Raw genomic sequence first — 133,688 nt, 5'->3', positions numbered from 1 at the left:
TAATGATGTACAGAAATTACTGATGTTTTGCAAATGCAAATCGATGGAAGGGAGATAAGTCTGAATGTGTTTTTCTTGTCTGCAAAATCTAGTGATGGCTGCAAAAGTTTTGTACCCATGCCTCAAACAATTGAGAATTAACATTGAGATGTTTAAGCTCAGGGAACATAAAAAAACATTGAGGGTACCCCTTGTGACCAGCGAACAAATTATATTATTTTACTTCACATGTAAATGTCATTTTCTGTAATTGGCTGAGCGCTTTTCTGTTATTTTCAGTGTGCCCTTTTAAAATGCTAAACTCATATGGTACTTCATGGTAGTACTTCTAGTACTTCTACATTCAAGTACCCGTGAATACTAAAAAGGGAAATTATTTCGCAGTGACTTTACTAAGACGATACTTGTAGGAAAAACAAGAAGATGCAAGATTTGAATCATTTGATTCACACAGTTTGGCTGAAGGGTATGATCCGATACCTATGTTTCAAACAGTTCAAAATTAAATTGAGGTGTTTGGTAAGATAAATATATTGTCTATTGGTCCCTCAGGGCCCATGCGTAGATGTACCGATCGATGTTTGTTTTGGGGACATAAAGAAACATCAACGTCTTCCATGTCTTCCTCTGACCAGAGAATAACTTATAATGTACATGTATCACAACACAACTGAAGTATTGCTGTGCATACTATATATATTACACCAGATATCTCCATATGTTGCAACCTGTATTGAAATTCAGACTTATATGTTACAATATATTGCAGTTTGCAGTATATCATTTCGGCAAAACCATCCCAAGTATGTATTTAGAGTATGTCTGAGGGAGACACTTATTGAGAACAAAACATATGTGCCTCTATGAAGAGAAAAATCTCCACTTACAACAGAGCAGCAACTATGTTGACTGTACTTCACAATCTTTATGTGACGCAAAACAACCATATCTATGATTGGAGAAAGACATTTAGCTGGCATCTTGGGTTTTTTGGTCCTTAGTGCAACAATAAACATTTCAGATGCACTTGTCTTAAAGATAAGAAAGGGTTTTCCCTGATTAAGGTTTTTACTTGTGTCATGATCCTCTCAGTGGCATTGATGAATCTTTGCAGCCCACCCTCCAACCCTCACTCACTCTTGCACATGGTTATAGCACTGGTTCTTCATGTTATTGGCCTTGGTGGGATTTCACCGAGATCATCATCTAGTTTCCAAAATTATATTTTACAGGGAAAAAATGTTAGTAGATGATATACATGAACTATTATGAAAAGTTTTTTTACTTTTAGACATCTTTTAATTTTAAGGTTTGATTCTGGGATGAGACAAAAATATTTGTGGAGTTTATGTCAATCTAGAGTTTAAACCATTTCATGTGTTGTTTTGCCATGTTAATACTCAAATACATTTTAGCGGTATAAAATCTAACTGATGTCAGTCCTTTCACATATCCTGTACCATTGCCCTGGAGTTCTTCATATGATTTTCATTAAGGGCCACATTCTTAATAATCCTGGCACAATGAATTGAATAGTTCAGTCTACCTGTGAAAATAATACATTGTGATATTGTGATTGAAGATTGCGATATTCAGGTCAACAGGGCCAGTCTACAAGAACTCCAAGGGGTATGAAACTTGAGTCTGTAGACATTCCAGCACTATCAGTCTCGACAGCAGGAATGAACATTGTTATATAGGGGTTTCGCGCACTGCCTTTCATCAGAGTCGGGGATCTGCTAGACGATAACCCTCTACCTGGCTTCCCTGCCCAGCTCTTGAGGAACCACCTGTTTGGTTGCTGCCCACAGCACCAGGGAGGCCTCTCGTAACTTAGTAACATAGCAGTCAACATACTGTTGTGCTTCCTTACCATTTCTTCCTGTCTGACGCCAAGCAGGGAGTATTCTGGGAACTACCAAAGCGGTTCTGTGAAATGGTTTTTGTACTCATGACTGGTCTATCTGCCTTGTGGAACCTCTCACATCCTCAGATCCCATAGGTTTGGTGTCAGTGCTCTGTGCCTGCTGATGGATGGTGGGATAGCCTTGTGGTTAAGGTGTTCACTCATCATGCTGAAGACCTGGGTTGAATTCCCCACATAGGCAAATTGTGTTAAGCCCAATTCTGGTGACCCTGCCTTGACATTACTGGAATATTGCTAACAGCGGCATGAAAGTAAACTCACTCACTCACTCACTCACTCACTCACTCACTCACTCACTCACTCACTCACTCACTCACTCACTCTGCTTGCTGGTAGAGGGTACAAATGTACTTGTAAAGAAATTTGAATCCCCTGAAATATTAAGATGCTTTTTAGTACGATGGGTTATGTCAATACTCACACTACATCCACTGGTTTGGACAATGCCCTTCACATATGTATTGTCACCACTGACCCTCTACTGATGCGCTCTGTAAGACATGACCTAACACATCAGTTAATAAATGTATTGGTTTACTGATCACTTCTGTTGCCTCTAGACTTGAATCCTCTATATATTTGTATCATTTGGTCGAGGATGGCACAGCCTGACTTAATATTCAGCCTGTAATCATAACTGTAATCATGTAGACTTAGGACAAGTGCTAAGGTGATCATAATGATAATACTTTAAGATAGACTTAGGACAATCCTAGTACCAAGATAACTTAGTGGAAGAGGTTGCAGGTCATTTTGTCACTACCATGTCCTGATACATTAAGCCCAGAATAACACATAATCCAGTTGTAGAGGCCCAACCTCCTGAATTGGGCGCTGTCTGGCATTCTGCTTATCATGTAAAGCATATGGTAAATGACAAACGGATTCCAGAATGTGTTGATTATTACTTCAGCCTTTATCAAATCCAGAGAGTCCACAATGCCTCTGTCCCGAAGCCTTATACTTTTCACATGTCCACTTAATATGTCGTTACTGACCTAAAAATGGATCATTATAGGGAGAAGGGTATATTTACATGGCAAGTTGTGCCATGTTGTATCCATGCACCTGTGTCAGTGCTTATTACAGAAGATAGAGCCCAGGTTTGGGTGGTCATGTGTGCCATGATGGGTGTATGATATCCATCCCTCCTATCCTCTGTATAGCATCAGCTGCCCTAGGATCACATGCTGAACTTGTGCGAAACGAGGGAACATCACCTTCAGATCTGTGTATATCTTGTTTTCTTTTAATTATTCAAGCCTGAAGGCCCATAGACTAAACACTGTGTCTTTCACTTTTAACGGGTAATATCTCCTATGCTTCAGTTGCAGTTGTTTTTTGACTGCTATTTTTGCTTGTTTCTTTACGAATTTTTGTTTATTTATCGTCCTTTAATGATGATTTACTTTTGAAAAAAATGGTGCTGTAGAAGATGATAGTGCTGAACACTGCATATCATATGTAGAGGTTGAAGTCACAGATACTGCCAGGGTGCAGGACATGGAATTATCAGTATGTGTATTACAGTTAGAGATCAGGTTTTCTGTTTGTTACCTAAGTGCATAAACATTATCAATATAGGTTGGAAGTTACGTCCTTTATTTGTCATTTCGGAAATATTGATTAGAAGAATGTAGATTTCCCAAACTGACAGATCATCAAGGTTTGATGTTTTGGTATTTTGGATTCTAAGACATCAAGAGAGTATGAGATATTGAGACATCAGTGTGAGATAAACTAGAATCTAGGACATCAAGAGGGTATGGCATATTGAGACATCAGTGTGAGATAAACTAGAATCTAGGACATCAAGAGAGTATGACATATTGAGACATCAGTGTGAGATAAACTAGAATCTAGGACATCAAGAGGGTATGGCATATTGAGACATCAGTGTGAGATAAACTAGAATCTAGGACATCAAGAGAGTATGGCATATTGAGATATCAGTGTGAGATAAACTAGAATCTAGGACATGAAGAGGGTATGGCATATTGAGACATCAGTGTGAGATAAACTAGAATCTAGGACATCAAGAGAGTATGGCATATTGAGACATCAGTGTGAGATAAACTAGAATCTAGGACATCAAGAGGGTATGGCATATTGAGACATCAGTGTGAGATAAACTAGAATCTAGGACATCAAGAGAGTATGGCATATTGAGACATCAGTGTGAGATAAACTAGAATCTAGGACATCAAGAGAGTATGACATATTGAGACATCAGTGTGAGATAAACTAGAATCTAGGACATCAAGGGAGTATGACATATTGAGACATCAGTGTGAGATAAACTAGAATCTAGGACATCAAGAGAGTATGACATATTGAGGCATCAGTGTGAGATAAACTAGAATCTAGGACATCAAGAGGGTATGGCATATTGAGATATCAGTGTGAGATAAACTAGAATCTAGGACATCAAGAGGGTATGGCATATTGAGACATCAGTGTGAGGTAAACTAGAATCTAGGACATCAAGAGAGTATGGCATATTGAGACATCAGTGTGAGATAAACTAGAATCTAGGACATCAAGAGAGTATGGCATATTGAGACATCAGTGTGAGATATACTAGAATCTAGGACATCAAGAGAGTATGACATATTGAGACATCAGTGTGAGATAAACTAGAATCTAGGACATCAAGAGGGTATGGCATATTGAGACATCAGTGTGAGATAAACTAGAATCTAGGACATCAAGAGGGTATGGCATATTGAGACATCAGTGTGAGATATACTAGAATCTAGGACATCAAGAGGGTATGGCATATTGAGACATCAGTGTGAGATAAACTAGAATCTAGGACATCAAGAGGGTATGGCATATTGAGACATCAGTGTGAGATAAACTAGAATCTAGGACATCAAGAGAGTATGACATATTGAGTCATCAGTGTGAGATAAACTAGAATCTAGGACATCAAGAGGGTATGGCATATTGAGATATCAGTGTGAGATAAACTAGAATCTAGGACATCAAGAGGGTATGGCATATTGAGACATCAGTGTGAGGTAAACTAGAATCTTGGACATCAAGAGAGTATGGCATATTGAGACATCAGTGTGAGATAAACTAGAATCTAGGACATCAAGAGAGTATGGCATATTGAGGCATCAGTGTGAGATAAACTAGAATCTAGGACATCAAGAGAGTATGACATATTGAGGCATCAGTGTGAGGTAAACTAGAATCTTGGACATCAAGAGAGTATGGCATATTGAGTCATCAGTGTTCAATAAACTAGATTCTAAGACGTCACTGAGGTTTGTCAAACTGATTCTAATGTATCACCAGTTACTACTCTGTGACATCACCAAGGTTTGGTGAAGAGGTTATGAGAGATCACCAAGATTTGGTATACTGTAGGATAAGATGAATTACCATGATTTGGTGAATAAATATACCAAGGTTTGTTCTAATACAATAAGATTACCAAGGCTTGGTATACCAGGTACTGAGTATCATTTAATGCTGGTTTTAACAATATTTCAGCAGCATCACAGCAAGGGACCCTGATTTGGTAAATAGAATTTGAAGATATTACCATGGTATGCTGTACTGATACAATAAGAGCATGAGAGTGTGGTATATTGGACGCTCAAAGAACACCATTGTTTGGTATACAGATTCTAATGGTTTGGTATATTGCTGTTCTGAGATTGTAACAACAACGTTCAGCATACTGATTGAGCACTCATTTGCCACCTTGTTTGAGGGAGAACACAAATGTTCTACACACAAGAAATAACGCAATTAAATGTTTGACATGCTAATTCAAAGAGTGCACAAATCTTTGCTACTGAAGATTAGGATGGTTCATGTACAGTACAGAGTGCACATGTTTAGTATTCTGTCAGAGAGCACAAACAAACAGCAGGTATTATTTTTCAAACTGAACATCAGCATAGCATGCCTTTTTTCATAACAGGAACCTGAAAAACAAATATTTTCTTACCTCTAAAGCGTTTTTTGAAATAGAATATGAGCTATATTTCCAGTCTTTCTGGTAAAAAGTGCACTCTTTGAGTGAGCTGACAAGCATCTGCAGGTCTCTCAACAGAAGCACACAGGACATTGAAGTCACCCTTATCTACATTCACTGAGGGTAGAGAACTTGCCTTCCAGTAGTGCTAATACTCTCACTCAAATCACCATGCCAGACTAAAGTACAGCGGATTGATAATGGCTGGTGCCCCTGAAGATAGTAAGAACATTGAAAAACTGTTCACTTACGTAAGTTTCTTCAAAAGTTCAAACAAAATGAAGCAACTTATCACATTGTACTTGTCAGTCCTAATTTAAGAGATGTACAAAACAGGTAGATGAGAACAGACCAATTAAGTTTTCCAATTTCATATTTGTGAAGTTTAAGGAAATGTCAGTATTTCAGTCTTTTTCTTGTTATTCTTTTCCAAATACCAGCTGGCATTAATTGGAATGTGTAGCAAGTAGAGCATGGAGGCAAACAGCACATGATATTTATTGACATTTGCACATGCGGAAATAGCTGTTTATGTTCAGGAAAAAGTATTGTTTTCCAGATTGAATCATATGTTGACTTTTTCATTTCATAGTTCTGTCCTGATTTAAACTAACCTGACTTTGCATTATAGGCTGCATGGGGCTTGCCATTTAAAACTAATCTGAGCTGAGTTTGGGTGAATGTTTATAAGGGTTTGTATTATGTTACATAAACTGTAAGTGACGAGTAAATTACTTTTGATGAAAATGTTGCGATATTTTAATGAAGAAACAGAATAGGAAATTTTATTTTTCTGTTGAAAACTAAGAAGTTTGTTAAATTGTGTCCTATTATAAACTAAAATATACTGTATTTATTATTTTGAGCTGTAAATATGTAATTTGTTAGAACTGAAAGATTCATTGTATTTAGAATTGTCTAAACCAATGTATTCAATTGTTTTGGGGAGGAAGGGGATGGAAATAGTGTTTGGGAAATAGGTTTTACAAGTCTCTTTTCGTTTACGGTTACACTCTGGGACTGCAGTATGTGTATTTGTGTTGTATGAGGTATCTTGAAATACATCTGATGCTCTGGCTTCAACTGATTCTGTGTCATTATATGCTGACCAGTGACCACAAAAAATAGTGTCGGGTATCATGATCGAACATTTTCCTCATCTGTGGCACAAAGACAGGATTCACTCTCACTGTCTATCACTATCAAGCAGTACTTTTCTCATATGAGTGGTATCAACAACATTGGCTTAATCTGATTTTAAAGACATGTTTTGATGCAATCTACCCAAAAGAAATCTCGGTCACTGTACATACTGTGTAAATATTGACAGTAATCAGCTAGACAGTTCCTGGCACTCTCTTCATGAAAGTTAGTAGTTAGAGTCAGCCAGTCATTTATCGTAGTTCTGCTCAAAAGGAAAATATTGTAGGCACCTAATTGTCTGAGATCAAACATTGTATCCACCTAATCTCCTGAGATCAAACTTTGTAGCCACCATGTCCATTGAAAGCAAACATTGTAGTCACATAATCCATTGAGATCAAACTTTGTAGCCACCTAATCTGTATAGACTGTAGCCACCTTACCTATTGAGGGCATTGTAGCCATGTAATCCTCTGAGATCAAACATTTTAGCCAACTAATCTTCTGAGATCAAATGTTGTAGCCGCCTTGGCTTTAGTTCACTTTAATTCTGAGAGCAAACATTGTAGCTGCCATGGACTTTGTTTAGTTTAGCTCTCATAGCAATCATTGCAGCTGCCTTGGACTTAGTTTAGTTCAGCTGTCAGAGCAAACATTGTGGCCCCTTTGGCCTTAGTTTAGATTAACATTGTGACCACTTAGACTTCAGATTAGTTTAACTCTGAGAGCAAACATCTGAGAGCAAACATTGTGACCACTTAGACTTCACATTAGTTTAACTCTGAGAGCAAACATTGTGACCACTTAGACCTCAGATTAGTTTAACTCTGAGAGCAAACATTGTGACCACTTAGACCTCAGATTAGTTTAACTCTGAGAGCAAACATTGTGACCACTTAGACCTCAGATTAGTTTAACTCTGAGAACAAACATTGTGACCACTTAGACCTCAGATTAGTTTAACTCTGAGAGCAAACATTGTGACCACTTAGACCTCAGATTAGTTTAACTCTGAGAGCAAACATGGTTAGTCCGCGGTTTTGTGCTTTTATTACCAACATATTGTTCTATATAACCTAATGAACTAATCCTTACAGAAATCCTTACTGCATTTTCTTTAGACATGGTTGCATTTTAAAACAATTATTTGACCGTAACATCTGTCATATTGGGGATTACACTTTCTTAGTGAAAAACAGATTCTAGTACTTCTGTTGGGTTGACATATATTCGAGATTTGAACCCACACCCTCTGAGGCACCTAGTCGCCACACACAAAGTCAGCCACCCAACCAAAGTCAACCATTGCAACTTACACAATTATTGGGCTGTAAAGTATGTTTCAGTATGTGTGTTTGCAACATGCTGAATTCACATGGCTGGCTGTAGACTGACACAACTTGTTTTTGTTTCTGCTCATCAATATTGTCTTAACCACCCCATTTTCTACAACAGTACTAAGTGAATGATGTACTCTAATTTAACAGTGCTACACTTTCCTGTACCCATGCTACGAGGAATGTCCCTGGTCATAAATGCATTATCATAAACCCCTTTATTACCCATCTAATGATTAAGAATTAAACCATTAATGAAAAACATCAGGAGTCACCCACATATGCTTAACATTAATTTACTGGTAATGTTTTTTAAGTGAAAAAATGGATCTGCATATTCATTCATAAGTTCTCAAAGGATAGACATACTCTTATCAGACACTGAATTAGAGTTATATCAGATAAGTTTATTGACCTGCTGAGGGTATTTTAGCACATTTTTTGGTCACATGTCTCCCCTACAGGGAATTAATCATCCAGATAAATGAAAGCTTAAAGAGCAACCAGTATGAACTCACAACCAACCAGGGCCAGTGGGACAAAAATTCCATTCATGGAATTCTGACATGACATAACAATTGCTTTGCCCCTTACCTCACATCATGACATGGGAGTGTCGTTTCATTAATTACCCAGCTCATGGAGACCTCCCAGCCAGTGTGTGAGGGTTTGCTGGGAGAGACAGACTGGATCAGAAGTGTCACAACAAACTCCCCAATCAATTGGGGAAATCCATGGCCCTCCACCTTATATATATGTTTTATTGACAGTTTCTTAATAGGATTTATGACAAGTATTGACTTTGTTGATTTTTGTTTTAAATGACATGGTCTCAATTCAGTTTGAACTGACTGAATCTCATTGACATGGTGAACTAATTAAGTTGAACTAATTAATATGTGAATATAAATCATTCTAGTTGAAATATTTTTCTCCATTTCATTTTTCTGTATATAATACACTCTTTCATATGAATTGTTGCAGGGAATAAGATCATAGAAGTGGTATTCAAACTTACACAGTTACCCACCAACAGCTCACTCACTCACTCACTCACTCACTCACTCACTCGAGTCTGAACCAGACAGTCTAGTGATCCAGTGATGCATGAGCATTGATCTTCGCAATAGGGAATCGAAGCAAGCCTGACCACCTGATCTTGTTAGTCGCCTCTTACAACAAGCATAGTCGCCTTTTATGGCAAGCATGGGTTGCTGAAGACTTATTCTGCCCTGGACCTTCACAGGTCCATTCCTGTTGTGACTACTACGACAAACTATCAATAGAAATATAGCCTATCAATTCAAATATAATGATAGGCCATCGAATATACAACTGCTCCCAGTCAAGTCCTAACTCTGTATTTTAAGAAAGTTCATCGAAAACACAACCACTCAGGTCTGAAGTTCCAACAACACTGTTCAAAACTGCTGTCACTGAAACCCAGTGCAGGTACAACTTCATGTGTTTAATGCAGTGAAATTCTGCAAAGTGAATAGCGTTTGCAGGAATGTTCATATTTCAGAAACAAAAATGCATGCAAATATTCTAAGCTTACTAATACAGTTCTTTCTCCTGAACATAATGAATTAAGAAGTTTTCAGTGAAAGATTACATAACACACATGGTGGTCTATAATTTGATTTTTTTAGAAATATATGAAGAGATTAAAAGGTTCACATAAAATCTCCCCAAAAATGTCTGAACTGGCAATCAGCTGTTCATATAACCGGTGATCTACTGGTCATTAAGCTACATATTAACTTAAATGAATGTGTTTGTAATGATCAGGAGAAACTAAATTATTCAGTTTAGGTATTAGGAGTAATATATACTCATATGCTGTTGCTAAACTTACTGCTTTTATTGTGTTTATTTGAAAGAAAGGTAATCACAATGTCAGTACTTTAGGTATCAATGATCATGTTACTCCTGCCAATGATATCCATATGTTCCTGTTCCTTCCAGATACCTAATGTTCTTGCTCTTAAAACTATTCCCATGCTAACCCATCGTACCTGCTGTTAAATACACATACAGTTGGAACTACAGGAGAGGTAAGAAACATCCATAACACACTCTTTGTGTTGAAGTAGGCAAGTTGTCAGCATATTTGTGAGCAATATGAAAGATATATACATCACTAAAAAGAAATTAAGGACACCCAATTCTTTCATATTTCTTTAGTCATGGTGTGACTGTTTTGTTCCATTTCAAAACATTTATATAGATGTTATTAAGTGTGTCATATGAAACAAGTGTGAAATTCTATATTGCCTGAGTGAGTAATGCCTAATTTTGCATGAGTTTCTTATAAATCGCATGACACACTAACTGTAGGTTAAACATTTCTTTATTGTCCAATTCATTCATGTATATTTGGGAAGTAAAACGTTGGTAAGCAAGTGTGACGGCCCTCTCCATTGATGTCACAAACAATGAAATACAAAAACAATGGTTGCTTGGCAAATGTGAAATCTGTATATGTACTCATATGATGTATATGATATTGATTTTGTTTCACTATATGGATAATAACATATCATACCTCTTTCAAAAAAATATGTATACACGTATTACCTTTTCATCAATTGATTATGTTAAATGGTGAATGAGAAAGTCTCTTGTGCTACTGCTTGTCCATTATAACATGTCTTGTTTGGCACATCAAGGGTTAAGTTAGTTTGCCAAGTTTTAATTGATCCCTTGGTGTGTGTCTTTGGCATATATCAACTACTCTCTGTTTCCAGTTATGTTGCTATGGATTCATCTAAAAATGGGATAAATCAAGTTTTGTGGATATTTAAATGATGTTTGATTTCTTTGAATATTATGCAGAGAATTCCAGTTGTTAAATCGTATTTATTAACAGAGCATAATTGGCATGCCAGATAGATGACTTCAGATAATCAGTTATTTTGGAATTTGTTGAATCAGTGTAATTTTTAACCCTTTATGGAATAATGCTAACTAAGGGACAGTAGCCCTTAAGAAGCGATTAAAAGAAAATATCCTTCATAACCTAATGTCATACTTATATCTGCATCAGTCTGTTTTAATGAATTATGTTTCATAAGACAGATTATATATATCAGAATCCTTCCCTTATTTATGCACCTGATTTAACTGACATATAGCTGTATTTTTGTCAACAGAGTTTAATGTGTGCAAGATATTCCAGAGAGAGAGAGATAGAGAGAGAGAGAGTCTGTCTGTCTGTCTCTGTCTGTGCACTTTCCTCTGAATGGATAGCTGTCTTTAAACAATCATGTTTTCCTGTGTGTTGACAACTAAGGAATTAGTCTAACAAATTGTTTGTTGTTAATACGTACTACTCAAAATAATTCAAAGAACATTTGATTTTTATATTAGTCTGATGTTAATTGTGCATGGCTTAAAGAAATAGCAGTCCTGGTTTTCTTGATGCATTCAATCCAGACGTTTATTGCAACGAATTATATCCAATAATTGCGCTTAATACATATTGAAATTGTTTAACCAAGATTTATTCACTACAGTAATCCATACCCACAAACCCACTTGTTAACAAATATGTTTCTGAAACAAACGGACCCACAAAGCCATTCTCTAATTCCTCATAAAAGATCACATCATGCAAAAAATTGCCTACTCTTCGTTGTATACTTGAGACCAACTTAAATTCAATTCTGGTACAAGAGAAACAAGATGCTTATTGTCACTGGCTGTAAACACAACCGAGACAATACTCATATAAGAACAACAGGAAACGGCCTTGTCACATTTATAGTGTGTATAATATACATGTTCATGAATAGAAAGAACATATATTACAGAAAATGACAAAACATATGATCCAGTTATGCAACATACAGCTAAGAAATCTACATGTAAGCAGAGCTGTAGACCCCCATTCATAATCCCTGATTTAAAGCCAACAGTCTTCCAGGTTGAGGCAGAGACAGTACCCCTCATCCATTTACAGCTAGGCCATCCAGCCTAACACTGATCCCCACTTAAGTATAACAATAGTATCTCACACTACTGGCCAGGGTGTCATAACCTCCACTTATTTTTATAACCCCTAGATCATATCCCCGCTTGTCCATATATGTATGACAGTATTTACCTACCTTGATGTGTAGTGAGATGGGATATTTACCATGGAGCCCTTGTTACAGAGGAGGCGAGGGATACGAGCCGTATTTGCTTTTCCCATGAAGTTTCACTTCTTTTTTATTGTGCTCGTTGTGAGGAGTTTCCTATGCCTTGTTTCTGCTATTGTGACCAAGCTAGCACACAATGGTCTGAGGACAAGGTGTTATTCAGATAGATGATAGCATACACTTAACAACTAGACAGTTTTAATACTGGAATAGTAACAGTACTGTTAGTTTACCTGTTAATAAAATACTTCTGCGTCTAGGAAATTGTTCTATATCAACACATGAAAAGGTAACACTGACGATAGTTTTTAAATTTTGCATTGGAAGATAAGCAAAGAAGTTCTTTCATCATTTTGATGATATTTTTTAAAGTAGGGGAATACATATCATGAAAATAGAGTTTAGCTTGTGTTTGTGAGAGCGAGGTATTTAGAGAATGCACATCCTTGTGTCTGTGAATGGACTATTGTGAGTCCATATACCTGAGTGTTTCAGATGCATTCATTTGGGTCTGACCAACACTAAATGTAAACAGTGTCATGAGCTATTTATCATACGGGAACATATGCATAATCAGGTTAAAGAACACTGGATATTTGAAAATAACATGATGTTTCAGAGTGTATGCTTGCACCTGATGAAGGAGTAAGCGTACACTCTGAAATGTCGTGCTCTTCTTCTTTATTCACAATACAGAAGTTGACATCCATAAATCTTGCTTTTCTTCTTTTGTGTAGTATATGTAGGTAATACATATGTTATGAAAGAGAATGACCTTATGTCCATGGTCATGTATTATCCCCAGGCTACTTAAATAATAACACGGACCCATATTTGGATATTTTTTTAATGACACAATGAAATTAACATGGTGTGTGGAAATAGTGAACAGGAATGTGCAACTATAGTTTGACTGTTGACAGTTTTTAGATGTCATTTCTTTGCTTAAAACAGTTAAGTGTTACAAACCTCTTTGAGGCTAAAAAAAATACATCATTTTGATTCAACTTTATGTGACCTGTGAACTTTATCTCAGCCATAGAACCAGGTATTCAAAATCTCCCTCTAACAATCTGCATCTCATTGCAACAGCATAATGTAAAACATATTGAATTCTTTTATCAAATGAAATTATAATCAACTTTAATGAATGAATGGATAGAAATACAGTGTCATCGCCTGTGCAGTCTTACAGCAACACAGCTACAACACCAGTGCTGTGGAGGGTTAACTACATGATCAATAGGGATATTTAAGTTGCAGTGTCTACCCCCACTTCCTCATTGCTTCTGGCTCCCACGGTCAACCCGACCCTTACTGCCGCTGGCAACTCCCTCCCTCCCTGCCCAGACAGATAACAGACAGGTAGTGTATGTGAGAGTGTGCCACGAATGTCACGGCTGAGAGATGACCCTCACTGGACCCCGCCTCTGGGACCAGATGCATCACAGTTTAAAGATGACACCACCTACCACCAAAACTGCTCCCTCACTGCACCCTACCCCTCAGACAGGTGGTGCATGTGGGAGGGTATCTTTGTTATCACAGTTTGAGCACCACTTACCAACCCTCATCCTTTTTCACAGCACCCCCTCTGCACCCCATCCTTTAGATGGTGTGTGCGGGAGAGTACCTTGTCTATCATAGTTAAGACACCGCTCCCCTACCTACCAACCAGCCACCCCCCCTGCATTCTACCTGCCTCTGTACTCCACACCTCAGGTGGTGTATGTGAGAGTGCCAGGGCTATCACAGTTGAGAGATGACACCTTCACAACTCCCCACCCACAGGCTGATGGTGCAAATGGGAGAATGCCACCACAGTTTCATAGCTGAGAGATGACCCCTCACTGCATCTGCTGGTCCTTCTCACGGTCCCTGAACCATATATTTTCCCTTCCACCCAGCCTTCCCTCCAATGCTGAAGTCCTCTTCCAGCTAACTTACGTTTCTTTTCAGTTGAAATGAACAAACAAAAATGAACAAAATCATATATATATTCAGGGACGAAACATTTGTCTTCATCTGTTTCACAGTCCCTGAACGTCATTAGTTTCCATACTGCCAAGCCCTCTCTGCATTGCTAAGTCTCAAATGAAGCAAGTCTAGATTTCCTCACGTTTTGAATCTGTGGTCTTGCAGGAGCTCCTTTTCAAGTTTTATGTGTTAGTTGTTACTATCAAAATTATATGTATTCAGGACTAAGCACTAGTCTCCACTTGTCTGTACTTCTGACTCTTTCATGGAGGGAGCAGTATCGCTTGTTTGATGATGGTTAAGAAGCTGGAGACTGGTAACTCCCTGATGCTGTGTGTGGAGGTGTGTCCTTCAGAATTTACACCTCTGTGCTAGTGTTGATAGCAGTTCACAACAGCAAATAACAGCAGAGTTTGTGGTGAATCAGGCTTCATAGCAACACGGAACAAAAACAGTTGACAAATATAATGCAAGGTATATAATATAAGGCCACTTCCCTAGTCAAAAGGAGCAGTGGGGTAGTCTAGCGGTTAAACCTTTCACTTGTCACGCTGAAGGCCCCTGATTGATTCCCCACATGAAGAGAAACCCATTTTTGGTGTCCTGTGTAAAACTGTACTTGCTCACTCACTCACTCATTCACTCCAATAAGGCTGCCTGATGAATTGAGACAATTAAATAAGAATCATTTACAAACAATTATCATATCCCCCTTTGCACAAGTACGGAGTTTTTAATGCACCATGTTTTGAAAGCGTTATTCGACATTTTCACACGTGAAGTTGAATCTTTCACATATTTTCCCTAACTATCTGGTCATGTTTTAATCATATTTTGAATTGAAAAAGGTTAGCGTGGGTGGAAGTAGGATATTGTCATGATGAGGAAAAGTTTCACATATCTTATCACAAAGGAAAATGTTTAAACTTTCTCAGGCCCCATCAAAAGAGAAAAACTTGTATTATCACCAATATGTCAACAACATCGTCAATAGGGCCAAGAAGGCAGCCGTCCACGCTAATGTGCACATTGTTCATTGAGCCGGATACAATCTTGCTAAACTTGTGCCAAACAAGAAAAGCATACCTCATAGTCATTTAATCAGTTAGGCTTCAAGAATGCTGCATTGAAGAAGGATAAAGGCCCTTTTACCTTTGCTTGAAGGAATATGATATGCAAGCTAGAGCTCACTGTATATGTGATAAAACTACATTTATGTGAAAGACGAAACTCTGTGTTTCAACTTAAAGTGGTTTGTAGGAATACAAGTATGAGAATATATATATGAATTACAGATATCTTTTAATAGCGTACATGTTAATCGTCTGCGAAGAAGTGCACTATCATTAATGTAACATTCTGCAGCAGTTTTTCATTAATTAACATAATGAATATTTATAAGGGTGTGGATAGGAACTTGAGGTGGAAGAGGCTACATTTTTATAATGGGTTTTTGAATATGTTGGTGTCTGTAATCATTTATAAGCAGTAGATAGAAACTTTTTGTGAGAGAGTATACGCCAGTATGCTGACTGCCATATGCCAGTATGCTGACTGCCATATGCCAGTATGCTGACTGGCTGCATTGCATGTAAATTCCAATCCCTAACATTTCAGGACAAGTTAGAATGTATAGACTGAACAAAGTTTGATCTTGACTTGGTCCAATCCTGATTTATTAACCTTTCATCTTAGAGTATTGTTACGGTGAATGCATACTTCACACTGAATGAGTATGTATGAGTCTGTGGCACTTTTAGCAATATTCCAGTATTCAATATCAGATTACTTTCTCAGAAAATCAGAAAATATTTGAGTAAATTCTTGAGTTCAGCTTTTAATTGATGGCACACATACATACAGGAATATCCTACATTTGTATCCCTCATCCACAGAACTATTTTTTTCTATTCTATTGTATAATACATGTCCACAGAATCATCATACCTTCGTATCTCACACATCTAGGGAACTTTTCTATCTTTGTATCACCCACCTACCTCCATACCACTCATATCCTCAGAATTATCCTGCAGTTGACCAAGATCATTTATGGATAAATCTTCTTTAATCTTTTAATTTATCCGTAAAAGATCTTGATCATCTGTAACAACTTCTAAATGCCGCAAAAAGACATTATCCTTCTTTCATTCCACAAACATCCATAGAACTCTCCTACCTTCATATCACACATATCCACAGAATTTCCTTGCCTTGGCATCACCTCCAGACTTGCCCTCTTTAAATGGGTAAATGGGTACCAGTAAGTATCAGTTCTCACTGTCTGGTTAGTCCTGTGAAAGTATCCTTTTTGAATGGTGTCCGTAGAATTCCACAGCCCAAAAATATGTCTACATTTCCACTGAAGATTGTTGGATGCATCCTCATAAGCACATAATCCATACAGTGTCTTCAACATTCATTTCAACAAAGTGTAACCACGGTGATCCATACACAGTCCAAGCCTCCATACAGAGATCACTTTAATGAACACCTATATGTGTTCCATAGGCATGTTTGGCCTTGTATTTACCAACTTTATAAGATCATTAACATGTATGTATAATCAGGCCATTCATTAAGTGTTTGGCACCTATGATGTACACAGCAACAAGAGGCAGATGGCCAAACAAACAGGACAGTGCAGAACATCCATTTGTTTCTAGCATCTTAAGTTTCCAGCAAACAGATTGAATGTACTTCTATTGATTCTGGTGGCGGTATGTCATGGCCTGTCAGTGGACACAGTGGGAACAGAGAGACAGCGTTCTCTTTTGTCTTCTGCTATTTAAATTCTATTCATTGCATCAGAAGTTGAGCTTCCAACCTATAGCAAATATGGTGGTTATGTAATCTTCCCCAGAGGAATTGTTCCCTCTCCTATAGTCTGTTTCAGAAGATCTGTCACTTTATGGCAATTTCACACGAGAAGGTTTACCTCAACTCTTTTTCAAATGGATTTTGGATGTTAGCTTTGAATGTTTTTACAGGGCTGAAACATTGGATACATTTCCCAAATCATATGAATGAGCCTTGTTAAGGGTCTTTTGTCATGTTGTGGGAGAAGAACATAAAAAAGGTTTGATTTTAATATTGATGACAGTAAACAGGTATAAGGGCCAATTTTATTGTTTCTGCATGGAATTAATAAATATTTTAGTGGCTTTACTTCCATAAAATATTATTGATTAAAACGGTTGTTGTTGATATGGACGTTAAATAAAAATATAATACATTTTCATTATGTTAGGATGAGATTGTGAGAATTTTTATTGCATGTTCAATTTGTGTAACAGTAACAGATTAACACATATTACATATGTATGTGTCTTAGTGTTTTCTATTTTCAAGTGATTAGTTGCTGCATTTGGTAATTGATTAATGAATGCAATTGATTAATTGTTCATTAAAATAATTTATGTACAATTGATTGGTATGATCAGTGAAAATGTTAGAATGTATTTTACTCAGACAATTTACAAATATTTTACAACTTGACTGAACAATATGTCCATTTGTTTAACAGATGTATTTGGCTCTATTATGAATTTTCAAAAGGTTTGAAAACATCTCCATAGACTAATTAGGCCATGATCAATCAGTCAAAATCATCATATTTCTTTTAGTTCTTGAATTATGAAATTTTCATTAAAATATTTTGATTTTGTTGAAAAATAAATAAATAAATGGACACAAGTTTCAGATGTCTTGTAAAATGACTGAAATATTTAGCTATTGTGTAAACTACCTTTGTGACAATTTCATTCTTGTTTTCACATTCAGTGTAACATATATATGCATGATTACCTGAAGCCATTGTCTCCCTCAAGGACTCTCACATGGTATTGGATATGAAAATGATCATTTCAAGATTTGTATAGACTTTGTTATACCAACAATGACAGAGTATCTTGCGTAAATCAAATTTTGATGACATTTTTATGTTTATTTTTGATTGACTATGACAAAATACCATTTGGTATATATCAGATTTTGATGAATTTTAAGACTTATTTTTTATTCACATTGACAGAATGCCTATTGGTGTAAACGAAATTATTATGCTATAATATTTATCATTTATTTTTCTGTTTCACTTTTTGCCCACAGAGTTTAGTCAATATAATCATTAATTTAACAAATATATTTTTTACAGTTTTCACCATGCCACTAGGAGGCCAAAGTTTATAAATGTTTATTAATTGTAATGTGCCTGTATACCGGTGACTGTTCCAGTATTACAAAGTGCACCTGTGCTTACCTGGCCTTCATGCATATGACCATCATAGATACATTGTATTTTATACAGCTACTAAATCATCCTTGATAGTTAATTGACAGGTAATTGGAAGGGCCTAAATCCCTGGCTTAGAGAATGTCATACATTGAAGATTTAGACTTGCCAGCCTTGCCCCAGTCAATGAGAGAGATTGGCATAATCACATTTTGATTAAATGGTCACTATAGCTGTGACAGACAATGAGACAGTAGATAGAGAGTAACCCTGTTGTACACATATTTCAAGTGTACCTGATGGCCACGGCATAATGAAATAAATTTATTTGATTTCTTCACATTTTCTTTTGTTGTGAAATTTGGAAATAGACTGCATTAGAAAAACTACTTTGACATTATTTAAAAAAAGTATCATGATGTTCTTATATCAATGACACTGTTTGTTGTTAGAGTTAATTATAACTGTGTTTCTTTAACAAAGGGGTGTTAATGCTAAATTGATTACGAGCAGTTTTATCTCATTGGATCCTCCGACTGGTGTAACTTAAGAAAAGATGAATGAAAGTATCACTTTGATAATGAAGAGACCTACTTTTGTACAGTTTCTGTCTAATACCACCTCATAAATGGTTTAATTCTCTATTATATAGATCACTGGGATGCTTTTTGACTGCAAAAATTAAACAAATAACTTTGTCACCAAAGGAACAAAATCAAAATAGAGATCACCTATCAGATGTGCACTGAGGATTTTTTCAAATGCAGTACACATTGCCCAAGTCACAAAATGAACACAACAAATAAAGGGACTGATGATATAAACGATGGTATGTAATGTGAGGATATAAGGTCCTTTTGGATGCTAACTCTGGTTCCAGTTGCAATACAACATAGTTGCAAGCCCTGGTGTCTTCTGTCTGAGCAGCATCAGCTAGCAGCAACTGCCTCTCACCCCAGACAGGTGTGCACCCTCGACTGATTCTATCACACATCCTCAGCAAATGCTTCTGCCGCATCATTGGAGCATTTCTATGGTTTAAGTAAGAGCAACTATCCATTAAGCCATTACCAGATAGGGGTCAGGTGACTCAGTGTTACAGTGGGTGACCGTAGCGTGATGTGTAAGACATACACAAAACACTGCTCGTGATCTTTCACTCATAGTCCTTTATTTGAGCATTGAGTATAATGCCAGAAAATTGTGGGAGTTAGTAGGTATTAATCGTAAAGCCCCAAAGTGACAATTTCCCTTGACAGCAGCAAAGATTTATGTGAGAAAGCTGGATTGGGGGATTACTGTGGAATTTTTTCTTGGTCCTCATTTGTATTTCATTGTTGTTATTGTATACAGATTTCTTGTACAAATTGCTAAAAAATATTCAAAATATTGTTTTTGAACAGTTTTTAAGCTATTAACTGAAACTTGATACTTGGCAGTAGGGTCAGTGGATAGAGTGTTCACTCATCACATTGTTTTTCCTGATAAGGCCCAGGTCAACTGTGCCATTATCTTAACTGTTGTCAAGAACAGAGTCTGTCACTTGTCAGTTGGTTCCAAATTTCTTTTTGTGATAACATAACACAGACTCTACCAAAATGATGTTTTTAAGTTATTTCTGCCCCTGGGGCAGTAGGGTAGCCCAGTGGTTAAAGTGTTTGCCCATCATGCCAAAGGCATGGGTTCAGTTCCCTGCATGGGTAGTTCTCTGCAACTCAAAACTAACACTGAGGTATTAAGTCAGATAAATATGTTGTTCACTGGTCCCTTGGGGTCCATGGGTTGGTGTACCTTCAATGTTTGTTTATGTTCCCATTTGGCTCAACCCATGCCCGACTTGTGACCAGTGAACATCTTATAATATACCCTTCATATCATCACACTGCCAGACCCCGGTTGATTCCCCACATGGGTACAGTGTGTGAAGCCCATTTCTGGTGTTCCCCGCCATGATATTGCTGGAATATCATGAAAACCAGCATAAAATGAAAGTCAGTCACTTACAATAAAACACAGCAGATGCCAGGGTTATTGCACAATGTCTACACCTGTATTGTTGTGTGTTTCTTTACAATACAGACTGTTCCACAGTTCTTGCATACCAACATTTTTCGTTGCCTCACCATTATGGTATGTGTGCTACTTTATTGCCATTAAGATATCATATTTAAATCTCTTTGTTTTTCAGTTTGATATTATGACATATGAGGTGAAATTGGAGAAGTGATTAGATATGATAAAAAGTGACAACATGTCAGTTGTGTCAGTATGTGTCAGCCTGGAAGAAACCCATAACTGTGTGTTTGGGTGAGTGAGTGAGTTTAGTTTTACTGTTCATCATATAAAGAATTGTATCACTAATTCAAAATGCACAGAACATTTTTTTTCAAGGAGCAGTGTTGTTTATATAGTTTGCTTTATTTCTGAAAAAAAAAATTATTCAGTGAGTGAGTGAGTTTGGTTATACGCCGCTTTTAGCAATATTTCAGCGATATCACGGCGGGGGGACACTAGAAAGTGGGCCTCACACATTGTACCCGTGTGGGAAATCAAACACGGGTCTTCAGCGTGACGAGCGAACACTGTAACCAGTAGTCTACCCCACCGCCCCATTATTCATTGTCATAGGAAGATGATAAAGGTCTTCCATTGTTGCATCAGTTTATTACAAACAGATTTGAGTAACTTCAAATCACAGAGAGACTGTTCAGTATAGTCGCTTATTTAGTTACATGATACGTTGTATTACAGTTGTGTTTAATTTTTATCTTTGTGTGTCCAGATAAGGGAAAACCTAAGTTTCACAGATGGTCGTTATTCAATGCTTTGATCAAACCAGTAAGTACAGGTACATTCCTACAAACCAAGAATCATCATGAATGCAAATCTGAAATACAGAACCTAGCACACAGGATCCTGACATGCCTGGAGGAGACAACTGACAGCAAACTAGGATACAAGATCACCTTATGAATACATTTTCTTTAAGGTGAATTTAGTAGGTCACAAAGATATTACTTTGGGGAATTTTTAAGGAGCAGCCCATAACACTCACACATTTTCCATTGAGATGTCATTAGAACTGTCATGTCTCCCTTGGGCTCCTTTTCAATAAAAATGCAGTTGTTCTATACAAATATAAACATAGGTTCTTTGGAAATGTTAATATTCAGAAAATGAACTTTAGATTTATAGCTTGTTGTTTGCCATGTCTTTTGATAAGGCCTAGTTCAACTGTGCCATCATCGTAACTCTGGTCAAGAGTCTGATTCTGTCCATGAGATTAACCGAAGCCTACAAAAAAGATCATTTATTAAGCAGTTCCAAAGTTCTCATAATGATAACATATTACAGACTGTACCAAAATGACGTGTTTAAGTTATTTCTGCACCTGGGGCAGTGGGGTAGTCCAGTGGTGAAAGCTTTCTCCTATCACACAGAAGGCCAAGGTTCAATTCCCCCATGTGGGTACAATGTGTGAAGCCTATTGCTGATTTCCCCTGCTGTGATATCGCTGGAAAATTGCTAAAAGTAACATGAAACTCACTCCACTCACTATATCTGCACCTGATACTGTGAAAGAAATACAGTGTCATCGACTCAAATGGTCTTTAGAGAGCCATACTTTCCCACACTTTACAAAATCAACATTTTTCAAATGCCTCAAGTGTGATTCAGAAAGCCAAAACAAAACCAGAAATTTCAGTTTTTAACCAAACTCCTATTTCCTGTATGTATAATAAATGTATGTGCAATGTGCACGATAAATCACATAGCTATCTGGTGTACCTGGGCCTGTGTTCTCTGTCTCTGGCCTAGGGGTAGAAGTGGCTATCTCAAATCGTGCAATCAGTTTCAGAGCATTAATGGCAGATTGTTTTCCAGATAGTATTGCAGTATCCATTTCTTAATGTTTTTAATGCTCTGAAATATTTCATCACCATTATATTTGTTTTGTATGAAATGTAATTCAAACGTTTTACTCATTTGTGGGCAAAAGAAGTAATAAAACATCTGATTCTGTCTTATTAATACAGTAAACAAGTTTATATAGGTTAAAAAAAATTATTTTCCATGGGGTTGTTGGTTCAGACATTTGAGTTTTAAGAAATAAAACTTGTTTCTGTTCAAAATGAAACAATATTTTTCATCACTTTGCTAGAAATATTCTGTCACATCATGACAGATTACCCTGGAAATATTAAAGAAGCAGATGTTCTTTAGAGTTTTTGAATAGTACTTGTTAGCTATAATACAATTTTTTGTATCATTTCTTGTTTTACGCCACACATATTAATATTTGAGACACATGATGGTGGTCTGTAAATAACTGAGTCTGGACAAGAAAATCCAGTGGTAATTAGGATATAATGACATGTGTCAACCAAGTCAGCAAGCCTGACCACCTGTTCCGTTAGTCACTTCGTACAACTAGCATGGGTTACTAAAGATCCTTCCTAACCCCAGTCTTTATGGGTACAACACAATACAAGGATTCACACCATGTCTGTGCCTTACTGCCTTGTATGCTGGTTATGATTACTACAGAGAGATTGATGAAAACATTTATAGATTCTTAGTAAACACTTGTATGTCAAGTTTGGGGTAAACAAGTTAGCACTCGATAAAGACAACATACACAAAGCAAGGCTGTTTTATATTGGTTTACAAAATCTACAGACCCTATAAAAAGAAAAATGTGGTGTAAGAAGTCTCAAAAGCCTTACTGTTTTCATTTATGACAAATGCAAATTGCAAACTTTTGTATTGTATTTTTGCATACATTAATCCATGTAAAAGGTTCCAACATGTTAAATGACCATCATATATGACCCTGAATGAGAGGACACATACTGAGATAACTGCTTAATGGTCACATGCGACATAAAACACAACTTTGCAGATTCTGATACCTTTCGGTATTCACTTACTGAAACAAATCATCAAAAATGACAGTTCAACCCATAAAGTTGGACAAAAAAACACAATGGAAAAAAGCCCGAGAAATCAGAGTTCAAACGATTCACTAATTTTCCCCCAGTGCTGAGGGAAAAAGTGATTTCAACAGCTATGCTGTGCTGTGCTCATAACGCCTGCTCAGTCAAAAGGTTCACAGAGCTTAAAACAGTATGCCAGCTCAGAGTGTGAAGTTGTGAGCAGTAGTCTAATCTTGGTTGTATATGCAAAAAAGTAAATAATCTACTCATTACATAAAAAAAAAAAACATGTTGATTGTGTTAAACAGACTCTGTCACAGAGAAAACGCAATGTCTGGTTTATTGACATTTACATGTCTACCTGTCTGTCTGCTAATGACAATAAGCAATGCACAACTTCAATCACTGACCACATGCTGTTTGAAGTGACCTCCTATCAGGCTTACAAGTCATAAACAAAGAGCTGACTAAGCGTATCGGCAAATGACCCAGTGACCAATGAAAAGGCTTTGTTACACTTGAGTGCACACTCACCGGCTCAGACTGGGTTCAGTATTGCATCTGTTTCCTTTGCACTCTTGATTTGTGATTATATGCTTATAATTTTGGGGGGTTGGGGGGGGGGGGGTCATAATCACCAATGGATTTTATATATTATGAATAAGTGCTAACTGTGTTATAATTATGTTTGATTTTTTGGTTGCATGTGGCCTCTAATAAAAGAGCCCAACAAATATTTGAAATGTCTCATCACACTAATGTTAGAGCACTCCATAAGTGTGTCAGTGTACAATATAAGTCTTGACTCCTGAAGACCAGACTAGAATTTTTCTAGACTAATGCTTAGTCTTTGAATATATGATTTTGATTGTAACAAACAAAGCTATTTGAATTGAAATGGAGCCCAAGGCAGGCCAGAGATCCAGAACCTGGGGTAATCTAGACTTGCTTATTTACAGCCTTAACACTGCAGTGAGGGCTAGACTGTAAGGAAAATAATGTGGTTCAGGGACTGTGAGGCAGTCTAGAATTGGTCTTCAGGAGCTCATGCTTGTCATACGAGGCAAAGTAATAGGGTTTGGTGGTCAGTGATCTTATCCCGTCTGCCTAGATTGATGTTCATGATTTTGATCACTGCATTTTCTGCTCCAGACTTGATTATTTATGGACTGCTGCCCAGTAGCTGGAATATTGCTGTGTGTGAAGTTAAACAACAAACAAAACAATAGTGTCATTGCACTAACTAGTCTCGCAACACTGAATAAGTGTTGGTAATTTCAAGTGGTAATTAAGTGTCAGTGCATTACATAAATGTCAGCTCATTCCTTAAGTCTGAGGTCATTACATGAATGTCAGCTCAATCCTTAAGTCTCAGGTCATTACATAAATATCAGCTTATTCCTTAAGGCTCAGTTCATTACACAAATGTCAGCTGACTGTATTATTGTCAACTTTCATTGGTGTCCTAATTGTTCAGCATTTGACATCAAGCAACACTAACACTGAAGTATTTAAAAATATATTATTTTTTGTGTGGTAAGAATACATCTGAACCTTTATTCAACACGGTCATGTTATGGTACATGCTGCTTTTCTTTTTCTATTGAGTATATGTAACTTTAATGTACTTGAGTCTATCGTGACATAAACATAAATTGATCATTGATGTCGTCTTCAAGTGAAAGGACTGGCAGCTTCACTGCCCCAAGCACTGATTCAAAATCGATGTCACGTTTGCTTTGTCTGTCGTCATGAAACTTTCAAAACTGTTTTTCTTTTTTCTTTTTTTTTTTAAACCTTGATAGACAGTAAAAAGTGTCGTGTTGGTGTTGTCATGGCAACAACAGGTAAGGGTGCTTCAGATGTAGGGATCTGATGCACTAACTAAAATATTAAAGATGGCTGTCAACAAAGTGTTAGTAATCACCTGATTCTGTAGGTGTAGAAATCAATTTCACCCAAGTCTAGGATAGGGTGATTGAGATTATTGATCTATTGATCAACCCCAGAATAATTCCTGCTGGTTCTGATACTTATCAAGGTAGACTTTCAATTGCACTCACAATAATTTGTCTTTGATTAAGTCTTCTCAAAGAGAATTTTTAAGTCATAAAAATCTTGAGAATAGACATTGACTTCAAGCCCTGGATGTGCACTGTTGACTCTACCATTGACTCACCATTGACTTTGTGTGCATGATGTTAACATCATTGTCATAATAGCTATGGATTATTTCTTTATAAAACTTGTCATTACAAGTAGAAAAATTTCATTGATTCCTAATGAGTGAGTGCGTTTAGTTTTACTTCACACTCAGCAATATTCCAGCTATATGGAGGCAGTCTGTACATAATCAAATCTGGACTAGATAATCCAGTGATCAGCACCATGAGCATCAATCTGCGCTACTGGGAAACTGATGACATGTGGGTCAACCAAGTGAGTCTGACCACCCAATCCCATTAGACGCCTCTTACAACAAGCATAGTCGCCTTTTATGGCAAGCATGTGTTGCTGAAGGCCTGTTATACCCTGGACCTCCATGGGTCTGATTCCTAATGGCCAGTGATTTCTTTTCAGTTTGCAGATATGAATGCTTTTCATTTCACAATATTGCACATAACTGCTTTTTTCACAATACTGGATGTCATTGCTTTTCATTTTACAATATTGAATGTCACTGCTTTTCATTTTACAATATTGGATATCATTGCTTCATTTCACAATATTGAATGTCATTGATTTTCAATTTGCAGTATTGATGATCAGTATTGGAGTTCATTGGTTTTGAACTGGATTTCATGTTTCTGAACTGGATTTCATATTAACTGATAAAAGTTAAGATAGAGTCTGTATTTGAATTTGGTGAACCTGCCCTCAAGATTTGACTCCTGGAGGACCAATCCCTCCCAGGAGCAAGAGGTTCAGGATGATCCTGGCCAGCTAGTGCAGGACAGCATCATACATACTGAAGCCTATTCGGGCTAGCTGCTCAAATATCTCGCATTGCTTCGCTAGGGGTTAGCTAGCACACATTCAAAGTTTGTCTTGCATTGCCCTGCCGCTTGTTTAAGGAACTAATACAGATGTTTTCGCTTTTGTTTTCCGATAGTCTTCCCTTGAAAGTCCACACACAGATTAATGAACAAATACACTAATGTTTGCCCAAATTGAAACGCATGAATTTTATTTGGATAGCTCATTTTCTCCAAATTCTTAAGTGTTACAAATTAATAATGTGGTCTTTTCTCTGGCCATCGAACACCCACCCACCTTTCGTGTGTATTTTGCTGCCCCAGCTGATTGATAAACGATCCAATCAAAATGATGCATATTATCAGCCATCTTGAATAGCTGCATTGTATCAATATTTGTGCATTCAGTTTGCTCCTTATAGAAAGAATATTTTGTTTCAGATGCTTTAGCTTTTGTTTTTGAATTCCAAGACATTGTTTGTGTGAGAGCATAAAATGTCAAAACTCAGTGCATCTGACTTCCTGGGAGGGGCCATTTTCATTTTAAGTTTGAAATCTGAGAAAAATATGTAGTCAGAACATTTGGAACAGATCAGGCTTTAAGTGTGTAGGAACTGAATTTTGGAGTGATTAATTCAAGATTTATTGACATAATCTTGATATTTAAATGCAGAGATGTCTATGTTATATATTCAGTATTTGAATCAAAAGTCACAACTTTTCATAATTGGTATTTAATTGAAACAGTATTCTTAGTTTCTAAGTGAACTATTTTACATGCAATTTACTTTTTGTTTGAGGACATTTGATCATACAAAATGTCTTATTTTTAATATTTAGTGAACGATTTTCATTAAATTTACAATGAAACAGTGAAATTTACATATGCAGCAAATCATGCACATCTTTCAAATGTAGAAATGTCATAAAATGTGGAAACGTCAATAATCAAAGTCATCACACCTTTACGAGAGGTACATCCATACCTGAAGCTATCAGCTGTCTCAGGTAAAATATCATCCCTGAGAAATAATGTAAATTGTAATGCGTCAGTGTGAATTGTCTCATCATTGGAAACTGTTTGCCAACCAATAAATAGACATTGATACAGATGATAGAAGAATTCTGTTTGACAGTTGATGTTTGATCTTAGTTTTTACAGCATATTTAAGATTGCCTGATCTCCACACAGGAAACAGCCATTCTGAGGCTACAGAAAGGAGCAATTGTCTCAACAGATACTGGACCTGATTAACCATGTAGCTTTGAGCAATAGGATGAGACAGCAGAAGCTGTTGTCATGTTGCCAGTGTATTGTGATTGTTATTAGTGCAGGTGACCACCAGTAGGTATGTCATCTTAAAGTGGCATTTAGAGTGAGTGAGTAAGTTAGTTGGGTTTGACACCACTTTCAGTAATATTCCAGCAATATCATGGTATGTGTGACACTAGAAGTGGGTGTCAAACATTGTTGGGATTTGATGTGATGAGCGACACTTTAACCCCACTACCCTGCTGTCCCTGGCATTTTGAAGATGTAGCATCTATAAAACACAGTATAACCATTTGATTTAAACTTCTGGTGAAATGTACTAGCACTTTTACTGCAGCATTGTATTTTTTTAATAAAGAATTTGAAATCTGTAAGTCCACTTTACATGATATGCTAATGTAGTGTGTCAAATATAACCGTATGTCAGGACATTCCCAGTAGCAGAAATATGACACATAATGGTAAAGTCATGTATTTTGTGACTGTATCATCAGTCTAATCTGTCATACAGACCCTGAAACAAACATATCCAAGAAAGTTCATGTAAGTCTAGAATATGTGGAAAGTCTAGAATATGTGGCAAGTGAATATTTACACAGTGTTTGAACACTAGCATTCAGTAAGTATTCATCAGCCTGTACCATGATGTCTTACTCTGGCCTGAGGACATCATTCTTTAATGTAAGACTACCAACTGATATTTGGTGGGTACTATGAGGTTTGTTACTGATCTTTTAAAACAATGACCGAGTAAGTTTTATGTCACTTCCAGCAATATCAAGCTATGTCACAGCAGCCTGGAGTTAGTTTAGTTTTATGCCACACTCAGCAATGTTCTAGCTGCATAATGGAGGAACTGACAATCCAGTGATCAACAATATGAGCATCAATCTACGTAATTGGGATATGGTGACATTTGTCAACCAAGTCAAGCAGCTTGACCACATGATACTGTTAGTTGCCCCTTATGACAAGCATGTGTTACTGAAGATCACTTCCAGGTCAGATCTTCACGGGTCTCATGGCAGCCTGTAAATATTCAAGTATACATGAGCCAGGTGGGTCAGAAGATGGAAATAGTGCCAACAATCAACACTGTGCTCAAAGACACACAGTCAACTGCTACAAGTTGTGGCCACCTAACCACGATACATGGTTCACTGACCTGTGAGGTGTCTGGATGAAACAATAGATCCCCAGTGACCCATGACTTAATGGAATGACTAGGCAGTCCCAGTGACTTTGTCAGTTGCATGTCATCCCAACAGGATGAATATATGCTTATGTCATCAATCACTGGTTCAGCAGATGCAAACTCAGGGATTTACAGACTACCATCATATAGCTGAAATATTGATGTATGTGGCATAATACAAGAAGCTTTGAAAATGTAGAGTACTTCGACACAAATTTGATATGGAATAACTGCTGGGTGGTAATGAAAAATGTGATAAAGAAAATAAAACAAAACCCATTCATGAACACTTAACATCGTGGATGCAGATGGATCCATTTGAAAAAAATATTCGGTTACATAACCAGATTTCATGGATTAATTGCTTGTGTCATGCCGCACTCTACCTGTACCCGTAAAGGTCCGGGGTGGAAGAGGCCTTAAGCAACCCATGCTTGCCATAAAAGGCAACTATGCTTGTCGTAAGAGGCGACTAATAAGATTATGTGGTTAGGCTCACTGATGTGGTCATTGGTTCCCAATTGCGCAGATCAATGCTCATGCTGTTGATCACTGGATTGTTTGGTCCAGGCTCAATTATTTACGTACTGCCGCCATATAGCTGGAATACTGCTAAGTGCAGCGCAGGGCTAAACTCACACACCCATGCCACACTCAGCAATATTTAAGCTACCCTGTGGGGATAACCTGATTGCAAGGAATCTTTGTTTGTGCAAATACAAGTTGATAGTCAGTTATTTCAGATGTCATTCATTTTGAAGCTGGATTATACTGGCAGTGAATTAATGGTCATGAATTCCATTTATCACCCCTCCCTTCCTCCTCCTTTAGCGAAACAAACAGGCCGTTAATCTCGTCCATGGGAGGCCCAGCCCAAATCCCAGCATGAATAAGACCACTACATTAACCTCACATCTCGTCATTGATTTTTGCCTTTCATTCATAATATGATTGAAATATTATGTTCCACCTAATCCGTTATAATTCCCAAATAAGTTTGATTTACTAATGTGTGACAGGTAACGCCACTGGGTTTCAGATTAGAGTCAAGCTACAGTTGTATGGGGCATCTGTCATGTGACCACTGCAGATCTCATTGGTCAATTAAATGTAATGCTCAACGCTGATGTAATGGTATGCTGGGTGTCAGTAATCTTTAGCATATGTGTGAAATGGTAGCTTAGTCTGTGGCAAGTGCTTCAGGTAGCAAAGGACACCCTACCCCCATCACCTGGCATCATGTCAAACTTTGATGGATCCATTCATCAAATTTCCGCCCTTATTACCTGTTTACACTGTTTTTGATGAATCAAGAAAGGACATGTTGAGGAGATGAAATAATATATATATATATGGTGAATGGATGGGGGTTAATATGTTGTTGTTTTTCTTAGGGTGTTGGGATTCGGGTGGAAGGTGAACAACTGAACCAAAATGATCAAATATTGTATCTATTTAATTTAAACTGAAAGACCTAACTTGAAGTAAAATATATGTTTAAATGCTTATGTTCTTTTGGTTAAAAAATGGATAAAATGTCAGTTCTAAAATTTTAAACTAATAACTTATATATTCATGTTAACCCTGGAAATCCACACAATTGCATACATATGCTCCATATACAGTGTTCAGTAATAGAAACATGCTGGATTAATGATGCGGTAAATAGATCTCAAATCTGAGAAAAAAATTGATCTTTATGATGTCTTTTAAATTTAATTAAAATGTTATTTATTTAAACCATACACTTATTTGTTAATTCACATTGCCTAACTTCAATCATTGATAAATTCTACAATATGTTATATATTAAAAAATGTTTGTCTTCTGTGTATAGAATTTACCTTGTCATACAGGTATGCAAGAAAAAATAAGAAGAAAGGACAGATTTATTCCTAGGACATGAAGACAGATATTGTTGGTGTATAGAGTGTACCTTATACAGGTAAGGAAGAAAAAATGAGAAGAAAAGACAAATTTATTCCTAGGACATGAAGACAGATATCGTCTGTGTATAGAGTGTACCCTATATAGTTAAGGAAGGAAAAATAAGAAGAAAAGACAAATTTATTCCTAGTACATGAAGACTAGTATCCAGTAAGGTAATCTAACCAAACATGTTGAAAGAAACACATAAAACGACATAGTGATCATAGAAACATTACCTGGTTAAACCATTTATCTTTTTTTAACTGACCTTCATTTTCTTTTCTCAAGTTTGTCAGTTAATAAACAAAGAAATAAAAGGATGACTTTGTTGTTTTAGGAACTGACATCATTCCTTTACATGAGGTAACTCTGTGTCCCATGCTAGAGCTGTGCTGAGTATCACTGCAGGCCATCACAGGCCACGTGGAAGATGTGGAAATGTGATGTCAGTCTAAGGGAGTTGATGTCAATAAGTCCATGTCTCATGTAAGTTAAACATTTTATGAAATGATAAGCTGTGTTGTGCTACTGGTGGTGAGTTTGGAAGTGTTTATGAGGGTTCTGAAGTATGCATGTATAAAAAGAAACATTTCCTATATTTGAGATGTACATTAGTGATAATGATAACTAATATTTGTGTATAGTGAAACTTATAAGCTATGCAAGGTACTTGGGAGGAATTCAGAAGTTGGTATTCAACTAAAAAACAAAAAATTCAGGATGTCAACTTCTACACTGTAAGCTATATATTTTTCACAATGTAAAATGCATATAATATTGATAGTGTATTAATACAATGGAAATCAGCTGTAAAATGAAACGTTAGTAATGTAAGGAGCTGTTGAAGATGATAAAGTTTTTGTACACAGAAACATACCAGCAGTTAAATGAAACATGTAGAAGGTGCGTGAGATGATCTTGTGTGATAATTGTACAAGGTGTTAAGACAGACCACAGCAAGGTGTTCCTTACCTCCACTGATCTCTACAGGCCGAGATCTCGAGATCACTCTGCTGTTACAATGATTGCTCACACAGATATTCAATAATCAGCTGGAATGTTAATCTGTAGGTCGTGCATTGATCAGAATTGTATGGTGGGATCAGCCAGTCTCACATCAGCAAGGAGGTGTGTAGCTCATCTGCATATTACTAGGAACAGAGCTTTATCTTGTGAAATTTGTAATTGTCACATTACGATCTGGTGTAGGGAAACAAGTTCTGACAACTTTAATATGAGTATGTTTTATCAGAGGTGGGTCACTTTATGCACTGGATTCACGGAAATAGGAACTATGGATGTTATAAGACTGGAAGAAAGGACAGACTGTGATAAGGCCCTAGTAATTTATGAATAATTTTTAAAAAAGTAAGGAAAATGTTTGCAAATCATCATGAGAGTATAGAAAGCTGATGAAGTAATTCAGTTCAGCTGGATTTTTTATGTTGATTATGATCTATAGGTTTGCAGGCATACTATTCAATTTGAGACTTTTGCAGGATGTGAATGAAACATTACCTTTATGTTTATATTGATGACTTTGTGTTTATTGATTGTTTGTAGCATTATAAAAATCAAGCAAATTTCTTTCATAAATTTAGACTGAGTGAGTTTAGTTTTACGCCGCACTCAGCAATATTCCAGCTATATGGCGGCAGTCTGTAAATAGTCAAGTCTGAACCAAACAATGCAGTGATCAACAACATGAGCATCGATCTGTGCAATTGGGAACTGATGACATGTCAACCCAGTGAGCGAGTCTGACCACCTGATCCCGTTTGTCGCCTCTTTTATGGCAAGCATGGGTTGCTGAAGGCCTATTCTACCCTAGGACCTTCATGGGTCTCTTAAATTTAGTTGAATCAGTTATCAGACTTTTAAACAGTTTATGATTGTGACCCACTGATATAAGATGGAAATGTTTTTGATTAAGATTTATAATGTGAAAGGTGATAATCTGTTGAGTATCAAATGAGAATGTAATATGTTTTAGTGATGCTATAACTCATAAGATAAAAAAGAAAATACTGTAAAGTTAAAACTGGTATTCTCAATAATGTCAACATGTGTAAACATGAGGAAAATGTCAAGGGGATTATAAAGATTAAAGCACTTAAAACACCTCTTCGAGGGTCATAGTAGCTCTACTTATTACTGTATGAGAGAGTCAAAGAGTTGTATAGAAAGTAGTATAAGAGGCATGGTAGTTGTGCAGACAACAGTATCAGGATCATGGAGGCTTGGTCACAAGCTACTGGGCTGAAGCATAATTGAGACAAGCTGATAGTTGAAGACACAAAGCTGGTTGTGATTTTATACCATGACTGTCTTGTCCTTTGTGTCGACAAAACAGATCAACCTGGATCAGGGACTAAGCTATACTGGGTTGCTGACTGAAAAACACTGAATGATCAATGACACTATTGAATACTGTGAACTTGGTACAAGTGGGAGATTTCTGAATGTAAATTTAACCCATTAATACACATGGTGTGTGCATGCGTGCGTGCATGTATGTTTGATTTATACACAGTATATTAATGGGTTCAAATTTACATTCAGAAATATATCTATATGTCTATCTATATACAGAGGTTGCTACAAATTTAGCCTTAAACTATGTCAGTACTATTCCACTGGAAATTCCTCAAATTTGGTAGAAAATTCATTCAAATCTGGATAAATAGACAGAAACATACCTTCATTGATTGAATACATTTTTGCCAAGAAGAGACACGAAGAAAAGTAATGCTGATAATTTGGAAACCTGCAAAATTTTATGCTTCACTCTTGATTGTCATATGATCTTTCTATAATGATTTGAAGTGTTTAGTTGACTACTAATTTTATGGTCAGCATACTAATTTGGATCCTTGACAGTACCATTTGCAACTCTTTGGGTTGGTATCTCAATATATACATGTGTGTAGGGGGATGGGTCTGTCATGTGTGTTATAAGCAAAAGGGCTGAAAAGTTCCTAGCCGAAATACAACATATCTGTTATACAACAAGTTGCACATATTAGGTTGTATATTTCGCATATTTAAGGCTAATCATGAACCAAATGCACAAAAATGTATATCTGACAGACTGTGATAAGGGCCTAGTAATTTAAGAATAATTTTAAAAAAAGTAAGGAAAATGTTTGCAAATCATTATGAGAGTATAGAAAGCTGATGAAGTAATTCAATTCAGCTGGATTTTTTATGTTGATTAAAGTGGCTTGGTATTATCTGTTGTTGAAAACGGGCAAAATTTGAAAATGGACAACATGTCATAAATTATCTGCAGGTTAGTATTTCAACACCATCAACTAATGGAGCTGAACAGCAAGTTCATAAGAAGAACAGAAAGCCTTGAAGATGATTAAGACCTGGAAGACCTTCAGCTGCCACCACTAAGTAAAGTGTTGATAAAATATATGATACAGTTAGAGATAATCAACAACTCACCACACTGCACATACAGAGAGCTTTGGAAATTCTGAGTGAAGATTTGTGCATAACAATGGTATCAGCTTGCTGGGTTTTGTGACTCCTAATCACGCAAGCTCCATACTCATCATCTCTCACTTACATTGTTTTTCTGATATATCTGATTTTGTTGAGTGCATTGTAAGCTTGGATGATCTTGGGTTCAGCACTATCATCAAATACTAAACAATAATCAAGGTAGTGTAAATATCTGGCATGTCAAAGAAGACAAAGTCAAAGTTTGATGATTTTGATTTTATGTGGTTCCTTAGGAATCCTACTGGTGAACTACTTCTTGAAAGTTCAGTGACGTTATGGAGCTAGTTAACAGTATTGTGCAAATCTGCCTAGGCAACTGTGTAAGAATATCAAAGCTGAATGTCAAGGAAACCTCACTTAATGTGGTTTATTCCACCAGGACAGTACACAAGTTTGTCGTCACCATGGCTGTAGTGCAGGACTATGGCTTTGAACTTACTAAACATCCCAACACCATCACATTTCCACCTCTTCACCAACTTGAAGAAAGAACCATCTGGCGCCATTATGTACATGATGATGTCCAGTCATGATGGGGGACTTTTGACGCTGCCAGGAGGGAGCCTTCTCCACTAGTATGATCCATGCACTCACCATTGCCAGCGGTTTGATGAGTGAGTATGGTTTTATGACGCTTTAAGCAATGTCCCAGCAATATCATGATGGGAACATCAGAAATGGGCTTCACACATTGTGCCCATGTGGGGAATCGACCAGGGTCTGGCAGTGTGATGATATGAAGAGTATATTATAACATGTTCACTGGTCATGAGGGGGACATGGGTTGAGCCCCAAGGGGAACATGAACAAACATCGAAGGTACACCAACCCAGAATCAGTGAACAACATATTTATCTTTCTGAATACCTCAGTGTTAATTTTGAATGGTTTGAAGCATGGGTATCGGATCGCACACTTCAGCCAACCTGGGTAAATCAAATGATTCACCTCTGGCATCATGCTGGTATCTTCCTGCAAGTTGTCTTAGTAAAGTCGCCGCAGTGCAATTCCCCTTCTTACTGTTCACAGGGACTATGTTTGAATGTTTTGTCAAAAGTATATTTATTGCAATGTGAGGCAAATCTTTTTGTAGCCATCGCTAGATGTTTGCAGATGACATGAGAATAACAGATTTAGAGTTATCTTCCTTCCATGAATTGGCATTTGCAAAACATCAATAATTTCCATGCATCTTGCATGATTCAGTGTTATTCAAGGTTAAGAAATACTACCATGAAGCACCGAATGACTTGCCATTGGCAGCAGAGTACAATGAAATGTACCTCACATGTAAGTGGAGTACACTGAAAATAATACATCACTTAGCCAACATTGATAACATTGAATAGTAATTAGCTGTATACCATAAGAAGGCTCTTAACTTTTCAGTCTTTCCTCCTATGATGCTAGCATTTTACCCCTGACATATTTGTGTAAAACAATGATTTTCATCTTTGCCATAGCATACCATCACTCTACCGAAGCTTAGTGTATGTGATTATATGTCAGTGCATGTCCAAAGCAAATGCTTCTGACATGTCAGAGTTTTTCAGTCATTCTCAACAAATGGGCACATTGACCATATCAAAAACCGAAACATAAAGTATAAATATACATTAACTATAAGTTTATTTCAGAGTGGAATATTTGCTACATAATATACAACAAGAGTTGTCATGTAATCTTTGTTTTATCCAATTCGGTACCCCAATGAACAAAGACAGTAATAATGCTCTTGTAGCCATTATACCCCAGTTGAACAGATTGTTGAGCAAGATGTCAACCAACTTAGGCTTGACTGTTCTCAAGCTTCAGTTTCTTCTAAAATATTTTGCTGGTTATGGCACGAAGTGACTGTCAGTAATTATATTTTTCACTCACTCATGAACCATGCTAGAACAAAGGTTCATATAGCATAGACTGTTCCAAAAGGCATGCACAATCTGTAGACATTATTGTTCATTTGAAAGAGGTTCTAGAGTGCACAAGAAAATCCTGTGATTGGCTTGATCTCTTGGTGTCAGCAGTAAGGCATGCACTAAACAAGCTGTAATGTTAGATTAAAGGGGAAGATTCTGGGCATGGATACTTCAGCACAAGTATATTCCAGAATCACCCAGAAATCTTTGTTTGTCTCTGTTTACACACAGCCTCTGTCATGTAAACACAGATTGTTGGTTATGATTTTTTTTTGTGAAATGATAATTATCTAACTTTCAAAACTCCAAAGTTTTTCATCAGGAAAAAAAGTATTTGAAATGTGTTTCTGTGTGTGATGGTTTGTGAATTTACAACAAAATTGATTGTTATAATTTTTTATAGCAATTAGGATATTCTCTAACGAAAACACATTTAACTAGAACTCAGCTGAAGACACGCAAAGCAAACAAGCAGATACACAGTGAATGAAATAATCAACACACTAGCAGGCTTATTGATACAGCATACGTTTCAAAATGTGAAAACTATGTAAAACAAATATTTATTAAATCATCAGAAATCCTTTTTCGATGTTATTTACTGTACTCGGCACCTGCACTCAGGGAAAAATCTCTCTTCAGAATCTGCAGACTTTCATATTTTTTCTATACATAACCAGGCGTGGCTGGCGCTGTGGGTTGTAATGCAATTATAAAGTCATTGTCAGTTGATACTGATCAGTCCTTAGCTTTCATCAGAATACAATATACTTTTACTGTGTTCCACGCCAACATTGATTGCCTCAGAAGTGATTGTTTTCAGTCTTGTGAAGTATCTTTCAAGGTAGCTGAAGCAGATGGTCGATATCTGTGTTCCACCTACACATGACCTATGTCAGGGTCGCATGGTGCGTAATGAAGATCAACATTTACATATCTATGTTCATGTCCTTGACAAGTGCAACATGCTGTAATGTGTATTGATTATACTCATCATTGTATAACAGCAAATACTCTCCCATCAAACATCACTAAAACATATGCCTATTTTCTGTACATTTAGTATCTTGTGCAAACATGTCTTTTGTCAACTATGATTTCATGATTGATTGGTGTGTCCCGGATGTTTCACTTGAAATCCTGGTACAAGGATAGTCATTACAAAGATCTGAAACTTTATGCATGGACTGGGTCAATATAGTACTGTCTGAAATAGACTTTTGTCTCTAATATGTATGTAGTCGATATGCGAAAGTGTGAAATATCTGTTAAAGTCAGTTAGGCCTAACTACAGTTCCAGTGGCAGGGAGATAGGAAAGGACTTTACTGAGGAGAGATTAGTGCAGAATTGAGCAATGCAGATAAGACCAAAGTGACTTATTTGGAACAGACCATGGCTTTATGCAAATTAAAGTGCAATGATATTGTGTTATAATAAAGTTTTTGAAATGCCCATTTTGAAATCAGACTTAGCATTATTATTGGCAGCCACTATCATAAAATCTAATAACTTTCAAACCATGGAATCTCGCTACCACTTTAAAAAGAAACAGGTAGGAGGATTGTCTCCAAAGCAAAACCAAGACGAGTAAAGCAGACTATGGCTGGGGTCGGGCTTAGGAATAAATACATTAGGTAAGATATGATAATCCCATAGAGGAATTAAAGTAGTTGAGCACATGGCATGTCCTAACATACATAACATACATCCAGTCCTGTCGATCTTCGGGTGGTTATGCCCTATATATTTTGAGACATTTAATATGATGCTTTACTGTGGGTATCAGGTATCATAATCTTTTACATATCTTAACATAAACTTCAAAGACAGCAAAAACTTGGAAGAAAGACACGTAAGATGTTAATCAATAGATGAGACATATTCAACACACATGAAAAAGCACAAAAGTACTTTTGAGATGATCCCTTGAGCCAGTAGGCAGCGCATGCATTTCATGCCAGGTGAGTTGACCTTCTGTCGTCATACCTGGCTGAGCGACATAATTACTGTCTATAGTCTATAGTTGTATTTTTTCTAAGTTTTTCTCGATTCTATGAGTAAACATGCTTTTCTGGATATTCTCTTATGCATCCCACTGAATCCCCAGTTAGGCTGAAGTGAGTTATTTTGACATATCCTATTTGTAGTTGTGTAAATTTGAGGGATACAGAGTAACAGCCTAAAAACTTTTTTTTTTCCGATTTCCGACAGTACTGCAGTTTAAACACAGCATCTTACTGCTTTAATCAACAAACCATTTTGCGAACCATGATCAATCACCTATTTAAGCTTTTGAAGACAAAGAAAGTGTCTCAAGGACTAATCATGTTAAGTGCAACTTGAAGTCCATATTTTTGGATATATTGATAGTCTTGTTGATTTTGATATGATATGTGTATAAAGTAGTATATTGTTATATAGAAGTAGTTGCAGGTAAATAGCTTTTCATGGAATTGACATTCTATATCATTGATTCACAGGAGCTACATAAATATCATAATTTCAAACATGATTATGTTGAGAATAGTTGCCTAACAACATGAATATTGCTGAGTATGTTTAGTTATAGAAGAAACTAACATAAATCTGTTGGAACGAGTGTAAAAGCAAATTGTTGCAGTATGGAACCGTGAAATGGTATTGATAATGATGTCCATATTTTGAATGAAAAACATTTCAATGCCTTCTTCTATTCTAAAAATGAGGTAGCATAATATTTAGCAAAGAGCAACTTGCCATGTGTTCATGTTTTAAAAGGCCTTCTGTTGATTTTTATCAACTCATCATTAGGTTATATTGAACAAACATGGCTTTTCTGAGTTTAACTGCCAACTGAAGAATGATGTCAAACAAGTATAGTACAATACTTGATGATGACTTCAAATATTTCCATACAAATTAAAGGATATGTGTGTTTAAGGAAGCTCCTTAATGATAATATTTCAAAATATTTTCTTGAACATTTTGCAAATGTTTACAAGTGACCGGTAACATATGTATGTCTTAGAATAGTTATATCAAAAACTAATTTCCGCAAGTATAAAAAATCACAGACAAGTTCTTAACAGTTAGTATTAGCGCCAATACAATATACATTTAAACCACACACCTTTAAAAGAATGGTAAGCCTTCAGACAACACCATTGTTGACTTACACCGTTCCGTAGTTCCCTTTAGGTAACTGTTAACGCAGGTTTTCAACAGTTTGAGGAATTTCAAACAGTCAGACTCTGGTTACAAGCCAATAAAGTTTAAAAGAGGTGGTTTTTTCTAAAATCAATGTTGTTCCAATGAGATGCAAGCAATGAGACTGCACTTCCTGTAAGTCATCAGAAGGAGTTGCACTGCACTGCCAACGCTACTGCATTCTTGCTTCTGTCATTGTATGCTCCGCGTTTTCAATGTCAATATTAGGCAGTTAAAAATCATATGCATGGACTTGGTAGCCTAAAGTTCACACAGCTGGAAAATCTTTGCTGATACATGTGTGAGAATATGTTTTTCACATCAATCCATTATTTTATGTGAAAACATTCAACATTAAATAATTGTATGATTATAAATTAAAATATGAAACATGAAAGCACCATGACTTCTAGAATGAGATATGTGATTCTAATTTTAGAAACAGAAAAATCAGTTTACTCATAAAAGCTATAAAACATCTTCAGCATTTCATATTTCACTAGAGGAAGTGGGATATGCTTTTATTTTACAAGTTTGCTATTTTTTGTGAAAACTAATTTACAAAACATTAAATCATCATGAATGTGTTAATTGTCCATGGGAATAAACTCTCCCACCGACATTTGATGCTAAAAAACAGAGTTGTGTATGCCCTCAATATTTACAACAACACTCAGTAAATACAAGAACCTAATTCCTTGAAATTTTACTTTCACTTTAGGAGTTACCTCCCTTCAGGAAGTCTTCATGTCTATGATTGTTTTAAAGTTTGCATATCATATATACAGCCAAAATCAGCCCCAAAAGCACAAACATGTTATAAAGAACACATGGGTATGTAAATTATAGGAGAATCAATTCAAATGTGTCCTCAAAATATACTTATTAAAACAAAATAGTTTAAAAAATTACACTAATGTATTGAATCATACCTAAAATTGACTATGATCTGAAGTTGCCCTACCTGTATAAGTCAGCCTGATTACTCCGTCAGACAGTGTCAGATAAGCCGAAGTTTAAGATTTAGAAAGAGAAAGGTCCTCTCTGACATGTATTCCGTGTGAGGGTCACAACATTGTCGCTGTTGGCGTTGGCGGAGGTTATGTGCAACGCACAGTGCATCACAATTCACAGCTGCCATGGGAAAGTTATACACTTGTTCTGCAAAGCAAATTTATCTCGCGTATTGCTGAGCCTGCTATTGATTACAGCGATAGGACCTCCTAGCAAGCCATCTTTGTCAGGACCTAAACTGCAAGTTTTTATCGCAAGTTTTCAGTTCCTGACATTCCCCTATTAGAGCAGCCTCAAAGTGGCCATCATTGCTCCCCTCAGTCGCAGTGTGTCAATTCAGGTGTTTCTATTTCGGAGCTAAAACTTCTAACCCAACTAGACTGATTGTTTTAATATTTGGGATTCACTCTACTGAGAAAGTAACATTGTTACAAAGGTTAATGTTCAAGGGGCACTTGTCAGAAGAAATATTTATTTTGTCTTCTTGAAATTGTTATTGTGACTCATTTAAAGTAGTTCATGAAGGAATGGCTGTGAGACTTGAGGCCTCATAAAGAGGTTCATAAGATCATGCAATGAAAATATTTGAACAAGAACAAATGGAAAATGATACTGGACAAGAGAATTGTGGGCAGAATGTTTTACACCTAGTTGCAGTGGAAACAATGTGAGAATTTCACAAGAAATAGTAAATATAAGTATGATGTTACAGGTATTCTGCTCCAACAAAGTCAGGTTTCTCATAGTATCATGTTATGTTAAAACCTGGTTTGTTTCTCATTCATTAGTTAATTTACTGCACCACAATTTTCAGTTATTTTTTATTGACCATTGTCTGATCCAGACTTTTTATTATTTACAGACTGCCATCATATATCTGTAACATTGCTGATTGTGGTCTTAAATAACAAACAATCATTGACCATGTACATCAAAATTGTAAATGATCTAATAAAATATATTTGACTCTATTTATTGTCTTTGCAGTCACCTGAGCCACCAAAGATTTTAAAGGCTTTCAAAAATAGATTCTGTATGGTATATTGATTTATCACGATAAAAAGCTATTTCAGATTATTTCTTGTGTCCTTTTTGGAGTTCTCTGAATGTGTTGCTATGTGTGCTGTGTTATTTATAAGCTTGTCTTGTGTTTAACTTGTTGTAACCTATTGTCTTCGAGTTTGCACAACTATATACACATTTGTTTTTGTGGTGAAAGAACAAATAGAGTTTTCTGATCTTTTCAACTTTTGCTTCTTCATCCACAGAGGGATCTGTAAGTCAATTTTTAAAAAATGTTGTCAAATATCATCATACTGTAATGTTTTTGTTCGTCTCTGTGAGCAGTTGTTGGCTTGGCCTGGTGAAAAATCTCATATTAACAGAAATATTTGATGAAATATATGCTGTGTGAGAAATATGTTGTTTGTTTTTATAACTCTCACATATATTACTTTGATGAAACAGAAGAAAATAATCCTTTCAATATCCATAAGAAATTTCTTCCAAAAGCTGAGTTATTTTAGAACAAAATATAAATTGGATCTAATGAGCACATGTTTGTGAATCACGAAGATGAAGATACCAAGGGTTCATGGAAATGTTACCATATCTGTTGTGGAATGTCAATGACCTGGGTTTGATTCCCTGCAGGGGTACAATATCTGAAGTCCAATTCTGATGTCACCAGCCATGATATTGCTCGAATTTTACTGAGAGAGTTTAAAAATAGACTCACTCGCTCATATGTATTATCATTTGGTCACCTAGATATAATGATATGGTACAGGGAATTGCATCTCAGATTATTTTGGTCAATAATATGTAAAAGTTGGAAATATTCTCCACGTTTTCCTAAAAAACCAAACTGAGATTGTTTATGCGGTTGACTGAAACGTTCTAAGTTTCATTACATTTCACTATGGGCGCTTGTCACGCCGAAGACCCAGGTTCAATTCCTTACATGGGTGCAATATATAAATCCCATTTCTGGTGTCCCCAACCATGATCTTGCAGGAATATTGGTAAAAGCAGCATAAAACTCACTGGCTCACTACATTTGACCTCAACTAGTTCCAGAAACTGAACTGCAGTTTTCATTCTGGAAACCATGGCACTCCAATTAACATTATTTTTGCTGGCAGTCAATCATTTTTGTGCCAGATGTAACGAACAGTGATATGTGTATACCTAGAGGTGAGGTTATACCTTCATGTTCTTTTTTGTTGTTGTTATATTTTGTCATTGCTTTGACCTTTGCACTTTGACCATACTGAAACCTACTGTTTGTTATGGCCTTTATTCACTAAACATAAAAATAAAAATTTGGTATATTTGCAGTTTATGATGAGGCACAATACATAGGGATGTGACATTTAAATTTTTAACATAATTATTTCACCTTTGCAGGGCCCCATTTCCCAAAACTATCAAAGCACTACGACCATCATAAGTCTATGTTACAGTATGTTACCATATAGGAGGTACGACACTCATAGCGCTATGATAGCCTTGTGAAATAGGGCCCATGTCCATACTCTTTCTTCTGTCTAAATATCTCTTGACACAACTGGACTAATGCTGAAGCACAGTGACAGGCCTACCATACATACAGTGAATCAAAACTGAACTCATATTTACCAAAACAGAACTGTTCTCGGGTTCGTTTGTAGCTGATACGCAAGTTTTGTTTGCATTTCAAACTGTTAGAGTGTTTGTTTCAGTTTTAGAGGATATTATTGCAGTTGCAAAAGTTTATTTTATAATTTTGGAAGCTTATTTTATTATTTTGGTGATTTTTTTATTATTTTGGTGATTTTTTTATTATTTTGGTGATTTTTTTAATCTGTTTTGGTGTACATGAGTTTAGTTTTGATGATTTGTTCACCGTTTGTATGGTAGGCTTGAATGACACTTATACAAGGTTTAATTACATTTTCCTATTGAACAAATCCAGTTATGTGATTCATATTTATCAGTACGTTTGTTTGCAATATTTATGCAGATAATGTGTTAATGTGGATGCTGATAGCAACAGTTGTAAGTTGCTGTCTTTGTTGATGTCTAAAACTGCTGACTATACTGCTGACTGGTGTGGTGACGAAATTTCCAAACTGGGGTCGAGTTGGGAAATTACTTATCATGAAAAGAACTCACGAGCAGTGAAGCTTCAATTATCAAATACAGTAAAGCACCAACATTACTGACACACAACAGAAAGTTTAAAAAAAAAGTGTTTAAAATTCCCGCCTGCCTGACCATCTGGAATGGTCTGTTTTCATCTTGGATGGTCAAATGTCAAGAGAAGCCTGCCCGATGGTCTGTTTGTGTTTTTCACCCCTATCAACTCTGATGGATGATATTGTGTTTCAGCAGCATCCAACTACAGATGATGAAGTGCAGGGCCCTTATTCTCAAAATGTTCGTAGCCCTAAGAATTGTTAACTTTGGTCGTAGTCAATGTGTTAAGAATTTGCTAAAGAAGTTCTTAGGGCCACAGATGTTTCGAGAATTGCTAGACAGGTTCCTGCTGCTGAGGAAAATGACATGAACATGCTGATTCAGACTATGATTCATATTTCTCTGATCTAATTTCTAAACCAGGCCATGCTGCTTAGCCTTCCAGTTACAATTCATGCAGTAACGTATTCAGAAACCTGATTTCTTTGTTGTTGTTTATTGTTGAAAACTTATTATTTACAGTTACCAGTCTGGCTGACTGGCTTTGATTTTGGGGCTTTTTTAAACACTGGTATATACTCAGAAACGTCGTGCTTCTCATGATAAAGAATTTGACATCCATAAAATGTCTTCCTCATGTGTATCATTCAAACACTTGGAGCTCTTAATTAAAATCAAGTCTGAAAGTTTTTAAAGACATCACTCATGACACATATTTTCTTATGCAGCAGCAGCATTGGCGACAGCAACAACACCCCAACCCCATCTGCAATCAATACACAGAAACATTATACACCAAAAGAGAGATACTCACCACTTTAATGCAGGAAATTAAGCATTTAGGCACAGCGGAAATATCATGGGAAGGCACTTTGTGAAAATCAACTTGAATCACTTTTGTTGAAAAAGTAATCACCTGAATGAAGTTAATAGCACTTATGTTGACACGTGTGAAACATTTGCAGCCTTAATGAGAACTATGCGTCAGTCATGCGTTGGGATATAAACATTATGTGTTTTCACATTCGTGTGTATTCATGCATCACATTCAGATAACACCACATATCTTACATAATGTAATGTTTATCAACTTCATTAATACAAAAAGTTGGATGATATGTTCTGATAACGGTCTATTCTTTGCATGTTCAGTCGTTGTTCAACATGCCTGAAATAACTTTGGAATACACTGACGTCATTATGCTTCACATCAATGCTTCAATGATAACCTTGAACCCAGCTGCTTTGTGTGTGATAAATATCTGTATTAACCAATGTCTACTTCACAAAATAATTTACAGGAATGGTGAGTGAGTGAGTTTATTTTTAAGTAGCTTCAGCAGCATCATGGCGGGGAACATCAGAAATTACACATTGTACCAGTGTGGGAGATCGAACTCAGGTGTTGGGCGTGATGAGCGAATGTTTTAACCACAAGACTACCCAGATGTTCATTTCAGTATTGCATGTTTAATTAGCTTGTATGTTTATTTGATTTGTTAATAAAATAAATTAAGTATCCACAAAATAAATGTTGTTGCTTAACTTTCTCTGAGGAGTATTTTTCTCGAATTGTTATTTTAATTATGTGTGTGGGGGGGGTATGTGTGCACGTGCGTGTGTGTGTAATGCACGCGTGCGTGTGTCTGTGCATGCGTGCGTGCGTGTATATGTGAGAATGATAGTCTTGTCATGCCTGTTATGTTCTCTGAATGATTAAAGTTATATGTATAATGAATTCATTCCTTGTGAATTAAATGTCTGGGAGGTGTCTGGGATGCAAATTCCAGTTAATGTTTTTCAACCAATCTGCTTGAGATGGGCGTTTATATATTATTTTGAAAAGTAATTCATCCAATAATGAGATGTTTGATACTTAACCTTATGTGTGATATATGTGAAATTGGTGAACACTTCACTCAAGTGTAACGACGGCTTCCGATTGGCTGCTTAATTTGCTGATACGCTGAGGGCTCATTGTGTGTGCAGAAAGATGATCTGTTTAATGGGCATTTTAGAAGTATGGCGAGTCACAAGAAAGTAAGATTCTTTATGGATAACAACTTCATTTTGTGTACTTGTTGTGTCGTTTCAGTATGGATTCATATACTGTTGTCAAACAAAATCATATACACTAAAAGTTGTTATCCATGAAAAATGTTAGGTTTTAGGAGAGATGTTAGGTTTTGAAAATACATGTTCTCTGAATTTGCGTTCGATCCCATAAAAAGTCATCTCAGTAGAGATGGTAAACTACTGCCTGGCTGGAATCTGTCATTTACAAAGCAGGACTTGAAACTGACAAGAGTCTGCACCAGTCTCTGTCAGATCCAGTCATCCGAAAAAAATGGATGTAGTTGTTTGCAACCAACAGACATAAAAAACATGTCATGTGTATCACACCTACCTAATTACATAATGTGGCAGAGACAGGACTCGGGTGCACGAGTCAGGCAATCAGACATATAGGTCTGAATAAACCAGACACTGGGCTTTCTCTGGGAAAGAGACTGCTTACCACAATCAAGTTTTTTTACATAACGAGTAGATTATTTACTTGTTTGTGTACACAACCAAGATTAGACTACTGCTCACAACCTCATACTCTGGGCATGCATACTGTTTCAAGCTCCGAGAACCTATTCACTGCGCATGCAATATGAAACCAGGTTTTCCCCCAGTGTTTGGGGAAATTTAGTGAAACATTTGAACTTTGATTTTGCTGGCTTTTTTTTCATCGCATTTTTTTTCAACTTTATAGGTTGAATTGGCATTTTTGATGATTTGTTTCGGTAAGTGCATACTGAAAGGTACCAGAATCTACAAAGCTGTGTTTTACGTTGCATGTGACCTTTAACTAGACAGTTGGCAGTAACTTATTATACAGTTGGCAGTAACTTAACTAGACTGACAGGTAGGGAATGTTGAATGTCTAACTAGAGCCAGCAGGCAGCCATTTTGAACACTGAAACAGTCTAATGTCACTAGTTAACCTTGTGTGATGGATGCCATTCATGGCCAAGTGAGTTGTGTCTTTTGCACCATTTACAAGTAGGCATAGCAGAAACTACACTGAGTACATGTGAACAGCTACATTGTGGTGTAAAGTTTTGATGAGAATTCACCAATTTTCACTGATTTTTATCATTTATTATAACCATGACAACAGTCTTTTCAGTGTTATGAATTTGTTTTACGATACATCGGTTCCTGTGTAGACAGTGCCTTTAAACAGTATGGAATATTGTTTAAAACCTAGTTTAGAACGGTTGCCTGAAGTAAAAGGCTATAATTACACTCGTGAGGCTAAACTTTTGATGGAAAGTATAATTTATGTCAACAGCAATGACACTATCATGTACTAGGGGGTAGCCTGATGGTTACTGATGTAAATCAAATTTCAAAATGTTTTCAAGGGTAGCTGGGAATGGGAAGGTAGCTGTTGTAATGGTTGGGCTCATTTCCCCACACATGTGAATTAAGCGAGTTGAATTTTTTGCAATATTCCAGCTATAAGGCATCGGTCTGTAAATAATTGAGTCGGAACCAGACAAGCTAGTGATCAACAACATGAGCATCAATCTGCACGATTGGGAACCGATGACACGTGTCAACAAAGTCCGCGAGTCTGACTACCTGATACTGCTTCTTACAACAAGCATAGTTGCCTTTTATGGCAAGCATGGGTTGCTAAAGGACTATTCTACCTGGGAACTTCACGGGTCACATATGTGAAGTGACACAGCAACAGCAATACATTTCCTCACTCTCAATAGCGTCTTTGGGGGCTTTTTAAGTATAATATAATTATTGGTTGTTCTATATAATGTAAATTGTTTTGTTACTAAATGAAATATCCACAAAATATTTGCTGTTGCTTAACTTTCTTTGAAGAGTATATGTTCCTGAACTGGTATTTTGAAGAAAGAAAACACGGTAAACTTCATGTGTATTAAAAACATTATTTCTGTAAGTTAGAAGACTGTTGATCTTTCTACATTGTCAGTTTCTGCATGTGATAACAGTATTGATGCGGATCATCTGAAACAATGACTGCTGTTGTCTGTGAATGTAGCAGAGGTTATTTCTCCCCAGAACAGACATGTTGACGACACACTTCCTCCTTTATGTGTTGACTGCATCCCAACAATGCCATCTCCCACGCAGGTTTTGCACAGCCTTCCCATCCTTTATTCCAACCAGAATTGGCTATACATGGATGTTTTTGATTTACTTAGGAGACGGCGCATGAAATACTAAATGGGGAGTTGTTTGAGGAGGTGGAATGATCAATATGTCGAGGGCACTGTGTCCTACCAGTCCCACAGGTAAGTGCTACCTGTAATGATGATTCAGAATTTACACCTGACATTAAGTGTGCCGATAATGCATGTTTGTGTTTCAATCATTGCCAGTTCTGCATTTTGATTTCATGTTGTACGACTAGGAAGAAAATGGTATTTAATGCTTTAAGTGCAGCAATTTGTAGCCATTTGAGACAGTCTGCTGCTAGTTATTGAAGCCAGTTGTGAGACTACCAAGGTGATGCTGTATACAAACTGATCTGACCATATGGCAGTTTCTAATGGAATGTGTTGCCATTCAAAGCATCAATGAAACAAAACTTTCTTGAAGTCAGTTTCATTAAAAGAATTATTTTTTAAGTGAAAAAGTTTGTTTTGTCATATTGCAGTTCTTTTCTTTTATGGCAACAGAAAACATAATATTCATCCACAACTTTGCAAAACCAATTATTCTTGCATTATTGGTAGACTAACAGGAGGGTGAGCATAGATTCAGATCAGGATGTGAGTGGACAAGCCAGTGAGTGATAGTGTGAGCAGTGATCCAGGTCGGGTGTGAGTGAACAACCCAGTGAGTGATAGTGTGAGCAGTGATCCAGGTCAGGATGTGAGTGAACAACCCAGTGAGTGATAGTGTGAGCAGTGATCCAGGTCAGGATGTGAGTGGAAAACCAGTATGTGATAGTGTGAGCAGCGATCCAGGTCAGGATATGAGTGGAGAAGCCAGTAAGTGATAGTGTGAGCAGTGATCCAGGTCAGGATGTGAGTGAACTATCCAGTGAGTGATAGTGTGAGCATGGATCCAGGTCAGGATGTGAGTGGACAAGCCAGTGAGTGATAGTGTGAGCATAGATTCAGGTCAGGATGTGAGTGGACAAGTCAGTGAGTGATAATGTGAGCAGTGATCCAGGTCAGGATATGAGTGGATAAGCCAGTGAGTGATAGTGTGAGCATAGATTCAGGTCAGGATTTCAGTGGACATACCAGTGTGTGATAGTGTGAGCATAGATTCAGGTCAGGATGTGAGTGGACATGCCAGTGTGTGATAGTGTGAGCAGTGATCCAGGTCAGGATGTCAGTGGACAAACAAGCGAGTGATATTGTGACCAGTGATCCATTTCAGGATGAGAGTGGACAAACTAGTGAGTGATAGTGTGAGCAGTGATCCACGTCAGGATGTGAGTGAACTACCCAGTGAGTGATAGTGTGAGCAGTGATCCAGGTCAGGATGTGAGTAGACAAGCCAGTGAGTGATAGTGTGAGCATAGATTCAGGTCAGGATGTGAGTGGACAAGTCAGTGAGTGATAATGTGAGCAGTGATCCAGGTCAGGATATGAGTGGACAAGCCAGTGAGTGATAGTGTGAGCATAGATTCAGGTCAGGATTTCAGTGGACATACCAGTGTGTGATAGTGTGAGCATAGATTCAGGTCAGGATGTGAGTGGACATGCCAGTGTGTGATAGTGTTAGCAGTGATCCAGGTCAGGATGTGAGTGGACAAACAAGCGAGTGATATTGTGACCAGTGATCCATTTCAGGATGAGAGTGAACTACCCAGTGAGTGATAGTGTGAGCATGGATCCAGGTCAGGATGTGAGTGAATGAACCGGAGGGTGATAGTATGAGCATGGATCCAGGTCAGGACGTGAGTGGACAAACCTTTTTCTGTTTTTTTGGATTTTGTTAGAGAAAACAATTTCCATCGTTATAATACTATCTGCAGTGTATAATCTTGATATGTTTCTTAAAAAATTAGAGTTACTGATGGTGTTGGTTACATCAATGTTGATGACATCTGTGAAGGTCTCAAGGTAAAACAGGCCTTCAGCAACCCATGCTTGCCATAAAAGACGACTATGCTTGTCATAAGAGGCGACTCATGTCAGGTCCAGACTCAATTATTTACAGACCGCTGCGATATAGCTGAAATATTGCTGAATGCGACGTAAAACTAAACTCACTCACTCACTCACTCAATGTTGATGACTCGCTTCACCTGATGCAGAATGATGATGCCATCTGAACAGTGTATGTAACTACCTGTATGTGATAGTTTCAATAAAAAAAAGGCAAAACAATAAACATGTTCTACAAATTGTGTTTAATATTCTATCGTAGTAGTCATTCATAAACACTTCATCACAGGCATTAATCGGTCAATATATGTACATACATACATACATACATACATACCTAACAAATGACTATTCCATATATGGAGGTGAACAATGAGTGAACCACTGACCTCATCCAATCACGATACAGACAGCCCACCCATGGGTATAGTATGTGGCAGCAATTCCCAGCCACAAGCCATGAACATCTACAAAAGTGGCACACAATGCCAAGATCTGGCAATCTTGAAATAGACAAAAGACCAGATAACTGCCTTTTTCTTTCAAAGCCTGGAAATTAATGTCAAGAGGTTCTAACTGGTACGCTCTGTTAAGTTCTTTCAATTTTGACTCTAAATTTAATTTCTAATTACAAGGGTTCATAATGAGTTAAGACAACTGGAAATTCAATGCATTTAGTTCAGGTTCAAATAGTGACAAATATGGTAAGATTTTGCCCGGACCAGACTGAGAATCGGACACAATCAAGCATTAAAAATTGTGAGTTTGAGATATCCTGATTCGACTGTGGGTGTATGCTGTTATGATGGAATAATAATTCATATGACAATTCATTGTTCCATGATATGCACTCAGCAATATTCCAGCTGTAAGGTAGTGTTCGATAAATAATTGAATATGGACCAGACAATCTAGTGATCAACATCATGAGTATTTATCTACACAACTGGGATATGATGACATGTGTCAACCAAATCAGCGAGCCTGACCACCCGATCCTGTTAGTCGTGTCTTGTAACAAGCATGGGTTACTGATGATCTATGTACTCTGGTACTCTGATCAGGGTTAAAGTTAAATAGGGCCCTGAGACTTGACTGACTGGTTCTGTATGATAATTTTTCGCCTTGCTCTAGCCACATTATTTAACATTAATTCTAACACATCCAGGCAAAAGCCCCACATTCTTACCTCAATGAAACAGTTTTTATGGCAGTTGTTTCAATACAATTTCATGGAGAATTGGTTTGGCACAAAATGAACGTGGAGAATAGAACCCAAACTGATGCTGAAAGCAGTTGTGAACCAACCCACATTCCCACCTTCATGAGCAACGACTCCACAACAAGAGACATGATAGTGCCAGTATTAAATCCAATAACAAAATAATAATTTCACAGACAACAGATATAGATCAAAAGTATATATTCAAATCCAATACATTATAAAACTAACAAACTGTGCTGATGTTTGCATACAGACTGATCATGTTTTCAAACTTACTTGCTTACAACCAGGAGATCCTGTCAAACTAAGGGATGTAACTGATCACTAGTGCCTCAAAAGTACATCTGGTCCAGTTTACTGTTCTGCTAGTGTGAAACCACAAGTAAAGGACAAAGCAATGCTTAAATAAAGTGTGTCAAGATAACCTCATTTCATTATTCATTCATTGTCAACATTTGCTGAGGATGACCACTGGGTTATTTTCAAAAGTGGGACTTTATTGAAATAGTATCCCACACCGTTGCAAAGCATTCTAACAGTTGTCTGCTGTAACAGTAGTACAGAGATTGTATAAAACAAGCTTGAAGGCTGTTGATTATATTATCAGAAATGAATAAAGTATTGCTGACCAGGCCAAAGTCAGTCAGATATAATCTGAATTTGTCTTCATTCTTGCCAGACAACTTCAGGCACATTTGAAATGCAACTGTAAAAGAATTTTGTAACGTATAAGCTGTTTTATTTATAACTAACTGGGAATATTGATTGGCATGCATATGACTGATATTGTAGATTGTAATTAATTGACAATTTAATACACTCCTAGTTGATGTTCTGGTCATATTTTCATAATGTAAAGCACGTGTTTAGCCAATGAATTCACTTGAATTAAAAATAATCTGACCAAGGCATGTAATGCGTTGAAATAACCTGTTGGTAGAAAGCACTACTGTTTAGCCAATGAATTCACTTGAATTCAAAATAATCTGACCGAAGTATTTGGTAACTCCTTAACACAAGACCACTGTCCAGTCAATGAAATCACTTCATGCAATAATTCCTATAGAAAGGTAGCAAGTTAAGCTTCCTGCTTATCCTGCCATCTAGTCATTCACACCTTGAACACTTCATGTATTTACAGCTCACAATGATAGACAATATTCATCCTGGCAGTAACAGTGCTGCAGCAAATTCTTTGGCTTATATAATCAATGACATCATCTGCGGAATGGATTCAGGCCCCAAGAACCCCCAACTTTTTTCTTCTGTTGTTCCTTCTGAATCATGAGCTGTTTCTCCTGCTCTGCCTGAAAAAAAGAACAGAAATTTGCTATGTATCAGTTCGAAGCCATGAATAGTTGCAGTACTGTAACTGATCAAATCACATAATAAATTGTAAGTGCTTTGTGTACCCAGTGAAAGTTTTACATCTTCTGCATAACTGGTCTCATTGCTGATTGGACTCCTATGTTTTAGCTGTTCGAACATTATGTATTAGTAATAGGACCTCTCTGTTTTACTGTACACAGAAACAGTTTTGTTCAAGCTAAAGATAGTGAGGGAGTTTAGTGTTATCTCACGCTCAGCAAGATTCTAGCTATATGGGGGCAGCCTGTAGATGGTACAGTGATTAGCATAATGCTATGCAATTGGGCTACAATGACATATGTCAAACAAGTCAGCATGCCTGACCACTCACTAACATTACTCTTTACAACAAACATTGGTTACTGAAGACCAATTCTAACCTGGATCTTCATGGATCAATCCAAGGATACATTAAGCAATGAACTAGACACTTAGAGACCATTGTTTGTTTCAAAGGTTTGATTGACTATTTAATGATAACAGATGGCTGATATACCATGGTCAAGAGACAATAACAATCATGTTAAAAACTATAGAGGTATTTCCTTAATGGACATAGCGGGAAAATATTCTCTTATATTTTAAATGAAAGAATGAAATCATTTGTTGATGTATAACCCTGCAGGCTGTAATCCAAAAATATTTGTCTAAGGCTAAGGGTCGATTTTATTGTTTATATGTTGATTTTCATAAAGCATTTGATTGTGTAAATAGAGATTTATTATGGTATGTTCTTTCTCGAAACAAAATTCGGGGTAAAATGCTTTCAATAGTGCTCAATAAGTACAAAGATAGATTTAGCAATGAACTAGACAGTCATCACACTTAGAGAATATTGTTTGTTTCAAAGGTTTGATTGACTATTTAATGATAACAGATGACTGATATACCACGGTCAAGAGACAATAACAATCACAGGAAAGGAAAGTCTTGACAATAGCAAGGGGGGGTAATAATAAATTAACCAAAGTGATATTTTCAGATGGGCTTCATAATTTTCTCCCTTGTTATGTATGATGTATGGTTTAAGAAAACAACTTTCCACATCTTTTGAAAATATTTTGAAAGGGGTAAAATACCTTTGAGATCTTTCATAATGTATTTTTGTTCAGGCACAAATCCCAACCCTTGAAAAGGCAATCGTCAACACTGAAACAGCTTTGTTGAACAAGTCTTCCACTATCAAATGATTTATTTCACATTTTGTTAAATGTCCTTACAAAATAAATTACACACAATCTGTCTCAGTTGGAAGATAACCTCATTTGATCTTCAACAATTTACTCCATGTTTCTCAGCAATAACTTTTAATTCTCCCGAAGCGTGGCCACCATTTAACAAGTAGTTTCTGTTGCTACAGTTTTTGTAAATGCTTCCGTGAAGAATCTGAAGGCTCAGGGTGGTGAGATTGAGATTGCAAGACAGGGTTTATCGGATAAATCACAAAGGTGCACGACTGATTTATGTTATGACAGACCTTTAGGAACTATTATAAACAGCTCTACCAGCCATGTGTTGGACAGCAGCAGCTGGGAAGACCGCCTTGAATAGCAACCCTACCCTGGTAATACTCTCAAGCCTGATTTATAGGGCAATACAATTAAATCATCAAGTGTAACAATAAATGTTCAGTTGCAAGTTCGTTTCTACAAAAGAAGGCATTTGAAGCAATTACATGTGTACATCTCCTACATGTGTAACATTTTCTATGGCAAATTTTCACAGTACAAGTTTTCTGACAAAGAAGGCATCTTTGACAAACTGTATGATCTGATTTATTATCACTTGAGCAAGATCATCACACTTACAAGCTCTACACCGTTACACCTCTTAGCAAAGGAAACATGCAGCAAATAGTTGAATACTTTCATTAGTATGTAATTTGAGGTGTATTTATATGTATCCAAATAATGTAGGTGCAATACGATTCGTATACGATAGAGTACATCTATTTGATATGTTTACATATTCTTTCCTTCTGAAGTCAAATCACTGCCCTGAATCATCTGGTAGATAATGTCTTCCATTCTGCACTTGAATCAGAGAAGAGAAACTTAAATTTTAGACAGATTCCTTTAATAATAACCTACCAGGAAACACAAATGAATCTAAATAAACTGGGCCTTGAACAGTTTCTGTTACTTATGAGCTTTTTACAATATGGCTGTGTAATGTGATGAAACATTAACTTGATGTATTTATAACTTTGTTAAGCCAATACAAACAATACTATTACTGTAAAATACGAAGAGAAGAAAGATCATAACAGAAAAATGTGAAATTTGTGCCATGATGAAGCAGATCCTAATCTGACTAAGGGAAACAACTCTCAAGGACCCCAAAAAGTGTAACTATTGTGGCTGCAATGCAGAACCTCTATCTCATCTGATGAAGAATATGCAACACATTGTGCCTCTCTAAGTTTTGTCAATGGAACTTAAACCAGGTACTTCCTCATAACAAGCGAACATAATAACTACTGTACCATTTTATCTAAAAATGAAGAAAGTGTTAGGGCTCCATTTTCACTATTAATTTTTTGTACAGTAAAGTATGTTCATTTCAAAGACTAGTTGTTTGTCTGGGAAGGTCATTACCTGAAGTTTTCTCTGGTTCTCCTTGAACATTTCTAGGGGGTTGTCAAACTGGCTGTAGTACTCCATCACTGGACGGATGTCTTCTACACCACTTGATGCCAGCGCTGAAACATCAGCATTAAGATGTTGGTATGATGTCTTTATTACAATAAGTGTAAGTGAGTTTAGTTTTACATTGCACTGAGAAATATTCCAGCTATATAATGGTGGTCTGTAAATAACCAGGTCTGGACCAGACAATCCAGTGATCAACAACATCAACCAACCAAGTTAGAGAGCGTGATCATCCAAACCAATGAGTCACCTCTTATGACAAGTATAGGTTACTGTAGATAATTTCTAACCCAGATCTTCACAGGTTCTTCATTACAGTGGGTGTAAATAATAAATGCTATGTGCTTGATAACGGTGTTCCATCTACATCCAAACATCATGATAATTGTTATAACACTGGTGTACATCCATTGGATTATCTCCCTTTTTTTCTTTAAAGAAACAAGCATGAGTATGGTGCAGACAAATCCCAAAACAATCAGGATTCAAACCCAGAATAGTAGGTCTCTGGTAGGCTAAACAGATGTCCATGTACAACTAATTCCAGCAGAACTCTAACAATTGGCCACCCATGGTGCCATCTTTGGTACAAAAACAAACGATATCGACATGAACTGCACAGATCTACATGGCAACCTAGCAGTTCATGTCTTTATTGTTACCATTACTTAATTTCAACATGACTTCCATACCCAGTGTAGTGACCTCTTACAATGACAGTTTATTCAGAATTTGCTTCTGTGACCCCTCTTTACTGCACAGTTTGTGGGTTGAGTTACGTGTAAGAAGCAGGATGCTTTTCTTAAACAGGTCTTTATTTCCCTATTACAACCAGCAGAGGAGTCTCATGGAGGAAATCTCCCATCAACGGGTCTCATGCACATCTTTGATGAGCAGTGTCCTCAGCTCACATGGCACACTGGTCAAGTTGTGTTAAAGAACGATATCACACCCCAATTCAAACTGAGATTTAATTACAAAAGGCCAAAAATGAAAAAAAGACCAAATTCTTCCAAATTTTACCACTTCCAATAATTTCAGATGTTCATATTCGTGTGAAGAGGCCATTTGTAATTAACTGCTTTATTTCTAATTCTTTAAATAGTTTTGGTCAGTTTTAATGAGTTTTTAATGAGTCTTTAAATGAGTTTTGTCATACACTATCCATCAGTCAAGTTCTTCTTTTTCAGCCTGCAAGTCTGACTGGTCTTAAAAAACATGTTCGGCAAAAGTGCCCCCTTCTCTTATTCTGAATTCTTGAACTGCAGGATTTGGCAGACTCAAAGAGAGGGCACATATAAAATTTAAAGGACATCTAATGCTAAAAATTATGATTTTCCCAAAGAAACTGCAGCCTTCATGATTAGAACAAAATGTAATTCCAAATGTTGAACCAATTCATGACACAATGTTGACCAGCATAATCTTCATAAACTTTTCAGGTCACAATCAATCTGTTGCAACCCTTACGCAGATTCATGGAGAAGTCAAATTTCATGACTTCAGAAGTACATTGAGCACCTGATAAGTTCACAGAACAATCTTGGCCATCATACATATTTTGTATTGTGAAAATCAGCAAAAACACAAAAACAGTTATATGGAGGTAACTTAATAATGAAACGACATTTCGCCCAATGTTCTAACTTGGAGTCACTTTATCCAGAACAGAAGGGTTCCAATATAAATTGATCGTAACGCAATGTGACGGCTGTCTCTCCCCTACAGTGTCAACTGGCAATATCCTTCCGTACCATGGACCTATATTAGCCTTGAAGTCCAGGGTTAAACTGCAGCTTGGTGATCATAGTATTCACCCATTCCTCTCAATGCAGCGACATGCATGGAAGGCATAACTCCTCACAACAATTGCCTACAGCTTAGACTCCCCCATAGCACACTGTCTAGTAGTTTAATCCTGCCCTTGCAAACATAAAACTGAAGCGGTGTGTCAAGCCAAGACCCAGTGTGACGTCTATTTATCAACAAGCTCTTGACTTACAGCTCAACACAACTATGATAATATTCAAGCTAGGTTAGGGCTCCAAATAAAATTATTTAGGCAGGACCATGTATAAAGAATTCCACAGCCTCTCAAGCTGACCTGGCGTGTAAGACACAGGTGCTCAAAGTAACAATTCGTAATTTTTTTCGGTGCATCCCGAGTGCATTTCTTACAAACCTCCACGACCCTGTAATGATAAATTGTCTTGATGTGCATGGGAAAGTGTGTCCACACAGTATCACATACACAATCTTCCACTCAACTATACGGCAGCCAGTACATCCCATACACACTTATACAGTCAACAGAAACACTCCCTTTCAACATGCTTTCCTCATTTATCTGAAAACCAGTGACGACTGAAAACTAACCAACAAATTCAGAGCTGCTAACATTGCAAATGTGTGGGGAAAAAAGTGCTTCAAAACTGGTAAAGTGTTACTCGTTATCCTAATAATATGAGCTGGGTACTTTCAGCCCCCAAGTATTCTTTTCAAATGATGTTTACTGGTATATGATATGGCATACAGACCTCAAACTAGACGAAAGGACGATCACATGAACGCAGAACAGCTTCCATAAGCACTTACCACACAAAGTTCTTAATCTGCACCATGAGATGAATGAAGGGTGTCACATCCAACTGACAAAGAAACACCTTGCTGATAAGCCAACAAATGTCACATCATGGAAAACACTCTGGAGGTTCTGAAGGACAGACGTCATGTTGTGAGTGGTGGATCATGAAAATCGTTGGTCAAAGGCTTTTTGTCTGTTGTTTACACACACTGCCACATCCAATCTATATGATGGAAATCGGTAAATGATCAAGTTTGGACCACACAATCCAATGACTGATGTCACAAGCATCCATCTTCATAACTGCGGTTCTGTGAACTGTAAATCAACTAAATACCCAATCCTGATCCACATACTACAACGAGCATGGGTTGCTGAAGACCAGTTCTTCAGGCATGGTCATGCAGTGATCAAAGTTATAGGTATAAGTCTGTCTGCAACTGAAAGTCCTGCCTCATGTTGTTCTTAATTTTTTAATAGCAAACAGATACCATGCTGATATCTAATGTGTATTCCCTTCACAAACACACTATGGTCCTTGTATTATGCCCTTGATACTGAGTACCAGAAAAAGTGATAAGTATCACCTCCTAACACCCTTTGGTGGGACCAGTCCAAAATTCAAACCATTCCATTCTATGGGCAGTGCTCAATCCACTGGACCACCTACGTAGTTGGTTATCATCTGTTATGAACCTCTCTTGATATCTTGCTCTGTAGCTGTTCAAACACACTAATATTTTCAAGACTCACTTTGACCTTGACATGAAAGTCATAGTGTATGAAATATGCAAAAATAGTACAAAAGAAATTGCCTTCTAAAAACATTCATGGGAAGTCTTGAAAGTCTATGAAGAAAATGCAGTGAACCGTTCTTGAAATACCTTGCTGACAATTTTAACATTCAGTTTAACATACTGAAATCTTCAAAGTGTCACCATGACCTTACAAATTAAGTGGAGGTCACCAAAATCGACTGGGCCCTACACTTTCCCTAGATAAAGCTTGATGTCGAACATGAAGAAAACCCACTGAAAGGTTCTGAGATATCTCACTGACAAGCTTAACATGCAGGTTAACATGCTATTATCTTTGAAGTGTTGCCATGACCTTGAAAATTAAGTGAAAGGCGCCAGAACTGACTGGGCCCAGTGCCTTCCCTTGATGAAGCTTGGTGTCAAATATGAAAGAAAACCAAAACAGTAAATGGTTATTGAGTTGTCTCACTGACAAGGGTAAAATATCCCCTAGTGACCTTAAAATGAAGGTCAAGGTCACCAAACCTGGCTGCTACCTTTCTTACTCTGTGATGAAGCTAGGTACCAAATATGACAAGAATCTACTCAACGATTCTTAAGGTATTCCAATTTGTAGGTACAGAGCGAGATCATAGAAAGTTGTAATTAGACACTGTCTTCAAATTGTACTTATTGGACTAACAGGTCTCAGTGTTCAAAAGGTTGACAATGTGTCTTTTGAAGTAGTTTCTTCCATTACACTCTTTCTTTTGCAGACTAACATAAGTAACACTAAGTGGTTCAACCCTATATACGGAGGGTTATTACTCATAGTTATTTATCTGAGTCCTCTAGTAATTGTTTTGTTAGACATTCTTAATAAGTCTAGTATATTTCAATTTATGAATATTGTTAGGGATGGGGAATGGGAGGAACTCTAACCATGTCTTCAATGTTTAATGCTACTAGTAAGCAAAATGCCAACTATATTAGAGTGGCTAAAATTAAGTCAGCCCCAGACAATCTAGTGATCGACTTCATGAGCATCTGTCTGCACAGAATGGATACAGTAACATGCATCAACAAATCACCAAGCCTGACTACTAGATCCAAACACTTGCCTCCTATGACAATCTTGCGACCCAGTGTCTGGGCTATCGACCTGATCCACTACAGGTCTTGTGTTAATCCTGACATGGGTAGGACATACCAGTATGACCAGTCCATGGGCCAGATCAGATGATCAACCCATTTTGCATAGGCTTTAGATTCATCATATTCTCAATTCTATAATGGTACTATACAACATGACGGAGATCTAAACATGCTTTCAGATGATTCTATTAATCTAGTGTAACCAAGGTTCTGGCCCTGAAATTTGTAAAGCAGACATACATGGGTTACTGACCAAAGCCTACTATCCACATCCCTCATAATGTCAACTGAAAAAACATGTACTGAGTGAGTGAGTGAGTGAGTGAAACCAAAATAAACCAAAATAAAATGTTCTGAGTGACTGAGTTAGTTAATGGTTTCAAACTGCTTTTAGCAATATCACTAAGTATCATGGCAGGGGAGACTAGAAATGGGCTTCACACATTGTACCCATGTGGGGAATTGAAACTTGGTCTTCGGCGTGACAAGCGAACACTTTAACTGACAGGCTACCCCACCGCCCAAAGTTAGTGAGTGGGCCACACCATACACATAGTGCATTGACCCAGGTTCTTGAGAGAAAAAGGTAACTTGATCCCCATCACTTATTCTGTAGGTCTTATCAAAACAAAATGAAGACATAACAAGTTCAATTGTATCAAATAAACACCTAGGGATCTTTTACTGTGCAAGTCAGCAATACACCGTCCTCATGTCTGTAACTGATAAACATGTTGTGATAGCTGACTCATGGACTGCTGTGAATATCACAAGATTTGATAGAAATGGCACAGAAGTTCAAAACTGGCTTGATATGTGAATATTTCAAAAGACTTTCTCTGTACTATCCCTGTTATGACATTTCATTAAGAACTGAAGATCTGAAAATTCCAATCTGTATCCCATCTGTCGGATGTTAACGTGTGCAGTGCTTAATGAAGATGTTTTGTCTTCTAACTGAAGTAAAAAATGTTTAGGATAAAGAATGATTTATAGCTGTGTTGGCACTCAGTGTTACGACTGATATGCGTATACATGAAACATGCCGACAAACATAACCATGCTCCAGAATATAATCTAACTGTAAAGAATGAAAAAAAAAAGAGTGTTATCAACAAAATAACATAAATATGGGCTTAAATTGCCAAGAAGGAAAGCTCTTCTGCAACTCATCCGGATGACCACTGGCCCTTGACTTCAGCCACACAAAACAGCCTTAGTGCTATAGCGATCATAAGCCAATGTTAAGGTATGGAAATCCCCTTAGCGCTAGGCTGTTTCATGGAATGTTTGTTTGATTTTTGCTTAACCCAACAATATTCCAGCTATGTGAAGACTGTCTGTAAATATTTCAGCCAGGACCAGACAATCCAGTGATCAACAACATGAGCATCACTCTATACACAACTGGGATACAATGACACGTGTCAACCAAGTCAGTGAAACTGACCACCAGGTCTGGTTAATTGCCTCTTATGAGAATCATGGGTTGCTGAAGATCAATTATGGGTACAGCTGTCAGTGCTGTGACCATCATGAGTCAATGTTAACATATGGGAATCACTTCAGAGTTCAGTTGTTTAATGAAACAGGGCTGTATGTCTATCATGCCAATAATTGTTACTGGTTGTTTCCAAGGTGTGCAGACAAAACAAATGAAGGACAATCATACCATGATTAATAGTAAGGTGATATGGGTGAGTGAGTGAGCGAGTGTAGTTTTACACCGCACTCAGCAATATTCCAGCTATATGCCGGCGGTCTGTAAATAATCGAGTCTGGACCAGACAATCCAGTGATCAACATGAGCATCAATCTGCGCAATTGGGAACCGATGACATGTGTCAACCAAGTCAGCAAGCCTGATCACCCGATCCCGTTAGTCGCCTCTTCCGACAAGCATAGTCGCCGTTTAAGGCAAGCATGGGTTGCTGAAGGCCTATTCTACCCCGGGACCTTCATGGGTCAAGGTGAAATGGGGCTTAATGGGATCAAATCTGCAGAAATGTGTGTGTGGCTTCTTGTACTGATCAGATGCTGTTTTATAGTGCTTGTCACTGAGACAGCATGCACCATTTTGACATCAACTCCAGAGACATTACCGATTCTGGGCCCTGTTTCACAAGAAAGTGTAGTGCTGCAGCCATTGTCTAGAGCAATAGTCTATGTCAAAGTATGTGAGTTATGATCGCTTTGTGAAACAAGTTTCAGATCTGATCACTGGTCATTAAATGCAAGGCAGGTAACATGTAGGATCTTTCAAAACATTTTGAAGAATCCAGAGGATTGCAACATGAACTTTGTTCTTATGCTTTACCCACTGTACCATCAAGGCAGTAACTGCGACTAAAACCTAAAAAAAGGATTTGAGTGAGTGTGTATGTTTCATGCTGCTTTTAGCAACTTTCCAGCAATATCACAGCTGGGGGCACCAGGAGTGGGCTTCACACATTGTACCGGAGTGGGAAATCAGACCTGAGTCTTCGGCATGACGAGCAGATGATCCACTAGGCTACCTCACTGCCCCTAAGTAGATTTGAACATTCCATGCCTGAAGAAATCTTCCATGTCACAGCTACTGAACCATTTCAGTAGCTGACTGGCAAACCTGTGGTTGACAGAACTATCACAGGTGATGTACAAATGCAAATAGGCAAACAAGTCAGATTTTATTATGATGACAAAAGTGAAAGCCATGGTTACGGATAACTAGTGATAAAAAGACTCTCTTTCATCGTCTCTTCATGCTGTTTCTTCTGTAGCTCATAAAGCAATAAACAAAAATAATGAACCTAACAGAGCACAGTTTGTGTATTATCTGGGTGTGTATCACACGTTATACACCAGTTCAAAGTGCCCTTTTTCCCCATTGTTACACATCCTGAAGCTGTCAATGGTGAAGATCAGACAGAGGCTCTGTGGTACACAGAAGATAAGCGTGACAGCAATGTACTTGGATTGTCTGGCAGCAGCCTAGTAACATCAGCAATTGAAAGGGTGATGATAGTGACAAGGTACGCAGAGAGGCAACAGAGTTTAGACAGCAGCAGGACCGTATCCTTGGTACAGGAAACCATTGGTCATTACCAACCACAGATTTAAGCTGGGGCACTGATAAACACTAGGTGAAATAGCTGACTAAATCATGCTTATAAAGTTGCCGTCAAAGTACAATTAGTACTGGTATTGGGTGCTGGTATTGGGTGAAATAGCTGACTAAATCATGCTTATAAAGCTGCCGTCAAAGTACAATTAGTACTGGTATTGGGTGCTGATGGTCGACAGTCACAGGCCAGCCTTCAGTTACCACGGCAACTGATGCAGGTTGACAGTCACATGTTTGCATCATGCAACCATGACAACTACATAACCCTCTCAATTCAAACTGAAGAAGTAACAATTATCACAGATCATTGCGCATATTTGAAGCTAAAGTCTCAATTTCCTCTTTAAAAAAAGAAAAAAATGGGGAATTATCAGTAATGGACACGTAGAAGAATGTGACATGTAAAATGTCTGTGTCACTTCCCCAGTATATCAAACAGTTGCTTTGCCATTAATGTGTTGCTAACAACAAACCTGGCACACCATGCCATGCTGCACACTACAATCAATATTAAACAGCCCTTGGCGGGCTTCCATTATTTTACTTCCGCCCCTGGCCTTCTCCTGCTACGCCGTATTCAGAAATCATCAGAAAATGCAGAAAGTAAACAAAACTGTCAATATCTTTCAATTGATCTGGAATATACACTGTCAGCTTTGGATTTCATGCAAGTAAAACTGCAAATAAGTCCTACACTTAGACAAATACATATTTTTCTGATTTTATCCCATCACAATTAATTCTGAACAAACTGTTTGATGAGTGCATAGAGAACATCCTTCCTGACATGCATTGAACAACACAAGAGGGGCTAGAGAAAGGCTGAATAAAAAGCATAAAAGCTGAATTGTCTGATAAATCTTCAAAGCTTCAAGTTACCAATTTCATCTTTCAAAGAAGACAGCATTAAACAAGTTCTTCCGAAAGAACATAATGATAATATCTGGTTTAAAGAAAATATTTCTTGAGATGCAAGACTACATAGTAAAAGGAAATGCATGTTTGAGATTGCAGCAGATTGTTGCAGACAAACTCTGTTTAATGTCTCTGTATAAAGCTTTAGGAGAGGCATCTAAGATGACTGCCTCGGATACGAGGAAAGCCTTTTACAATGCATTTTTTACTTGAAAAAGCAAATCACTAATTTCTGATAGTGACATAAGTGCTTCATATTTTCATATTAAACAGCTCCAATATGAAGATTATAGGAGTGCTTCAATAGAGTGTTTGTCAATGTCTATGTTCAACCATTACAATGAGAAAGTGAGTTTCAGATTCCTTGTGGTTGGCGTTTATTGCTGCAACCAGTATGCTAGCTATTTGAAAAAGTCTGCAAACATTCGAATGGACCAGATTATCCAGTGATGGTTCAGTCATGAGCACTGAATACTATTGGAATACCATGACATGCAGCGACCAAGGCTGCAAGGCTGAGCACAGGGTTCCATTACTTCATTATTAACCTGATGAAGGAGCAAGAATAAGCTCTGAAATGTCACACAAATAATATAATAAATAAAAAGAAGTTGTTATCCATAAAAAGGTGTCATGTTTGTCCAACATCAACACCCAATTTTCTTCTGAAATCTTACAAAAACAAATATCTGAGAAAAAAATTCTTTTGCTGGGATTTTACTGACTATATCCAAAAGAACATACAAGATGGGCAAAGATCTCTGAGGTTCACTGTACAACATTTTCACCTAGTGACCCACAGTTATTACAATCAGTCACCTTAAGGCTACGACTATGACCACTGATTTGGACTGAACAATGACAAGGTACTGCAACGCCCACTTTGGGGACAATTCTTACCAAGAATCCCCATTTGGTGAGAGTATAATTTTATACTGCTTCTAGCAATACCGGTATTCCAGTAATATCACAGCCACGGACACCAGAAATGGATTTCACAAATCATACACATGTGGACAATTGAACCCAGGACTTCAGTGTCATGAGCAAATGCTTTAACCACTGGGTTACCCCACCGCCCCTCCCCATTTGGGGATCATGGGGAGATTTTGCCTGATCCCATGTTACAATTAGGTTGATTAATTAAAGTTAGTCACAGAAACGTGGATTTCTTTGGTCAATTCACACTGGTGATATGACATCAAATGCATTGGCATCACTTTTTTCACAACAAATCTCACAGGAGGTGACCGAGTGAGTCAGCAGGGTTTAATGCTGCTTTTAGTAATATACCAGTAATATCAAAATGGGAGACACCAGAAATGGGTTTCACACATTGTACCCATGTGGGGAATTGAACTCAGGTCTTCTGTGTGACACGCAGACGTTTTGACTACAAGGCTACCCCACAGCTCCAACAGGACCCGGTCTTCCATCAAAATGGAACAGTTGTCTTCGAGTATATACCTCAAAGGAAGCGTGCAACATCAATCTGCGAATAACCCAAAACGTGCTGTACATATCTAAAGGAAAGTGTGCAAGATCGATTAGGTCTGTTGTAACCCTACATGTGCTGTACATACCTCGAAGGAAGTGTGCAAGATCGATGAGGTCCCTGTCCTCATCACTGCCAGTCCACTTCTTGATGGGGAAGGCGTTGGACGGGTTCAGCTGGTATGATCGGTTGTTCCAGTCTATCATGATCACCCTGGACAGGTCGCGGTTAAGACAGGACAAGTCCTGTGGGAAAAAAACAGGTTGTGGATGAATGAAGGATGCATGATTTAACCCCTGAATGTAAACTAGAGGTCTACTGAATGAACACCAGTTGAACAAATGACAATCACGCTTGTGAGCGAGAAAATGTGTTTAACATCGCACTAAGCAATATTTCAGCTATATGTTGGTGGTTGGTAAAAAGTCCAACAAGAGCATCAATCTGTGCAATTGGGAACCAATGACATGTGTCAACCAAGTCAGTGAGTCTGACCACCTGATACCATTAGTTGCCTCTTATGACAGGCATTTGCCTTTTGTGGCAATGATAGTTGCTGAGTGAGTGAGTGAGGTTTATTGCTGCTTTGACAGCAATATCACAAGGGTGGCCTCAAGAAATGGGCTTCACACACTGTACCCACATGGGGAATCAAACTGGATCTTCAGTGTGGCAAGGGAACAGTTTAAGCACTAGTCTACACCATCACCCGTTACAATGTGGAAGAAGATACTAGAGTTGATGAGAAATTAAAATGTACAGCATGATCTTAGTGATATGACGATAGCAACTGCATCACAAAGACAATGGATTACAATAGCTGAAGTGGCAAGATGACATAGTGCAAAATGGCCCAGGTGAGATAAATATGCTCTCACAAATTATTGAATAAACCAGTGACTAAACTACATAAACTGCATCAAAGGGACTGAAATTTCACACAGCTGTTTTAAAACTGAATACATCATCTCATTCTGTTTTGATTAAAGGGAAGGCTTTATTTAATCAATTAATACACAATCATGATTCTCAGATGAAAAAATGAACAATTCATGACATTTTCCTATAAATAAATAATCAAACTCCCACACACTGTTACCATAATAATTTTCATCATACTTTTTCCTCTGTGCAATCATCATTAATTATTCTGTTCAAGGGACCCACCCTTGAAACAGCAGTCAGGCAAAGGGCAGACTGTTTTCCTAATCAATTATTGAACCACGAGACACTGATAATAATGATTAGTCTGCACTTTTCTGATTTGAACAAAAAATTGTGAGAGTCCTGCTGACAATGTCACCACAACCTACTTGGCAAAACAACAGATATTGAAAGTAAACAACACACGTTGCTCCATATCCATAGAAACCAATAAACAATAAGCAAACATTACTTTCATGACTGATTGACAGTGATCTGAAATCTATGACAGTTCATCATCTCCTCATGCAACTGATAGCAATCTTGTAACTTTCTCAACTTGCGTCACATTTCAAACGTTCACATTTCTGAAAAAGGTAATCAAATTTATCACAACCCAAAACAATGGCATTAACTGGGCACTGATATAAATGTTACATTTAGATAGCAAACTGGGGATTTTATGCATTCCTTGAATTACTTTTAACACATTCAATTTCTTTTTTTTGTAAAGTTCATTCTCTACATTTACCATGATTAAACAAACATGTAATTTTCCGAATAAAATTGATATTTTATACTTATGATTCATGCTTATACGCTTATCTCCTCCCTCTATGCAAAGATAGTGGAACAGTTGAAATCCCATGAAGTTCCCTTGTTTTGAAGCGAACGTACAATCAGTCTCACCCACAGGAAGCCTCCCAATTTCCAACCACATCAGTCACGTGACCAGCCCTGTTTCTCACTCTCCACGTAATTTCATAAGCCCAACACGAAAATTGCAGAGAATTCAACGTGTGAGTGGGGCGGTAGGGAGGGCTTGACGTCATGAGTCAAGACAAGCATAAAATATCAGTTTTATTCAGAAAATTACATATTTTACCTGATGCTTGTTTGCTTACAGAATCCGGTGGAATTGGCGGTGGGTCAGACCATGATGGATTCTGGTGGCTGCCATATAAGTATGCACAGTACTCCCCCTCCACTTTGGGCACTGTAATAAAACAGTGATAATTTGGTGATGTTCTTCCAATATTCATGCGTGAAATGGAGGGGGGATCACATCTAGTCAAACTTCTCTTCTTGTGAAGTGATCAGTGACTGGAACGTGATGATTCCTATCAAGACAAGTTGCCACCCTTCACATGTACAAGTATCATCAGATCATAAGCACTCATGCTAGTCTCTTCGAGACGTGAACATGCACTCTCAAACATTTTACTCAACAGAGTGTCTTGGTCTCAACAAGTCACACTGTAAAGAGTAAGATTTTAGATATACTAGTTTCTTCCTCCAACTAGCTATCTATAGCAACTCTTTCTTCATGATGTCCTCATCATAGAGTTGCAACCCTCTTTCATGTACAAGTCACTCCTTTACAAGTGTGGGGTAATCATCACTTCTGATAAATAGGGGTGAGTGAAACTTAGCGATTTGTGGAACTGTCAGTTGTACAAGTGGCCCAAATGGTGAATGTCAGCAACGTCCTCAGTGGTGATGTCTCATACGTAGTGGTTGCAAATCACTCTGGATGATCTCCAAAAGCAGCCCTCCATTGTCATTGTAAGCAAGCTATTTCCATGTAGAGAAGGTATTGGCACCCAGGTTCTTACTTCATGCAGATTATGGAGGCTCGCGGAGGTTCACGTCCTGCTGCTTTGTAGGCCCTCAGTATAACAGCTCTCATCCATACTGAGATATGTTGCGGGATACTTCTGTAGGTGTTTCAGTAGAGAGTGGGATGAATAGGTGCTTGAACTTTTGTCTCCTTGACTTCATTCACTGAAGATGTATTTTCAGAGCTCTGACAGGGCATAATGATAAACCCTGTGAATCATGTAGCCCAACGACTGTCATTAATGGCGGGATGTGGAATTGTCGTACCAGTTGTATAGGCAGTTGGGTCTTTGGCAATAAAATCCCATAGCAATCCTTGGTAGGCAATCTCATGATGATTGGTAAAGTGCAGAGCATGTATTTCTGATATCCATGCTGCCATAGCTATGGCGAGTAGAAACAGCGTTGTCTGCATCAACAGTTCAAAGGACGTCTGATCTAGAGGCTCACAAGTGCCATCAACGAGGTGTTGAAGTACAACATTCAGGTCACAAACTAGCGTCTTAAATCTGCATTGTTGGTCTTCCAGTTTGAACAAGCCTTGTAGGCGATTAAAACAGTCACTTTTGTCAGCTTGACCCCAGATCTCCTGGTGATGACAGACCTGAATGGTAGGTCAACAATGTAGAACCTTTAAGTCCTCTATTATGCCATAGGTGAGGAAGTGTGGTTTTCATTGCAGCATAGCCCATCTGCTTGGTGTGTATATCAAATCGCATCCATTTGTTTTCGTATAAGGAATGAACAGACTTATGTAGAGCTAAGGTGAGTGCCTTTGTCACTTTAGCAGAATATCCTCAGTGTTTCAAGCAGGCTTTGATATGATTCATACGTGTAGTTGGACGATGTCTGAGTGCTTGTTTGGTATGCGAATGGACAAGGAGGTTCTTCCATTCTGGGAGTCTCAGTGATGGCTGTGAAAGTTCCTTGATCAGTACTGGGAACCATTCTCTCACCGCCCAGTAGGCACAACCGAGTTGCAGCATCGTCATCTACTTATATTTTCAATGACTTCTGGTAGTAAGACTGGAGACAGGAACACATAAGCGTTCATTCCTTCCCATGAGCATCCTCGATATCTCCAGGGTATACGTTCCAATGAATCTCCACTATACTCTGGATGCATCTACAGCTAAGCCCAATAAAATTATTAGCTCCCTTGGCTGGCTTTTTATCCAATCAGGTGTATACGATGGGAAACTGAGCAAACCAATCACAATCCACTTTCACTTTTTAAATTATCTAACCGAATAAACTTGGCAACACAAACCATGTACAGGTTCTCTGAAAGAGGCAGGAGTTTCTTGCACATGTTTTTTTTTACATTGTCGGACCTATCAATTTGTCTGCTTGATTTCCCCCAAATCTGAGTCGTACTTCGAATAAACCTTCACAGCTGCAACTGCTATCGTTGTTGACACTGGCAAGTTCTGTTGTAACAGCAGTTGAGCTGATTGGCTACTGTGAGAATGCGGTGCCAGTGAAGGGAGGTAATAACATTTTTGGGCCGAGCCGTAGATGTATCCAGGGTATAGTGGAGACTTATTGGAATATAGACCCTGGAGATATCGATGATGTCCCATGAGATGCCTAGGGCGAATGCTGCCCATGAAAATGGATGCAGTACTGGAGATACAAATGTTGGTATCTGTTCAACCTGGTGGCAAATAGGTCTATTAATCCGAATGTCTGACTGATGAGTTGAAACGCCTCCTGATGTATGCACTCTGTTGGAGATGGTTGTAGAGGACATGATACAGCATCTCCCATGATGTTGCATGTATCTGAGACGTGACATGCCTTAATGTAGAGATTCTAGTCATCGATGATGTAGAAGAGTTGAAAAGTTAGCTGTATCAGCATGTGAGATCATGATGAACCTTGCTTGTTTATGTATAACGCTACTGTGGAGTCGCCTGTGTGGACCATTATTAGTTTGTTCCTAAATGCTGTCTACCAGTGTACTGCGTTTATTACAATTTTCATCTGCAGGTGGTTAATATGCAGAGTGTGTTCATTGCTTGCCCAAATTCCTGCTGCAACCCTGTTGTCCTCCACATGGGCATCTCAACCCTGTAGCGATGCATCTACATAGAGACGACTGTTGCAGTTCAACTTTGTCAAAAAGTCTTTGTACAAAGTTGAAATGGGTGTACTTGCAGTCTTCCTCTTCAGGTCAAATGCAGAGCTGAGGTGAGTAGACAGAGACGACACTTCCAGTGTCTTAGTGGTAACAGAGAGAGTGGAACTTGTGCTATCATGGCTTGAATCTGAACACTTTTGTGTTTCGAGGATTCTTCTTCCCTGGAATGTAGAACTTGTGTCAGATCCAAGTCTAACTTCATCAATAATCTTCTGGTGTTCTGTGTATGACATGCTCATTGCTGCAGTAACGTTTCAATCAGCTGAATATACATAAAGACAGTGAGGTAGTACGAACAGGTACATGTTTCATCTGTAATGAAGATGTTGGTACCGGAATCACTTAGTCTTCAGATCATCAACACTGTAAGTTGTGATTAAACTGTCATTGATGTGAAGTCTATAGCTGGCTGGCTGACATGGCAAAAAATGCCATCTGTTGCTGCAAGCCTCTAGATAAGCAGCGTTGAATCTGCTGTTAGAAGACCTCTTGCCTTGTAAAGACAATTGAATGCCACTGAAGACTGCTGTTTGGGTTGTAAATAACATCATTACAATGATGGAAGGGTTGTTTACATCTGCAGACGACTTCCTGACACGAGAACACTAGACATGTGACTTCAACTTCTTTGTTTCAGATGATATCAATTCTGACGATGACCTCTTCTGGGACTAGGAGCTAGTCTAAGGACATACTTATACAGAACAGCCGCAAACAGCCATAACCTACGCCAGGAGCACGATTTCATCAGTGAAAATATAATCTCACTTGATGAAATACGTAACTTGATTAACAACATAAAATATATGTAAATTTATCCACCATTTCTTATTGTAATAATAATCAATACAGACAAAATCCACATACTGCTAAATTTTGTGTAAAGGACCGAAATATAAAAGGATATTAAACGCCATATAGGGACTCAGGTAGACTCGAATTATGAATTCTCCTTGGTCAATGCTTTTAAGTTCTGTACGTATAGTCAGCAACTGCAATTTGAAAAACGATTCACCCCAACTACTGAATGTATCACTACACTATTGGGGTAAGACTGTTTTTTTCAGGGCATTATCATTTGCAGAAGCCCTAGGTCTTCAATTAACTCCCCTAGTATAGCAAAATGGATGGAACTTGTGTTACTAAAGTCAAAATAGTATCATAAATTTAATAATAAGTTTACTCCAAACAACTTACAATGGGCTGTTGACCCATCACTGTTAGATAATGGAACAAGATTTATGATGCAATTAATGAGCGTGATGTCACCCACTGTGACATCATGTGACAACAGATCTGTCAATGGCCTGTCGTTAAGGAATCAGCGGGTCATTATCATTTGCAGCTTCCAACTCAGACAGTTTGATGATAATTCCATCCATTTTGGTTCCACTGTAAAATCTTAACTTAACAGCTGTTGCTAAATAGAGTTAATTTTTCCAGACAAAAATGAACTTAGAGAGCCTTTAAAGTTAAATTATTTCAAATTTTAGGCTGTTTCATGAAAATCCAGCCTTTTACCATCATTTTGCTGCATGTCTTACAAGCTGGGATAGAGACTGTCAAAGACATCCTCTAGTTCGCATTAACACTGTATCTAATGATACTACAGATGTAAAAGGACACCTTAAATCTCATCAAGGACCCCAATAGCACTGACAGCTTAGAAGTCACATCAACCATAAAGCCAGAAATATTAACTCGGTAAAAACCCTGATGTTGAATCCAGCACACACAAAAGGTACTTTCCCACCTGTTATAGGGTTCAATCTCAGGACGTTAATTAGACAGCCAATATAACCCTGACAACTCTCATGACCCTATCCTATCTGGAGACCCGTTTTGTCTCATCCTACACCATGAGTGAGTGAAGGAGGAAGGGAGTTAGGAGGGAGCGCGTAAGTAAGGTTTTACACTGCTTTTTACAATATTCCAACTATATTATGTCAGGGGACATCAGAAACGGGCTTCACACATTGTACCCATCTGGGGAATCGAACCCAGGTTTTCAGCATGATGACCTAACTCTTTAACCACTAGGCTACCCTACTGCCCCTTACTGCACCATGACCAAAACTGGTACAGGTGCAGAGTCAAATGCAGATGCAAGAGAGAGTGACAGGGCAGATCTGGTCACAACTGTCTCTGAACACAGAACAAGTCTCTATACAACCAGACATGATAAACCATTTGTTCCATGTAGCGATAAAATAAAGACAAGGACAATCTTCTCTACCTACTAGAGCATGAGGATGTTTTGTATTAAACCCAAAGATGTCATGGGAACAGAGCAACAACCCATTCAGGGGTTCAAAAATCCCATTGCCTGACGCCTGGTACAAGTCAGCTTTCATTTCAGGCAATCTTACTTGTCCATGGACTACTAGATAATTTCCGATTTCCAAACTGCAAACTAACTTGGATTTCATGTCATATCTGCTCATAATGTAGCTATTACATTTATTACATTTATTACATTTCACAATAATTAAAAATTGGAAAATTAGCCAGGACAAATTACCTTCTTGAAGTCACTTGTCCTGTGGCAAGTTGCTTTTAAAGGTCACATATACTCTCTAATAGGGTACAAATGCAAAATCACTTGTTGACACAATATATTGTGGATATTGATGGATACATTCCTCGAAAAAGGTAAGAGCCTGACATTACTCCTATAACTTTAATTTGTTTTATTTTTAATATTTGCATTTTGTTTTTATTAAGTTGTCGTAACTTTCAACAGAATCATTGTTTTCGTCATGAAGTTGTAATGATACAGACGACATACACTAGGGTGAGCGTGCGAATTATGATTCATATAGGCAAACTATAAAATGTCTAGATATTACATTCCTGTTATACATTCGCAGATTGCTTCTTTCTGTTAAGTTTCAAAAACCATACAAGTATGATTATAAAGTAATTAGGATCATGACACCAAATATAAAGATGTATATTGACAAGTGTCTACATACTGGTGAGTGAACGTTTACAAACCAAGTAAATTTAGCACGTGTAGAAATTTATCGTGCTGTATTTTCACTTTGACCCCAACCTCACTTATGTTATGTTACAGGTTGTGTCATGCAAACTCCTTTCGGCCATGATTCAAATACATATTTAACTACTAGTAGAAAGTAGTTTCGATTTTCTAACTTGATGAAAACAAACCATAATCTCATTTATTCAAATGGACACAATTTTCAAAAATGGTGGCGCCCTGTCTGAGAATGAATGCTATTTAAGTTTGTTTTCATAGACTTGCAAAATCAAAATTACTTTCTACTGGTAGTAAAATATGTATTCTATTGATGGACAATAGGATTTTGCATGACATTGCTCATAACATAACAATTTCACTCTTGGAGGCGAGGTGGACAGCAAATTAATTAGCAATTTTAATGTCAATTCGACCCCTACCTTGCTTCCATGGAAGAAATCGTTATGTTACAAGTTGTGTCATGCAAAATCCCTTTTGGCCATGATTCAAATACACATTTAACTACTGGTAAAAAGTAGTTTGGATTTTCTAACTTGATGAAAACAAACCATAATCTCAATAATTCTAACCGACTTTTAGCCCGTGCCATTTCAAAAAATGGCGGCGCCCTGTCTGAAGATAAATGCTATTAAAGTTTCTTTTCAACGACTTACAAAATCAAAATTACTTTTCACTGGTAGTAAAATATGTATTTTATTGATGGACTTTAGGATTTTACATGACATTGCTTATAACATAACAATTTCACTCTTCGAGTGAATCAAGGCGGAGGGCCGATATAATATTATTTACGATAATATTGGCACTTCAACCACAACCTCGCGTCCGAGGAAGAAAGCATTATATTCATGCAAAATCCTTTTGGTCAGCAATGTGTAGTAACAGTCTTTATTTTATAAACTGGATGAAACTTGAACTCCCATTTTCTATCCTGGAAGCGTGGTGGGGGGTGAACCATCCGATTTAGTATATACCACAGGCTTCCACACGCTCGCTTCGCATACACAAACAACCAATTTAGCACAAACTACAGGGTCCAGTGGAAATCTGTGCATAGTGACACCATCACCTGACCCCAAGGAGCAATTGACGGCAACAGAACAATTTGGCATATCTTTGGTGATGTCGAGAAATCAGCAAAATGACGAGCTTGCTACACATTTTCTATACAATTAATTGGAAATCGTTCCTTCTATTCCGTCACATCCGGTTCTCTGGTGACAGTATTACGTAACCGTGTCTGTGCTTTCGTTTGCGGCCGAGAGAGAAGCAATAGGCTTTTTAGCATTTTATAAGTACTTTGTATTAATTAACCACAAGTTTTTTTTAAAGAAAAAATGGTGTTTCATTTATGACTAACCAGAAGTCTTTCATATACAGTGATAAAAAGAGTACCAAAAAATTGAGTTTTGTGGTCCTTTAAAACATTTTTGAACCCCTGCCATTCTTCGAAATCGCTGTTTCTCTGCCTCCATGGTATCTTTGAGTTCAATACAAAACATCTAAATGTTCTAATATGATATTCCATATATGTATCTCATGCAAAGGGCAATATTGCATGAGTTCTGTCTTGGAATTCCAGCAGACAGACGAAAGATTCTGAAGACCTTGAACACCCACAGGGAGAGATGCTTTCAGGAGATAACAGGAGTCCCATAATGCCCTGACATACCCATGGAGAAAGAATTATGAGGTACTGGATACTTTTTATACTGGAGATTCACCAAGGGCTGTGAGGCATTTATAAAGGAAATCAATGCTACGTCAGAGTGATATCGACAGGGAAGTTAATTCAGAGATAAATGAGAGTCATCAATATCCCCAACCCATGGTCTCATTTTTAGGAGAATGGTATGTGGAAAGAAATGCGACATTGTTACTGTCTTGAAGACATGCTGGTGGAAGATGTCGAATGCATGACTATCGGTATGCAGGGGTTCAAAAATCCTATCGTCTGACGCCCAGGACAAGTCAGTTTTCATTTCGGGCGATCAAATAATGGTATCTTACTCGTCCGTGGGCTACTAGATCACTTCCACTTATGGTTTCAAACTGCAGATAACTTGGACTTCATTTCATATTTGCTCAAGATGGAGCCATTAAATCTTGCAATGATAATAAAGTAGAATTACCTTTCTTTGCTATTTATCACTTTTTGGTAAATAGTCAGTAAACAGTAACATCAAATACCATGTTGATTTATTCTTTCATAATTAATCGTCATGGTTAGAACATAAATCAGGGTGAATGGAAAATTAGTCAAGACATGTTACTTTCTTAAAGTCACTTCCCCAGTGGAAAGTAGGCTTTAAAAAAATACCAGTTTTCACCCCTGGCATCTCTAAAAAAGGGCGTGTATCTGCTATACTAAGACTGTGAAGTAAACAACGATTTGATTCATCTGTGTGAAGGCTTACAATATTGTATATCCTTGTGTATTAGACTATGCTTTCACATGAAAATTGTTTCATAGCTGCACCCTTACATTTACAACAACAATAACAAAGCAACTGTTCACCACTAGATTTATCCATGTGTCAAATTCTGTAGTAAAATCTGCTCCATAAATGAAATGTAACTGCTGACAGAAGAACACCCAAGCCATTTTATCATGATTTCTTTACCATCTAAAAAACATAAACCTACAATAATGCAAACAAGCCCTAGAATACGTGGTTCTGAACACCTTGGTGATGGTGACACCTGCAAAAATCCTATGCACTTCATGATTCTATTTTTGGAAACAAGCACCACTAGTAATATGATTGTCATGTGAATTGGTGCCAATGATATTGTCTCAGACCTGCTGCTATGCGATGCTAAAGGCATACTCCCAGTTATCTGAAGGTGTGTTGCCATGCGATACCATGCGACACCATGTAAAGAAATGTACAGCTAATTGGTGTAATAGATACATAGTTGGTGCCATTCAAGTCGTTACAAAGCAATGGTATATCATTGCTAACATACAGCAATGTTAGGAGCCCTTGGGGACACTTTTAGAATTTAGTAAGGAAGCTTCTTTTCAGTTTTGAGTTTTGTTTATGTACATACTCTTTTCAATCTTGTGCATTACACAAGGTTACATGAGGTAACTCTGTAACCTGATAAAGTAAACTACATTTCTAATGGAAACCGATGTAACAAACTGTAGATATAACACATGGTGTTTGGGTCCCGACACCTGGTGTGTATAATAAACTATGGTTACTACGAACTGAAATTAGTGGTCTCTTTGACCTCATCATAGCCGCAGTGTGCTGTAATGAGTGAGTGACTTTATTTTTACACTGCATTTAGCAATATTTCAGCTTTATGGCAGTAAAGTCTGTAAATAATCAAGTCTGAACCAGAGAGTCCTGTGATCAACAGCATGAGCACCAATCTATGCAACTGGGATAAGACGACGTGTCAACCAAGCCAGTGAGCCTGACTAACCACCCCCTTTAGTTGCCTCCGATGACAAGCACAGGTTATTGAAATTCAATTCTAACACAAATCTTTAAGGGTTTTGCTGAAATGAAAGTTTGCAAACACCAGGGTAAGTGGCTAATTATACTGGTATTTTGACGTAAGTCAGGAAATTTGTTTTCCCAACTTTTCATGAGCATCATTAGTAACAGGGAGGATCTTGGTTGGAATTGCTCTTCAGCATCCCATGTCTGTCATAAGAGGAAACTAATGAGATAAGATGGTCTGGCTCCCTGATGCCTGTCATGGTATCTCAACGCATCCTTGATATCTCCAGGGTTTTCCTTTCCAATAAATCTCTACTACACCCAGGATACATCTACGCCATTACGAACGAGCTTGCCAGTATCAACAACGATAATGGTCACAGTTGCAAAGGTTTGGTCACAGTGTGACTCAGATTTGGGTTAAATCATATAGACAAATTAACAGGGGCGAAACTTTAAAAATATGAACCCTTTCTACCTCTTTCAGAGAAGCTCTGCATGGTTTGTGTAGCCAAGTTTGATTGGTTAGATAATTGAAAAAGCAAAAATGTGATTGGTATGCTAAACTTCCAAGCGTAGACACTGGATAAAAAGCCAGCCAAGGGAGGTAATAAATTCATTGAGCTGAGGCTGAGAGTAGTGGAGATTTATGGGAAAGTATAACCTGGAGATATAGAGGATAATCTCAACAGTGTGGATTGATATTAATGATGTCAATTACCAGATTGTCTGGCTATGCTGGATTATTTACAGATCACTGAAACAAAGCTGCAGTATTGTTTAGAGTGATACTAAACAACAGCCATCATCATCAACACAGAAACATCTCCTACCTTGACATGATGACCATTCATATAGCGAGTGGCATCTCGGTACAATCGATACATCACGAAGCCATGAGGGTCAAGGTTGTTTACCAACGGATCAGCCGTCTGGAAAGAATTGTTTGATCATACAAATTTGAATATCACAATTGCGATAAATACTAACTGTCAGGTAAATCGAATGCAACGAACAATGAATATGAAGATTAGTGTTTTTCCCAAAGTCAAATACAGAACTAGGATTGATTTAACAATGATAAGTCATAAAAATGTAATTTTCTGAATAAAATTGATAATTTATACTTATCCTGACTCATGCTTAATTGCTCGTCTCCGTCTTCTATTCGAAAGTTAGTGGAACACTTGAAATCCCTTGAAGTTACCTTTCTTCAAAAGAGGACGTATAATCACATTCAACTATGGCTATTCTCCCTTTCCTCTCTGTTTTGGTGCCAAAAGTGGAGACATGACCGGGCATATTTGCCACCTCTCCATAAAATCATTGTGTGTATGAAGATATGAACAAGTCACATGATGAAGGTGAGCTATTTTCATCACCTTTGAGGCACCGTTAACAGTTGTGCTAAAACAAGAGCGCCAAATTGGTGAATGCCTAAGAGACGTGGGAATATTTCTGCAGTAGTGATATGCAACCACCAAATCTTGTGCACTTGTTTGATGTGCAGACGGATGTACTACCAGATGCAACCAATCTGGTAGTTCCACTGGTGGATTTCCAAGTTCTTGAATGAGCATGAGAAACCACATTCTTGCCGGCCAATAAGTCGCAACCAAAGTGAGTTGTAATATTGTTGTCTGTTTGCTTTTTGCTAGTACTTGAGGCATTAATACCGGTGGTGGGAAGGCATATGCATTCAGGCCTTCCCAAGAGAAGCTAAGGACGTCTGTTGCCCATGCCTGAACAACCAGGACCGGAGAAATTAAAGGTTTTGTCTGATTGTTGAACCAAGTTGCAATAAGAGTGGAGATCCTGTCATCTAAGTGATGATCTCATACACTTCTTGGTGCTGCATCCATTCTGCTGGAGATGGTTGCCTCAGACAAGAGAGAGCATCTGGGAGAATGTTCTTTACTCCTGGAATGTGATATGCTTTTATATAAATGTTTAACTCCTCGACTATGTTGAATAGTTGAAAAGTCAGTTGAAACAGGTTTAACAATCTTATTGATCCTTGCTTGTTTATATAATATGTAACTGTGGAGTTGTCCATTTTGACCATAAGTTTTGCATTCCTTAACGCTTCCGTCCAATGTTGTATCACATTGATTACTGCCTTCATTTCCAACTGATTGATGTGCAACTGGCAATCTTGACTGGACCATTTCCCTGCTGCCACTTTGTTGTCGAGATGAGCACCCCATCCTTGAAGGGATGCGGCCACAGAGAAATGAGGTCTGATAAATAAGTTCCTGCACAGATGTTCGATTCCTGAGTCCACCATAGGAGATAGGAGAGTTGTAGATTTACAAACCATTAAGGCGGTAATTGTAACTCCTCCTGCATGTCATGTCCTGGGCTGAAGTTAGCAGTCCTAAAAGGCATTGCCAATCTCTGAGTTTCAATGGAGAGAGTAACACTTGCAAATTCCAGCTTGAATCTTGATCCACTGATCGTTCAGAACCATTGTGCGGTTGAGGGATCTGAAGAACCATATTCCTAGAAAGTGCATATCCTGTTTCTGATCAAATTCTGACTTTATCACATTGACTAACCATCTCAGTTGAGTTTGTAATTTGATGGTGAAGTTGAGTTGTAGTCTGAGTTGACTGACTTCTTCTTGTACTTGAATCCCATCGTCCAGACAGAAGGCACTGCGCAGCCCTCCACAATGTAGATAAGTTACTATAGGCCTTGTTTTCCGTGTAAACAACCAATGGGATGACGATATTCCAAATGGTAGAACATTCCATTGAAAATGACGACCCCTGAACAGGAATCTTAGATACTTCCTTGAATGTGGATGTATCAGAATATGCAGGTACGTGACTTCAAGGTCTGTGCTGGCTATGTAATTATGTGGACAAACGAGGTGCCAGCATTGTGGAACGAGAATCGTTTTGAAATGTTTGAGTAGATTATCCTATTTGAATCTGCTCATGGGGTAAATGAGTCTGAACTTTTCTCTTGAGTTCTTCTTTGGTACCAAGAAAATTGGGGAATAAAACCCTGGTGTGAGATGATCCAACTTTATTTTTTCACTGTGTTCTTGTCTAGTAGAGACATAACTGTATCTTCCAATTTCTGAGTCTGATCTGCCACGGAGTTGAACATCAGTGGTGTGCTGGTAAACGTAGGAATGGCCTTTAGTTCTATCTTGTATTCTGTTAGAAGTATCTGAAATACAAAGTCGTCCAGTAGCATTCCCCAATTTTCCCAGTACCTCACCAATCTTCCACCCACGGCTGAAGGTTGTATGGGAACAGCTGGGTTGGATGGCTCCAGCTGTTTCATAACAGTTGTCTTCACAACAGAGTTAATCCTGCTGATGTACATGCTATGTGCTCCAATACTAAATTGTTGATCCCTCTTCTGTGTCAGAAGGGCTGACAAAATCATCCTGTCCTCTTCTGTACTTGAATTCTTAAATCGAGATATCAATGCTTCAGTAATAGCTCTAGATCTAGCCAGACTGTAAAAGGTGTGACGAGTTTGGTTTCTAGTTCAGCTAACTTCTTGTCATCCACTTGATCTGCCTAGCTTTGTTGAAGGCGGTGCTGAGACTGTGTGATAACTCGGAGATAAGATCAATGGGAGGTACTGTGAGTGTATCAAATTCCTCACTAACCATCCTATAAGTGAAAGCTTTGTTAGATTCCTTGGACATGTAATCTAAATCCAATCCATATGCTATCCACGAATTTACTTCTGCATATGCAAAAATAACCTCCGGTTCTTCATCCTAGAATCTACCTATGAAGTTGTGACGAGTATCGCTGCATGATTCTCTGCATGGTGATGTATAATCATAATTTACATCCCATCATGAAAGTTCCATGAGTGAATCCTTGTGTCAATGTGTGTATCCACCAAGCATGAATCCTCAGAACCTACTTCTTTACACGCATTTTCTAAACATATATATCTTCATGTATCTTCCATCCTGCACGAATCTTCAAGCCGATAATCCCTGCTCATACTTGATGAGTTATGATTGCTTAGCCTGCGACACGGATGATTCCTTCAGATCTCTCCTTACCCAGTGCATCGTCCTTCACCAAATCAGAGTCACGTTCCTGATGTATGTCCAGCAAAACGCGTAATGCAAGATGGACATAATCAGTGTGGATCAGATGCTGAAGAACGGCATCAATAACTCAAACAAGTTTTCATCAAAATGTAAGCAAAATATGAACCATGATTACAAGTTGAAACTTATACACAAAATTTGTACATGATACAATTAAACATACCGACCGAAAACCATTTACAGTAAAATTTAGATAACTTTCTGAAAGAACAAGAGAAACATTGCCGTATATGGACCTCATGTCGCCCACACAACCTTCCTGTTGGGGTAAGGAGAGTGGGGCAAATATGGCTGCTCATGTGACCAATATTGGCACCAAAACATAGAGGAAAGGAAGGCTACCCATGGATGAGTGTGATTATACGTCCTCTTTTGATGAAAGGGAACTTCAATTGACTTTGTGTTCCACTAACTTTCTAACTGTAGAGGGAGACAAGCAATTAAGCTTGAGTCAGGATACCTTTACCTTTATTAACTCGGTGTAAAAAAATCCAAGGTATGTGTAACTATCTTTGCTTAATTGACTTATAAACAAAAAAAACAAGCTGTTTGTAGAGTCAAGAGAATTTTGTCATGTGTCAAAGGGAGATAACTCTTGCACATACCATGCCTTGCTCAGATGTGTAGATGACAATCTCAAACATTGGGGGTCCAACCTGCTGCAGGAAGTACTCTACACCAGGCCTCTTCTTGAAACGCCAACCGGTGCCATACTGCAAACAAACATGTAGAATAGGAATAACGGATCAGCACAAAGAGGTCTGAAATCTAACACAGATGTCTGATCTAATAAATCTTTCCAGAATTTTGCTCTTCATACCTTGATGACATGGGTTAAACAAATGCCCAGTGCTCCTTTACTCGTTGCCTGAGTGGAACACAGTGTAGGGGTGGAGACAGATAGGAAGGGAATACACTGTTACTTAATGTCCAGTCAGGGCTGGACCAGTACCCCTGTCATCTCCAGGGCCAGGGTGTAGGGGTGACATCAGGGTGGGGACAGATAGATAGGTAGGGAATACACTGTTACTTAATGTCCAGTCAGGGTGGACCAGTATCCTAGTCATCTCCAGGACCAGGGTGTAGGGGTGACATCAGGGTGGGGGCAGATAGATAAGTAGGGAATACACTGTTACTTACTATTCAGTCAGGGTAGACCAGTACCCCAGTCATCTCCAGGACCAGGGTGTAGGGGTCACATCAGGGTGGGGACAGATAGATAGGTAGGGAATACACTGTTACTTACTGTCCAGTCAGGGTGGACCAGTACCCCTGTCATCTCCAGGACCAGGGTGTAGGGTGGCTGGACATATGGGTACTGCAGAGGATCTGGTAACAACTTGTCACGAGAAGGATCTTGTATCGTCTGAAATTACAATTTGCCAAGTAAAACACGAGTTCAAATCAAAGTATCTCCACAGGATATGAAGTTAGCCATTAGTAGACAATTATTTTTCATCATCTGAATTTTGCAACCGATTACAGGAAACGATCCTAAACTGAATTGCAAACAATGTATGAAACATTAATGTTTCAATTTAATGAAGAATAAGTCAAACAATAACAGTAACTATGAACCTTTTAGAGGTTTAGCATTGACAATCAAAGAAAGGATGGACAGTGAGTGAGTTCAGTTTTACACCGCTTTTATCAATATTCCATCAATATCACAGCAGGGGACAACAAAAATGAGTTTCACACATTATACCCCTATGGGGAATAGAACCCAGGTCTTCAGGGTGATGAGCAAATACTTAAACCACTAAACTACCCTACCACCAACTAAAGGATGGATAGTGAGAGGGAGATCCTACCTTCCTAAACACTGACAGTTCTCTTGCTGCCCTTCTCATGTAAGCTTCTAGTTTCGACACTGTAATAACAAACAAACATGAGGAGTATTTGTTACACATTATCAGTTGAACAATCACAGCCTACATTCCATTTAAATTCCAAACCAGCTTTCCATTACGGGCATAAAGACAAGCATACAATTTTTAACAAATATCTTCACTGCTTAATTATGGAGGGAAAAACAGACACAAAGTGAGCAAATGAACTTCGTATGTATTCTACATGCTCTGGTAAATATATTTATACATTTACTGAAATATTCCAAAATACTGTTCTCTGATCATGTCAATTCACAGGTGCAAAAGTTACTTACATTCAGAAAACTCATCTTCAACCTACAATATAAAAGAAACACATGAACCATTGTTTAAAACATATACAAATGATAAAAAAAAAAAAAGAAACGTACCTATTTAAGTAAACACTTGACATACATGACACTCAGAAGGGTGAGTGAGTTTAGTTGTACACTGCCTGTATTTTAGCAATATTCCAGGAATATCTGGGCAGTAGACACCAGAAATGGGCTTCACACACATTATCCATGTGATGTTCACTATCCTAGGTCTTCAATTCAGCAAGCGAACGATTTAACCACTACACTATCCCATATTCTCCTGATAATATGGAATGAACCATAGCTGCATATATGAAGATCACAATGGAGGAGGCAGAAGGTTAACGACTGTCAGAAGCATTTATGAGCACAATTAGTGATAATGATTGTCTGGGATCGGCTTCTCAAAGACTCAATCATATTGAAGATTACAGGTCTTGGAAAGTTGTGAATACAACACATAGTTGTAAATGGCAACATCACACATGTTCATTTCATGTCCATTAAACATAATTCTGGTTAAAAATTGATGATCTTGACAGCCAAGAAAGAACCTGGATGTTGTTTTGGGACAGGAAACACTGTTGATCTCACCGAACTGGGTTGAGCATTGACATGCTGGTAAATACATACACATGCGTATGAAAGAGAGGATTATGACTATGGATGCGAAAAATAAAGTCAAGCTTATCTGATGTGAAAATTGTGTTTTGTAAATGTTTTACTTTAGCAAACACAAGAATAATAGACCTGTGAAGGTCCCGGGGTAGAATAGGCCTTCAGCAACCCATGCTTGCCCTAAAAGGTGACTATGCTTGTCGTAAGAGGCGACTAACGGGATCGGGTGGTCAGACTAGCTGACTTGGTTGACACATGTCATTGGTTCCCTATTGCGCAGATCGATGCTCATGTTGTTGATCACTGGATTGTCTGGTCCAGACTCGATTATTTACAGACCGTCGCCATATAGCTGGAATATTGCTAAGTGCGACGTAAAACTAAACTCACTCACTCACTCACAAGAATAATAAATTTATTAAATTAAATTAATAAATTTGAGAAAACACACTTTTGATGTTGAAACCAATCACTTGTATTAGTAGTAAACGACAATGAAGGGTAGAGAAACAATTTTGTAAACATGCTGTTGCCATGGCACTTGAGGCTTTTTTCTACAATATTTCAGGAATTTGAAAATAAACAGAAGGCCCAGGTCCCACTGTTCAATGATTCAGTTATGTTTGGTGATGTCTACTTACCATGTTTCCATCTGGGTCTATCGGAGGTGCACCTGTAAAAGGACAGGAAACTTTTGTTTAAGGCTTGTGTCAGACTAAAGCATGCTTCAACTAACACATTTTCCTAGCTTCTCATAGTCAATGCAGCTGTTAGAAGTGTTACATGATGAGTAAACTAAAAGTATGATTAAATAGATATTGTTTGAGAATCATTGCATCACTTAAAACTGATCACATCAGACACCATTTTTTAGGTCCTGGCACTTAGAAAGCAACAGGGATAAAACTGAAATCTTGTTGTCTGCAGTGAAAAAAAAGAAGAAGAATTATAATTCAGTGTGGGATCTCTTAAATTGCCACATATTTTGGTGCTTTTATGATACAGGGGTAAAGTTCCACAAAAAGTCAAATAACTAACGACTGGATCAGATTCTTCATAACAATCATAAACAGTTAAATATGTTTTTTGTTTCATGGTTAACAGAAATCATACCTGACTGGATACTGTCGTGACTTTCACAGTGTGGGTTAATTCCAGTAAAACGTGATATATAATGTTTACCTATCTATCATGCAAGGACGCAAAGAACAAGAGCATTAATATTCTAAGATAATTATTGTTTGTCATGTAATTCTCAAATTTCTAAACAAGCATTTATTGTCGTGTTTTTATACATTTATAACTTACCGTACAGATAAACAAACCCCCCTACTGTCATTATAGCCCATCCTCCTAAAAGACCCAACCCGAGCTTCCATGCATTCTTCCCCGTCCACCTGGACCATCGTGACTGTTTCGTGTCTTCCTCTTTAGATTTGTCCAGATTACTTTTGTTCTCGGAAGAGCTCTCTTCTTTACTTTTCTCTGCAAGAATTTTGGCCTTCAAGATTTCATCAGTAAGTCCCTTGACATTGTCCGATTTTTTAGTGGAATACAATAAAAAAATACTTGATTGCGTTGGAATTATTTTCCTTCGGTTAAGAAGTTGTGAATGCAGACACTGTTGTCGTGTGTTATACACAGTTACAAGAGACACTGACTTCTTGAGCACATGACATCTTCGCACAAAACACATGCACGCACTGTAGGCTGCCATCTTGGATAATCTGTGCTAAAAGTTGGATCACGAAACGAAACCTAAAACGAAATATGATTGTGGGTGTAACTTCACTAATATTTTGAATTTTCTGTGATAGTTCTTAGTGTTGAATTATCGCTAAATTCGCAAACTGAGCATCTCTTTACAAACCATGTTGTTACAACCATTCAAAGTGGACAACATTTTATGGTATATTTTCTTCATAACAGTTATATTTGACTTGTCTTGTCAAATTTTATTTGCAAACAAATGCCAAGTATGATACTGGAATATTTCCAGCGTCCTTATATAGTAGTCCCTGTTTTTGCTAGATTTCTATGAGTTATTGTTTAATGAAAAAAACAATGTCAAGGTCTGCATGCAATGTTTATTTGTGTGACATTTGCGACAGATGTTATTGTCTTTATCAAGCATCTAATGATGTACTAGCTCCCAACTAAAATGGCATATATGAATAACATAACGAAAAAAAAACAACCAGTCCACTTGTCTTCATTAATAGTTCAGTAAAGGTGTAATGGTGATATGTGTACAATATATTTCAGAAGTATAGATCAACATCTGGTGTGTCAACCATGTTGGGCTATATGTGCACAATGCCACGATGACATTACTTGTGAATAGGGAATATTTTATGTGGTTGTCCTTGATGTGGCTTGCTATTTTGTCTAATGAGCTACCACATATAGGTCCATGTTTCAATCAAATTTAACCATTTCCAGAGTATTCAATTTTTGTTTGAATGTAAATATCACTTTCACTCTTTATAATATAGTTTTTGAACAATGAATATTGATCACGATCTCAAACTGAATAGTGCAGTGAGGTAGCGCTGTGGTTAAAGTGTGTGCCGATCACAAAGAAGACCGAAGTTCGATTCCTCACATTGGTACAATATGTCAATCCCATTTCTAACATTCCCCAATGTGGTAATGATGGAATATTGCTAAAAGCATATAAAGGTACACTAATTCACTCACTACAGTTGAATATTTTCAATTAAACTAGACATTTTGTTGCCAGATTACTTTTGTAATGTCATGTTATAGTTTCACATTACAGTGAAAATATAGCGAATGTTTAGAAATATGCACCAAAGTTTACAAGATGACCTCACCCATAGAGTTACAGAGATACACTCTGCTATAGTGTCAATATTCTCCTGATGAAGGAGTAAGAATATATTTTAAACTTTGTGTTCCTCATAATAAAAACACTGACATCCACAAATGATCAATTTTTACATGCATCAGTTCTAAATGCCATATGCCAGTAAGAGCAAAGGACAGTAATGTGCTAGTTCCAGTGTTTTTCTCCTCTACAAACTGTAAGAGAGCAGTAGGCTGGTTTCTTTGTAAAAGTGTTTGTTTGCAACACAAAGGTGGCTCCAGTGGTTACAATATGTAAGGCCTCTTTCTGTTGTCCACCCTGTGATATTGATGGAATACTAGCAACACAAAGTACAACCTTCCACACTCAAGTATGATACAAAGCATTATGGGTGTCAACTTATTCTTTATTGTATACAGAGAAAGCTGTCCAAACCAGCATCTGTCCAATCCGGCAAGTTATCAACAGAAGCATGAAGCCTCAGTCCTGTTCGTGGCGTGTACCTTTATTATCAGCTATACAATCCGGCACATTGACAATACCAGGTTATTCCCTCAGTCCCAGTGAGTGCTGGAGTGCTGTATTTCTTCTTTATTGTACATGTTACAGTCAGATTGTGAAATCAATCATAAAATGACTAAAAATATCAGTTATTTTGTGAAATGACCAAGAGGGTCAGCCATTTTGTGTCATTTTGTGTAACAACAATCAATATACTTCAGTCAATTCATGAAATTTCATTCCATCTATATGTGGATGTCAGCAATTTGTGGAATTTGTGTAGTGTGGCTGAAAGTGTAAAACAAACAGGTGTAAATGCTTAAAAGCCAAGCTGAAGTGCAACTCTCACTGCAGCAATAGTTTTAGCTATTAGTGACAGTGAGCGATGTTGAAATTCTCATCCAAATTGTAGATCAAGTTATTGAGTAATTTCATCAAATGACTGAAGTATATTGATTGTTGTTACACATAATGACACAAAATGGCTGACGACTCATAGTCATTTCATCAAATGACTGAAATTAAATCATTTCACGAAATGTGTCACGAACTGCCTGTTTTCACAATCTGATTGTAACATATACTTGTTATATTATCCTTGTCCCTTGTGAATGTTCACTTGAAGAATGGGCTAGGATAAGACCTGAAGCATTGTGTACACAATAAAGAAGAGGACATCCATAATATTTTGTCTTATACGTGAATACCAACTCCTTTATGCTTCTGTAGTTCCTTCCATACTCATCCATACTCAGTACTCCATATGCCAGAGTGGAGCACTATGTAGATGAAACCACTGTTTGATTGCTAACATAATTTCCACTCCATTAGGCACTTTCCTTTCCTTGGTGCAGGTCAAGTATACAAAACATGTTGTCTCACAGATGACTCACCATGTGTGAAACATGCATCATGTCAGAGAGTGCAGATCAAAGCTCCAAATCATCAGATGGGTTGAACAAATTATTACATTTGGAAAACATTTGTTTGTGTGTAGATGTTTACATATTAAAGAATGTTTACAATGAACTTGAACTTCATGGAGAAATACCTGAATGACATTGATGGAATATTGTTTAAAATGGTATAAAGCCTCACTCACTCACTCACTCCACAATGGGAGTTCTACTCAAGCAATGAAAAGAACACCAAAGGCTACAGAATTATATCTATGTTTATTTGATATATCATGGCTATAATGAGACACAGGAAACTACAGGGCTCAACATAATCTAATTACAACCAAATTCAAATATTTTGATGCACTGAAACCTCTTTAATTCAAACTATTCACTAATATTGTGTAAAAATATATACCCTGATAGTTCTGTAAAATATAAGACACTTATCAATATGAAAGTCAGGGTTGTGTACTGTATTTGCTCTGATTGGTCATGTGATGATTTCTGTATCCTACTTGCAAGTAGTGCAAGTTTATAGAGGAAGTTTGTGATTGAAATTGATTAATTTTGAAATAAGTTTGAATTATTGTATCCCCTCAATAAGGGTTAAGTACATCGTGCCTGTACATGTGTTGCATGATCTCCATGCAAAAGTAGAAACTTAGAAACCTCACAATACTGAAATGTACCAGTGACAATTCAACCAATCAGATGACAGAGAATTTAGTAGTCACATAAGAACACCTATTATGCAATGACAATCCCAGATGATGTTGTACAAAGCAAATCAACCAATCAGATGACAGAGAATATAGTAGTCACATAATAACACCTATTATGCAATGACAATCCCAGATGATGTTGTACAAAACAACCTTATAGCTGACTCAGATGGCTAAGATATGTGAGTTACAATTGCCTTAGCGCTAAGATTGCCTTGTACAGCAGAGACTGGTAAAAATATAAATCCAAACATTCATGCAATGAGGTCTGATTGCATAGAAATCAGTACAAGAAAGTGATTATTGCTCAGTGCTGGATCAGTCATCTTGTACCTATTGCTGCAATACATGATCTCATGCAAGGAGGGTATATTCTTCTTTCAAATTTTCAACACACAGAGAAAGAGGTCACTAGGAAGAAGGCACATTTGAAGTCATTCTGGAACTAATTGTTTTCTGCGGGAACTCTTCTAGTGGTGACTGCTGTGGGTGAAGGGTCCTGGAGAAGACAAACCAGTGAGCACTTACTTACACATACAAGGGGATATAAAAAAGTAGTCAGTCTCACCAGGACAATGATATAATTGAAGCTGTTTTTATGTTTTATTTTTTTCTATGCATTATCTGTGAACCTCAAGCAAATTAGTTTTCCTATGTTGCGATCTCCATGTTCTTTGACTTTCTATCTTGGTGCTCCATAAACATGCAAAATCTGCAACAAATGCACCACAAACTTCAGGAAACAAAATATGCAAGAAACATTTTGTGTGTTTTATATTGCTGGAAGTCTGTTAGAATCAAACCTAGATATTAAAAGGCATAAAAAGCAATTTGAAACTACAATCACTTCTTAAAGTGACTCCCCCTTCACATTTACTGTAAGAACAGGTTTTGGAGACACTACCCATCCCTTCAGATGACGTAATCAAAAGAACGTAACTGATTCTAAAGTTTTTACTATCCATACACGATGCCAAGGGTTCAGTCTGAATACTGAATGGTCAAGCAAGTGTCAGCTCCCAATATATTGTAAACAGTGCCAGCTTGAATATCTGGACACAATGTTTTTGAAAGATGGAAATGTGTGAGTCCTTAGAAAACAGCCGCTGTCTAAATCTAAATCAAGCAATCAAAATCATTGGCTGTTGATGATGGGAATTCATCCAAGACCTTTCTGAACATATTTTATATGATATTGTCTAAGGACATTCCATTATCCAGGAGGTACCAAATGGCATATCATTTTCATTTTCTGCAATTACATGTACAAATATTATACCCCAATATGTTGTAATGACTCATATCTCATGAATCACATTACTCACATATGTGAAACATTGGCTATGGCTTTGGTAATGATCCCTTCAGAAATAAATCTTTTGAACATTGGACATCAAGAATATAGTTAGACTCACTAATTTTTGGTATCCCCTCGTAATCTATGCTGAATCAACTTAAGTGACACATAGACCCTCAGCAACACAACCTCACAGCTTCGACGGCAGTGAGATTCTATACATGATTCTTCACAAATAAGCTTTCCAGTCACATAAGAAACTTATGTATTTTTGTTGCCAGCAAAAATACTTCTCCTTTCAGTATTTGGGTAAACATTCAAATACAATATGATAAACACCTAAAGGGTGTCTTGCTGCATCAAAACTCACATCAGCAAATAGTCACTCAACATATTCTGTTGACTGATATCCTCATTCTCCCTCTTGATATAGAACAATTTGATTCACTGATGCACAAATAACAAGTGAACTACATATATGATGGAAACGCCAATCCTTATCACCATCAGTGTTCAGCAAAAAAGTACAGCAAAGTCTGGAAAAAAAGAAAATAATAACCAGATTTGACTTTAAGTATCTGAGACAATTACAAAGGTTACAAGGTTATTGGAGGACTTATTCCAGCTATATGGTGGCATGTAACAGTCCTACAGCAGTACGACAGTAAGTCCTGCATACATCATCCTCAGTATCTCCAGGGTACACATTACGATAAATCTTCACAATACACTGAATGCATCTATGACTGGGCCCAATGATTTTATTATATTACTTCCATCTGTGGGGCATTTATCCAATTGGGTGTCAAAGCTGGGAAGTTGAGAGTACCAATGACAACTCACTGTCGCTTCTTAAATTATCTAACTCATTAAACTTGGCAACACAACTGATGCACAGTTACTCTGAAAGCAGCAGGAGTTCTTGCATATATTTTTTAAAGTTTCAGATCTGTCAGTAGATCTGTATGATTTTCCCCAAAATCTGAGTCACACTATGAACAAAGCTTTGCAGCTGTGACTGCTATCTTTGACAATGGCAAGCTCAGTTGTAACTGTGACGTAGCTGATTGGCTACAGTGAGAATGCAGAGCCGGCAAAGGGAGGTGTAAGAATTATGAGGCCGAGCCATGCATAGTATAGTGTAGATTGATCATAGCGTATGCCTTGGAGATTATCGAGGATGTGCATAAATGGGAAAATTAACAAATGTCAACATTAACATTCATGGTGCCTGCATATTGTATATGGCCATTCTAAACAGCAAATGTCTGTAAGGCAACTCGGGAAGTAATGTCTGTAATTCATTCGACAGAGTATGTGCTTCCAGGTTATTCCACTGAAACAAAAATCTTTACTCATGTACCACAAAACACAAAACCAGAAAATAGATATAAAATTGTCGTATTTAAAAAAAATCAATGACAATTTGATTGTCACACATGTTATAAGTATTCTCATTTTATCAGCGTTGTAGAGACCCAAATTTCTTCGATAACTTTATACATACATCCCCATACACTCATTAGCGGCAGCAATACTGTGAGCATTGGAATCAGTTTAACTAATTACATTTTGAAAAAATATTTACATTTAAAATCACAGAAGATTATTGCAGGAAAGTGAATACAGACTAGATAGGAGACTCTGAGCACCTCTCCAACAGAGACAGCGTCATTACACAGTATAAATACAAAAACCTACACATCATCATAGAGAAAGACTGTCGATACCATATTTCCTCAATTAAACAGCCCCAGATATATACCCTTCTGATATTATTAAACCCTGAGCAAATGCACAGTTGGTAAAAATCCTGTACACAAAAACTAACTAGTGTTTAAAGGACATCTGGTGCTTAATTGACTCCTGTGTCCATGTGTTTATTCAATGTCAGATGTTTAACTGAGGAAATATGGTCCTTGTATGGCTTGTATGGTTTATAAACTGTACATTCTCCCTCTACCCTTGAATACATAAGGCGGTGCAATAGTAAAACATGGCTATGGCAGATCTGACCATATCCAACAGACTGTAGTTCAAGGAACCCTTGTCCTCAGTTTTTCAGGGTATGATATCTCTTTTGTATTATGATTAACTACCCTGACTCAACATACTGGGTGATGCTAGGAATAAGATACATGGAGATGCTTTGTGAGTGAGTGAATGAGTGAGTTTTATGCTGCTTTAAGCAATATTCCAACAATATCACAGCAACGGGACACCAGAAATGGGGTTGACACATTGAACCCATGTGAGAAGTCGAAACTGGATCTTTCGCCCATTCCTGGATCTTAAGCCCATTCCTGGTATCCTCTGCTGTAATGTTGCTGCAATATTTCTAAAATCAAACTCACTCACTCACTCACAAATTAGTCGGCTTAAAAAATCTGTTGTCCAAAACACCAATGTGGGCAGTTAGAGAAAACTGATTATGATCTTCCTGATTAGTACTGTTTTCAGTAATGATTTTTTTTGTTTTTTTTTGTTTTTTTTGAAGTGAAAATTAACACACTTTCTTACTATTCCTCACGACCAACAATCCAACAATGACAAACTATTATGGGTTTTCCCTTCTTTCACCTATAAATATGATAAGGTAGAACTGACAAAACTTCTTTTTGTTAATAATCACTTCAGCTGTTTTTATTCTGTTGTGAACTCAAATAAAAAAAAACAACATAAGACTTTACCACTTCCAAATATAAAAAAAGGTAAAAGTGATGGAAAGTATAGTCTATGGTCAGATAAATACCTTAACCATGTGTTATAACTATAAGATATCCAGGTATTTTTAATTGAATCTCTAAATCAAATACTGCTCATGTCGAACCATTTCACTTCATAACCAACAGCTGTATTCTTTTTGATATTCTGGAAACAGCCAATGGTACACTGATGTTTTCAAATTTGTACAGAATACAAAATAGATTTCAATTTCAAAAACATAAAAAATATAACCTCAATAACATCTTTTCAAACCACAAAAATATCCTTGACAGTTAATCAAAACCTTTGATGAAAATGAAATGCATAGATAACAAGTAACATCCTCAACCAAACAACAATTTAACATCCGATCAGAAGCATGTTAAATTCACAAAAAGGTGCAACATAGCAACAGTTCAAACAACTTTGATCATGGTTGATAAATCCCATAACAAGCTAATTCCCAGAGAAACCAATCAAACACAATAACAGTAATCTTTAACCTGATTGTAACATATTTACAGGAAATATTCCATCTTGGTTTCTACTAAGGTGTTAAACTGCTTCCATGTGAGTGATGACTGGTAAATGTGCAACTCACATGCACAGTTCAAATATGATTTCCTCTAAGTGTATATCTTTAAGTCAGATAATGCTGTATTTTAAAACTATCAAAATAAATATCACAAAGAAACCATTAAATGTCATTAATACTGCTTTAGCTTTCAACTGTGATACAAAACTCGTAGTAAGGGTGTTGGCTTGATTCATCACTGACATCGTAGCATTCAGTACAAACAACTAATAACAAACTGAACAACAAATATAAAATAACAACACAAATCTAACAGAACAATTGTACAATAAATTTTCATCTAATCAGAATGATGCTACGAAATTGTTGGATATAGTATAATGAGTTTATTATAAGAGTGTATATTATGACATTATTCAGAAATCTGGCCATTGAAATGTACACAGTACTCAACATGTCTTAGAAGTACATTACTATAAACTCTGATCCATTTCTTTGAAGATGTTGTGTAGTGTTGAGTAACTGTGTGGCAGGAGGCAACAAGTGTTTAATTCATCATACTAAACAAAAGAATTTTGTATCATGAAATATGTTTGTGTATACCAAACTTATGTAAACAGACGTCTTGAATTACACGATGTCTAGAAACTGAAACTGCAAAATAAAGATCTCCAAAAACATTCATGATTCCAAATGTGCATTTTTTCAGTAAATACTACTAAAAAAGAAGTAAACTGAAAATTTAGTATTGTGTTAATCTATCTTTGTTAAACACATGTTACTGTGAAGAAATTTCACCCTTCACATGTAGAACAGTTAAAAACATGAATATCTGAAAACTTTCAAAAGACATAAAGTCTACGTACATTGTATCACATTTATTACAACAATTTGTTATTTATCAAGAAATTTATCTGATCACAGATCTTTTTGCTTGAGAATATATTTTTAAGCATGATTTCCTAATTTTCCTCATAGATTTCAAGACATGCAATAATTCTCAATAATAAGGTACATGGTCATGTTTTTTTTCCTTCAGTATACCAATGACACTGAAACAACATTGTCCATCATCAAATGCATAGTTGAAGTGTAAAATATCACATTTGACACACACGGTATTATGGCTTAAGCCCTTACAAAACAGAAAAAGCGGGCATACAAAAAACATCTGAAAGCTTGATTAAACCAAACTCCAATACTAAGCAATTAACATAATCACGTTAATTTTTATTTTCTTCTTAATTACACTGATTTTACCCTGAAAACAATTATTAAAACTTCTTACATCCAAGTTGTCCATGTTTTTTTATAGCAAAACACAAATGATAAACTTTTCATTTATTTGGTAGTGCCTTGAAGGAAAGTGCAAAAGTGTCATTTCGCAAACTGTCAATAAGCTTGAACTTTTCACACAGACCTCATGGAAGATTACATAAACTTATTTTGTGACAGTCTTCATGACACAGATAATTCCATAACTACAAAATACTCACATGATAATTAGTGGCAGATATCCTATATCAACCGGAGGCCTGTGAGAGTCTGCCAAAGGGCTGATATTGGGATTGATAATGACATGGACCATGAAACAATGTCACACAATTACCTTTGCATTATCTAAACACTTATAAAATGCAGCTAATTACAAATGAAGGCAATAAACTTTCACCTTATTTGAAAAACTTGTCAAAAGAATGCAAACCAATCAGATGATGCACAAAGGGACATAACTCCACTTGCTTACCACACAGGATGATTTTGATCCCCTATTTAAAATGCATGTCAGCCTAGGTAGAGGTGCCATACAGAATTGATTGTTACACCATCTTATGTAGGTTTATGTAGTATTTTACACAAATGATCAGTAAATATTTTGCATGAAAGGGTTTTTTATCATTCAAAGAGAGGGTTACTTAAAGGTGGGCAGGCAACTTTTAAGATGGGCATGCAACATTTATGGGCCACCATTATTTCAATCACTGCTTAAGGGGTGGGTCTCACAGAACCTATCAAATATGTCAGAACATGTGAAAATAATTCAATAATTCAAGCAAAATGGTGCAGTATAGCTTCAGCTGCAACTAAATTTGATTGTTGGCACATTCTATTCACTGACAAAACAATCCTGATCAGTATTTCATCTATATCATGTAAAGTAGGCGTGACATGGGTGTAAGCACAATATGATGCAGGCTTGAGATGGCGAGATGGTGACATGATAATGGGATTATAGTACTGAAGGGACATAACTCTGCACCACAAAGATTTGCCATGAATATTGCCCATTACACGATGTCATTTATCATAAAGATGTTGAACCAGTTAATGTACTGTGAAATTAGTTTTGGGATAATCTAAACTGTAAAAGAATTACACATGATTACTATAAAAAGGTAAGGAATGTTGTTGTTTTTGCACAATGTCATATTCCTAACACAAAACCAAGTCAAAAAGGATGTGACAGTTCACCAGTGTAAAGGTTCATGTGAATTTACATCTGACAAAATGTCTACCCACGTATCAGTAACCGAGTTTAGTTTCACGCTGCTTTTAGCAATATTCCTGCAACATCATGGTGGGGAACACCAGAAGTGGGCTTCATACATTGTGCCCATGAGGAGAATCGAAACCGAGTCCTTGGCGTGACAAGCAAACACCTTAACCTCTAGGCTACCCCTTTACCCCTACCCATGTATTAACTTCTAGGCTACCCCTTTACCCCTACCCATGTATTAATTCATTCTTTATTTTTCAAACTGTTTTCCCAAAGGCGAATACTACTATTAAAACCAGTTAAAATTTAACCCAACTTAGATATGTACAGGTTGATGGCAACAACCACTTGTTAGACCATAACCGTGGAATGTGAATGGTTTAAGTATGGAATATATATCGTATCATGACTAGTACCAGAATAAGTACTGATAGGTGAGGCAGGCTTATTGTGACCCTCCCACTAGCCACAAGATCATGTGATGTAGTTATTTCAAATCAGCATCAAGCCGAAGGTTGTACTGATGCAAAGTTCTCCAAGTCTTCTGGAGTCTTTGAGTTGTCTGAAGAGTTCATGCTGGGTGATGGGTCGTGAAACTGGTCTTTGGATCGCAAGCGTCGGTTCCGAATAAATCGAATTATTCCCAGGGTAACCTGAACTGACCACACCAAGAACGATATCCATGTTGCAGTCTGTGAAACAAAGACATAATTATATTGATTGCCTGGGCACAAGTATCACTGCTTGTTGCAGCCTTATATTTATTCATTTAGATAATAAGACATCAGACAGTAATATTCCAGCTATATAATCGGGAACAAACAATCCACTGACTGATATCATATCCCAACTGCATTGATCAGTGCTCATGATGTCAATCACTGGACTGTATGATATTATTTCGATTATTTAAAGATCACTCCCATAACGTTGGAAAAGTGCTGAGTGAGTGAGTGAGTGAGTGAGTGAGTGAGTGAGTGAGTGAGTGAGTGAGTGAGTGTCTGCAGTATTTCAGCCCACACGCCTCCACTGTGGGTCGTAAAATCAATAAAATGAGTCCCGGTTTACTACCCAGCCTCTGTAGTATGTAACACTTTAATGGTGCATTGCGGAAATATGGTGACATGATCGAAAAACGGACAATTACGTACTCATCAATTAATAATATCATATTTTAAAGGTCTCACAAGCATCAAAAGCTTTTGTCCCTATTTCCAATGTGTGAAGGAGGCATATATACAGCCTTTCCTTGGGGGTGCATTTGACGTTTTTTTCTTAAATCTCCAAAGACTGAGTTGCTGTGCCAGAAGTATAAAAAATTTGGTTGTCAGTGCTTCACTTCAATAACTCCAGTGATCTCATTAGCTAACACATTACACTGCATGAATGGATTTTATGTGTTTCTTTAAAAAAATATTTTCGCTCATTTTTAAAATTATTCTTACCAAGATAAAACAATACATCGTGACACCTTGGACGATGTTTTAAATTTCCCTCTCAGTATATTTATATGCATTTGTTGTCATTTTATGAAAAAAAAAACATTAAACCAAATTTTGTATATTTCTGTCACAGAAACTCGGCCTTTGGCGATTTAATAAATACCAACAAATGCACACCTGTAGAAAGCATTTGTATATGCCTCCTGCACACATAGGAAATATGGACAAAGCGAGACCTTTTCATATAGGACATATTGATTGATGTGTGCGTAGTTGTGCATTTTTTCTATCATTTCTGTGATACACCTATACATGCTATACAGTAGGGGGGCTGGATAGCAAACCAGGACTTAGTATATTGATTTTCCACCATATAGTGACCTAAACAAATTATATGTTTATGGCACATGAATTCAAAAGATAAAAACCTGTCAATGGAATCAGTAAATACCACAGATTTAAATGTAAAACTAGCACGGATTCTATCAGACATTTCATCTTAAAGTGTGATAAACGTTAGTTGTGATTTTGATCATACACCTTCACCCTCTGCAGGGCTTAGTTATAACAAACTAAGAAATGTTATCAGGACTCCTGGGATTTGAAAGACGTTTCTGTTACACCACCTGTCGTAACAAAACACAGTGAACTGTGGTAGGCCAAACTACGATATTAGACATTTATAATTACTTGTTACATTCTCCTCAGTCTCCTCATCAATATCTATTGCAACAATCAAAACAAAATACTAACATGCTATCTATCTGCAAATATCTGTGTAACTTTTTAATTTTCAGATGGCTAAGATCAAGGTCGCTAAACCCTCACAGTTGAGGTATTTCGATTTCAGACTACATCAATACCTTACTTTGGTGTAAACCCACCTGGGTAACTGCAAGATAGGTGTATGCTATCTATCTGCAAATATCTGTGTAACTTTTTAATTTTCAGATGGCTAAGATCAAAGTCGCTATACCCTCACAGTTGAGGTATTTAGATTTCAGACAACATCAATACCTTACTTTGATGTAAACCCATCTGGGTAACTGCTAGATAGGTGTATGCTATCTATCTGCAAATATCTGTGTAACTTTTTAATTTTCAGATGGCTAAGATCAAAGTCGCTAAACCCTCACAGCTGAGGTATTTAGATTTAAGACTACCCACCTGGGTAACTGCGAGATAGGTGTAATAGGTGTCCGTCGTGTAGTTGGTGCCATATTTGTTCCAGTTCCAACTGGGTTTCTGCCCATCAGCACAGCTGGTAGGAAACACAAGACATTACATGAATGTCTTATTGTCATATCAGTTTTACGTCCAGAGCATCAATCCTGCTTAATGGACCTATCAAGCTTTTCCTGTGCATTAATGAAGATTTGGACTCATGTACACGTCTACATAAAGTTAACCTGTGAAGGTCTGGGTTAGAATATTGGCCTTCAGTAACACATACTTGTCATAAGAGGTGACAAACAGGATTGGGTGGTCAGGCTTGCTGACTTGATTGACACATGTCATCAGTTCCCAATTGCGCAGATCATTGCTCATGCTGATCACTGGATTGTCTGGCCAAGACTCGATTATTTACAGACAGTACATTATGCATTCAACATTTTGACAAGGGTAAAATTCTGTAAATGTCTGTATTTACAATTTCAGCTAAGGTACAATTCTGTATTTCAGATTTCAGCAAAGGCATATTTCTGTATTTAGGATTTTGATAAAGGTACATTTCTATTCAAAACTGCATTCTCACCTTTTGACATGAGCACCCTTCTCATTGCCACTGAGCAGGCCGTCACAAAACTCCTTAAAACCAACACTGATCATACAGGAGGAGATGAAGATTATGACTGTCATCAGAGCGTTCACAAGAATGAAGGGCATCACCCACATCTGGGACCTGAAACAACAATCAGAGGGGTTTCTCTGCCTATGTTACCTAGAGCAACGATCAGTATGGTTCCACCTGTGTTACCTTGAACAACAATCAGAATGGTTCCACCCGTGTTATCTTGAACAACAATCAGAATGGTTCCACCTGTGTTATCTTGAACAACAATCAGAATGGTTCCACCTGTGTTACCTTGAACAACAATCAGAATGGTTCCACCTGTGTTATCTTGAACAACAATCAGAATGGTTCCACCTGTGTTATCTTGAACAACAATCAGAATGGTTTCACCTGTGTTACCTTGAACAACAATCAGAATGGTTCCACCTGTGTTATCTTGAACAACAATCAGAATGGTTCCACCTGTGTTACCTTGAACAACAATCAGAATGGTTCCACCTGTGTTATCTTGAACAACAATCAGAATGGTTTCACCTGTGTTACCTTGAACAACAATCAGAATGGTTCCACCTGTGTTATCTTGAACAACAATCAGAATGGTTCCACCTGTGTTATCTTGAACAACAATCAGAATGGTTCCACCTGTGTTACCTTGAACAACAATCAGAATGGTTTCACCTGTGTTACCTTGAACAACAATCAGAATGGTTCCACCTGTGTTACCTTGAACAACAATCAGAATGGTTCCACCTGTGTTATCTTGAACAACAATCAGAATGGTTCCACCTGTGTTACCTTGAACAACAATCAGAATGGTTTCACCTGTGTTACCTTGAACAACAATCAGAATGGTTCCACCTGTGTTACCTTGAACAACAATCAGAATGGTTCCACCTGTGTTACCTTGAACAACAATCAGAATGGTTCCACCTGTGTTACCTTGAACAACAATCAGAATGGTTTCACCTGTGTTACCTTGAACAACAATCAGAATGGTTCCACCTGTGTTATCTTGAACAACAATCAGAATGGTTTCACCTGTGTTACCTTGAACAACAATCAGAATGGTTTCACCTGTGTTACCTTGAACAACAATCAGAATGGTTCCACCTGTGTTATCTTGAACAACAATCAGAATGGTTCCACCCGTGTTATCTTGAACAACAATCAGAATGGTTTCACCTGTGTTACCTTGAACAACAATCAGAATGGTTTCACCTGTGTTACCTTGAACAACAATCAGAATGGTTCCACCTGTGTTACCTTGAACAACAATCAGAATGGTTCCACCTGTGTTACCTTGAACAACAATCAGAATGGTTCCACCTGTGTTACCTTGAACAACAATCAGAATGGTTTCACCTGTGTTACCTTGAACAACAATCAGAATGGTTCCACCTGTGTTATCTTGAACAACAATCAGAATGGTTTCACCTGTGTTACCTTGAACAACAATCAGAATGGTTCCACCTGTGTTACCTTGAACAACAATCAGAATGGTTCCACCTGTGTTATCTTGAACAACAATCAGAATGGTTTCACCTGTGTTACCTTGAACAACAATCAGAATGGTTCCACCTGTGTTATCTTGAACAACAATCAGAATGGTTCCACCTGTGTTACCTTGAACAACAATCAGAATGGTTCCACCTGTGTTATCTTGAACAACAATCAGAATGGTTCCACCTGTGTTACCTTGAACAACAATCAGAATGGTTCCACCTGTGTTACCTTGAACAACAATCAGAAAGTTTACACCTGTGTTACCTTGAACAACAATCAGAATGGTTCCACCTGTGTTACCTTGAACAACAATCAGAAAGTTTACACCTGTGTTATCTTGAACAACAATCAGAAAGTTTACACCTGTGTTATCTTGAACAACAATCAGAATGGTTCCACCTGTGTTATCTTGAACAACGATCAGTATGGTTCCACCTGTGTTACCTTGAACAAAAATCAGAATGGTTCCACCTGTGTTACCTTGAACAACAATCAGAATGGTTTCACCTGTGTTACCTTGAACAACAATCAGAATGGTTCCACCTGTGTTATCTTGAACAACAATCAGAATGGTTTCACCTGTGTTACCTTGAACAACAATCAGAATGGTTCCACCTGTGTTATCTTGAACAACAATCAGAATGGTTTCACCTGTGTTACCTTGAACAACAATCAGAATGGTTCCACCTGTGTTATCTTGAACAACAATCAGAATGGTTCCACCCGTGTTATCTTGAACAACAATCAGAATGGTTTCACCTGTGTTACCTTGAACAACAATCAGAATGGTTTCACCTGTGTTACCTTGAACAACAATCAGAATGGTTTCACCTGTGTTACCTTGAACAACAATCAGAATGGTTCCACCTGTGTTATCTTGAACAACAATCAGAATGGTTTCACCTGTGTTACCTTGAACAACAATCAGAATGGTTCCACCTGTGTTATCTTGAACAACAATCAGAATGGTTCCACCTGTGTTATCTTGAACAACAATCAGAATGGTTCCACCTGTGTTACCTTGAACAACAATCAGAATGGTTTCACCTGTGTTACCTTGAACAACAATCAGAATGGTTCCACCTGTGTTACCTTGAACAACAATCAGAATGGTTTCACCTGTGTTACCTTGAACAACAATCAGAATGGTTTCACCTGTGTTACCTTGAACAACAATCAGAATGGTTCCACCTGTGTTACCTTGAACAACAATCAGAATGGTTTCACCTGTGTTACCTTGAACAACAATCAGAATGGTTCCACCTGTGTTATCTTGAACAACAATCAGAATGGTTTCACCTGTGTTACCTTGAACAACAATCAGAATGGTTCCACCTGTGTTACCTTGAACAACAATCAGAATGGTTTCACCTGTGTTACCTTGAACAACAATCAGAATGGTTTCACCTGTGTTACCTTGAACAACAATCAGAATGGTTCCACCTGTGTTACCTTGAACAACAATCAGAATGGTTCCACCTGTGTTACCTTGAACAACAATCAGAATGGTTTCACCTGTGTTACCTTGAACAACAATCAGAATGGTTCCACCTGTGTTATCTTGAACAACAATCAGAATGGTTCCACCTGTGTTACCTTGAACAACAATCAGAATGGTTCCACCTGTGTTACCTTGAACAACAATCAGAATGGTTCCACCTGTGTTACCTTGAACAACAATCAGAAAGTTTACACCTGTGTTATCTTGAACAACAATCAGAATGGTTCCACCTGTGTTACCTTGAACAACGATCAGTATGGTTCCACCTGTGTTACCTTGAACAACAATCAGAATGGTTCCACCCGTGTTATCTTGAACAACAATCAGAATGGTTTCACCTGTGTTACCTTGAACAACAATCAGAATGGTTCCACCTGTGTTACCTTGAACAACAATCAGAATGGTTCCACCTGTGTTATCTTGAACAACAATCAGAATGGTTTCACCTGTGTTACCTTGAACAACAATCAGAATGGTTCCACCTGTGTTATCTTGAACAACAATCAGAATGGTTCCACCTGTGTTATCTTGAACAACAATCAGAATGGTTTCACCTGTGTTACCTTGAACAACAATCAGAATGGTTCCACCTGTGTTACCTTGAACAACAATCAGAATGGTTCCACCTGTGTTACCTTGAACAACAATCAGAATGGTTCCACCTGTGTTACCTTGAACAACAATCAGAATGGTTCCACCTGTGTTATCTTGAACAACAATCAGAATGGTTTCACCTGTGTTACCTTGAACAACAATCAGAATGGTTCCACCTGTGTTACCTTGAACAACAATCAGAATGGTTCCACCTGTGTTATCTTGAACAACAATCAGTATGGTTACACCTGTGTTACCTTGAACAACAAGAAGTAAGATTACACAACCCATGTTACCTTGAACAACAATGAGAATAGTTACATCTCTGTTACCCTGAACAACAATCAGTGTGTTACATGGCTTATATTACCTAGAAAAATTATTAGAAATTGTTCCACCATCTCTACTATGTAGAACAACACTAAGCATAGTTACACAGGGCCAGCTCATTGGATATCCTTGGAAAATAATAAGAATGAGTAAACTTTATCCAAGGTGGAGGGCATGTGTAACATGATATGCAGGTATAATGGCGAGTGGTCCTATTCGTAGAGCGCAAGTCACCGTCAGCTGTAGTCAAGCACCGTCGAGCTCGTACTGTCCTTGGATGGGTGACTAAGTTTGGCAGTTTGACTCCTGAGAGTTTCTAGGACTTCGGTCCTGCCCCACAATGAAGCACATGGGAAACATGTGGTCTCACCTTAGGCAAGTGAGTTTGTTCAAATTTGTCTCTGCTCACCCAGCAGAAAATGGGTACCTGATGAGATAAAGTCCTGTGACTATAACCGTCTAGTGCCTAAAAGGCAGCTTTGGTTATCTAGGGTAATGATAATCAGATTCTGATTACAGCGTCCAGTGAGCAACCAGTCAGATGAATCCTAGGTGCTATATAAGTGAATTATTATCATTATCATTATCATGGTCTACAAGTAACAGAGATCACATAATTAAACAAAAAGGCCCACTCACCCGATGTTTGGGTCCTTCCTGGTCAGAGCATAGCCATGGTATATTACCATCCCAAGGCTGTAGAAAATACACCCAAACACATTGAGATATATAGCAAAGTTGCAGTTGTGCATGTCTGTTGGCGTGTACTTAAAAAATGTTGCATTTTGCCACTTTATGTCTCCATAGAGAATGCACTGCCCACCAAAGTTTATCTGAAAGAAAGCATTTTCAGTTTAGGCATAATCTGTCAATTTGTTTGAGGGACGTTAAAAACGCAGAGTCACTTTGATAAAAACTTAAAATATGCCTAAATATGCTATACAAATATTAATATATATGCATATATATACTCTATACATGAAAATGCGTAGACCACTGATTCCATGAGAATCTATTTTCACAAACATGAAGGCAAATAATAAAACTATAGAGAAGAAGGCTACCTAATTTCATTAAATAATTGCAAAGGATCTCAATAACATATGCAAAGTTTCATAATACATGTAAAATACAATCTGGTTTCATAGTAGTAATCAAGAAACAAATGCTGCCATGCAAATGAGCTAGAAAAATCCAAAATAATACATCAGAAACTGAGAAAATAATACATCATAAGATCCTGTACATAGCAAAAGGCACCACTTCAGGTTCTGACTGATATATCTACCAAGTTTTGCAGAAAAATACTGAACGGCTTTTGAGTTCTGCTCCGGAAACGAAACACACCCAAACATAAGACTAACACCAAAATGTTCCATGGAAAAACCAAAAAATATAAATGCCCAGGCTAAGATTACTATATCTATCACGTTTGGTCTAGATAAATAAATATTGAACAGTTTCTGAGTTATGCTCCGGGAACAAAATGACTAAGGACGGACAGACGAGGCGTCGACTATATCCCCCCGCATTACATGCCAGGGGGATAACAAGATTCATCAGAAGATGACATATTCCCCTAGCCCCCACATATATGAAAGGACAAATCATCTGACAGTTACCTAATGTCTTTTTAGACTAAGTTTGAATTGTTTCCATGGAATTCATGCAAAATATAAATGCCATATATCTGTAAATAGCAAAAGGCACCACTTCAAGATCTGTCTCATATATCTGCCAAGATCTGTTGAAAGATATTGAATGATATCGAAGTTGAAACGTTTTTTGAGTTTCTGCTCCGGAATCGAAGCCCACCCCACCATTAGACTAACACCAAATGTTCCAAGGAAAAACAAAAAAGCAAAAAACAAAATAGGCCGAAACTCTGTAAATAGCAGACAGACAGACAGACAGACAGATGAGGCGTTGACTATATCCCCCCGCATTACATGCTGGGGGGATAAACATTAAAATGCCAAAAATCGGTAAATAGCAAAAGGCACAACCATTGGTCTAGATTACTATCTCTATTAATTTTGGTCTGAAAATATTGAACGTTTTTTGAGTTTTGTTCTGGAAACAAAATGATTACAGACAGATGGACAGATGAGGTGTCGAATATATCCCCACGAATTACATGCCAAGGGGATAAAAATATAAAAATGCCAAAAAATCCGTAAATAGCCAAAGGCACAACCATAGGTTCAGATAATTATATCTATCAATTTTGGTCTAAAAATATTGAACGGTTTCTGAGTTATGCTCTGGAAACAAAATGGCGGGCGGACTGATGGACAAGGCGTTGACTATAGGCTCCGCTACACTATGTCAACATCACATGCTCCACGAGTGAGGACCGTATGGAAACAACTCAAATGGACAGAGGCCTGTGACAGCTGTGATTGGATGAAATAGTGTAAGATGTTTATATTTTCAAGTAGGCGACATTTGGTGCGGAATGGAGGGTTGGACAGAAATTGTGTTTCATTGTAGTTTAAAGGCCAGTTGTTGGAACTGATGAATCTGACAACAAAGCAGGCCAAAATCAACACTGTTATAACAATGTGAGTGACTGAGGTAATCTCTTGAGGGTCAAATTAAAGTCAAATGATAAGAAAACCATGAAATATGTTCACTGCACAGCAGAACATGTCACAAACCCTTGTTTGAAATGTAGACATTGTAGCATATGGTCAGGTCTTTCTGTCTGACCACTTTTGCATGTGAATCAACTTAATTTTCTTTCCTTTTTTTAAAAAAATACCCTTTTCTAAATACAAATGACATTCAAAATTATATTTTGTTTTATCTACAACTGTCTTATTGCTGGTTTGGATTTTATGATTTGACATTTAATATAATCTCAACATTATTTTCAGCTTGCAGAATGCCTGTTGGTGAATATGGAGGTGTATATGCACACATGCAGCAGAAACAGAAGCTTTCACATCCAATGTGATATTTCCACAAGCCTGTCTGAAGTCTGTTGTTTACCACGTCTAATCAAGCACACGCACTTTTCTTCGATATGCCTTACCACCTTGTAGAAGTTGCAGTACTTGCACTTATAGGTACATACAACACATGTAAGTACCCCAATCCAGTTAATGCACCACATTCACAATTTCATTTTGCCAGACATGAATTAAGGGCTGTACAAGAACCCATGAAGCTGATTAGATGTAAATAATAACTGCCCTTGTGGAATGGGTCAGACTTCACATTTTTTTAAATGAGAGTGTGTGATGCCTTTACATTACCGGTATTTCCCTTGTTTATCCAAATACAATATGTCTTCCTGTCACCCAGTAACCCATAAATAATTGCAGAGAAACACTGTTTTTAGCAGATATTGCAAATACTGTTAACTGTGATTAGAAATATTCAGTTTAGGGCAGGGTAACCAAAAGAATGAGAATATTTTCACTTTGTACCCTCTAAACTGGCTTATACAAGAAACTGTCAAGTCTAACAACCTCAATACAATACACAGTAAATAGTCTTGATTTCCTGGAAGTTTTTTAAAGTCTTAGCTTGATGAATCAATAGATTCACGCATAAGTTCCTATCATGTTGTGGTCTAAAAGTGATTTCATCCATTCAAGGGGTCATTTGCCTTGATCGACGAACAGGCGGCAAGGTACACTGATCAGTGTTTCACACTGCTAGGCATTATGCATCTCCTCACTTAATACTTTCTGACAAACTTCATCAACCAGCCTTACATATGTCAACATGTTAAAGCTGCTTAATGTGAAATCTCTACAAATTCTGGTCTGCATTCCATTATTTTTGTCGTTCGAAATATATTCTGGGTTGATATGATCAAGGCAGCCCCAGTCATGTATGGAATTAACCCATGACCCCCTTCTTCTGTGAAATAGGAGCAAACTCCCATGGTATATGCATGATTTGAAAACTTTCTCTGTGAAAGCAGAAATGCATTTTTGCAAAACTTTGATGAAATAGACATGATGTAACTCTTACACCTCTATCAGTGCAGCAAATCTCTTTATTTTTGTGCCATAATAGATATATTGGACAGGAAAAAGTATTGAAGTTTCATGCGATTGTATTTTTTGTCTGAGGAGTTACATGTATCTACAGTACATAAATCACAGACTGGCCTACTGCAGATGCAGACCATTTTTTCTACAGGTTCCACTACACTATATCAAAATTTTTAAAAAATATAAGGTTACTATAGAAGTCTATGGGAAAACATTTGGTGTTGTGTAACCTATATCCCTATATGTATTTGCTTCCTACATCTCGGCATTTCCTTTTGGCTATCAGTTAGACACTAATGCATTTGGTGGCATGTGCATATATGGCAGAGTTGTTACAGACATTTCACCTCAAACCATGAAACTAATATTTTGTAATAACAATGTTTTAATACCATATTGTTACACAAAATATTCATTGAAAAATATACCCTGATAAATCGCATTCAAAGCAAAATGTTGCAATCTTTTGAACACATAATTTCAGATAAAGGTCATGCTGACTTCCTTCACATTATCTAGAACTTCCTTAAATGTCTGAATTTGCTTGACAACACCAACATAACGCTGGTGATATCTTATCTACAACCAAACAAAATGAAGAACAACCGAGAGGGGCGTCGCCATGACCCTGCGACCCCAAAGTTCTTGTTCGTAAAATTCGCAAGAATACATGGATGACAGCACCTACCGTGGTAACCCCGAGAGGTATGGATACAGCAAAACCAAGCACAAAACTTGCCAAGTACAGGATTCCCTGTACAACAAGCTGAATGTCCAACACGATGAAAGGCATGTTGACAGCAACTAGATGATCTTTGCCGTCTTCTTATACAGAGAGTAAGGGGAAGCAACTCTTGCCCGTCGACAAGGAAATGCAAAGGTGTTGCGAAATACAAATGAGATGCATTCCTAACAGATAAATGTGTTGATATCAATTAATTGTGTAACGGATAGAGTCGTATCAGTTATACTGGATTCTAAACTGTGTGCATAGCTGACGTAGTCTGACAAATTATTCCATTTTAGATGTGCCGTGTTTTATACGTCACCAGTTTTCCGTTATTCACTTCAAGTTAATTGTAAGTTTGAATACTTTTTTCACATATGCTTGTGTGACGAAATGAATACATACGCCAAAAGTTCTTTATAATAATGAATGAACCTAACAGTCCCAAGACAACAATCAACACATGTGCTGTAACTGAAGGCTGAAGACATGTCTTATAATGATATATATGACATGCATAGAGATGAATTGTTTCATAACATGACACGTCTACACCTTATTCCTGAAGAGGTAGTCTGGTAGCCCAGTGGTTAAACGTTCGCTGAAGACCCGTGTTCGATTCCCAAGTGGGCACATTGTATCATGAAACCCATTCCTGGTGTTCCCACTGTGATATTGCTGGATTATTATTAAAAACGGCTTAAAACCCAACTCACTCTCACTTATTTCAAGAGTTGCTAAAATCTGAGAATTATTTCCTGACACCATCCTTCATTGGATAAATCAAACACTATAGTTACATGAATATTATCCCATAGTTAACACTTGCCTCCGCTGAGTCTATATTTTGAAGGGGAGTTCAGGTATGAATTTATAAAACATGAAATGATATTAAAAGTTGTTCACTGGTCATGAGCGGGGCATGGGTTGATGTATCCTTGGGCTCAGCAACATAAACAGACATCAAGGGTAAATCAACCCATGGACCCTGAGGGACCACTGGACAACGTATTTATCTTACCGAACACCTCAATGTTAATTCTGAACTGTTTGAAGCATGGGTATCGGATCGTACACTTCGGCCAGTGTGTGTCAATCAAACAATTTGAATCTTGCATCTTGCTCATTTTCCTGCAGATATTGTCTTAGTTAAATCACTGCGGTGTAAGTCCCCTTCTTAAAATTCACAGGGACTACATATGATCGTTTCATCAAATTTATTTATTGGTATGCATGGAAAATCCTTTCGTAGCCATCGCTAGATTTTACAGAAAGCACAACTAAAACAAATTTAGAGTTATCTCCCTTCCATCAATTTGCATTTGCAAAACATTGGTAATTTTCATGCACTGTGCTTGTTTCAATGTTACTTGTGATAAAGAAGTACTACCACAAAGTACCGAATGAGTTGCCAGCGGATACATTGCAATGTACCTCACCTGTAAGCGGGGTATATTGCAAAAATACAGAAGAGTGAGCAAATTTCTTGTGTTCCCTGCCATCATGTTGCTGGAATATTGCTGCAAGCGGCATAAAACCACACTCACTCACTCACATTTTTCTCAATGAAATAAACAACAATCATCATTTTAGGATAATAACTCAAAATGGCATCTCTAAACCTCGGCAGCTAATCACTGCAAGACCAGTTAGGGTAAAATAATGCAGCAGCCATTGTATTTTTCTTGTTGAGCATAGCAAAGAGCTCTCATAGTAAAGTGTGTGTGGTTGAAGACATCAGTGCATCACTGAAAAAATACTTTGTGAGAGCTTCGGACACAACAAATATGTAAGAACTGACACACATCCACTGAAACAAATCAGGGAGAACTATCAGTGTGTATTTGCACAAGTAAATGTCATATCTGTTCAGGATATCATGGTGAAAATTCACAAAATTCTGTACCTCCAAAGACTTGCATTTTACTGAACCTACAATAAACTCCTTGGTACAATATTGTGGTAGATCTGGGTTCGAACTGGTAATTGCTTGTTGTCAGAGGTGACAAACAACGTTGGGTAGCCAGGCTCATGACCCACATCATTGTATACCAATTACATTGATGCTCAGGCTGTTGGTCACTGGTTTGTCTAGGCCAGTTTCAATTATTTACAGACCACTGCCATACAGCTGGAATATTGCTGAGTGCAGCATTAAACAACAAACAAAACAAACAGTTCTGTTGTTTGCAGTATTTGATTTTCATAAAAAAATGTGATTGGCTATACTGCTCATTATAACGAACCAATCAGAAATGAAAGATACAAATTCACCTCAGTGTGTGGTTGGCAATATATGATGCAAACCACTTGAATGGTTAGTGAAGGTTTACAGAAATGGAAGTAAAATAACATGCATCTTATACATATTGTGCAGCACCTGTATGTTTTCTTGCCAATACTGATGGTGAATCCTGATGTTTAGTTGTATAACAATATTTACTGCAAATGACTTTGCTAAGTTTTAACAGTGTCCACAAGGAAGTGGCAAGTTCAAAGTGTCTGTTTATCCAGAATTCTATTTATCCATTCTATGAGTGAAGGGGCCCCAGGTTGTCCGCAATTAAGTGAAGTACATTACAGACTTGCTACACCGACCACGTGAGAGTTATGAGTAAGGCGTGGAATCAATTTCATTGTCATGCACTACACATGCACTAGCCTACATCTGCTTTATCTTTAACAAACCAAATGAGTTTGCTCAGTGCCAAGCACCACCTACTTTGTGTAAGCAATTTCTCTGTGCCCGTCCAACATATGTTGTTTTCCAGTAGAATGAAACAATTTTGCATTTCCAGAGTTAATTCAATGCTGCTGTAAACATTGAGTCTATCATATCACAACCTGTCCGTGTAATGGAGCAGGAAAACCTAAAGTTGTTCAAACATGCACTTCCAATATGGTCATGACAAATTGAGATATATATTTTGGCTAATCTTGGATTTGAACCAGGGAATGAAACCATTTCAAATTATTCAGCAGTTTTATAATTGTATAATGTCTCAAACTGTGTTTGAAACATATTTCCTTCTTTGACTGTTTTATTGAAGATGAAACACCAGTGTCAGTATTGTTCAATTTAGGAATTTATTTCATTGTTTATAAATACTGTAGCTGCCAAGCACTGTGATGAAAAGAATATTGATGTTGATGTTTTGAGATGAGTAAAAGCTGAGCAACAGAAGTGGTCATTTCACAGTGGTCGTCCTCTTTCTGAAAGCAAGAACAAAAGAATAGTAAGCTACAGTGTCATTGATTTGAATTGGATACCAGAGCTTGTCTTTTAGAGATAGAAAAGTTTGTTATAACACCACACTCTGCAATACGTCTTCTAAAGCAGTCTGTAAGTAATACAGGCAGGACCACCCAATTACATGCTGGATGTCATGAGCATTTATCCATTCAATATGAGACACAATCACTGAGCCTTATCATCCAATCATTTCTCATATCATGCCTAAGTTTCTAGAACCTATATTTGTCCCCAGGGTTCACATAGGTGTACAACAAGATGCAGTATCTCGCATACTTTACATGCACCTATACCCTGCTTAGTGAAATAGGTAGTCAGATTTCTGGACACAGTTTTACACAAACTAATTGATTTTGAGAGCCACTAAAATAAATAAGGCTAAACAGAATGACTCTGGATCAATATTTCTAGCAAATCGAAGTTGATCCGGAAGTTTCCAGATCTATAGAAAATATGTATAATAAATGGATATGAAATGGTGAGTGAGTGAGTGAGTAATGTTTTATGCCACTTAGGGCAATATCATGGCCTGGTGCATGGGTACTGAGATATGTCATACTGTGCAAATGTCTACAGTGTTCCTAGCAACAGTTGGTTATTGATGTTTCTGGCTGAACAGGGTGTTCCACAGTCCAGATCCCCTGTACTTCCCCGTAACACTGCTAGTTTCCCTAGACGAATACCTTGATCTGGGTGTCTCTGTTCCTTTGCAGCTCCTGCACTCCCATCTGCCAGTGGGTATAGATCTCAGTCCCACACAGAATGTGTGGTAGCCTCTGTCACATCGGTCACAGAACATCATCTTATCCTACAACAATCACACAGCATTTGCACATATCATCAGGAGATTTTACATTTATGCTGGTTTTGTTAAACTAATACCTTACAACTTTCACAGTTTACTGAATATCTGCACCTGACAAACAGAGTAAACTTACAGCCGTCAAGCAGTGTATGAAATAAGGCCCATCTGACTGCCCGAGACAGGCTAGATTTGTGATTGACTGTCTAAACTTTCGGGTAGCCAGCCTCGTGGTCTGGAAAATTCACCAGATCTGGTCTGAATCTTTAAAGGGCATTTAGAAGTGGAAAGCATAAGAAAAGCCAGATTTATGGATGTCAACTTCTTTATTGTGAACAACATGACGTTTTGGTGCATATGCTTTCTCCTTCATCTGGTCTGGTTAAATCCTTTCGGGGTTGGTAACATTTTTTAAGTTACAGAACTGATGTTTGAATGTGTTTTTGACTTATTTCATACACTCCTTCGAGTCATTTTGATGTTTTAATACATCAAACTGATGCATCAGGAATGTTAATTCCATGATCACTACACTTCACATATCTTTGCGAAAAAACATAATTATTTACGATACTGAATAAGTATGATTACACAATGCCATTTAGAAAGTGGTCAAATGCAACATATGTCATATTTGGGATTTCACTTTCTCAGTAAAGTACAAATTCGAGTACTTTTTCGGTTGAGTCCTATCCGGTATTCGAACCGGCACCCTCAGAGTCAGACACCTAATCGCCAGCACACAAAGTCAGCTGCCTAACCCGCTCATCCACCGCGACTTCCACTTCTTACTGAGAAAGTGAAATCCTAAATATGACATATGTTGTATAAAGGCAGAGAATGAAAGCTGACGTACTGACCTCATCATAAGGGTCCATACACTCCACACAGGTCTTGCACTCCATGCACTGCCAGGGATAGGTGCGTATCACTGACACCATTGCATTGGTCAAGTCGAGGCAGCTTGGGTGACCTGTGACATAAATACAAGGAAGTACAATAGGGGCAGACCAATTCATGATCTGGATGTAGACACAGTGATATAATAGATATTGGGTGACCGTGATATAAACACAAGGAAGAACACGGGCAAAGCAGATCATGATCGGCATAAACACATGGTCAAGGAAGTACAAGGAGGGCCGACCAGATCATGATATGTATGTTAGAGCTTGGGTGATCTGCACAAAGATAAGTGACATGTTAGAGCTTGGGTGACCATGATAAAAATACAAGGGAGGACAAGGGCAGAGCAGAGCATGATCTGCATAAAGACCTAAAGGATACAATTGAGACTGGGTGACCAGGACATCAACATAAGGAAGTACAAAAGGGGCTATCATCCAGATAAGCATTCAAAAATGTTGCCTAAAACATTAATTAATACAGGGGCATGACATATAATGTGGGAAAGTGAGTGACTTAATTTTTCTGCAAGAGGTACTAATCACCTATGTCAAAACAGCTCTTATTTATGTAAATGAACTCAAGTCAGACAAACAGGTGCTTGACAAAAGTGTATGATTCCCCACTGTGGAGGCACAGAAAGGTCAGACTAGTGGCAAGTATAGGGTAAATGCATGTAAATATCATAACATATCACCAGGTGAATTTCTTTCAAAATGGCAAGACCCTTGCACAAGGCGAAAGAGTTAAACTGCCACTGACCAACAGTTCCGCATTCAGAACACTTGATCATCTCTTGGTCGTCAGCTGCCAACTTCTCCTGTTTCACCTTCTTTCTCCTAGGGACCTTCTTCTCTGGTGGCGGGGGATCGGTGCTGTTGCAGATACGACACTTTTCCTCAGGCAGTGGCTCAGCCTAGGTGAAGATGGTCATAGTAAGCAAGAGCATCAAGGAGTAAATATTCAATTATGGCCACTGACCATATGTACTACAGATGGTAGAGGTGTGGAAAAGTTGATATTACCAACTGAACTAATCAAGATAACAGTTCAGAACAGATGAATGAAATATTGCCTTATGACACATCAGTCAGTTCACAGCTAACTGAGGACAGTTCACAACAGCTTATCTCCAGAAATAGCACTGTAGCTCACCTACATATGTAGTCAAAGGTTAATAACAGTGCTGAAAGTATTGGTATTCAGTCAAACTGAAGTCTATACATACCAGGGGTTCCTCTTTGGTCTCTTCAGCTTCTGACTCACTCCCGTCTGAATCGCTGCTGGCATCTCCGTCGCTGTCCGCTTCGGAGGCCGACCCTACTTTGTCCTACAATGAAAGGCAGATGTAACGAGAAAGGTTCTATTTCAAGAAAATTCCAAAAGCAATTAGTCAAAGCATAAACTGTAAGAAATTTAGAATAACAATGCAAAAGACATCTAATTTATATGCATACTGACATCAGGGGCTTTATTTGCAGAAAGTAATAATGGCAAATGAAAACATACATTAAATTTGTTAACATTACTGTGTGCCTTGTTAAACAGCCAAACTCCTTTAAACACATATGCATTAATTTTCTGAAACAGGTTTCTGATAACCATGACGACAATAATGGTGGGGATGTAATATGCATTGTCAGTAAAGAGTTAGTTGTTTTCATCAATATCAACAGTATACAGTATAAGCAGCTTGTCAGCTTAATGTGGGAGAGAGCCCAAAGTTTATCACTTTGGTGAAACACACATGCATGAGTATGGTTCTTGCAAACCAAGAAACCTAATCAAGGTAAACCAGGATTCTGGTGTGACCAAGGGATGCAACTCTGCACCATGAACAAGGGACGCAACACTGTACAATGTACAAGGGGTGCAATTCTGCACAATGTACAAGGGGTGCAATTCTGCTCAATGTACAAGGGGTGCACCTATGCACAATGTACAAGGGATGCAACTCTGCACAATATACAAGGGATGCAACTCTGCACAATGTACAAGGGATACAGCTATGTACAATGTATAAGGGATGCATCTATGCACAGTGAACAAAGGATTCAACGCTGTACAATGTACAAGGAATACAACTCTGTACAATGTACAAGGGATGCAACTCTGTACAATGTACAAGGGATGCCACTCTGCACAATGTACAAGGGATGCAACTCTGTACAATGTACAAGGGATGCCGCTCTGTACGATGTGCAAGGGATGTTACTCTGCACAATGAACAAGATTTGCAACTCTGTACATTGTACATGGGATGCCACTCGGCACAACATACAAAGGATACAACTCTGAACAATGTACAAGGGATACAGTTCTGCACAATGAACAAGGGATGCAACCTCTGCACAATGTACTGCTGCACCTTATATGACAGGGCTGGGACCTGCTCCCAAGCACAGGTTTGTGTCATTGTGAGGATTAAGATTTTTTTTTAAATATGCAAATTTTGAGGATGGACGATAGCAAGGACGCAAGGCTGCATAAAGGGGGTGTGGTCAAACCAAGCCCTCTCATTGGTCGACGTTTGATATCGTCCGCCATTTGTGCCAAGATCATTTAGTTGAGGGTCAAGATTGGCTTTCAGTCAACTTGTAGAAATAACAACAAAGAACTGGTAGGTGTCATGAGTGGTGATCGATAGGCCAATCACCAATTATGTTGAGATGAAGTTTTAAACAATTGCATGCGATTGTGGCGTAGCAATTGGCAAAGTAGACACCGAAGTGTCCGGCCTTGTCTAGATATATGGTACTGTGAAGCGTTTCAAGTTGGGGGTTATCTCAAAACTTTCATATTTGAAACAGAAAATCTTTAATCCTCACAATGACACGAGTGCCTGTGCTCCCAAGTGTATGTTTCTAGACCTGTTTGAAATGTTGTCTTGCAGAAAGGTCAAGGTCTTGGACCACGGAAAAGCTTTTCTTGTTTTTCTAGTTACTGGTCAAACGATCAATGAATTATTTTGAAACAAATCTTGATTTCTTTTGGTAATATGCTGTGGCATACCTTACTTGTACAGAAGCCACACAATATGGTCCATAGGCCATGCCTGTCTGGTGCTACTGGACCTTGGGACTCGTGGCAGACATAAGAAAAGATGACCTAGGAACCTATGGCAGAAATAAGACAAAATGTGTTGACCCTGATACTAGACCTCGAGACTGATGAGTAGATATAGCATTAATGAGGCACATATGTGTAAGGGTGACAATGTGATGAGGTGACCATTGGGAAGAAGGGCAGATGCATTGAGGACTCCACACACTCACACATCAGGAGGTGATGACAAACCCATAAATGTCTGCTGACCTCAGTGTATTACCTCAGTACTGTCCTCCACCTCAGACGAGTCCTGGTCACTTGTCGGCTTCACCAGGGTATTGGTCACTTTCTTGGGCGGGTCAAACTTAGCTGTATTTATTGGTAAGTAGCGGAGCTCATCTGCAGTGTATCTGAAAAAAATAAGACATTTTCCATGCTATGTTACTGAAAACAGCAGTGATACACTTAATATGGGCCGTGCATGACATAGCATCACAGTTAACACATGTATTATACTACTGCATGATTTTGTCCTGAATTTTTCATTATTCCAGCATTATTGCTGCAGGCGACATCAAATTGGTACCAATATGTGAATCAAAATTGAAATTCTTTGTAAGTGTTATGACATTTCCAGCAATGATGAAATAATGTTTCATAATCTTAAACATTATACTTCAACTGTCAACTGAGACTTAGTTAATTGTATTTTTTCAGCCCACAAAACGCTTGAGATGAATCACGCCAGTATGTTATCTGAGCTGTCCTCACTTGCAGTAGTAGTCCTGGAACTGTCCTGGGATGAGAGACACAGGGTAGGCTTCAGGCTTGGTGGCCTCTGGAGGAAGCTTCTTGTACCTTCCAGCAGGGTAATGCACCATCTACACACAACCACACAGGGCAATGAATTATAACAACTACACTGAATTTCCACAAATCTCATTTTAATGAGACAGGACTCCCACTTAGACTGACCATGCTTATCAGGAATGACAGCAAAGAAAATGAAAGAATTCTGCAGGAGAAGGAGGTAACTACAATCACAAGACATGGCAGTTTTTCAGTGCTTGTCATATTGGCTGCGATCAGGACTGTTTCCACTGTATAACAAAGAATATTGATGTGAGAGTTGCTACATAATTATTTCAAACACTAATTTGTCCACTTACAAAAGTCTGCAGATCAAAGTATGCTCTCCTCTCCTCCCTTCTCTCTCTTTGGAACTGAGCATTAAAGTCAGCTGCGGCTTTCACTGCCTTCTTGATGTACGCTCCCATCTTGCCCTTGTCCAGTTTTGGCTGATCACAAACAATATCTTGTTGTAAACAAACATTGGTTACAGTTTTATTCAGTGACTGTCCCTATACACTGACTCTACAATATCATTCCTGTATCAACCAAGTTAGCCATTGTTACCACAGAAATGACAGGCCAACTCAATTTGAAAACAAAACATATGGTTGCTCCTGTAGGTGGAACGGTGACACTAAAAGATGAGAGCAAAGATGTTTGACACATACCACTTCATACTCCTTGTGCTTGTTGTTGATGGTCTGTCTTTCCTTCTCATGCAGAACATGAGCATACTCCTGAAGAAAAATACAGGAAATTAATTTCTAGAATAAAATTAATTTCACGAGTTTTAAAAGCCTCTGTTATTTAGGGACCATTCACCAATCATAATTTGTGGCTAAGGGGATGATCATTATTTTCATCAATGACATCCCCTCCCCCTCTCAAAGACCCCCTTCCCATAATGTTTTAATATCATGTACAAAATTGCGGACCCCTGCAATATTTGTGTACAAAATTACTGACAACCCCACCCCCACCCTCGAACAAAATATGTGACCCCTCGTAAAATCATTATCACCCCTATAAATGGTCCCTTATCGGGTTTGTCTGAATAAAATTAATATTTTATACCTATCGTGACTCATACTTATTTGCTTCTCCTTGAAGTTCCCTTCTTTTGAAGCAGGTGTACAATCACGCTCACCCTCAGGAAGCCTCCCCATTTCTGCCACATTGGTCACTGTTTGCCACTCTCTCTTAATTCCATAAGCCCAACACGAGAATTACAGAGAATCCAACATGCCTGAGTGGGAAGGTAAGGAGGGCTACACATCATGAGTCAGGTTAATATCAAATTTATTCATATAATTACATATTTTTCCTTATCCTGACACAAGCATATTTGCTTACAGAATCCGATGGATTCAGCAGTGGGTCAGACCATGATGGATTCTGATGGTTGCCATATCAGTACAACTCACTCACCCTACTCTAACCCTGCCCGGTATCATGTATAATGCCAGGATGTGGAATTGTCATAGCAGTTGTCCAGGCAGTAGATTTTTGGTGATAAAATCCCACTGCAGTCCTTGGTGTGCAATCTCACAATGATCTGTGTCGAATCGTGTATGACTGAAGTCCAGAGCTCTGTGTTATCAGTTCAAAAGATGTCCAATCTAGAGGCTCGTGTCACTGGTGAGATGGTGAAGCACAACATTCAAGTTCCAAGCTGCTGCCTTAAATCTGCATTGTTGGTCTTCCTGCTTAAGGAGTGTAGTAGGGCAAGTAAAACTGGCCCTTTCCTCAGCTTGACCTCAGATTTCCTGGTGATCACAGAGCTGAGTGCCACTAAGTAGGTCAATAATGTAGAACCTTCCGTAGTCCACTATTTGAGGATGTGTGGTTTTCGTTGCAGTGAAGCCCATGTGCTTCTTAAATCACAGCCATTTATTATCGTATAAGGAGCGAGTAGATTTATGTGGTGACTGCCTTTTGCCGATCTAGCAGAATATGCTTGATGTATTGAGCAGGCTTTGATACAATCCATATGTGTACGATGTCCAAGCAGGTTGTTCCATTCTGGGAGTCTCAGTGATGGGTGTTCTAGCTCCTTGATGAGTACTGGACACCATTCTCACCCTGGCCAGCAGGCGTGACGAAAGTCAGTTGCCGCATCATCTTCTGTTTTATCTTACTGATGACCTTCGGTAGTACCACTGGAGGCAGGAATGCATAAATGATTCATTCCATCTTATAAGATGCTGAGTGAGACTGTTGCCCATGCAAACGGCTCCGTTATTAGAGATAAGAATGTTGGGATGTGTTGAACCTGGTGGCAAATAGGTCCATTTGCAGTGATCACAATGTCTGACTGATGAGTCGAAACGCCTCCTGAATCCACTGTTGGAGATGCTTGTAATGGACATGATATAATGTCTGCCATGATGTTGCATACACCTGGGATGTGCCATGCCTTTATGTAGAGATTTAAGTTGTTGACAATGTCGAAGAGTTGAAAGGTTAGCTGTAGCAGTCTATGAGATCATGCTGACCCTTGCATATTTATGCAGAATGCTACTGTGGTGGTTGTGTGGACCATCAGCGGTCTGTTCCTCAGTGTGGTTGACTTTCATCTCCCGGTGGTTTACATGCAGAGTGTGTTCATTGCTTGGCCAAATTCCTGCTGGAACCTCGTTGTCCAAGTGGGGATCCCAACCTTGTAGCACAGTTTAGCTCTGTCAAATAAGTCTTTGCAATGTAGTAACGGGCGTAGCTGTAGTCGTTTCGTTTGGACCAAATGCTGCACTGAAGAGAGTAAACCGAGAAGACACTGCCACTGTCCAGAAGATTTTCCTTCCCGGAACGTAAAACTTGTGTCAGATTCAACTCTGACTTCAGCAAATCTTCCAGTAATGTGACACTGAACACTCATTGTCATGTCTGCATGCATCCCTAGAGTGGTCTTCATTCCATGAAATCATCCACGCAGGCCTGTGTGTGGAGACCATGAAGATGACGAATGATGACCACGTCTGAGACAATGAATCGATGAAGAGTGTATCCTCTAAACACCATTGAGATGATACTGCTGATGGTGAACAATACTGCTGACAGTGGAGATCTTTCTGAAGGGAGCATTCACACAGTGCATTGCCTTAACTGCATCAAGATAATATGGCTGAGGATGAAGATCTTAGTGAACAGGAGTGTTCATACACACGTCGATAAAGTAGACACTCTGAAGGTTGCAGTGTCATTGTAGATGCAGTAGATGAAAGTCTAGTAGATGCTGCATGTTGTGCTGATTCTCTGAAGTGCTGTGCCTTGCAATTTGTTGTAGATGTCTTGCTCGTCAGGATGGACAACATAATCTCAGACGGACTACATAGAAGAGCTGGTCCATTGTTTCAGTAATATATCTAGTAGTATCTAGTAGCTGAAGAGGACATAGATGACTTCAACTTTTTGGCTGAGATGACATTGATTCTGATGACAACCTCTTCTGGCACTAGGACCTAGTCTCCATATTATCCCGAAGGCTACCCAAGTGACATGGTTACCAGATACAATAAGAATCGAATTGCCAGAAAGTCTACGTAAAAGTATTTAGTAATCTCACATGATGAAATATATGTTCAACAACATAAAAAATATGTATTTTCATCCACAATTTCATATCATAATGATAATTAATACAGCCCAAAGCCATATATCCCTAAATTTTGTGTACAGGACTGAAATATGAAGGTTATTAAACGCTGTATAGGAACTCAAGTTGACTCCAACGATCTCGTCGGGCGATGGAGGAGAGAGTGACAAACAGGTCTGGTCATGTGACCTGTCGGTGAGTGTGATTGTACTTCCGCTTCAAAAGAAGGGGACTTAGAGGGATTTCAAGTGTTCCACTATTTTCACATAGATGATAGAGAGAGGAGATAAGCAAATAAGCATGATAAGGAAATATTATACAATATACTTTAACAGTTAAAGCAAAAAATACTCCAAAAGTATTGCTGGAATAGATTTAATATTTAACAAACGAGTTGCTAATAAGTTAAATTTAATATATTTGTCATGATGTATATAAACAAGATCAAATTATCACAAGTCCACACAACTGGCTGGTCAAATTTTTCACCAGTCCTGCCAAAATCATTATCTGAACACACACACTTATAACATTTCCAATATATACCGATACTTGGAATGGAGGAGCTGGAAGTTACTTACTCTATATTTCTCTGCATAATCTTTGTGCATTAAATCATACACTTCTTCACTCCTCAAGGCTGTCAAACCTGCAAAGATTAAAAACATAGTTCAGTGTTTCTATTCTAAACACATTTCATAAATCAAAGCATTACAGTAGATGTCACTTTTGGACTTTTTTTTGTCAGAGTGATGCCTTACTTACTACAAAGTTTTGGAAACAATGAAGGGTCTATTATTCTATGACTATTGTATTGTGAACCAACTGCTAGAAATGTTTAGAACCAAATTCATTCGACATCAGTGGTACAGTTTGACTGGCATGGTGAGAATGAGAAACAATGTTTGCTGTCAATCACTCCAACCCCTATCCACCATTACATGATGACAAGCCAAGACAGAAGCACTGTTATATTTCCCCCACTCCACTCTAACCTCTAATCAGCACAGCGAGAGGGCCACCTTAATCCACTCAATTCCTCTTTGTCCAGCAGGGGAGGTAACTCTAGTCTCCAAACCTACCCCTACCCCTATCTGGCGCAGTGTGGCAGGATGCCCTCAGGCACACTGTCCCGTCAGTCACAGCGTGGTCATAGCAAGAGATTGATTAGCATCACACAAACACAGTGGAAGGAGACAGTGAAACAAACCTTGCGACAAAACCTTTGGTTTAACCCCAATATCGTTATACACGTTGTGATTAAAACAAACAAACACAAAGGCCACATTTCATGGGGTTAAGAGAGCAGGACTGAAAAGATAGATACATCCTACAGTGCTTAAAGGCAATTAATCACGGATGCTCAAAGGTTAAGTTAATTACATTAGCAACTACCTGTGGTTTCCTATGATGCCGAATGCGTTGATTAAAACAAGTTAATTCAAAGGCTGAAATTTGACTCGATCTTGAGGGTACATCACTTCAGTCCATTTACACACTAATTACACACAAAGTGATCATCAGAGGGCTACAAATACCTCGCTATTTGTACTTTAGATCAAACATTTCTCTATCTCGGATAACAGCTTCTTGTCACCCTCTGCAGGTAAGTGTATTTAGCAGTTAGTCTATTATTATTCATCAAGCATTAATCATATTAACCGATAATTAATATCAAATCAATCATGTAATAACACACTAAATAGTACGGTAAACATCATAATAAAAACTCATGAGTTTAGGTTCATAAGAAGAGACAGAGCCCAGTGTATATATATTCATCTAATTTTATATATAATCACTTGGTAATGAAATTAAGAAATCCAACTATCAGAAGTTTAGTTATCTGCAGAATATACAACAGTTAAAATGTGGCTTTTACACTAAATGTCGCCCTTAGATCTGAGAGAAGGGGAAAAACATACAAAGGCTGAACTTAGAGTTTTCATAAATAAAATACAAAAACTTGTGTAGAGTATCAGTACCACTGATTTGTTAGTTCATGTAATTCTCAAAATAAACAAATTATCTGATGTACATCTGCCTTCATTCTTCACAATGATTTTATAACACCCCAACACCACCTTTGACTTGAGATTTTTAAATCATAATTTTAATTATCAACTATCATGATATATTGGAGAATCATTCAACATTTCCAAAAATGAAAAAATACCTAATGTAACATTATCTTGTGTCATGTATTTTTTAAAGTAATTTTGGAAGGATCTTATCATTAAAAACCTTGATCACTTCATTCCTTTTCGTTACGCTGATGTTTTATTTTGGTCATGATCCCATACGTAAAATTGACAAAATACACAATGGGGAGTGTCACTGATTGGGAAGTAGGTGTATTGTCTGGTAATGATATAGAAAACAAGCATCTTGTTACATCATTTCATGAAAACACATAGGGTTCCAGTGCTCTGGTGTAATGTTTATTCTCTGAGGGGTTCTTTTAGAAATGCTCACAAATGACGTTATTTGAATCATGGCAAAGGAAAACACCATTATTCATCAACATGAAGAAATATTTCAAAATGGTCATGTTGATCAATTTCAATGATTAATGCAATATCTAAAATGTATGTGTTGTAATCAGGTTTCAGTTAAAATGCTGCACATGTAAACAATGAACATGATATCTTGATTCTGCTGACATTCTGCGAGCTTATCAATGCTAATAGATATGACTCCCAACTTCCGGTTCTAAACAGATCAATTCACAGATGTCTTAGATATGACACGCTTATATCTCATATTCTGCTGTGTGCATTGATTATTGTATTTAATGCTTCATACACGGTGATAGAAATTAACACTCGCCCCAAGGTGAGTAGAAGTTTGTCTGGGCGAATTAGAACCATGCTAGTGGTCGCACGCTGAGTGACAATGGTATGTGTCATTGCATGTCCATAAAGATGAAAAGACTTCTGTCTGAATCCACTCTTCTGATATCTGATGAAAAGCCTCACCATAATCATTTAATAATTGCCTAACTAGAGCTGGTTAATATGAAATAAGTCTTTTACTGCATCATATTTTAACTGGGCCAGTAGAAAACAGTTTGGGACAGCACTTAAGTTTCTATGTCCACTTGCGCAAAGGACCTGTCTGAAAATAAGGTTAATTTCTATCACTGCATACACAAACTAAACAAAATATTTATTGCACACCTGACAGGAATCTCCATACCAAATCTTGATCTAATATATTCTATTCATATTGCAAACTGCATACAATACAAATGGCCTTTATGATGTAATGTTTACCTGACAACTACCCTGAGGATCTGTCCATGTGAACCTTGCACTGATAATGCTCAGTGAAAAAAAAAGATAGCATTTCTTCAACATACACCTGGATACATGTGCTCAATGACTACTCTCCAGTTGAGATTTGAACGATCAATTTCATAGGGAAAAGTCAAACTTGAAATGTTAAAGCTCAATATCATAACCAAACACCTTGAACATCAAGTAACATTACCACACCTCTTTACCCTGAAGTTTACATTACTAAAATTAGTTACTGTTAGCAGGATGGTGCATATTTTTATCTATTGTAAGTATTAATATTAGTACTACACCGTATTTATCTATTGACCATGTTATGTCAGGAGAATCTGAAGCTATATCCTCAACTTGAGTTAATCTTTCCTTCTGTCAGTTTGTTAATATTATGTTCACATTTGAAAGTACTGAAACCCATGTGCATTTCTTATATTTACAAAACACATATTTACAAGCTAAAACAGATTTCAAAGTTTAATCACTGTTTACAGTTGGTGCCCAAACAGTATTAAACAGCCCAAATTTGCATCTAGCCATTATCTTCAGCAGAGTTTAGTCTTAGTATATGCACTCATATGTGTACAAAGCTGATGTTAATATAGTAAAAGGAATATATGTGACTCAAACTTGGAGCAGTAGTTTGAATCACAGGCTGTATTGGTTCATACAAGCATAGGGGACCTGACATGCTAAGTGTGAAGTGTTAACTCACCCAAGTCAGACTGTGTTTCACTTACTACACCCCTCTCTCGTAGAAAGTCTTTCTCATTTTTGTCACATGTTCGGCGGTACAAATCTGAAAAACCATTGCAATGTACAAATTCACATCTTTCTTGGAAAATAAAATACATTTTTTTAAAAATTATGACAGAATTTGGAGGTCTGAAAAACCCACCTGGATATTTCCTCTTGAATGATTTGATCTGTAGGTATTCACTGATCTGTTCCTGGAGCATGTACCACTCTCCTCCATCCAGCGGCCATTGGTACTCAAACAAGTTCTCCGCTGGGAAATTTCTATCATGACAACACATTCATCACCCACATATCAAAACAATTAACATGGTTAAAGCTCATACTTCAATCCAAACTGATGCAAGGCAACACATGAAGATGAAATCCACCATGGATTGAATGTCATTACATTTTGGACAAAGATGGTTGAGTAATGGCAATAAATAAGTTTTCCCATATGGCTGCTATGCCTGACATGTTGAAAAACAGATTCAACGCTTTTCATTGATATGTGCTTTGTGAGGAGAATGTTTATGATACAGTACATATTATGCATATGAACACAGCCAGCAAAATCAGAAACATATCAATTAATCTGTCAATTTCTACAGTATTTTAAAGTGGGAATAAAGATTTGCATTAATGTGAGCACCCTCGTGCTGATGAAGCAGATATATGAATCTGTGATCTCTCAATCTATGGCCAGTGGGTCCTGGCATTCTTGGAATATGAAAATAAATTCTGTGACTTCTGACATCCTGCATTCACCATGTTAACTATAGATCACATAATAAATCATGTACATATAATGTTAATGATAAACATACCCATCATCATCCAAGTCAGGATCTGGTTCAACCCCACTCATCACACTGCCTGGGCGTGACCTCTTCGCTGGGGTCGGACAGTCCTTACTATCTTTACTGCATGCATTGATGCTGCCTCCAAGTGAAATGTCCACAGAAGTCTCACCTTCAGGCACAGTGCTACTGAGGGCCAACACACAGTCAAGGCTGAGACTATTCTCATCCAGGAACGCTTCGGTAATAGGAAAACTGCTAGGCTTTGAAACTGTCCTCTTTACCTCTACATCTGTGTCAGGTAATAAAGAGTCTCCATCTTCTGCATCTGTTCCTGCTGCTGGAGCTGCCACAGGTTCTGTTTCCATGGTTACACCCTGGTTAGATTCTTCACCATCTACATCCATAGCCTCAGGCTTAGAGTCAAGAACAGTTTCCTTATCAGTAACAGATTTACATTCACTTTCACTTTCAGGAACTAAAGACACCTCACCCTTGGTGCTATCCATTCCTATTGATTCAGTTTTCTCATCTATTTGGGGCTGAAACTCTGCACTACCTTGAGAAACAGTTTCTGCCTCGTCTACTGCTGTTTTGGTTTCCAGTTCTGGTTCAGCCTGAGATCCTTCTCTTGGCCCTTCAACTTGAACTTCTTCAAAATCATTATGATCCTTGACTTGATTTTCACCATGAACATTTGATTTACTTTCAGATTCTTTTTCTTTCTCTTTTTCACGTAGTGTTTGTTCTGTACTCTCTGTTACCTTTTCTGAATATTCTCTACACCCTGTTTGATCATCTGTAGCAAGCTCTGCTTCAAGACAGTCACTATCAGAATTAACACCTTCCGTCACACTGTCTCCTGCTGGAACCTTTTCACTAGTCTCTGTTGTTTCTATACACTCAGGCATTTTATCATCGACAGACGTCTGTTGGACTGATTCAGTACTATGTTCTATGACCTCCTCTAGAGGTTCTTGTCCTTCGACATTGTCAGGTTTAGTCTCTACACTTACATCTACTTCATGTTGTGTCTGTGGTTCTGGTTCTTTCTCTTTGTTTACCAGACCAACCGAACCTATCTCCATTTGTTCATCTTCTGAGCTTTCAGGAGTGATTGGATAGTCCACAATGTTGCCAAGAATTCCTACAGGGTTACTTCCTTTTGTTTCACTTGAATCAGTCACAGATTTTTTTTCAGCTGCAGATTCAATTTCAGATTCTTTTGACGTGGATTGCTTCTGGAGTGTATTGTCATCGCTGGACTGTTCTGTTTGTGGAACATCCAGAGATTGATAATCCTGTACTGCTGCAAGTGTTGTTTCTCCCTCCTTTGAACATTGAATGATACATTGGTAATCATGATAACTACTAAATAAAACAAACATGTTGTGTTATGAAATGACTTGTAAGCCAATTTAATTACTGTTACATTTACAATGTGCTTAAGTTTAACTACATAGATGCAGACAACTATAATAATTGTATTACATGGCACATTTCACTGGATGGAAAATAGTTTATCCTGTATACATTATAACTGAGAAAGGATTCATAGGTTTCCATCCGGGCCACCCATAAATTATCAATCTTCAAAAATCTACTTAAATTAGAACTGAAGAGGTACGAGTACTATGTACTCTATGTACCTCTGGTAAGTTTCTGCATACAGGAAAGTACACTGGCCAAAACTGGAATACTGAAGCATACCCTTGGAAGATTCTATTCCGCAGTGTGTTATTGTCTTGACTGGAACTGTCATACAGTTGTTTTGATGCATTTGATTGCGTTCTACAATGTTCTATGAGAAATGATCATATACCGTAACGGATATTTCGCAGAGCACAATACCATTTGCAATCAGCTGAATGGGAGCACCTACACATGGTTTCAGTTTTGGGTTGAGAACTATGGACTCGTCATCCATGTAACGTACCGGGTATGTTTCTGTGTTTTGAACTTGTTGAGATACATTTCGGCTAGAATATAGTTAACATGGTGCAACACAGCTGAGCAAGTATCTCACTATAGCACCTCCACCCTTTACGATCCTTAGCATTATGGTTTGGTGTTAGGGTTAGACACCTTTTTAGATCCTTTGGGTTAGGGTTTGGGGTTAGTGATAGGGCTTGGAGTTAGGGTCTGGTACCCTTTCTAATCTTGAGGGAACGCTAATTAAACTGAAAATATCTCCCGGTAAAGTGCAGTACTCCCTACGTTTCTGCATACAGGAAAGTACCTGAGGTACAAATCTGATATACATGTGCCAACAACGACCCCTTCAGCTCAAATAGATTTAGAACAGCTTAAAAGAGAAGACGGGGCACGAAAGGAGATAATGAAAACCCTAAATCTTTCCCTAATCCTAAACCAAACCAAATGTAAACCTGCTTGCTTTCATAGGTGGCAGAAGGTACACGTAATCATACACACTCTTACAGAGACCAGAGTTAGACAACAAACGAACAAAGGACCGGTTTCGCCTTCTTTTCAGACAAATATTGCATCGTATTGCTCGTGGAATATAAAACATACATTAGCAATGATTGCAATGAATGTTAGAATTGTAGCTGTACTAATCCAGAAATCTGGTAATTATTCCTTACATTTGAACTGGCGACTGGTCTTTCGGTTTTCGCGTCACTTTCTGAAAACGACGCCATTTTGGATAGGTACAATCTCTACCTCCAATGACTGAAGAGCAGCTGGCTGCTGACCGCTAAAAACTGTTTCTGCGCGCGTTTCACCCATAGATTTGTTTTTAATGTCTGTTTAGTCGATTGTTGTGGTTACACAGATGTGTTTTTATCAAATCAATAATAAATATTTTTCACAGCGTAGTGCCTCTCAGGTGATTCATATGTTACGGAATGGTGCAGAAGATGTACCCACAATTATATACAAAAATATACAAATAGTAACAGAAATCCATATTGTGGATATTTACTCTAGTTGTTGTTAATAAGTTTACATTTCATTAAGCAATTTTGCACTGATCTTTGTGTCAACTGTTTGGCCACTCAATAGAAGAACCATGTAGCTAACAGTGAAGCTAAACATTATTAGTTTTTAGTTGTGATGCTCTCTACTCAATTTGCTCCATGTAATCACAAAGAAGATTACATTTTGTGTGTGTTTATTCATATTTTAACAGTGATCTCAAACAGTCTTTGTTGCATAATGAGCTGCACCATCCGATCTGCTTGAGTTCTTTGAGTTTAGTTGTCACTGTAGTTTAGGCCATTGAGATATGAGCAGGTGGACACCAGTTTTTCTCACAACCTGGTATTCACATCATTGGACAGATATTTATTTCACCTTAAGCTGGTCATTACACGGAAATCGATTCAATCCAATCAGTCTAGTAATTCAATACAATATATATTGCAACAGCGTAGTGTGGACAACAAAACCCGCTTTAATTCATTATTGATTTAAGCGAATCGAGAATATTAAATTATTAACAATACATGAGTTTAGCACAACAAATAAACTGACGGGTAAAAGAAACGACACTAAAATTAGGAATGAAATGTGTTGGATATGAACAGATCTTTTTGATCACATTTGACATGGAAGCAATAAAAATAATGAATTTATATACAATTATGATGAATTTATATAGAGCCTGCATCTCCCCTCCTCCCCCCCCCCCCCCCCCCCCCCCCCCCGCCCTCCAAAGTATTTGCTCAACGGCGCTGAAAAAGAGAGAGTAAGATAACCCTATGAGAGATTAATGGGTTTTTAGAACTTTTTTGAAAGAGTCTTTACAGTTTATTTCTCTGATAGTAATAGGAAGGCTGTTCCAGAGTAATCAATCACAGACGCACACGCACGCACACACACACACACACACACACAAACACATTATTTTCCTCCAAATGTTTTAGCACGTACGTAAGCATAGAGCTAGTGCATATTTGTAGCAGGTATGGTGGCCGACAAAGGCAACGTAGAACTAGGGCAACGTAGCTGCGTCCAAAAGGTGGAACCGTTTGGTGGTGGCGTCATAATGTATGGTGGCATCTGTGCCCAGTTGAAGACCGATGGGAATACGAATGCCCAAAGGGTATACATCAACTAGACAGTGCGCCCTGTTGCCTTACCGTTCCTGTTTCACAACTAGAACTTGTCTTTCAGCAAGACAAGGTCCGCGCATTATCACGGATTTCCTCCTGAGAAACAACGTCAACGTAATGCCTCGGCCTGGAAGGTCACGTGGACATGACGTATCATTGGACCATCTCTGGAACCATTTAGGTTGCCAAATTAGTACCTGATTCCCCGAAATGGTCAACAGTTTGTTCGGGATCTCCAAGAGGAATGGCGAAGAATGCTTCCGCACGTTATCAATCAGGAGTTCGATAATCTCAGCACGACGTAGAGTTGCTCCCCATGTGACACACGAGATACTAATGTCATTTGTTTGGGCATATAACCTATCTCTTGTTTTAAGACTCTGGAGATTATGTTTTCATGTCTGATTAAATTGAATTATGGCATTTACGTCAACTTTACATCAGTTTTGCACAATGCAAGTGCAGTCACCCAGCTGTTTACAACTAATTTAAAGAGTATGATAAAGGGCAATTCTCAGTGTACAGTTTCAAATGTCATTTAATAGAGGATATCAATTTAGGAAGACGCTGATGTTTCCTGTTACAAAGGTAATTGAATATGCCTCGTTTTTCAAACTGATATAAAAATATCTATCCTGACATTTGAATTAGAGACCAAAGAAGGTTTCACTCTCTTGCATATTTCAGTGATCCTTTTCACGAATGTATTTATTCCAGAAACAAGAACACGATGTTTGAACCCTCCTCGTTGAACTGTCCCGGTCAAATGTATAATATCGACACTCCTGGTAAGTTGTTTGGGAGATTTGTTTTTCTTTATCATGTGTGATAGAAGAGATCAAAATGACTATTTTGGCATTAAAAACAAATCGAGCTAAAATATGCCCTACGCTAAGTTCATGAATTGTGAGACCCGTGAAGATCCGTATAAGAACTTATCTTCAAAAACCCATGCTTGTCGTACGAGGCGACTTAACTTGGCAGATTGGTCAGGATCACCAACTTGGTTGACACATGTCATCGTACCCCCGTTGGGTAGACCGATGCTCATTCTGTTGATCACTGGATTGTCTGATCCAGACTCGATTATTTACAGACCGCCGACATATACAGATTCGTGCCAGTTATATTGGGCCACTTGACGTCATTCCCAATGACTTACATGCTAGTTTAGTGTAGCATAAATAATTTTCATGAAGTGAGTTTGGGACGGATCTTTGTCAAATTTGACAGGCAAATTTTAAATCATCTCTGCTCTATACGCACACAATTTCAGTTCGATTTTCCGACCACTATTTAACTAATGACATCAAATTTATCAGCTTACGTACGGTTCCACAATACACAATCCCACAGGCCGCCATGTTATAGGTATTCACTTCACTGTACATATGTTGATAAAGTTGTTGCCATTCGATAAATAGCAACGAAAAATTAAATAGAAATTATTTGATTGTAGCTAAGGTGAATCCTCACAAATGTACACAATTTAATTCATGAAAATTAATTATGCTACACTGCAATGACATGTAAGTCAATGGAAATTACGTTAAGTGGCCTAATGTAACTTCGGGCCTGTACTGGAATACTGCGGAGTGCGGCGTTGAACAACAATCAAACATGGTTGATGGGACCCTTCCCGCAACATTCCTTCAGAAAGTGGTATGCAAACAGCGATCGAGAGGCCAAAAGACTTAGCCTTGAACACTGTACCGATACTGTTGTACTGAATGTTGTTTGTCGCCGCACCATCCTGGTTGTCATGACGGAGAGAGAGAGAGAGAGAGAGAGAGAGAGAGAGAGAGAGAGAGGCCTGTTTGTGACAATGTTGCTGAAGCAGTGAAACCCGTGTGTGACAATGTTGCTGTACCACTGGGCCATGCATGACAATCACGTGTACCCAGGTACGGTCAACCCGATCTTGCAGGTCTAAAAATTCTACGAGTGAGAATTCCATCTCACATTGACAGTACACATGATAACGAGTCAATTCGAACTCACAGCAAACCATTGATGTGTTTTACTTGTGAAACAAACCCCAAGAGACACGTTACCGGCTGCACAGTCATTAAACTGTACACCTTTGTGTTCGAAACTTCAATATGGATTTAATCGTAACTCGCGAACCGTATACAATGCCTTTCTGAACATGCGTGGTTGGAAAGCTGAAAAATGAAATTGTGATTTTGCAGCGCTCAGATGATCGTAACCCCGATACCGTAACATAGACTTACGACTATCGTAATGCTACGGTCGCTCTACTTTGAGGACCAAAATCTGAGGTTCAGATTACAGTACTAGACAACAGTACCTTTCACACATGAATCCAGGTTTGAACGTGACAGCAGTGATGGCATCTTCGATTTATCATCCCAAACTCTGTTCCACGGGAGATATCGCCTGTGTGAGATCAGACATCTCCTAGGCGATATCGCTTTGACAGTAGATTTTGTACAATGACCTGGCAATGCCATGAAGTCATGAACTTGATGACGTCACTATGCTATGACATTGTTGCACTGCAAATCTAATGCCAGTGCTGTGTTCAGAGATGTACATTTTTTATGGAAATCTATAATGAAGAATGATTTTGGATGATAAATCTTCGTGTCTACTGATATGAATTATATCAACACTCGTTGATAAAGGTAAAAATCAAGCCTCGCATATTTGTTACCTTATCAGCTCGTGTTGATATATTTAGGAGATAAACATACTGTGTTGGAAAATCAGAGGTAGATAATGAAATAACGAGGTATATATCGTGAAGAAATTCATACCCTCCTGTTCCCATGGACTTATGGAGGTCACACCACAGGTGAACGCACGTTCTAAGGTTATGTATGGCCACAGAACTTAGTGGACAACTGAACACCCCCTTTGGCCTAGTCTTGCGTATGTGTGTGTGTGTATGAGAGAGAGAGAGAGAGAGAGAGAGAGAGAGAGTGGGGGGGGGGGGGGGGGGGGAGAGAATCTCTCTGTGTCGTTAACGAGGTTCCCGTTTGTCAGTGTTATAATGGTGGCCATTCCCAGTACTGACTTGTGACTGAAAGTTGCCACTTTCAGCCTGAGACGACGTTCACAGAGGGCGTGTGTTTAACCAATCATGAATTACTCATGATCAGCACCGGTGTCACAATTGTGGGCTTTATGCCAAGAGGGATAATCCGGAAACGGAAAAAGTGCAGTAATTCAACTGAGGATAAAGATGGCTGCTCTTTCACAAAAGTGTTTGACTCTTATATTATTTCCAATGACAGCCAATAATGGTGTTGCGTGTTGCATCTTAATATTTTCTTTTTGGTCTTTTTATTTTATAGGATATGTTCATCAACGCCCTGAAGCCAGCATCAGCATCTCTGCTGTCGTCTCCGCGTCCTGTGTCATCGTCAACGACCAAGAACAAGACACCAGCGTCTCCCAGCAGATGCAGTTCTCCGATGGTACATTCGTCGACCCTGTTTTCGAGGAGACGGATAACACGAGTTGTCCATTCGCGAATTCGAGATACCCACCTCCTGGCAACTCTGGACAAGGTTCGGGCCCGGATACTACCAGCTACAACGCCATTACAACCCCTTGCAGCCTTACGGAAGAGTTGCAGTTCCCTAACTTCAACCTACCAATCACTGGCACCAACGAATGCTCCAATACAGTGAACGCACATGAAAATCAACGGCTATATGATGGTCAATCGGCCTACTCCAATTACGATGCATCCGCGTGTGAGGGGAAGGGATATTCTCAGTGTAACTACAATGGCAGTAACCTGGCAGACACCGGTTCTATGAAGTATGGAGCTGACTGTTTTGATCCTAGTTTGGTCTACACCGATCTCTCGGCCCAGTTCTCCGGCAGCGAGAGCAGCTATTCGGATAGTTCGCACGTCCTAGACTTTGATCCGTGCAGATTCATCGCGAAGGGGGTGTTTTCTAAACTTCAGATTGAACCTCCAACGTCTAACAACCAAATCAACGTTGACGAAATGATCAGCAACGGCGTCACAATTGCAGGCTTTAAGCCAAGGGGCATAATCCGGAAACGGAAGAAGTGCAGAACTGCAAATGAGGATAAAGATGGTTGTTACTGGACAAAACGTATAAAAAACAATGATTCTGCGCGCCGTTCTCGAGAGACAAAGAAAGAGAGGGAACGAAATTTCTACAAGAGAGCACTGGAGTTGGAGTACGAGAACTTCTATTTGAAGGAAAGAATTACCCAGCTCGAAAACCAGCTAGCCTCCATTAATACAGAATGCGCTAATGTGTCCTTAAATGACGCTTTTGTTTGAAATATTCACAAACATACGCACATGACAGGACGTGGTATGTTGTGACCTCGAAACTTTAAAACTTGGATCATTTAGTCCAGTAAAGCTGAAACGTGAAATTGTGGTCACTTTTTGTATTTATGTACTTATTTGTTTGTTTATTTATTTATTTTGCATAAAGAAAAATAGCAAAATTGGAGTTATTGCTCACTCGGCTTTGTGTGTTAACATGACACCCTCTTCTCTTGCACCAGGTCGCTGTGACTTTTCGCGTCAATCGCCTAACAAATGTTATTTGTTTTTGCTGGAATAATAATATGTAGCATTAGAACAACTATTGTTTCCTGTACTCTTACTGAAACTCCTGTCCTATTGTGCATTTATTATTTACATAACCTACATGCAGTCTACAGCGGCAGTCGCGGTAGTAGATATGAGGTCATTGTGACGTAATACCTTCTGAAGTAAAACCATGAATAATACACACTTCTACTGAGCTTACTGCATTATGTGCACGGGCACGTTGACTTAAGTGATAACAGGCTCTACACAGGAAACAAGTTTGTTTATTGCACGGGTTTCCATGTAATGTCAAGATGAACTCAACACACCCGTGTGAT

The 133,688-nt window shown here is 38.0% G+C and overlaps 3 protein-coding genes across 4 annotated transcripts; all 3 read right to left on the bottom strand.

The window, feature by feature from the left end:
- Window positions 1-50,268: 50,268 nt before the first annotated feature.
- Window positions 50,269-85,286, bottom strand: LOC137295126 (mitochondrial import inner membrane translocase subunit TIM50-like). The gene is made up of 10 exons (XM_067826448.1): window positions 84,852-85,286; window positions 84,185-84,216; window positions 82,902-82,923; window positions 82,549-82,607; window positions 81,981-82,100; window positions 81,340-81,447; window positions 77,475-77,573; window positions 65,365-65,521; window positions 55,231-55,334; window positions 50,269-52,572 (listed from the first exon to the last, which is right to left on the bottom strand). The coding sequence occupies exons 1-10, from the start codon at window positions 85,258-85,260 to the stop codon at window positions 52,483-52,485; spliced, it is 1,200 nt and encodes a 399-aa protein (XP_067682549.1). The 5' UTR covers window positions 85,261-85,286; the 3' UTR covers window positions 50,269-52,482.
- Window positions 85,287-94,263: 8,977 nt separating this feature from the next.
- LOC137294653 (transmembrane protein 179B-like) lies at window positions 94,264-107,553 on the bottom strand. Its single transcript, XM_067825716.1, has 5 exons — window positions 107,397-107,553; window positions 103,338-103,531; window positions 98,732-98,878; window positions 98,143-98,236; window positions 94,264-96,225 (listed from the first exon to the last, which is right to left on the bottom strand). Exons 1-5 carry the CDS (start codon window positions 107,499-107,501, stop codon window positions 96,037-96,039), a joined length of 729 nt encoding a protein of 242 aa, XP_067681817.1. The 5' UTR covers window positions 107,502-107,553; the 3' UTR covers window positions 94,264-96,036.
- A 2,952-nt stretch (window positions 107,554-110,505) lies between these two features.
- LOC137294112 (PHD finger protein 10-like) lies at window positions 110,506-127,415 on the bottom strand. 2 transcript variants are annotated; one of them, XR_010957507.1, is made up of 14 exons: window positions 127,326-127,408; window positions 124,747-126,050; window positions 124,080-124,201; window positions 123,897-123,980; window positions 120,470-120,537; window positions 116,965-117,033; window positions 116,614-116,742; window positions 116,216-116,325; window positions 115,712-115,854; window positions 113,625-113,726; window positions 113,159-113,312; window positions 112,351-112,463; window positions 111,372-111,496; window positions 110,506-110,648 (listed from the first exon to the last, which is right to left on the bottom strand). XR_010957507.1 is itself a non-coding variant. In XM_067825066.1 (14 exons), exons 1-14 carry the CDS (start codon window positions 127,380-127,382, stop codon window positions 110,624-110,626), a joined length of 2,592 nt encoding a protein of 863 aa, XP_067681167.1. In that variant the 5' UTR covers window positions 127,383-127,415; the 3' UTR covers window positions 110,506-110,623. The 2 variants fall into 2 exon arrangements, 1 of the variants encoding a protein (XP_067681167.1); XM_067825066.1 differs by having other exon boundaries at window positions 115,725-115,854; window positions 127,326-127,415.
- Between the last annotated feature and the right edge of the window lie 6,273 nt (window positions 127,416-133,688).

Source organism: Haliotis asinina, chromosome 8 (genome assembly GCF_037392515.1).
Source record: "Haliotis asinina isolate JCU_RB_2024 chromosome 8, JCU_Hal_asi_v2, whole genome shotgun sequence".
NCBI classification, from domain to species: Eukaryota; Metazoa; Mollusca; class Gastropoda; order Lepetellida; family Haliotidae; genus Haliotis; species Haliotis asinina.
This window is presented reverse-complemented; position numbering and strand designations above follow the sequence as displayed.

Bases quoted from the DNA above. Each gene is read 5' to 3' on its own strand.
- LOC137294112 (XM_067825066.1), bottom strand. From the start codon at position 127,382: ATGGCGTCGTTTTCAGAAAGTGACGCGAAAACCGAAAGACCAGTCGCC. The intron at 113,727-115,724 runs GTAATACACTGA...CTTTCATTGTAG, and splicing joins AGGTGGAGGACAGTACTGAG to GACAAAGTAGGGTCGGCCTC. The intron at 113,313-113,624 runs GTATGTATAGAC...ATCTTCACCTAG, and splicing joins AGACCAAAGAGGAACCCCTG to GCTGAGCCACTGCCTGAGGA.
- LOC137295126 (XM_067826448.1), bottom strand. From the start codon at position 85,260: ATGGCAGCCTACAGTGCGTGCATGTGTTTTGTGCGAAGATGTCATGTG. The intron at 84,217-84,851 runs GTAAGTTATAAA...GTCCTTTTACAG, and splicing joins GGGGTTTGTTTATCTGTACG to GTGCACCTCCGATAGACCCA. The intron at 82,608-82,901 runs GTAAGTAACTTT...TTGTTATTACAG, and splicing joins TGAAGATGAGTTTTCTGAAT to TGTCGAAACTAGAAGCTTAC.
- LOC137294653 (XM_067825716.1), bottom strand. From the start codon at position 107,501: ATGCCTTTCATCGTGTTGGACATTCAGCTTGTTGTACAGGGAATCCTG. The intron at 98,879-103,337 runs GTGAGTGGGCCT...TTGTTGTTTCAG, and splicing joins AGGAAGGACCCAAACATCGG to GTCCCAGATGTGGGTGATGC. The intron at 96,226-98,142 runs GTGGGTAGTCTT...TTTGTTTCACAG, and splicing joins CCTATCTCGCAGTTACCCAG to ACTGCAACATGGATATCGTT.